Source organism: Podarcis liolepis (assembly GCF_965112155.1).
Source record: "Podarcis liolepis genome assembly, chromosome: 11".
NCBI lineage: Eukaryota > Metazoa > Chordata > Lepidosauria > Squamata > Lacertidae > Podarcis > Podarcis liolepis.
The window spans coordinates 19,519,885-19,634,704 of NC_139565.1; the positions used below are offsets into that span (position 1 = coordinate 19,519,885).

The 114,820-nt window shown below is 43.7% G+C and overlaps 2 long non-coding RNA genes across 2 annotated transcripts; one reads left to right on the top strand and one right to left on the bottom strand.

Annotated features, from left to right (window-relative positions):
- Positions 1 to 49,359: 49,359 nt before the first annotated feature.
- Positions 49,360 to 104,386, bottom strand: LOC310688340. The gene is made up of 5 exons (XR_014516871.1): positions 104,281 to 104,386; positions 93,082 to 93,154; positions 68,345 to 68,465; positions 63,772 to 63,840; positions 49,360 to 49,656 (listed from the first exon to the last, which is right to left on the bottom strand). It is a non-coding gene; the product is annotated as an uncharacterized lncRNA (long non-coding RNA).
- Positions 104,376 to 111,414, top strand: LOC310688344. Its single transcript, XR_014516877.1, has 2 exons — positions 104,376 to 104,456; positions 110,755 to 111,414. It is a non-coding gene; the product is annotated as an uncharacterized lncRNA (long non-coding RNA).
- Positions 111,415 to 114,820: the final 3,406 nt, after the last annotated feature.

Consider the following 114,820-nt stretch of genomic DNA (forward strand, 5'->3'; position numbering starts at 1 on the left):
GCAGCCCACCACGCTCTAGCTGAAATTGGGCATTCACCAGCTTCCAACAGAAGTACGGAGTTGGGGACGCAGTTAGGTACCTGCAGCAGAGATCGTATAAATTTTGCCTGAAAGCCATCTAGCTTTGGCAGGTCCCCATTCCAGACATTTGCTGCATACAGGAGTTGGGGACCGGGCTTTGCGTTGAAAACCCTTAAGGCTGCTGGAACATATTTGCCACCATTTGTGAAGAAGAATCTATGTATGGCTAGCTTTGTAATCTCCGCTTTTGGAGGGAGGTTTGCCAATGGTGCTTCCAAGATCCTGTATGATGGAATGTGAGTCCTAGGTAACTGAAGTATTTTACCTGTTCAAGGTTATGGCCATCCAGCACCCATTTAGGGAGAATCTTCTTTCGAAGACTAAAATTTTAGATTTTTCATAATTAATGGATAAACCATTTCCAGAACAGTAATCAGAAAATTTCCTCAACAGATAATTCAAACCCGGTCTGGAACGTGAGATGATGGCCGCGTCATCAGCATACAACAACAAAGGGGTCCTTCTCATTCCTATTTTTGGAATGTGTCCATCTGGGTCCATTAAGTTCTCTTCTAGGTCATTAAGAATAGACAAAACAATGTGGGGGGGCCAAAATACAACCCTGTCTCACCCCCCTAGTCATCTCGATGCTGTTCGATAACTGTCCCTGTCGACCACATCGGACCTGCAGTTTGGTTCCATTGTACAGGGCTTTTATAAGAAAGAGAAGTCGTTTGTCCTGCAAAATCAGACTCAGTTTGGACCATAGCTGGGATCTGGGGATGGAGTCAAATGCTGATTTCAGATCCATAAAGGCCACGAAGAGTTTACCCTGTAGAGGTCTGGTATACTTCTTAGCTAGGAAGGACAGCATTAGATAGTGGTCTGTTGTTGAATGGTTCTCATGAAAAGCTGCCTGGGCTTCAGATAGTAAATTATGTTCATTTAGAAAAGTTGTCAGTTTGCTACTGAGGAAACGGGCATACAGCTTCCCAAGTATTGAGAACAGGCTAATTGGCCTATAATTGGAAGGTACATTTGGGTGGCCTCTCTTAAAGCTTGGAACTACTATAGCATGTTTCCAGCTATATGGTACCTTACCCGAGTTATTTACAATATGTAGCAATGGAGATTTATGTTACTGCTTTATGAATGAACGTTGTATTTTATGACTGGACTCTGTATTTTGTGAATTACTTAAGAGCCACCAATAGGGAGCTCTAGAATCTGACAGCTCGCCACTTGGGTACTACCAAACAGCGACCCCTATTGCTGAAAGCAGGTAACAAAATTCAATACCTTGCTACGCAAATACAGTTATCACAATACACAAAGCGCAATAGGCTGAATAATAATAACTGTAATATTTTATTGGTTAATTCCTAACATAAAGGTCTAGCCCAGTATGTGCAACATATACAGTTGATGTGTGTTATACAGGAACTTACAAGAAGAAAAAATAAGAAAAGATAAGAAAAGAAGAAATGCATTAATATTGGAATTAGTCTCATAGGTTATATACCGTACATATGAACTGTATATGTACAGTATATAACCTATTATTCAGCCTGTTGCACTTTGTCAGTTGTGAAAGCAGGTAACCAGCAGGGAATGCTTCAGCTCAGCCTTTGCACTGTTGACTGAACACCCCCTGCTATGCAGATAATGGAGAAAGCCCATAAATTGTATCCCTTCTGGCATCCTGGCCAACTCTGTTATGCTGGTGTAAACCCTGGTGCACCAGAAGCCCAGAATAGCAGCAAATAAAATCCACTCATATGTCAGTGACTGATAAGACTTGTCATCCAGTTCTTCCAAAGTCTCCCTAAATTATAAAGCTCCAAAATACAGGCCAAAAGAGAACAGGTCTGGGAAGAGTGAGGCATACTATGGGTACCACCAGTGAAAATGCCCTGCTCCGTGTAGCTCCTGCCCTGTCGTTTGATAGGGTGCCCATTTGCCCTCCTTCTTGACATGGAACTCTCTATTGGAGTCTCCAGGTCCAGTACAAAGACCATAAGAAGGGAGAGCAGCGACATTGAAGTTCCCAACAGCTGTTAATCAAGCAAGCAGGCACACAGGTCACCTTAGTCACAGTCAGGATGCCTATGTCTTGTTTTTGTACAATCTTGTTTGTTCTCAGTAACCAAAATTATATTATCAACATATACAAGCAGAAAAGTTGTTTTCCTTCATTTGCAAGGAATTGTACAAAACAAAGTGGCACTAATAAAGAAAAGTTCCAGGGTGGCAACAGAAAGCAAACTAAAAATGCTTTCACAGTTCATCAAAACTATCCAGCAATATCAAGTTATAGGAAAACTGGTGCTATAAAAAGTAACCCTTCTAGTTGGTTTGGCAACTTCCAAGCACATGGCATGTGATGCTAATTATTTCCCCAAAGAGTTAAATGATAACTACAGTTGCAAATGGCAACAAAATATCTGTGAAAGGAAGAGGAGCAGGTTTGCTCAATTGTGTTGCAGGTAGAAATACTGTTTGTAATGAAGTGAGAGCAGTTGTTTACTTGCTCAAATTAACAAATAAGAAAGTTTTGAGAATTTAAATTCTAGATTAAAATTGATTGCTTAATTGAGAAGGGGATTGTAAGAAAAACACTGGGGCCTAAATTGAATAATAGAGTGCCTGGTATCTGGTGGGCAATCTCATCCTTTATTTCCACACTGTGGCTGCAGACCAAAGCATTCGTCAGGAGAGGTATGAGATTCAGATGAGGGTCAGATGCCTTGACAATCCCAGCAGTTATATAAGAGGGAGACTGCCCTGGCCAGGCCTCTACCTGGTGAGACAGAGCAACAGGAGCACATCCCACCACGGGGATTCGAACCGCCGAGCTTCCGATCAACAAGCCCAAGAGGCTCAGTGGTTTGGACCACCTGCATCCCTTGGCTACTTCCATATACTCTTCCTTCATTATTTCCAATTTCTTCCACTTCTTATACATGCCCTTCTTAAATCTCTGCTCATCTGCAAGTGCCTTATGCAGCCACAGCAGTTTCTTTAGATACCTCCCACTTTTTTTCCTTGTTGGAATTGTCTGTATGTGTGCCTTCAATATTTTACCTTTAAGAAACTCCCAACCATCTTGGACTCCCTTCTCTTTGAGTATTTCTGACATGAGGGAAGATTGGATAATTATAAAATATTTAAGGAAGGAAAGAACTAAATGAAATATGCATTTCCCATAAAAGCTGGGGGAGATGCATTTCATGATGAAATGGACTTATTAAGAGCTGTGGGCTTGAAAAGGATAGCATTTCCTTGCCAAAATATTGATTGCCTAAAATAAACAGAGCATAAAAAGCAGATGTTCCATTGGAAGAGTAATGAGTGAGAATCATCAATGAGATTTTCACACAATAAGCAACTTTTAATTCTGGGAGGACATTTTACCTTCACTAAAATTGTAAAAAAGAGGGCTTTTTAAAGAAGTTCCTCTTTTTATCAAAGTGCTTTTTATTCATAGAATGAAAATTGGACTCAATAGTGTGTAGCATCTATGGAACTTAACTGGACAAAGCAGTTTTCACTGGCAAAGTGTCACCTTTAACAATATGGAAAAGGTTTGCAATAACAAACTAAACTGCAGAACCTATAAAATACCATATGCCTACAAGATTACACCAGAATAAGTGGTGCTAATGAGCAATTAAGCTGATTCAGGAAATGTTTGTATGAACTTCTCTCAAAGAAGACGCATTTTAGCAGCTTGCAGACTTTCACCACTGTATCTTCAATGAAAAGATGCCATTTCAGGAATTTGTATGGAGAGAAACAGGACTTACTTCTGTCTACATGACAAAGTGTTACCCAAAATATGTGTGCTTACAACAACAACAACAACAAATCTTTATTACCGCCGTAGACCAGCATAAGGAGGGAGGGGTACAATAATTTAAAATCTAAAAAAGTTTTAAAAACTAAAAGGAGTTAAAACAGAAAGTATTTATAGAAGTCTGTGAGAATCCAGAAGAAGCTAAGAGAGTCTAAAAGGAGGTTTAGGAACATTAGACAAGAGTGGAAGAGCGTAAAAGGTTAGTATATATAAGACTATGGCTCTCAATCTACAGAGCACTCTGATATGAGTGCTCATTAAATCTAGTTTGTGGTACAGGTCATCATCTGACGAATTTTGAGCGCTACTGTGCAGAATCTGGCAGCGTTGTATGTTGTAGCAGGGTTAGTATCTGAAAGCAGCAGGGAGGTATAGAATTGTCCTGGGCCCCCTGGGTACTTATGCAGTAATGGTAAGATGAGGCTAGTACTAATATCTCTATAATAAAGGCACTGGAGAAGCACAATAGAGAAGCTCTATTGCTTCCATTTGTCCAGAGTCATAGGGGCATTGTCTCTCCTGGTACTGCTTACATCTTTTTCTATGTTTCCCCACCTACATTTGTTCCCTACTATCACAGGAAGGAATAAGCCTAATTTAGCTTGGTTAAGTGCACACTTACACTTTTCAGGATGATGGGATCAATATAACAATTATCAAAATGTTGACACTGCAGCGGACTGAGATGGCAGAACTCAGACTGATGCACAGTTGGAATCTCATTCTTCCATTCCATGGGCATTAAGGGAATGTTCCATGTTTGTTCTTGACCGCAGATGAATTAAGAATATTGCTTGTAGTTTGGATCATTTACACTAGTGGCCAAAATTGTGGAAACCTTTTGGAAAAGGTGTATTTCCGAGGTTTGATGGCTCATAACACCTGATTGGCTCTCTAAACACGCATGCTCATTGGCTACAATAAAATGAAAGAAACCTTCTGCATATCAACCTAAGCTAGTTATGCTCCTTTTTCTGGTTGTTTGGCTATAACTTTTGATAGAATACAGTTAACTGAACAAACTTTTTTCCATTACATTCTTCATTAAATTATCTTTCCATTGATATATAATTTTATGGTATTACTCCAAAAAAAAAAAAAAAAAAAAACCACAGTGTTATGAGCCACCAAACCTCAGAAATACACTTTTTCCAAAAGGTTTCCACAATTTTGGCCACTGGTGTAGGAACATGGCTGGATGAAAAGACCTCTTATACTACAGTATGTCATAATAGCAAAGATTTTCTGGGATGCTCCCATGGTTTAATTATCAGTATGCTACAACTAGACTTTAACCCAAACCACAATGACAAGAAAAGTAGAGGAAGACCCTAAATGATTTCTTATCCCCGCTTCAACATGAGTTTTCCTGAGTACATGGAAGTGAGAGAACAAAATTCCTGATGAGCTAGTTCACAAGAGCACATTACCAATACCTATTCTGATTTTTTGGCCACCCAGAAGTGTACATCTTAATTCTTCCAGGTTTCTGCATAATGTCCAACATCGTCACCTATTACACTGGAAAAAAAGAACCCTTCAGCTATATGGGTATAGTATGAGCCATAATATCTATTATTATATCTTCAATGATGGGTGATTGGGTGGAGTAAATCCTTTTGAATTTGTTTTGAGAGGTGGATAGAAAAATGCACCATGTGAAGGAATGATTGCATGGCTTAGGCTCATGAACGATAAGTGAAATGTGCCAATCAAGTATACCTGACTATGTTCTAAGCAAGCCATAAATAGCACACAGTTGATATGCTAAACAGTTAAATGCAGCTCATTAAGTTTTTTAAAATCTTGTTTTATATAAAGTAGAATCTGAAATCCGTTTGGAGAATGTTCAGCATCAATTAAAACGTGAACCCAATAAACGCTTCAGGTTTGACCGGACTATCATTGCCTGTCGTGTTCATTTTGTACAATTATATGTAATTCAGGGCAGCAAAAAGAATTTTAATGAGATATTATTTATTTTTGGAGCAACGTTTCTGGTTTTCTCTATATGTTGAAGCCAATCCAATGTTTTAACTGATTTTAATATGGTATATTTATATTTTATATCCTACCCATGGACCTTATGGCTAAGGGGGAGTAAGAAAGTGAATAAGTAAATAAATTGAGGATCCTATGGCAAGATCCACCGGGATGAGCAGTTTAGGATGTAGCATCGTAATTCTGGATTAGCTGAAGATATGTTGGCATAATTTGCTCAATGTGGCTCAGGCAGCTGACCTGGAGGTAGCTAAGCAGAGGTTGGTCTAAGTGCCAAAATGGTGCATTCTGCTTGTGTGGTAGGGGCAACACCAGAGAAAGGAGACTTGGGCTGGATCCTAAGCCCATCCAGCTCAGCACATGACCTGTCAACCAAGCAAAGAATCTCTTTTTAAAGGTTTCTTTCCCTTCTGCCTGGCTTTGGCAGAGCAGCAGCCCCACTACTGAACGTGTTTTGGATCTGCAACTTGCAGTGATTTGCTTTATTTGAGCTAGGATTGGGAGCTGTTCACTTCTGAGGGCCTCTCCAGGGGATCTGCCTTTGCACATATGCCATTTCCTCCGAGTTGCGACAATGAATACAGGAAGCTCTTGCTACCCTGTTGGGAGAAAGGGAAAAAAAACTTTTCAACTCAGGGTCCATTGCATTTGAGAGCAAAAAAAATTCCTATTTTCATCAGAGAAATGTTAGAGGGTATGGAGTTATGTGACCCCCCGAGCCAAGGAGATAAGAAACTATGCAACCTTCAAGAGACATCTGAAGGCAGCCTTGGATAAGGAAGTTTGTATAATGTTTACTATTTCATTAGGTTTTATATACAGTGGCACCTCAGTTCTCAAACAAAATCCGTCCGGAAGCCCATTTGGTTTCCGAAATGTTCGAAACCCGAGGCGTGGCTTCCCATTGGTTGCAAGAGCTTCTTGGATTTAGCGGAAGCTGCATCACACATTTGGGTTCTGAAAAATGTTTGAAAACGGAAGCATTTACTTCTGGGTTTTCGGCGTCGGAGAACTGAAATGTATGGCAATGGAGGCATTCGGGAACTAAGGTTCCACTGTATGTTGGAAGCCATTCAGAGTGGCTGGGGCAACCCAGTCAGATGGGTGAGGTATAAATGATAAAATTGTTATTTTTATGGAATAGGACATCCTTATTTTCATCAGAGAAATGTTAGAGCGTATCTGTATGTGTGTAGATATATAGTGTTAAGTCGTGGGTTGACATAGCAGCCGGCACAGCGATTTCTTCAAGTAGCTCTTTATTATGGTAAGCTGGAATAGAACTGACTGCGAACAGCTCAGCCGGCCTGTATTTATAGGCAGCCGGCTGTCAACATTGTAACCACAACAACCCAGAGTTCCCGCCTAAAATAACTGCCGCGGACCTGAGTGAAAACTATCTACAGACCTGAGTGAAAACTATATACAGTATCCCCCTGTTGGCCCAGGGTGAAACTACACTACATAACACCCCTCCCCACCGAGATAAGGCGTTAGTTACAATCGTAATGGTTTCCTTATATACAGCACTACGCGTAATGGTTCCATTAAGCACAAAAGCATATCGGTTACATTTCCCATACTTAGACCAACAGTGATACCTGTCCAACAACATAGTCCTTTAAATAAGTTGGGCGCTTGGAAACTCTGCCAGACCGCCGGGGACTGGTAGCCAAGTCCGGAGGGCCACACAGTTCTCGCTGAGGCTGTGGTGCGACCCTAGGTGGCGTTGGAACCAACTCTCCTGGATCCGCTGCTGTGGGTGGAGCCTCCGCAAGTGGAGTGGTCCGATTCTGTTCTGAAACGGCTTGGTTCGGCTCCACGCTGGCAGTTTGCGAGGGAGGTGTAGGTGGGGCCTCGCCATCTGTACGTGTCTCTTCTGGAGCTGCAAGCGCAGTTGGGGGCACCTCGGTAGTGTCCAAGTCCCCAACCCTGCACCTAAGCTGGTCTATGTGCCGTCGCCACAAGCGTCCGTCTTCGAGTGCCACCTGGTACGAGCGAGGTCCAGTGACTCCCACTACTGTGGCTGGCACCCAAGGGATGTCCCCCACATAGTTCCGGGCAAAGACCTGGTTTCCTGGGACAAATGACCGTGGTGCGTTGGCACAGCCTGGGGGTTCAGCCACGGCAAAGTCTGGGTGTAGCCGGTCGAGCGGTGACCTGAGGCGGCGGCCCATAAGCAGTTCAGCAGGACTCCTCCCTGTGGCCGCATGAGGGGTGATGTGTTGCACGAACAAGTATTCGGCGACCCGCTCATGCCAGTCTCCCCGGTCCAGGCGCGCCAGTGCCTCTTTTGTCGAGCGCACCATTCTTTCCGCTTGCCCGTTGCTGGATGGATGAAAGGGTGCCGTTAGGGCATGGCGGATGCCCAGTCCCAAAAGATACCGCTCAAACGTGCCTGACGTGAACTGCGGTCCGTTGTCAGAGAAAAGGACATCAGGACACCCATGCGTTGCAAACAGGCCTCGCAGCACCCGGATGACAGCTTCGGTAGTGGTGGAGGGCATCAGGGCGACCTCCAGCCATTTGGAATAGGCGTCCACCACTACCATAAAGGTCCGGCCGTGAAAGGGGCCAGCCAGATCGATGTGCACCCTCGACCAGGGTGTCTTTGGCGTCTCCCAGGTGTGTCCCTTAGCTGCCGGTGGTGCAGGCCTCGACTCCTGGCACGCTTGACAGGCGGACACCCAGGCAGTGATGGCATCGTCCATATTAGGCCACCAGACGTAACACCGAGCCAACGCCTTCATTTTGACAATTCCCGGGTGGCCAACGTGCAGAGCCTCCAGGACGCGCTGACGGAGTCCCTGGGGAATCACGACGCGGTCTCCCCACAGCAGGCAGCCACGATGAGCTGAGAGTTCATGTTGTCTGGTTGCGAAGGGCTGGAACTCCGATGCAAAAGGCCCTTGTGGCCACCCCCTCCACACCCAGTTGAGCACCCGGCTGATGGTGCGATCCTGGGCAGATGCGGAGGCCACAGTGGCAGCCGATACAGGCGCTGCCGGAAGATCCTCAATCAGAAGGAGCGATGAAGCTGGAGCCGGGTCTTCCACAAATGCTGGAAGAGGGCAACGGCTGAGGGCGTCGGCATGGCCCATTGATTTCCCCGGGCGATGGATGAGCCGGTAGTGGTAGGCAGCCAGGAAAACAGTCCATCGCAGCATGCGTGGTGAGAGGACCGGTGGAGTTGGACGATCACCGGCGAGGAGGCCCAGGAGTGGCTTGTGGTCAGTGATGAGGTCAAAAGTCCTGCCATAGAGGTATTCATGGAACCTCTTCACTCCAGCCACAAGTGCCAATGCCTCCTTGTCGAGCTGGCTGTAATTCCATTCCGTCGGAGATAGTGTCCTGGAAAAGTAGGCGAGCGGTGCTTCTCTTCCATCTGGAAAACGGTGACTAAGGACAGCACCGATGCCAAAAGGTGAGGCGTCGCAGGCAAGGACCAGCGGCCTGGATTCACTGTACTGTACTAGCACACTGTCTGAAGAAAGGAGAGCCTTGACCGCGTTGAAGGCCGCCGTCTCCCGATGACCCCAGGCCCAAGGCGTCTTAGTGCTAAGGAGTCGGTGAAGAGGCTCAGCCACTGTGGCTTTGTGGGGCAGGAACATGTTATAAAAGTTCAGCAGCCCCAGGAATGCCTGCAACTCCGTTTTGTTCTTTGGGGTGGGGGCCTGCTGGATAGCGCGGATCTTGGATGTGGTTGGATGAAGACCGGAGGCATCGATAAGATAGCCCAGGAACTCTACCTGTGGAACGGCGATCTGGCACTTCTCCCTCTTTACCTTGAGCCCGGCCTCCTGGAACCTGGTCAGCACGGCACGGAGGCGCTCGAACAGCTGCTGGTGTGAGTCTGCAGACACCAAGACGTCATCAAAATATGGTACCACGCCCGGAAGCCCTTGCAGGAGACGCTCCATAAGGCTTTGGAAGATGCCAGGAGCCACACTCACCCCGAACTGCAACCGGCGGCAACGGAATGCCCCCCAGTGGGTGACGATCGTCTGGGCTTCAGCAGTGGCATCATCGACTGGCAGTTGTTGATAGGCTTGGGCAAGGTCCAGCTTAGCGAAGACCTTACCCTCACCCAGGGAATGCAGCAGGTGTTGGACAACAGGAACCGGATAAGCGTGCTGCTGAAGTGCCTTGTTGATCGTGCACTTGTAGTCAGCGCAGATTCTCACCGACCCATCTGGCTTGACAGGCGTGACGATGGGGGTTTCCCACTTTGCGTGGTCAACCGGCTCCAAAACTCCTTGGGCGATCAGTTTGTCCAGTTGTTCGTCCACCTTAGCCTTGAGAGCAAAGGGAACCCGGCGTGGCTTTAGCTTGATGGGGGCGACTTGTGGATCAAGGCTAAAGGAGATGGGCGTACCTGTATATTGGCCCAAGGTGCCGTCAAAAACCTCGGCAAAGTCTTTGACCAGACCCTCAGTCTCTGCGTTAGAGATGCAGTTGATGCCGGTGACTTCCAGGCCGAGGGCATCAAACCAGTCTAGCCCTAGGAGGCTTGGCCGCTGACCTTCGACCACCACCAACCGGAGCAGGCCCGAAAAATCCTTGAAGGCGATCCAGAACCAGCCAACGCCTCCCATGGGAATGTCGTTTCCCTGGTAGTCTCTCAGGTGTACGCGGTGAGAGTCGAGTTGCCTTTTGGACACTCTGGGTACGAGTCTTTTGATGGTGCTCCATGACACGATGGACAGGGCAGACCCGGTGTCGATCTCCATGTCACATGGAGCTCCTTCAATGAGCACCGTTACGTTCAGCTTGCGTCGCGTAGGCGAGTCGGTTTGGCCAATCGTGGTTCCAGACGGGCAGTGGCAGTTGGTGAGAGCGAAACAACTTTCCTTGGCAGACTGGAGTGAAGACTTGGACTTGCGAGTCGATGAAGGGGGGGTGTCAGACGGAGCCGATCGGCAGACCTTAGCGATGTGGCCCCTTCTGGAACACTTCCTACAGATGGCGTCTCTGAATCGACACTTGGCACGGGAATGGTTGCCTCCGCAGCCAGAACATTCCGGTTGGCCCTTGGACTTCTGTTGGAACTTCCTGCGCTCCCGCTTTGTCTGGTGCACGTCATCGTCTTCACTGGAGGATGCCTCCTCACTGCTGGCCTCTTCATGATGCACCGGAACTGGCTCCCTAGCAAGACGCGGGCTGCTGGACTTGCGGATCTCCTGGGCGGAGCGTTCAGCAGCTTCTGAGGCCACAGCCTCCTCAATGGCTTTCTGTAGCGTGAGGTCTGGCTTGGCTAGGAGGCGCCGTTGCAGATGGATGTCCCGGACCCCGCAGACGATTCGATCCATCAGGGCATCGTCTAAGTCTCGGAACTCACAGTGCATTGCAGCCTGTCGCAGGGCGGTGGTGTAGTTGTTGATTGACTCCCCCTCTGCCTGGTTCCGGTGGTAGAACGCATGGCGGGCAGCAATCTTGGACGGCTTTGGTGCGTAGTGGTTGCGGAGCTTCTCTTGGATCGTGTCCCATGGTGTTGCCTGGACTGCTTCAGGCGCAACCAACGCTGGGGCCGTCTCAAACACCTCAGGCCCACAGAGGCTGAGGAATAGGCCCCGCTTCCGCTCCTGTGATACTTCTGTCAGCTCGTTGGCTTGGAGGTAGCAGTCGAACCGAGCGAGGTAGGAGTCCCATGATTCAGAGGCTGGCGCAAAAGGCGGTAGAGGCACAAGTGAAGCCATGATTCCGATGCCGGCGTGAAGGGCGATTGATGGAACACAGTGCTCTAGCCAGAACAGTCAGCTCTGAATTGGTTCTGCCCAGTGATTTCGCTCAGTGATTTCGCTCTGTGATTCAGCTCAGTGATTCAGCTCAGTTCAGAGGCTGGCCGCATCTGGCTGTGCTCTGATGTCCATCCATCCCATCCTCGTCGCCAGTGTTAAGTCGTGGGTTGACATAGCAGCCGGCACAGCGATTTCTTCAAGTAGCTCTTTATTATGGTAAGCTGGAATAGAACTGACTGCGAACAGCTCAGCCGGCCTGTATTTATAGGCAGCTGGCTGTCAACATTGTAACCACAACAGCCCAGAGTTCCCGCCTAAAATAACTGCCGCGGACCTGAGTGAAAACTATCTACAGACCTGAGTGAAAACTATATACAGTATCCCCCTGTTGGCCCAGGGTGAAACTACACTACATAACACCTAGATATAGATATAGATATAGATATAGATATAGATATAGATATAGATATAGATATAGATATAGATATAGATATAGATATAGATATAGATGATATAGATATATATGACATATAGATATTCGTGCTTGAAGATAATATTGGCTTTTGATTCATTTATTTCATAGTTGAAGATTTTGCCTGACTAGATTTGTGCATCTCTGTTCTTCAGTGTGCTTTCTTTGTTCTCTGCACTGTGGCTTTCTGAACCACCTTCTTTTCCAGGGTAGGTGGGTGATGTCTAAATTTCAGGGACAAGCTTAAAATGAGTGGGTTTTGATTGTTTGGAACCTGCCGTAGAAAAACCCTTAAAGCATGTGGGTGTAGCATCCACAATGGAGCCTGAATCACTTTTCTTCCTTTGCGGTTTCCATTTAATCAGCACCTTTAATGTGTTCAAGGCTGGCCTTGTGGAATTGCACTTGTTGAGACAGTGTTCTCATACAAATTTCGCAAGATCTCAGAAAGGCTCAGAATAAACGAGGGACAAAACAATATTAAGGTTGTTGTATTAAGGGGCCTAAGGTCATCACGACGGACTTGTCGCAGATAAGACACACTGACACTTCTGAGAATGCAGCTTTGTTTGAATAATAATAATAATAATAATAATAATAATAATAATAATAATAATAATTTATTATTTATACCCCGCCCATCCGGCTGAGTTTCCCCAGCCACTCTAGGCGGCTCCCAATCAAGTGTTAAAAGCAGTACAGCATTAAATATTAAAAACTTCCCTGAACAGGGCTGCCTTCAGATGTCTTTTAAAGAGAAGATAGCTGCTTATTTCCTTCACATCTGAAGGGAGGGTGTTCCACAGGGTGAGCGCCACTACCGAGAAGGCCCTCTGTCTGGTTCCCTGTAACCTTACTTCTCGCAATGAGGGAGCCGCCAGAAGGCCCTCGACGCTGGATCCCAGTGTCCGGGCTGAGTGATGCAGGTGGAGACGCTCCTTCAGGTATACAGGACCGAGGCCGTTTAGGGCTTTAAAGGTCAGCACCAACACTTTGAATTGTGCTCGGAAACGTACTGGGAGCCAATACAGATCTCTCAGAACCGGTGTTATGTGGTCCCGGCGGCCACTCCCAGTCACCAGTCTAGCTGCCGCATTGAATGTGATCACATGAAAAACAGCAACGGAGATGATACCATTGGGGTATATGCATCACAGAGATCCTTTCCGGGTGCAACAGGGACAAAATATCCCTCCTTCTTCCTTTGCTTCCGAAATGTTTCGCTGCTATTTGTTACAGCTTTGTGGCAGTCAAGCACAGTATTTGTTAGCATGTCATAAAGTCTTCCTTTATTTATACTTTTTGAAAGTGTGTGGCATATATTTCTAATGAAATTTGGTAGAGTTTAAGTAGATCTTTTCCTCCTCTGAAGACAAAAAAGAAAACAAATGAATATGATAATAATTTATAATAATAATTTATTATTTATACCCCAGCCACTCTGGGCGGCTCCCAACAGAATATTAAAAACACGACAAAACATTAGACATTAAAAACTTCCCTAAACAGGGCTGCCTTCCGATGTCTTCTAAAAGTCAGATAGTTGTTTATTTCCTTGACATCTGATGGGAGGGTATTCCACAGGGCAGGTGCCACTACCGAGAAGGCCCTCTGCCTGGTTCCCTGTAACCTCACTTCTTGCCATGAGGGAACCACCAGAAGGCCCTCGGAGCTGGAACTCAGTGTCTGAGCTGAATGATGGGGGTGGAGACACTCCTTCAGCATGAATTATTGCCTTTCCGTTACAGCTGATATCCACTCGCACCCAGCTGCACATTCAGCTATAGGGGAAATAGGATCCAGTAGATCAAATGCCGCTTCAGCAGATGTCATGACTCCTCCGAACAGTCTCACACATTGATCTTACTCCGAAGGGTACTTAGTGCACTTCAAGTGATTTTTCTGAGGAAGATCAACATGAATAAAGAAGAAATATCAGAGAAAGTAACATAAGAAATGCGCAAAGCTTAATTGGCAATGCACAAGTAGGGAACCTCTGTCCCCCTCAGATGTTACCTACCAAGAACTCTCATCATCATCCTATTGGCCATGCTGGTTGGGACTGATGGGAGATGGAGGCCAACAACATCTGGAGGAGAACAGGTTCTCCAGTTTTAGGTTGATGCCTATCATAGGAGATGAGGCATTTTTCAAATTAAAACCAAAACATTCTTACTGAACCTGTACTGTACAGATATGGTAAGGTAAAGGTAAAGGGACCCCTGACAATTAGGTCCAGTCGTGACCGATTCTGGGGTTGCAGTGCTCATCTCGCTTTATTGGCCGAGGGAGCCGGCATACAGCTTCCGGGTCATGTGGCCAGCATGACTAAGCTGCTTCTGGCAAACCGGAGCAGCGCACGGAAACGCCATTTACCTTCCCGTTGGAGCGGTACCTACCGTATTTTTTGCTCTATAGGACACACTTTTTCCCCTCCAAAAATGAAGGGGAAATGTGTGTGCGTCCTATGGAGCGAATGCAGGCTTTCACTGAAGCCTGGAGAGTGAGAGGGGTTGGTGCACACCGACCCCTCTTGCTCTCAGGCTTCAGGCAGCTATCCGCAAGTCTTTGGAGCGCTCCGAAGGCTTGCGGATAGCAGGCTGAAGCTCGGCGAGCGCAGCGCCAACTCCCGCTGCGCTCGCTGGGCTTCAGGCAGCCATCCGCAAGCCTTCTGAGTGCAGCGGGAGTTCCCGCTGCGCTAGGAAGGCTTGCGGATAGCTGCCTGTTCTGGGGGCTGGGGTCGGGGGAAGCTTGGGCTTCCTCGCCCCCAGCCCCGCAAGCTCCGGGAGCGGCGACAAGGTTGCGCACAATCTTGCCGCCGTTCCTGGACCTGGAGGGGGGGGGAATAAAATGTTTTTTCTTTATTTCCCCCCCTAAAAACAAGGTGCGCCCTATGGTCTGGTGCGCCGATTATCCAGCTTTCCACTTTCAAGACTTTTTTTAGTGTTTTTTTGCTTGCAAAATAGGGAAGCGCTTTGCAGGTTTGTGTGGGTTTGCTTTTTTCTTTTGCAAACTTTAATCCTGTTGTGGAGATGGAATTAAGTATATAAAAAATATTCTGCTAAGGATTGATGATGGTTTTGTTTCTGTTTTGTGACAGGCACATTTTGCTGTCATTTCCGCAGGTTTGAGTATGGTTAAGTTGATTTTTTTAGGGATGCACTGGCCTTGTTCCCAAGGTAAGTTTGATTCAGTGGTACTGACTTCTGAGTAAAAACGTCCCATAACTCTATTGAGCAAAGATTGGTCTTCTCTTGTGACCACATGCCTATTATCAAAGAAAGAAATAAACACCATAAACCTCAAACAGAAATCCTCGTTTACAAATTATGCACACATTCACGGTATATCATTCCCCAGAATGCTTTTAGAACCTTACAGGTCCACCACATATGATAGAAGGTGCCTTCCTTTTGCTTAGATTTCCAGTAGATATTTGCACTTGTCCTATGCATTTTTGCAAGCTTACTAGGAGTCAAATACCACCAGTACATCTTTTTCATATAATTTTCTTTCAGCGTACAGCAAGATTCTGCTGCCAAAAGAGCTCCTCTGTCATGGCCTGGACAGGCCGGGTCTTCCTGTTATATACCTGCTGGGATTGGCAAGGCATATGACCCTCACCTGAATCTCATTTAACTCTTTAGGGGGGGAATTAGCATCAGACGTCATGTGCTAAATCAATAAACCAACTAGGGGTACTGTGAATAGCACCACCTTTCCTATAAATTGATATTGCTGGATAGTTCTGATGAACTGCAAAAGCATTTTTAGTTTGCTTTCTGTTGCCTCCCTGGAACTTTTCTTTATTAGTGCCACTTTGTTTTGTACAATTCCTTGCAAATGAAGGAAAACAACTTTTCTGCTTGTATATGCTGATAATATAATTTTGGTTACTGAGAACAAACAAGAGTGTACAGAAACAAGTTGGGGTGCAGGCCTGGTCAGGACATAGGCGTGACATACCTGTGACAAAGGTGACCTGTGTGCTTGCTTGCTTGTTTGCTTGCTTGCTTGATTAACAGCTGTTGGGAACTTCGAGGTCCCTGCGCTCCCTTCTTATGGTCTTTATATTGGACCTGGAGACTCCAATAGAGAGCATTCCATGTCAAGAAGGAGGGCAAGTGCGCAAATGACAAGGCAGGAGCTACACGGAGCAGGGCCTTTTCACCGGTGGTGCCCATTATATGGCTCGCTCTTTCCAGACCTGCTCTCTTTTGGCCTGTATTTTGGAGCTTTATAATCTAGGAAGACTTTGGAATAACAGGTTGACAAGTCTTATCAGTTGCTGACGTATGAGCGGATTTTATTTGCTGTTATTCTGGGTTCCTGGTGCACCAGGGTTTACACCAGCGTAATAGAGTTGGCCAGGATGAAAGAAGGGATACAATTTATGAGCTTTCTCCATTATCTCCACAGCAGGGGTTGTTCAGTCAACAGTGCAAAGGCTGAGCTGAAGCGTTTCCTGCTGGTTACCTGCTTTCAGCAATAGGGGTCGCTGTTTGGTAGTACCCAATTGGTTAGCTGTCAGATTCTAGAGCTCCCTATTGGTGGCTCTTAGATAATTCCAAAAACACAGAGTCCATTAATAAACAGTGTTCATTCATAAAGCAGTAACATAAATCTCCATGGCTATATATTGAGTATATATTTCAGTGGTTGAACGTACAGCTTTATGGCCATGCTGTAGTGTAGTGCTTATGCGACTGTGAATAAAAGGTGGCTGGGCTCATCGTCCTTGGGCTTCGGGGTGTGTGTGTGACAAAACTGATTTCCAATAAGTGTGCCCCCTTTATTTCCATTACAAGTCCTTGAGTCTGTACTCTGAATAGTGACACCAGGGACCTAGAAGGTGCAGGGCTTGTCAGTCCAACCCCTGCACAGACTCATCAGGGCTGACCTTAAAGCAATTGGAACAATTGGGCCAAATTGGACCCTGTGGGCTGCTCCTAAGGCATTCCCCACCATTATACCGGTAGATACCGCTGTGGCGGGAAGGTAAACTTCATTTCTGTGTGCTCTGGTTTTTGTCATGGTGTTCCATTGCACCAGAAGTGGTTTAGTCATGCTGGCCACATAACTTGGAATGCTGTTTGTGGACAAATGCCGGCTCCCTTGGCTTGAAAGCGAGATGAGTGCCGCAATCCCATAGTCACCTTTGACTGGACGTAACTGTCCAGGGTTCCTTTACCTTTTTTTTTTTTTACCTTATCCCATGTTATGTACTAAGCTTGGATCCTAGAACAATAGGCAAGTAGGATCCTGATTGGCTAGCAGCAGCCCAATCAGACCCCAGGAGGAAGCTAATTAGCCTATTAGGCTGGTAGGACTGTAGAATGCAACAACTGATTGGACTGCAATAGCAGCCCAATCAGGCTCCAGGAGGGAAGCAGAATCAGCCAATCAGACGGGACTCATTGTGTGAATAATGTATATAAAAGCCTGAGGTTTTGGGGGGAAAACATCACTGTTTTACAAGCTGCAATAAAGAGCATGAAATCACTTCAGGACTCCGAGTATATTTCACCTTTTCAGTGGCAGCACCCTGACCCAGAAGAGAAGTTTGCAAAGCTTTGGAGGTCCTCAGGTGGCATTTTGTGAGTCAAAAGGGTCTATTTAGGAGGGGGGGGGCTGACAGCTACCTGTGCACCCTCAGAAATGTTTGGTGCAGGATCTTGGGCCTCCCTGGCTCAGAGCTGGAGAGCCAAGGCCTGGAACATATTCAATCCATCATTTGACTGCTGTGATTGGAGTCACCAAGGTTTATAATCTTGATGATTAGACTCGCTCAGACATTTGTGATATAAAATAAGTGGGTATAAGTCTGCTAAATTAGGACGTGATATTGAGAAGTCGCCTACAGCTAAAGATGACTGAAGATTAAGACCTTTGAATTTAGTAGGGAACCAATTAAATATTTGGGAGTATTCATTGCAGAAGATAATGGATAACTTTCATACGGAATAATTTCTTGCAGTCAGGTGTAGAAATCTTAAGTAGATGTAAATGGAATGGATGAATTTAGGCTGTGTTGGATAGTATATTGGAGAATAGTAACTCTAAAATGAATATCCTGCCAACTTTTCTCTTCGTTTCTTTTCACAGTGTAGGGAAGATACTGGTTAAGAAGGAAGGAAAAATTATAAGTAGCAATTGTAAGTAGGCTTTGGGGAGCTGGTTTCATTGGGGGAAAAGATTCTTCTCCCCTTCCTATAAGGTTTGTGGATATGGAAAAACAAAATTAAAGGATGCAGATATTACAAATACCGTATTTTTCGCTCTATAAGACGCACCAGACCACAAGACTAGTTTTTGGAGGAGGAAAACAAGAAAAAAAAATATTCTGAATCTCAGAAGCTAGAACAAGAAGAGGGATCACTGCGCAGCGAAAGCAGCGATCCCTCTTGCTGTTCTGGCTTCTGGGATAGCTGCGCAGCTTGCACTTGCTCCATAAGATGCATACACATTTCCCCTTACTTTTTAGGAGGGAAAAAGTGAGTCTTATAGAGCAAAAAATGCGGTATTTATAAACCTCCAACTGAAAAAAAATAAATACTGGCAGCATATAATAAAATCATCAACACATAATAAAATGCAGTTGCCTATCTCAAAGATGATGCCATACATTTTCCCTCCTCTCATTGGTTCTTCATAAGCCACTGCATTTCTTTTCTTGTACTGTAGGGATTTGTTTATGCCCCAGAGGGGCTAGGGATCCTTTTGCCGAGTTTCCTTGGCCTCCACACCAGAGGGAAATATTCCAGGATGAAGGAAATTAGAGTCAGATGCATTTGGAGCTTCTTCTTGGAATGTGGCTAGAGGCTGATATCTGGTTTCTCAAACACCTTGGTACTCAAACGCCTTGGTTCCCAAACGCTGAAAACCCAGAAGTAAGTGTTCCGGTTTTTGAACAGCAGCTGTTGGCTTTTGTTTCTGGGACGCCTGCACCAATCAGAAGCTGCGCCTTGATTTTCGAACCTTTTGGAAGTCAAACGGACTTCCGGAACGGGTTAAGTTTGGTGCTTTTGTTTTTGCTATTTATTTTGCGTTTTTGTGGCTTTTGGGGTTAATTTGCTTTTGTGACTGTGTGGAACCCAGTCCAGCTACTGATTGATTGATTGTGTGACTGCAGAAATGGATAAAAGCCCCCCATTCAAACAATGACTATCATCTGTGGATGTAAGGGGGAAAAAGAAATTTTAATTTTTCTTATCTACAATACTGTCTTATTTATTTTATAGTACAGTACATTGATTATTGCTTACATTACAGTATTACAGTACATTGCGTGGACAGGCGGAGTCCCCAGATCCCGAGCGGTCCCCCCCCCGTCATGTGTAATAACGACTCAAGACAATGTTCTATGGGATTAAATTGGCCACAACTTTATTAAATTTCAAATGTGGGTAGACCTTGGCTCAGGCATTGGGCGTTCTCCCTCCCCAGTCCCCAGCCGGGGACCTAGGGAGCTTCAGGGTTATCCAGTGTGTGTGTGTGGGGGGGATGGGCCGGCTCTGGAGAACATATGTTCAAGCAGAGATAGCCGCCCCCGTTACGCCGCCGCCGCAGGGGAGAGCAATGACGACCTTTCGGCATACGGTCAAAGCCTCCCTTCAGAAACCCCTTTAACGGGGAACCCTGGTATTGCTGCCGCAAAGAGGAAGATGGACCAAAGGATTCCGCCCAAGGCCTGATACCGCCAAAGTTGTGACGTTTTGCTACGGGAAAGGCGAAACCTGCCAATGCAGGGTAATTCCTTTCCGCCCCTTTAACAGTGACCTTATCGTAGCAGCACCCGCATACCTGTGAAGAAAAGTTAACCTGCAAAACCTATGAAGAAAAGTTAACCTGCAAAAGAAGACATTAACTGAGGGTGGGTAGGGTGGGAGAAGCTCTGGAGCCAAGTGAGGATTCCCAGGTAAAATCCTCCCTCTACTGTGTGGGCAGTAAGCCCTCCCCTATCTGGCCTGGTCTCCTTGGCAACGCTTCCCCAGGTGGGATTGGACAACTGACTGAGGTAGGCGGAGACCTCCAGGTATCCCACCTGAGGGAAGGCAAAGCCAAGCCTATGCTGATGGGGCCGCTCCAGATCTAGGGCTGCGCGCGTCCACGCAAAGGGCGCCCCCCGTTTTAAGCGGGGAGCGGTCATTGATTATTGTTAGTAAAATTCATTTTAAATTGCTATTTTGGGGGTTGTTTTTAAAAGTTTGGATTGGATTAATCCATTTTGCATTACTTTCTATGGGAAAGCATGCATTGGTTTTGGAATGCTTTGGTTTTGGAACGGACATCCGGAATGGATTAAGTTTGAGAACCAAGGTACACTGTACTGGTTCATCTACCTCAGACTGGTAGAGATTCTCCAAGGTTTCAGGCAGGAACCTTTCTCTCTCCCTAGAGATGTCAGAGTGTCAGAGATTGAACCTGCGACCTTAACTATGTGCTTACCAGTGAACTTCGTAGCAAATGGAGGCGGTGTCTGGATTTCTGAGCTCTGTACAGTGGTGCCCCGCAAGACGAATGCCTCGCAAGACGAAAAACTCGCTAGACGAAAAGGTTTTCCGTTTTTGCATTGCTTCGCTAGACGAATTTCCCTATGGGCTTGCTTCGCAAGACGAAAACGTCTTGCGCTTTTTTTAAAAAGCCGCTTGAAGAGGTGCAGTTGCGACGGACTGTGCTTCGCAAGACGAAAAACATCGCAAGACGAAAAGACTCGCGGAACGAATTCTTTTCGTCTTGCGAAGCACCACTGTATATGATTTTAGGAAATGGACTTGGAAACCCATAGCAACACTAATATGCATCGTGCTTTTTCACCTCAGAACAAAGAAGCTTTACTTTCTTCCTCTCACTTTTAGAAATACATATTTATTTATTTATTTATTTATTTGCTTTGATGCTTGACTGCCCAGTGATTCTTGTTTCCTAATTAATATGTCCACTTTTACATATTGCAGAATGTGTACAGATTTAATTTCTTTATGCCTGTTAAAGCTGAAATGTATTTTCATGCACTCTATTGATAGCAGATGGTTGTGATTTCTATGACAAATTAATGCCTAGAGGCTAAAGAAAAACAGGCGCTGTGGTTTTAATTTTTTTTTGTATTGAAGTTGCCTGAAGTTGTGCCGTAAGAAGCTGGAAAAGCACTTGCTTGACCCCGGTTCCCCCCTAAAATGCTTTTCACCAGTTCACCTGTGATCGATGTCAGGCTAATACCTCTGTAATTTCTTGGACTTCTTTTTTTTCTTTTAATACCATATTGGCAGGACTGGCCCAATAGATTTTGGCACCTGAGGTAGACCCTAAAATGGTGCCTCCCCTCCCTGCCAGGGAAGGAGGAGTGAGGGAAGATCTACATCAGAACCAAGGGAGAGAATTAAGAACAACATCAGAATTTGCTGCCCTGGTGGATTCTGCCACCTGAGGCAGGCACCTAACCTTGTCTCATATGTGGGCCGGCCCTGCATGTCAGTTCCTTTCCAATCTTTTAGTGCATATTGATTTTAGAGCCTTATCTTATAAGATGCATAAAAGGAATGCATGAGTCAAAAATAGCAGTTAAAGTGGAAAAAAATCTTCAAAGTACAAAAATCACCCCAAATGATTCCATAAACTGCAGCATAACAGGCTATATTTTCTGTTAAGGAAAAAAAAATCACTACCATGAATAAGATGTTTTATGGACTTATGTGTAGAGCTCTGAGATCAACGGGAAAGATTTTCAGTGCAACTCAGAATATTATTGCTTGTATTATATTTTTGAAGAGATCCACTGAGAGAGGTGAGTATTGTTTGTGATTTCCCACTTTTAAGAACATAGCTGAAGTTTTATGGCAAGGCTTCCGGTGAACAGAACACATATTTTGTATCTTCAATCTAAATTAAACAAACACAAACTGAGAAAGTTGCTTATTTGCTACTCTCAGCACATATATCCAGGTTTTAGATCAAAGGATCATACTGAATCCAAATAGAATTGCTGTGGTATTACAGTATTTTAACATGAAAGTGGAGTTAGAAATGATTCAGAGACCAGATCTTTCAATAATTATTACTGGGCTGTAAAACTATATATGTATATATTGCAAAGCACTATCTCCAGCCCATTTCTCACTTCCCATATTATACCTAAAATTGGTCTCATTGCGTAAGATTCTTTTACTTAGACCCTAAGTACAGGGGAATACTTGCTATTTTCAGATCTATTATTTATTCTTATAATTTATTTCAGGCACTTTTAGTCTATTCCACATTAAATTCCGTCCCAGAGGGGACTACAGAAGAATAAACATAATGGATAAAATATTATAAAAGCACATTTATATACAGATAATATAACCTTAAAAGAGCAGCAAGGAATTAGCAAGTGTAGCAAAGGACCCATCTAAGACGACAACAATTTAGCTGAAGGCCTGGGACAAATGAATGTGTATGAAATTGGCACCAAGAGCTGATGCAGTTTAGTGTCAGTTGAACGCAGGAGAGTAGGGCTCAGCAAATGTGGCCCATTTAAGAGGGACGCGGGCACTGTGGGTTAAACCACAGAGCCTAGGACTTGCCAATCAGAAGGTCAGTGGTTCGAATCCCCGCAATGGGGTGAGCTCCCGTTGCTCGGTCCCTGCTCCTGCCAACCTAGCAGTTCAAAAGCACGTCAAAGTGCAAGTAGATAAATAGGTACCGCTCCGGCGGGAAGGTAAACAGCATTTCTGTGCGCTGCTCTGGTTCGCTAGAAGCGGCTTAGTCATGCTGGCCACATGACCCGGAAGCTGTACGCCGGCTCCCTAGTACAATAAAGCGAGATGAGTGCTGCAACCCCAGAGTCGGTCACGACTGGACCTAATGGTCAAGGGTCCCTTTACCTTTACATCTCCATACAACTGTAACATCCAGTCAATTTTGTAGCGGGAGCAGGCAATTCATTGGGTAGGTTCTCCTCTGTACAGTCGTACCTTGGAAGTCGAACAGAATCTGTTCCAGAAGTCGTTCGACTTCTAAAATGTTTGAAAACCAAAGCGCGGCTTCTGATTGGCTGCAGGAAGATCCTGCAGCCAATCGGAAGTTGCGGAAGCCCCATTGGGAGCCAAAACATTTGATAACTAAGCTGTTTGGAAAGCAAGGTACCACTGTACAATGGTACCTCAGGTTATGAACTTAATTTGTTCCAGAGGTCCATTCTTAACCCGAAACTGTTCTTAACCTGAGGCGTGCTTTTGCCAATGGGACCTCCCGCTCCCACCGTGCCACCGGCGCATGATTTCTGTTCTCATCCTGGGGCAAAGGTCTCAACCCGAGGTACTACTTCTGGGTTAGCAGAGTTTGTAACCTGAAGTGTTTGTAACCCGGAGTGTTTGTAAGCCGAGGTACCACTGTATTGTGCTTTAAGGTCTGTATTCAGTGCTGAAGCTCCACTAACACAAAAGACGGACATGCATGCAATGGCATTCCTTTTCTTCTCCTGTCTCCCCCAACACCCTGCTCTGTGCCCTTGAGATCAGCTTGAGAGACTGGGAGAAAACACTCTGGAGCTTATTTTGGGGGTTCATAGGGGGACACCTAAATTTGATGTGGTTTGAATTCTGAGCAGTTCAACAGAAGATTTCTCTCCCCCCCTCCTCAAACTCTGTATTTTTGACATTAAAAATGTTGTGTTCAAGCCAGATAATCAGCTCATGTTTTAGACAGGGTAACAGATTAGCCTGAGAAAAGTGAGAGCTGGACCATAAAGAAGGCTGATCACCGAAGAATTGATGCTTTTGAATTATGGTGCTGGAGGAGACTCTTGCTGCCTACTGAGGTACAGGAGAGATTTCCTCTGTAATAAATAACAGATTGTTTTATAAACTGAATCCAGTCTTTGCTGGTGCACACAGTACAGATTTACAGTGAGGATAACAAGAGGAGATGTATCAAAAGGTAACCTGAGACTCAAAGTCTGTTTGCCTTGTATTACAAAACCTCAAATGCAATTTTGCATCTCTCCATTTTTGTTGATGTTGTGAAAGCGCTTATGACTTATGACGTGGTGAAAAGGAACAAACAGAGGAATAAGGTCAATCAAATACCAAACATTCTTGGTAGGAAAGATGTAAATCTGTGTCAGGCAATGTACTGTGAATTGAAAGGAGTCAGGGATCTACAAAATTGACAGAAAAGGGAAAAGGGAAGGGGGAGATTAAAAGCAGATCAGGTTTGAGACTCAACAAATGGATATTGCTGCTGGGAAACCAAATGTGGGGCTATAAAAAACTTTCCTAATTGTTTCTTATAGTTATGCATATTTCAGAACATTAAAAGCTGGAAATAGCAAATAAAAAGTGACAATAATATAACAGTATAAACAATTTCATAATATCATAGTTTGTTACTGCTACTAGTAAATTCTTACATTTTGTAGTATTTGAGGGTTGTGTTATTTTACAGCTGTTGTGGTTTGTTTTTTATCTCATTTTGTTTTTTATGCCCTGTGGCATGTTTCAATCTGTCTTAATGGTTGTTGTTTTTTAAATATTTAGAAAAAGACGTACAAGAAAATTAATATTCTAAACTAAATTATTGTGATGAATTTATCTTGTTGCCCTGCTCAGACAGCGAATTGGTTTGCAAAGAACAAGAACGAAAAGAAAAAATTCAATAAAACATTGGGAGATGGGACTGGTACACCTTCTTTAATTATTCAAATTTAACTTAGCCTTTTAAGTGTTTGGTCTAAGAGTCTGAGTGATCATAGATAAATCTTTTTTTCTAATTTAATTTCTCTATTGAAATTTTTTCAGTTATAAAGCAGTAAAATGATACAAACATTCATTAGTGACCAAACCATACAAAAGGAGACCCCCCCCCCAATTCTGCTGATCTCAAAATTAAGCTTTTTAGAGATCTGAGCATTGATCACCCATTGTGATTCACTGGTAGAATTTGACACAGCATATATAACTGAACAGTTTCTAGGTGTAAGGGATAATTAAAGGCATAGATACCCACTCCAGTTAATGACACATTACTGGCTCTGGGTGAATAATTTGCTTCCACAGATAATTGACTCTCTTCTTTCTTAATTTCATTAATTTTAAATGTAGACTTTTAAACTTCCTTTATATCTCTAATAGATTTTAAAACCTTCACTGCAGAACCAAGTCTTAACTGTTTACAATTCAAAGCTTTAACACTGTACAAGCCCTTCGGTAATTTAAAGTCAATGTCATTATGTAAAATCTTGTAAAAATCTAAGAAACCTAAGAAACAGTTCAGTTCACCATGAGCTCTCTCTCTCTCTCTCTCCTTGAGTAAATGGTTTTAATATGCAGCGTTCATTTTTCAGCTTAATATCCACTATTAATTCTGGAAGTACCATAAATGATATGTACATCTATTAAATATAATTATGAATTAATCTAAAGGATAACTATATGTTTTATCATAAATTACTGGCAGAAGCTTAAAGATCAGTACAAAGGCATAAATTAAAAAAAGCAGAACACCATCATTTGCCTTGTTATGTCATTTGCTGAACCAATATGCATGTAGTGAAAAATGCTGGCCTTCCCTCAATCTCCAGTGATTTACAGGTGCTTTCCACACATAGGAATGATGAGGCTGGTTGCACAATCACTTCTCAAATTCATCCCTCTAAAATGAAGGTGGGAAAAGATTTGTAGCCAGCAGATCAGAATGCCTAGATAGAAAGCTCTGTGGCCTGAGTTCCAGAGTGGGCAGGCCCAGACCCAAATGTAGGGACACACACAGAAGGTAAAAGTAAAGGTAAAGGACCCATGGACAGTTAAGTCCAGTCAAAGGCGACTATGGGGTGTGGTGCTCATCTCACTTTCAGACCAAGGGAGCCGGCGTTTGTCCACAGACAGCTTTCCAGGTCATGTGGCTAAGATGACCAAATCACCTCTGGCGCAATGAGACACTGTGACGGAAGCCAGAGTGCATGGAAATGTTGTCTACCTTCCCGCCGCAGTGGTACCTATTTATCTACTTGCGCTGGTGTGCTTTTGAACTGCTAAGATGTCAGAAGCTGTGTCAGGTTGCTGTCAGTGGCTCCCAGCTGGTTGCCCAGGAAAGTATAAAGACGAGGAAAAGTTTCTTTCGACAGGTCTTGTCCTAAAATACCTAACAAAAAAAGCTTCTGGTTTTTTGACAAATGTTCTTTTAAACATTTTTTTCAGTTCATTGTATATCATTTCCCAATTTTTTAAAAATAATCTTGCAGTCCCACCACATGTGGTAAAATGTACCTTCCCCTTCTTTACACCTCCAAAAGTTTTTTTGTTCTGTATGTACAGGTGGGATATTACACCAGTAAAACTAGCAAAAATGTTTGCTCTCCTACTTTTAAGGCTCGCCGGGTTTCTGTTTTCTGAATGCTCTTTTTAAAGACAATGTTTAGATAAGATTTGTGATATATTGCAGTGCAAAATTAACAAATCAAGTAAGGGTTAAGGGAAACTGCCACATTTCCCCCATATTTTTACTTTATTAAAAAAATGATCCTTTACTCTCTTGACACGGGTTGTGGGGGGGGGGGGAGTTCAAAGGTGTAACAGTTATGGGGCCCAATCCTGGGGCATTTCAGAGGAAATGAGGGCCTTTAGATCCGAGAGATCCAAAGTTGTGGCTGCTCCATACCTGGAATACCAGTTTGGAGTCTACTACCAGCGGAAACACCACTGGAGGTAGATCTACACCCATGGACATCCTGCTACTAGCTGTTGGAGCTCCTTTGTAAAGCTACGATGTCATATTCAATGTAGCATTAAGGTGAAGGTTCTGTCGGTGCAAGGATATCTTCTGGTGCAGTGAAGCCTTCTGGCCTTCTCCTCCCTCAGTACACTCCCTAAATTTCAAGGACATGGCTAAATCGAACGCCTAGGAAGAGTCAGGCCCTGGAGATGAAGGGTTGCCAGTACAAAGAGAGCCAGAGTCTGACTCTTGAAGCAAGAGATCACAGTCACAGACAGAGCAGGAGTGAGGTAATTTGGCCCCCTTTTATCAAGAGTTCCCAGACTCGGGGAGCTCACAAGCAGAGGGAGGGGAGGAGATAGAAGACATTGAGGGTGTTGCTATGCAACCAGGAGGGAGACAGCATTCAGAGGAATTGTCCTTTGATTGCAGGGAGAGCTGAAAGAGTTAAGATGCAACGGAAGTACATAAGAGGAAGGACTGGACTTTGGTGCCCTACGTACTGTGAAAGGGGAGGAGACTCAGAATGAACAACTCGTAGCAAAGAGTGGCAGGCTCGGAGCCGTGCTCTGGATGTAATTTGTAAATAAACGTACAATAAAACTGCCAGAGAGTCATTAATTCTTCTTGGGGCTTGCTTGCCCACCTGAGATCATTACACTAAATCTGTTTCTGGGTTTCCATCCAACCCTCCAAAGCAGATTTGGGGATAGCACAGAGAACACACAGGGGCTGGAGAAGGAAATTCCATTGCACTTGAACTAATCCTTGGGAAAGGATTGTGTTGAATATTGTCCTTAATGCTTAACACAAAACATTTCGAAAACACTGTGCACCAGAGTATTAGAAATAACATCCAATTTGCAGTTGATTTGCAATTAAATTGTGCCAGTTTCCCTTTCTTTTCCCTTATTTAATTTGTAGACTGAGAGGTCACAGATAAGACTCCGAGGCACATTCAGCCCTGCCAGGGAGCTCAGGAAGAATAGTCAAGAAGAGGTTGCCACCATTACTTCCATGCTTCCCCTGTATCTGCTGCCAGAGTTGGCCACCTCCCTAAAGTTCATAGTAGGATCAGTATTGATTTAATTCCTGTTCTGCAGTGGAAATTTCTGTCTTGATCAAATGCTTTCTTCCGATCGAACCAATAAATGTATTTCTTTTATTTAATTTTGAGCTTTGTGAGTAAAGTCTCAATGGCGAGTTGTAAACTGGTTATCCTACAAAGAAAAGTTAATCTGCTATGGAAGGCAGAAAACAGTAGATTTGTGCCTGGGGCAAATACACATTCATGCCCTCAAATGGAAATTTTCAAATACGTCAAACATCCAGACACATGGAGAACAATGGCAACAGCCATAGTTAATCTTTGTCAGAAATCCAAAGGGGACACGGTTTTATATTGAACAAGAAATGTAAGCTCTGTATAACAGAAAGAAATCATTTAAATAATAACAGTAAAACAAAAACAAAAAACCCTCTGTAAATATGTTCTTAAAAAACAAAGAACCCTTCTGTTTCTTTGGAAAGCTTTGCTGTATTACGGATAACAGTCTTATACTGTGACATTTCTTTTAAGGCTGCATATATAGTTAAAAAATATGTTGAGGGGGGACTCTTGTTTCATGTTTATGGTCAGAGATAGAAGTCGTGTGGTTATACTTTATGTGGGGCCTAGGAAGCCCTTCATTTTCAGGATAAAAGTGATTGAGCCCCATCTGTAGCTAAGTGCCTTATCTAAGGGAGATTATTCACAGGGAATATCCAGCAGGAAAAAGCAAAATGGGGAAGCAATGGGGTTGCTGGGACCCAGAGAGAATGCTCTGAGACACTCTCAGCGCTTCTGTCTCCCACTCCTCAAATGTGCATTGACTCAGCTGCCAAGTGAAGTGCAGACTGTAACATCTGCCAGAATCCCTTGAGGGCACCTCAGAAACTCAGGTGGTCTCTTGTTCCCAAAGTACCCCCTAGTGGGGAACGTACTCCAAATAGTTCCATTGCCTCCTTTGACCACAGGACTCCACTCCAACCATTTGTTTTTTTTTCAAATACATTCTTTTCTCTCCTCTCTTCCATTACAGAGTTCTTCTCCGGACTCCCTTGTACAGTGTCTGCCCTGGCCCTCCCTAACCAAGGAAGGCACACTTCTGATAGTTAATTGACGAGAAAAGCACTTACAGCAGCTTTCATGGTGCTTCAGATACGCACACACACAAAGAGAGAAGTACACTTTTAGCCTCTAAGTCCTGCGGAGCACTTGCGGCAACAATAATAAATAATAATAATAAATTTTATTTATATCCCGCCCTCCCCAGCCGAAGCTGGGCTCAGGGCGGCTAACAACAGTAAAACAGTGCAAAAGTACAGCATAAACAACACTCTAAAATCATTCATTATAAAATTAATTAATTCAAGCCACTGGCAGCCATTGGGCCAGAGCTCCGCGAAAATTGCCGAAGGAGGGAGTCAGGCTGTGCCCTGGCCAAAGGCCTGGTGGAACAGCTCTGTCTTGCAGGCCCTGCGGAAAGATGTCAAGTCCCGCAGGGCCCTGGTCTCTTGTGACAGAGTGTTCCACCAGATCGGAGCCATAGCCGAAAAAGCCCTGGCTCTAGTTGAGGCCAGCCTAACTTCTCTGTGGCCTGGGACCTTCAAAATGTTTTTATTTGAAGACCGTAAGTTTCTCTGTGGGGCATACCAGGAGACCTTGCCCCTCTGCCAGCTTACATACCCTCCCCAGATGTACTGTGTGCCCATTATCTGAGACTTCACCTGCCCTGAGGTCGTCGCTGCTCTCCCTGCTTCAAGCCCCTCCTGGATCTTGGACACGGAAGGACAGAAGAAGAGTGGGGAGTATACTGAGCCGTCTGTCAGCTGAACAGCCTGTTCTTCACCACATTCTCTGCCCCTTCCACTGTTTCACATTGCCCTGACTCTCCCCCTCTCCTCTGGCTCCTGCTTTGCAGGTGGCATCAAACCCCATAAATTGCTGGTGCCCTCTCCTGGGTCACTTTCCTTGTCCCCTGCCTCCACCTCGCACTCTTCCGAGTCCTGTCAGGTCTGACAGTGTCATCTCCTGCCTGCTTTTTCTTCCTTCTCCCCACCTTGGTTCTCCACTAAGGATGACAACCTCCTGCTACTTTACCTTCCCTCAATTGTCAAGTATGGGAGTTCCCCTGTCCCTTCCGGCAGCTTAACGAATAGAATTAATGAGCATTTGGTAGGTTTATAGTTCTTTTATTATGTTCCATTATACTGGAACATAACAGGCAACTTTCCGCAAGGATATCAGTTGCCTACTCTGACGCCTCCCCACTTCCACAGCAAGAAGCATGCCAACAGGAAGTCGTTCCCTCCCCCCCCCACATCTCCTTTGCTCTCTGACACACTCGGACCTCTGAGTTTGGGGGGAGGGAGGAGGTTCTCCCCCACTCTCTATTGATGTATCGCCCAGCTGCTCCCTCCCTTCTGGTTGCTTAGCTACTATCTCATAGCTGAGTAGCTCCACTCTCAACTGAGCAACTTCTGTGTCTGCCTGTCTCTCTGCTTCTGGAAACGCTGGAAGCGGTGTGTGTGTGTGTGTGTGAATATTCCCCCTCCTCTTCTGTTGGAGCTGATCTCCCTGTGATTGCATTCCCCAATCTTCCGATCCAGACCAGCCCCTGACATCAATTGTCCTCACTGAGCCCACCCAAATTTCTTCTGCAGGCCACCTTTTCCTTTCCCCTTTCCTCATCAACCTCTCTCTCCTTGGTGTCCATCCTGCTTTGCCTGTATTTCCCCCCTGTTGCTTCAGACCCCCTCCTCTGCCTCCTCCCTGCCAGGACCCAGAGAGAATGCGCTCAGACATTCCCTGCCCTACCACAGCCCCATTCAGGTAAGTAACAGCGACACAGGTGTCAGTAGGGCAATTCTGCAGCTCTGCCCCATCCCATGCGCCATGACAGGTGCTTTCTGAAAGGCCCATTACATCCTCAGCTGGGCTGCCCTCTAAGTACAGGGAAACTGCAGAACCGTTCTTTTCTTTTTATATGAAATATTTCCACTTTCGGTGAAATCTGTGCAGAAAGTTTTTAAGGACTTCTCTTAAAACAAACACAAGTCGAGGAACCACAGCAGTCTCGGGAGCTTGGCTGCCAATATGCTTGGCTTCCTTGACTTCACTTAAAACTCATGGGAATATATAATGAGGTATCTTCTCCCATGGGCTTTTCCAGATCAGAAAGCGCAGGCATCTGGGGAGGCTGGAGAAACATTTAATAGAAAGAAAACCATACTTAACCACCCACACAGCCACTTCACGGCGATAAGGTCAGCTCAGAGCTGCACCCGCAAAATGATACAACTCCCAGAGAAGGAGACAGAAAAATGGAAGCCTCTATGGCAGAGAAATAAAAATGTCAAGAAACTGAAGGACAGGTTTTGGCCTTTTTCTTCACCCTAATTAGAGGATCACTGTTGTGAAGATTCAAGAAGCAGCAGGGCTTCATCCTAAGGTCATTAGTGGATTCTATTGTCCTATGTACAGGTTCTTTCAAGCATCCATAATCTAAAGATTCAGAATGTGGGCGAAAGCTATGAGTTCTCAGATTTCATCTCCATTCTCATATTTGTGAACAATCTTCTATTCCTTCCTAATTTTAGATATAACCAATGCCAGTCATCTCCAGCCTGATGTCCACCAGATATTTTGGTCTAAAGCTTCTGGCAAATTGAGGAAGACTGGAATATACCTTCTGGTTTTCAAATGCAGTCATAAACTCTGAGAATATGCTACAGAGAGTGATATTTATTTTATGTTAGGATGGTACAAGACTTAAAAAAAAAAACCTTCTTTAAATGCACACATCATACATAGAAACTGTCGCTCCCAGCTGGAAACTAGAAAACAAAAGTTACTTTAAAGCTGACTTAGCTACTCTGTGTTTGAGATCTTATCTTTTTAATTAAAAATAGGTGGCCATTCAATCACAGTCTCAGTCTTCTCTGTTGTTTCCATGAATCACACTATTTCACTCTGTTTCACTACAGACCAAAATAAATCTTGCAGCTCTTTGTTTCTTTTGGGACAAAGTCCTCCACTTTTATTTAAGTAACAATTCCCAAAAAAGTTGAGATACAAAATATTTGCATAAGAACAACCGCTACTTCCCCAGGTGGTTTGGATATTAAAAAGAAGCACATACCAAATATCATCTTGGGGGTTACTTTTTACATTTTCAGTTGAATATGTGGTGGAGAAATTCATGCATCTTCCCTTAAGTGTGATGCGCAATGTATGGTGCATGTGGAAGTGATGTGTTACACAACAGAGTGGTGGAAAAAAGGGAAATTCAAGTCTCTTAAGAATACCAGGTTGTGGTTCGAGGACCCGACCCCCGCACCGTGAAATGAATACGCAAGGACACATGATATAAGGTTAATGGGCAAGAAAAGGCCACAACTTTATTGATTACAGCAGTGAAAAGGTATTGGCTTAGGCATTGGATATCTAAAACAAGGGGGTTTATTCACCAGTAGGTGGAGCCTGTTGATGCTAATCCAACTATAGGCTCTACCCTGATGTCACCGGGGGTCGTGCCATGGCCTCCCGCCAAGCAGGCATCGGACAGAATACACGACCGCCAGATTCCTTTAACGGAATACCCAAAAATTGAAGGCGCAGGCGATGGCCACACCTAGCCCTTCGACACACCACAACACATTATTCCAATGCCTAACCTACCCACCAATACCACAAAAGTTGTGACGATTGCTACGAGGTAGGTGAAAAAACCAAAAAGCCTAATGCTAAATGGAAAAATTCCTACCAGGCCCCCTGGACAACTAGGGCAACCAACCTAATGTCCATAGCAAGGCCAATGAACTAAGACCCTGAGCTCAAAGGGAGTGGAGGGTGGGTGACTCGTGACGGCGAAGAATGAGGCCGAGGAGAGGCTGGCGCCGCAGCAAAAGGCTGCTGAACACGCCCCCCGCAGGCACCTGGTTGGGTGGCCGCCGAGGGGCGTGGGCGCCAGCCAGGTGAGGGGAGGAGGCAGGGGGCTAACGTCCCCTGCTAGGGGCAGGGGGCAGAGCTCGGGGTTCCGCCCACAACCACTCCCCTCTCTTCCAGGGAGGAGAGTCTTTATAGTCAATGTAGTACTACATCAGCAGTTGTGAGAGCCAGTGTGGTGTAGTGGTTAAGAGCAGTGGACTCATAATCTGGGGAACCGGGTTTGCGTCCCCATTCCTCCACATGCAGCTGCTGGGTGACCTTGGGCCAGTCACACTTCTCTGAAGTCTCTCAGCCCCACTCACCTCACAGAGTGTTTGTTGTGGGGGAGGAAGGGAAAGGAGATTGTTAGCCGCTTTGAGACACCTTCGGGTAGTGATAAAGCGGGATATCAAATCCAAACTCCTCTTCTTCTTCCCAACTGGTGGTCTGCAGACCCCCTAACTCACCCAGGAGGTCTGTGGCACATATCCATCGGCTGTCCAGGACATCTCGTTTTGGGGGACCATGCCCTCATGCAAGAGCACGGAATCCCAAAATGCATGAGAATGTGGCCAAACACGCATCTTGCATGAGATTGAGGTGCTCCCTTGGGGGAGCCATGTTTTCGCGCACTTCATATGTCTCAGGTAGGAGCAGGACCCAGAAGATGCATGGCCTGTTTTTGCACTGGGACATGTTGGAGGGTCGGCGGTTCGAATCCCTGTGACGGGGTGAGCTCCCGTTGCTCGCTCCCTGCTCCTGCCCACCTAGCAGTTCGAAAGCACGTCAAAGTGCAAGTAGATAAATAGGTCCATCCAGCGGGATGGTAAACGGCATTTCTGTGAGCTGCTCTGGTTCGCCAGAAGCGGCTTAGTCATGCTGGCCACATGACCTGGAAGCTGTATGCCGGCTCCCTCGGCCAATACAGCGATATGAGTGCCGCAACCCCAGAGTCGGTCACGACTGGACCTAATGGTCAGGGGTCCCTTTACCTTTACCTATGTTGGAGGGTATTGTGGCCCCATTCATGTAGCAAAAAACTGCCACAGAGAGAATAACATTTTCATAAGTAGGGGGTCCATGGCTTGGTTTTTGAAAAACAGGGCGGTCTGCAGTACTTAGCTAATTGGGAACCAGTGTGCTACAGTGAGCACCCCATAAATCTGTTTTGAGGTTTCCCCCAATTCTCCAGAGAAAATTTGGTGATTGTGTTGGGGGAGGAGAAGGGATATATCCCATTTCACTCCTGCAAGTATTTAGTTGAATACATTTGTTTACAGGGGACACAGTATTCAAGGGGCTATCTCAGAGAGATAATCCTCCATAAGTACAGCTGAATATGGACACATGGTCATTAATTTTCAGTAGCTCATAGGCAGCCAATTCAGTGCTTTGAGGATTGGTGACACATGGTTCCATCTCCCAACCCACTTTGCAACCTGGCGGTGCAGTTCTGCATGAGCTATAATTTCTGTACCATCTTCAAGTGTTTCCTCCTGCAGAGTGCATTGCAAGACCAAGCTGTGAAGTTTTTAGGACATGTACTGCTGAAACAAGGCTATTCTAGTCCCAAACTATAATTTTTTAAAATCACTCGTTTCTATTAAAAATATTCAAAGTGCTTTACAGTTAGCTATTGTTTATGCTAGGCAGGCACTGCGACGACATTTTGTGCTATGTAATCTTTAAAATGAGAGGCTTGAGGTTGTTTGGAAGACATTTATTTGATAAATGAAATGAATGAATGGGTATATTTCTGAGCACAATTCAAAGTGTTGGTGCTGACCTTTAAAGCCCTAAACGGCCTTGGCCCAGTATACCTGAAGGAGCGTCTCCACTCACATCATTTTGCCTGAGGTCCAGCTCCAAGAGTGTTCTGGCAGTTCCCTTCCTGTGAGAAGTGAAGCCACAGGGAACCAGGCAGAGGGCCTTCTCGGTAGTGGTGCCTGCCCTGTGGAGCGCCCTCCCTTCAGATGTCAAGGAAATAAACAACTATCTGACTTTTAGAAGACATCTTGAAGGCAGCCCTGGTTTGGGGAAGTTTTTAATGGTTGATGTTTTTAAGTATTTTGTTGGGAGGTGCCCAGAGTGGCTGAGGCAACACAGTCAGATGGCGGCAAATAAATAATAAAAGTATTATTATTATTTCCTCGGAAGAGTAAGTGAGTTTCTCCCTCATCAGGAGAGTCTCCTTTGTTGCCCTTGCCAAAGCTCTTTATCTATCGGTAGTGTCTCCTTCCCTATGGAACGCCCTCCCATCAGATGTCAAGGAAATAAACAACTATCTGACTTTTAGAAGACATCTGAAGGTAACCCTGTATTGGGAATTTTTTAATGTCTCTGTGTTTTACAATTTTTTGTGTGTGCTGTCAGCTGCCCAGAGTGGCTAGGGAATCCCAGTCAGATGAGTGGGGTATAATAATAATAATAATAATAATAATAATAATAATAATAATAATAAACTTTGGTAAATGCTGGCAGTTATTATTCTATATTTGGGAAGGGAATCTGCTTGCGCATGAAACACTTCTCTCCAGACAGCTTACAAATGGACTCAAACAATGCACATTAAGAAACAGCAGACTTTGATTTCAGAGGTCGAGGTTCCGTAATAGATTCTTCGATCTATAATCAAATAATGTCCTGCTCACGCTGAGACTTGTTCCTCTTTTCTTTTCCTCCTCAATCTCTCTGGAGCTGCCCTTCTCCAACCCACTTCATCAATTGCTATCGGTCTGAAACCTGCCACTTCCTATCTCAGCTTCATTGTGTTCCTACTTTCTCATACCCCAAATACCTGTCCTCGCACTAACAGGTCTTTTTCCACAGCCTTCTCTGGTCTGCCTGAGGGCGGTTTCATGCTACCATGCTAGCCAAGCTTCTCTCTTAACTTCAGATAGGCCAGTTGCTAAAAAAGTGCTTCTTTGAGATGAAATTAGACAAATTCCTGAGGAGAGGGCCTCTAGCAACAGGAGGGGAGAGCACTCACAAGCACAGTGTGTGAAGTACTCACGTATCTCTTGCTTTGTGTGGGCATACATGTGGCCTTCAGCTTCTCCCTCCTGCATCTTCTGTGGAGGAAGGAGCTGGAAACCCGGCCATTTCCTCTCCTGAGCTACAAGGAAAGAAGAAGTGATGGTTAAGGAAGTGCTCCCCCCTCCCTCATTTCACCAATTTCTTTGAGAAAGAAAAGATGAAGGAGAAACCTATCCAGGAGGCAGAAGTTTCACAGAATTCAGCATAATCTGGCTGGCACTGTATCCTTCCCCGTGGCTGCATGAAATGCTCCCTTTTCCTGTTGGTCTCTGAAGCAAATGAACGTGTTGGAAGATGGGAGCATTATACATCATTATCACCAAATAGGTTTCTTATAAAGTGAGCAATTTTTATACCGCTTACAGGGGGGGGGGGGAGGAAAACATGCACACGTACCTCCATTTGTTTTCTGAATCCACATCATCACCATCCCTGATATATTTTAAGGCAGACCTTTGCCAGCTTGGTCTCTCCAGAGGTTTTGTTGGACTGCAACTTCCACCATCCCCAGATAGCATAGGTTGGGGTTGATGGACCTTGCACGAAGCTATTTTAAGGCCTAACATTGAAATCAGGTATTTGGTTTTGGGAAATTGAGGCTGCTCCTTCTTTTTTCATTGTGTATTTGACTATTTTAAAAACTGAATGTTTGTTCTGCTGTGGTCAGGAATTGTCCCAAGAATTCCCTTTGATGAAGCAGTCTGTTACTCTCTAAAATAAAATAGAAAAGCAAGTTAAATGCCTGCTGTTGCTATAAAAAGATGTTATCTTCACATAACATCAGAAGCCAAGCAAAACACACTTGCAAGCAGCCCTTTGGTGTCTGATGATGATCTATTATGCAGAAAATGCTAGCATCTATAAACTTCCTTTGGGGCAGAAGGATTGTCTGCCATTGGGTAGCTGTTATAGCCATGGCTTTGGCATTTGCCCCAAAGGCCAGATTCATAAAAACATGAATATTTATTTAAAATGCCTATCATTAATTTATATCTGGTAGAAAAAATCGAGTTTTTCCATGTCGAATAATATTTCCCCCTAATATTTCATTGCAGTCCAGAGCTGGCTATTCATTATTTTCACAAAGCAGATGCTTAGAGAAATCTTTAACGTGCCACACTTATACCGTATTAATTTTGGAAGGAGGAACTGAATCAATGCAAGTCAAAAGACAGGGGAGGGGGAGATCCTATTGTGTTCCTTCTAAATGTTCTTAATTTTCATTTTGTTTGTGTTTTAAAGAGCAGGATCATCAAATAATCTCATTTCATTCTTAACAATATTAAGTTTCAGAATTCTTTGAGACTTATTAATATGCATTGCTCAGGATGTCTGTAATTTCTGAAGAACACAAGATAGGTATGCTCACTGCACATCAGGCTTGGTATATCTCCAGTGGTACGATCTTTTAATAAATGTGTTCACTGATGAGGAAATTAGAACTTGTATGTATTAAAAGGGCTCACTTCTTATACAGCCAAGTGCTTTCATGAATAGTTATGTTTCTGTCAATACCATAGCCCACTGGGAACAGGTTAAGTGCAACTGGAAAGTTTGGGAATCTCAGACAGGATCTACTTGTTCCTGTCCTAATTATTTTATTTTATTTTATTATTATTTATTTCAACCATTTCTATACCACTTCATCACAGTTATTTCTAAGCAGTGTACCAGAGACCCAATGCAGAAAGGCTAGCAAAAGGTTAAACATAAAATCAGAGTTCAATTTAAAAGTCTGCTGGAATAATAATAAAAAAAGTTCAGTAAGTGCCAGAAGTTCAACATGGAGGAAGTGCCACAAAAGTGATGCCTTGATGCATAGTTCCTGTGGGATACAAGCTATGCCAGTGGCTCCCCTAAAGACCTCAGTAAACAATCAGGGATCCTGGACCCAATTTGTTAGGGACCTTGTATAATAATACAAGTACCTTGAATCTGGCTTGGTAGCATATAGGCTTTTGGTAGCATATAAGCCAGTGCAGCCTTTTGAGCAACAGAGTTATGTAATGGTGGTTGTCTCCATTAAGTTTAGCAGCTGAGTTTTGCACCAGCTTGGAGTCTCCAGACCAGGCCCAAGGGTAGCTCCACATACAGCACACTGCAATAATCAAGACCTGAGTTTCCCAATGCATGAAGCTGGATCCTCCCTTACAGAGGGTCCATGTTGCTTGCGGCTCCCGGGACTCCCCCCAACTGGCTGGTAGGCGGGGCTTTGCCTTGCACCCGCCGGTGGACCAATGATCATGCCACTGGCTTTTAGCATCATGCATCATGGCATGAACGGGGTTAAGATATTTAATCTGCAGCGCGATGTGGGGACCTCCTCTTGCTTCGCGCTGCTGTACCCCCACCCACCCACCCACCCGTTGTTAGGTCAGTGTCTGGCCTTGCTTTGGACTTCGGTTGGTTGCCTGTTTTGGATCGGGGGCTGGGTAGGGATTTTTTCCAATATGGCAAATTGGCAGTGGCCACTTGGTTTTTGCCTACTTCTTAGCAATCGTCACAACTTTGTAAGATTTGGCAGTTAGGCATTGGTTTAGGAGAGCATGGGGAGGGGAGGGGCGGCCATCCTCTGCCCCTCCATTTGATAGGGTATTCCGTTAAAGGAATCCCAGGGTCTGGATCTTGTCTGTTGCCCAGGGAGGGGCTAGGGCCATGTCAGGACCCCTGGGAACCCCAGGGGTGAAGACCAGTCAATAGCCATTGTTGGAGTTTACCCTTTCAGGCTCCCTTCAGGGTAGTCAGGAGCCAGTTATACTCATTGATACCAATGCCTAAGCCAATACCAGTCACACTTGTGTATTCAATCAAGTTGTGGCCTAAATTTTGCCCATTAACCTTTAAACTAAATTCTGTGTCCATCGAGCCTTTATTTCCTAGGGAGCGGGTTTCGGGGGATCGACGCGCAATCACCGTGGCCAGACTATCCCTGTCCGAGAATGGCCATAGGTGATATACCAGCCATAGCTGGTAACAGGCACTCATAGCCACTGAAACTACTTGCAGAGGTTGATTTAGGGGGACATTTCTGGTTCTCCCACACTGGGCACTGAGCCGAAATGGTGCTGCAGGGGGTGCCACAACAATGGAAGTTGAGAGGCACCAAATTTGGGCATCAAACAGTGTTTTGCTTAAATTTGAAAGCCCAAAGTCCACCACTGCTATTTATACCTCTAGTGGCAACGAGGGACCCAGGGTCACCCCCAAACTCTGAACCTGTTCTTTCAGAGGAAGTATGACTCCACCCAGAACAGAAACTAGCCAATCAACAGAACCACCAACCCTTATTGCTTTCTCTTGAGCTTTAGTGGGTGGGACCCTCCCAAATTTTGATGGGCATCACATTCTAAAACCTGGGCTTAAGTTTCCAGCTCCCAGGAGAACACCCCCGATCGCCTCCCACCCCAGTCATTAAGTTCTGCTATATTGATTTAGTGGGAAAGAGCAGAACACAAAGAAAAAAGGAGGATACTTATGCGCTGCGATCAAGCTTGTTCCTTGCACAATGCTGTGATATTGCCTGGGCTAATGGACTATGGAATAAAGTTCTCCTAATGGAACAATAGCTACAATCTGCACTCCCATCTCTGTTGCTGAGGTTACAAACATGAAAGGAGTCAGCACATGGATGCCCCTTCCACTCCATGCCTAGTCTGTCTGCTCTAATGCCTTTGGGTCACTCACAGACTGTTTGTAGTTGGCTCAGGGTATGACTCCAGTGGAAGAACAACAATGAAAGGAGAGTTAAGAGGTAAATTACAGCCACTTTTGTACATACTCAGGAGCTGCGCTTTAGCCATCAGGCTCACATAAATGCTTGCTTCCCTATCTGGAGAATTCAACAGCCATTAGGCAGCTCTTATCTGAGAGTCAAGAGATTTTTAGGAGGGTTTATTTGTCTTAAATAGCCTTACTGGGTCACAGTTTAAATCTAGCCACTTAAAAAAAATAAAAAAATTCAAACCTCCAAGTGCTTATGCTGTGTTGTGAGTCAGAATGAGGAGTCTCTTGAAGCTGAAGTTAACTCTACGATGCAATGCCAGAACTGTGGAGAAGAATCAATTCAAAGAAATGTCTATGAAATCTGGCATATAGACCACCCCCCGCAAGCCACTCACGGTTGCCAGATTCTTGATCAGCGTCCTATCCCTAAAGAAGAAAAACGGACTCCTGTGCGGCTCGGATAACCCTTTTAAACCATGATCTATGTTTTAGGATGTATTTAGGTGATATCACCATTGATGTCTCTTATTAATTTATGAGCAGAGGCCGATGTTTATGTTGCAAATTTATTGTAATGTATGATGTTGGTCTTTTGTTTTTGTTTTGCTTTGGTTCTTGTCTGTTTTTTTTCTTTTGTAAGTTTGGCTGTTTTAGATTTGGAGGTTTAAGTACATATATGTTGGTAGGGGAAATTGTCGTGTGACGGGCCAATGGCCGTAATAAATATCTATCACTATCACTATCACCCCCCGCAAGTTATCCTTTTCTATTCCGATGGTGGAAATGTCTTTTCCGTTCTTTCATATACTTACTTCTCTTCTCAGCTGTAGCATTTCACTTTCCTAAAGCTCTCGATGCAGTTATTTATTTATATATACATATAAAAGTCTGCTCTTCGCAGTCACTACAGAAGGTGAATATTAGGCCTGGAATCACATAAGAAAGCCTCTTTCCCCATTTAGCACTTGTGGAAACAGCTCTCAGAACTCAATAAACCCTAGCCTGGGCTTGTGTCTTCCTGAGAATACTGCAAGGCACCTGGATTCTCCTCCAAACAAAAACAAAAACAAAAAAAACCACACACATTGATTTTGTGCTTTCTTTTTTTAAAAAAAGAAAGCTTTAAACACAATAAAAAATGTTCATACAAGCATAATTTACTCACTTTTGGCTTTCATATTATTCCCATCTTAGTGACTCTACGCAGAAGGGCTTTCCCCCTCCCTGCACGTGTGTTTTTATTCCAGATTAGCATATTTTGAAGCGTTTATTCCAGATTAGTGTTCTTAAAGAGAAACAGCATGGCATATCAGCACCGGTATTTGAAACGCAGCAGAATATTCATTATTTATGAATATCATGCTGTGTTCAAAATGCAGGTTTTCATGGCGGCACGCTGTTTCTTTCTAAAGTAGAATTCCTTGATAAATGAACATTGTATTTTGATTTGTCCCATCAGATATAAACTGCCAGGAACTCAGTGGGGTCTCTTGCATTCTGACATATCACAGTTCAATAAGGGGGGGGGGGAGCCTTCCCCCGACTGAAGTACCTGAACTTGATGACATGGGTGTTGACAAAAATACACACCGGCTCCATACTGATTTATGAATCTCAAATTATCCATACCAGAGGCATCCTGTCAAAGCAAAATATTGTAGTTCAACCTTCGCAATGGCTCTTCAAAGAAAAAAAATGCACTGTTTTGGGTGGAAGATAACATATCAAAAATTCAAAATAGAGGACAAAAGCTGCAAAACCCCTCATTAGGTATGTTTCAGGAAACAGTCCCCAAATTGCTTGCTGTGCTCAGTTTTTTCAGTTTCACTATGGCCATAAGTGAATACCTGAGGGTCCAATGCATTTTGTGAATACCATACTTTTCCGTGTATGAGACGCCCCCATGAATAAGACGCCCCCTATTTTGGGGGACTAAATTTAAAGAAAATGAGGGGAGATGGCCCAAAGTTGTTGAGCTTTTTAAAGGGGGAATTGCATGCGCGCCATCACCCCAGCAGGGCCATTGCTGGGGGTTAGCAAAGTGGGCAACTGCTCCCCCCACACCACTGCGTTCCCTAGAGAGAGCGCCTCCTGCGGTGGCATGGGGGGCAGTTGTGCGCCCTCCAACCAGCTGGCTAGCGTTGCGGAGCTCCCCCCCCCACTATCTGTGTATAGGATGACTCCAGTTTTTTGACATGGTTTTTAGTCAAAAAACCTTGTCTAATACGCAGAAAAATACAGTGGTACCTCAGGTTACATATGCTGTAGGTTATATACGCTTCAGGTTACAGACTCCGCTAACCCAGAAATAGTGCTTCAGGTTAAGAACTTTGCTTCAGGATGAGAACAGAAATCGTGCTCTGGCGGCGTGGCAGCAGCAGGAGGCCCCATTAGCTAAGGTGGTGCTTCAGGTTAAGAACAGTTTCAGGTTAAGTACGGACCTCCAGAACGAATGAAGTACTTAACCTGAGGTACCACTGTACGGTAAATTTGACCAGGATGATGCCATAAGTTCAACAAATGCTAGTGTTGTACAGTAACTTTCAAAACAGGACTACTGCTCAGCAATAGCAGCTCTGTTCACTCCCCGCTGATAGGTCTGGGTGTGTATTCTTGCCACCTTTGACTGGAGAACCATGTACTGTAGTGTGGCTGGTAAGCAGGGATGTAAGCAGACCTCATTTTCCTTTCTGCCCTGTATGATTCAAATCCTCCCACTCTGCAGCAGTTAGCCTTCTCCAAAGGCTGCATTTGCCATCCGAATGTCCCCTGTGGTGAAATGCTGTGACTTGCATAATTCACATAAATACAGTGGTACCTCTGGTTATGAACTTAATTCGTTCCAAAGGTCCGTTCTTAACCTGAAACCGCTCATAACCTGAGGTATCATTTTAGCTAATGGGGCCTCCCACTGCAGCCGCACTGCCGCCGCACAGTTTCTGTTCTCATCCTGAGGTAAAGTTCTTAACCCGAGGTACTACTTCCCGGTTAGCGGAGTCTGTAACCCGAGGTGTTTGTAACCTGAGGTACCACTGTAATTGCATAAATTCCGTTGCCATTATGTTACAGTGGTACCTCGGGTTACAGATGCTTCAGGTTACAAACTCTGCTAACCAGGAAGTGGTTGCTCCAGGTTAAGAACTTTGCCCCAGGATAAGAACAGAAATCGTGTGTCAGCGGTGCAGCGGCAGCAGGAAGCCCCATTAGCAAAAGCACGCCTCAGGTTAAGAATTGTTTCAGGTTAAGAACGGACCTCTGGAACGAATTAAGTTCTTAACTTGATGTACCACTGTATTCTACCCCATTGCTTTCAGTGCAAATGAAACCAAATGATACCCTACCCACCAAGCATCCTGGGGGAAAAGGGACATCCCATGTTCTTGAGGGAGATCACAGTGGCCATTTTGGATGCCAGGCTCTCATCCTAGGAAAAATGCTTTTTTCAAGTCGAGATCGCGGAGGAGGTCATGTGATTCACCTGGGAGCACATCCTGGAAGACGTGAGCCCCAAATTTTGACCTGAAAAAGTTGTACAGTATGTGGGGAAACCCATAAAAATTACAGATTGTTTATGGACTGAAAGGAATAACAGCAGCAACTGCTGATTTTATTCACTGTACATGAGATGGATAAGCAAACACTGGCGATTTCTGCTCCTTTTCCTGTTTTTGTCAGACTTTTCCAACATCTTTAGTAGTGTGATGAAGGTAAAGGTAAAGGACTCCCTGACAGTTAAGTCCAGTCGGCGCTCATCTCGCTTTCCTGGCCAAGGAAGTTGACGTTTGTCCACAGACAGCTTCCAGGTCTTGTGGCCAGCATGACTAAGCCACTTCTGGCGAAACCAGAGCAGCGCACGGAAACACCATTTACCTATTTCTCTACTTGCACTTTGATGTGCTTTTGAACTGCTAGGTTGGCAGGAGCTGGGACCGAGCAACAGGAGCTCACCCTGTCGCGGGAATTTGAACTGCCAACCTTCCAATCGGCAAGCCCTAGGCTCAGTGGTTTAGACCACAGTGCCACCCACGTCCCTAGTAGTGTGATAGGAAAGGAGGTGATGGGCCCAGTGGCCATGATCTTCGTTTTTTTGGTGTTGAGCTTCAGACCATATTTTGCACTCTCCTCTTTCACCCTCATTAAAAGGTTCTTTAATTCCTCCTCACTTTCTGCCATCAAGGTGGAGTCATCTGCATATCTGAGGTTGTTGATATTTCTTCCGGCAATCTTAATTCCAGCTTGGGATTCATCCAGTCCAGCCTTTCGCACGATGAATTATGCATATAAGTTAAATAATCAGGGAGACAATATACAGCCTTGTTGCACTCCTTTCCCAATATACAGCCTTGTCATACTCTTTCAGCCTTTCCTACAATCAAACAAATAAAGCTAGTGGTTTTTCAGTGCTGCGAACATGCATCCAGCGCAGACTTAAGAGCTGTCTGAGTAGCCTGACGACATCCAGAGATCCATCAATGAAAATGATGTGTGCTTTTGTGTGCATAGTCCTTGATTCAGCGGGAAGTGCACATGCACTGCTCATTGGATCAGTCCCTAAAGGCTTTGTGTAGTGGAGCTGGCTAACTAAGCTGATTGACCACAACTGAATGAGGTTTATATTACCGTTCCGCCAGGCCGTGGAAATGCCTTGAGTAGCTGAGAAACAAGACCCGAATCATGTAAAGCTGTCGATTCCAAGGTGTTTCATACAGATAAATGGGTTTTATGTATACATTATGCCCCAATGAAATATGGGATCTCTGCAAAGTGTTTTATTTTCCTTATTTCATTTTATGATGATTTCATTTTGTGGGCGTTTGTGAGTATTTGAGGGCAGCGAGGTGTTTTATTGACTTCAGGGATTCTATTTCATTTTCAGGCACAAAAGGGGATTTTATTACACTAGATTTATTTCCCCAGCTTTGGCTATTTCCTACTGCATATTATCCAAGATGCTGGTAGGCCGGTTTGTAATTATGCTCAAAATTGTGGGTTCATTAAAAAACCACACAAAAAACCCACAAACCACATGTGAGCTTTATTTAGTACAGTTTCAGGTCATTAGATTTGAAACATTTTATCAGTCTATATTACCCGATGCTTCTAGATGATTTAGAGGCACTCATCAGTTTACTTCGCTTAGTTTCCTTAACTGAAATGTTTTGTCTTATTTCATTTTATGTTGAATGGCTCTCTCTCCCCCGCCCCTCCGCTCCCATTTTAGTCTGTATTTTAGGTTAACAAATATAACTCAAGGAAATCCTGTGACAGTGATTTTGAACTCTTGTTCAAAAATCATATTGACAGAAACTATTTTCACCGAAGAATAATTGTAACAGTCGACAGGATCCAGTCCTTCATATATTCATTGGGTGGGTTTCAATCCTATATGTAAACCGAGGAGTAAGCCCCACTAAACTCTATGTGACTTACTTCTGAGTATGAATATGGATGGCAGCACTACTGAGTTAATAATAATAATAATAATAATAATAATAATAATAATAATAATAATAATAATAATAATTTATTATTTATACCCCGCCCATCTGGCTGGGTTTCCCCAGCCACTCTGGGCGGCTTCCAAAAGTATTAAAATACTATGATACATCAAACATTAAAAACTTCCCTAAACAGGGCTGCCTTCACTAGGACCATTAGTCCTAGTGAAGGAAAAGGTCAGTGAATATTTGTGTGGGATCCTGACACAACGCTTCCCTTTTTCTGATGTCAGTCTCCTCTGGTGTTTCACTTGTGCTTGGTCCTGAAACTGAAGTGCAGAATGCTACCGCACGGTTGCCGGCAGGAATGAGACCTTGTCAGCATATAACTCAGAGATCTGTAGTGGGTGCCAGTTGTTGGGGTTTTTTTTTTACCAACTTGGGACCAGTCTACCTTGAAGGATTGCTTTCCCCTACATATGCCCACTTGACCACTTCGATCCGCAGCACGGCCACTTTTGCAAGTGCAACATAATTATAATTCCACACTTGAAAGAACTAATCTTTCAGTGTGCCAGTTCCCGCACCTTGGAACTCCCTTCCCATTGACATTAGGCAGGTGTCTCCTCTGTATTCTTCTTCTTTTCTTCTTTTTGGCATGCTTTTCGGTTCAAGCAAGACTATCCATGTAAATTTGTGATATGTGATTGAATCCCACCAGAACAGTGGCATAGCGTGGGTTGCCAGCTCCTGGGGCCATGCAGAGTGGATTGTGGGAGGGAGGGAAACGGAGTATGCCAGCATATTCAACTGCCTAATGGCATCTGCATCACCCACGGATTGCATCACCCACAGATTGCAGCCACAGAGATAAGGAAAGACAAGTCATTCCGTTGTCTGGAAAGGTTGCTTCCTGGTTTGCATGGAGAAGCCGTTTTCCATGGAGTCAAGCGATGGAAGCGTGCAGCTGTATGGAGGCAGCACTGGATGTTGAAATTTTGCACCGCTAACAATTTTGTGCCCAGGGCAACTGCCCCTGCAGCCCTCCTCACACTATGCCACTGCACCTGAAAGTAGAAACAGTCTGGACTGAACACAAAACCAGGCTGATGTATCCCTGTGGCAGGCTCTGCCCTGACTAATGCTCACTTGTGGGCTTCCCACAGACATCTGGTTGCCCATTGTGAGAAAATGATCCTGAACTAGATGGGCCTGCGGCCTGACTGCGTAGTGCTTTTCTCCTGTTCTTATGTTTAAAAGGAGCCTATGCTTGGACAAGGGACGCGGGTGGCGCTGTGGGTTAAACCACAGAGCCTAGGACTTGCCAATCAGAAGGTCAGCGGTTCGAATCCCCGCAACAGAGTAAGCTCCCGTTACTCGGTCCCTACTCCTACCAACCTAGCAGTTCGAAAGCACGCCAGTGGAAGTAGATAAATAGGTACCGCTCCAGCGGGAAGGTAAATGGCGTTTCCGTGCGCTGCTCTGGTTCACCAGAAGCGGCTTAGTCATGCTGGCCACATTGGCTCCCTCGGCCAATAAAGCGAGATGAGCGCCGCAACCCCAGAGTCAGCCACAACTGGACCTAACGGTCAGGGGTCCTTTTACCTTTATGCTTCAACAAGCACATGTGCACGCACACACACAGATGAGTACTCTGCTTAAATGTCCTTGAAAGGGAGAAAAGACCTGCATTTAAAAAATAATAATCCTCAAACTGACTGTCCCCAGAATACATCTGTACGAGTGCTATGGGGGCAGACGCAGTAAATGTCAAAGGACTTCACATACTGTCAAAGATGTTAAGCATCATCAAATCACCTTTTTCACACCATGCCAATTCAATGATGTTTTTTCTATAGTGTTTGGCACACCAAGGAAAAGAGTGCTATGGGCCTCTATTATGTTGAATGATTCACGTTTCTCCCCTTCACAACCGCAGCAGCTGTGAAACTGCTGAAATGCCTTTCCCCTCTTTTCCAGACTTTGATGAATCTTAAACTAAAGGTGAGCGTTATTATTTAGGGGAAATTCTCATTTCCTCCCCCCCCCACCCCAGAAATGATCTATAGTACTGTACTCATTATTCTTTTATGGTGCGTAGCTTTTTATTATTATTTAAAAAAGCTTGTCCAAGTTAATTTAGGGGAAATGTCCACGTTTCAGTGAAGCTTTTAAACTTATCTGATATAAATCAAGGAAAGAGTTCCTTTTTTGCTTTTTGGTCTGTCGCTCTGAATAGTAAAAGAAGCCTGTCACCCTTTATCAGAGAAAGCACATGATGCGTGCATTCAACTTTTAGCCGAGAATGGGAGTGCAACTTGAAAAGAAACAAATACAATAAGGAAAGGCTAGCAAAAGTTGGAATGGTTCTGGGAGGGGGGGGGAATGTGTGCAAGAAGATTGCAGTATACCCCCTTACATTTCTGACAGTAAGAGCTGTTCGACAGTGGAAAGGTCTCCCTTGGGAGATTGTGGACTCTCCTTCCTCAGAGGTTTTTCAGCAGAGGTTGGATGACCATTTGTCATGGATGCTTTAGCTGAGATTCCTGCATTGCAGGGTTTTGGACTAGATGACCATTGAAGTCCCTTCCAACTCTACAACTCTATGATTCCATGATTCTATTTCTACTCACAAGTTCCACTGAATTCAATGAGATTGACTGCCAGGTAAGTGTGTTTTAGGGGACACAGGTGGCGCTGTGGGTTAAACCACAGAGCCTAGGACTTGCCGATCAGAAGGTAGGCGGTTCGAATCCCCATGACGGGGTGAGCTCCCGTTGCTCGGTCCCTGCTCCTGCCAACCTAGCAGTTCGAAAGCATGTCAAAGTGCAAGTAGATAAATAGGTACCACTCCGGCAGGAAGGTAAATGGCGTTTCCGTGCGCTGCTCTGGTTCGCCATGTTAGTCATGTTGGCCACATGACCCGGAAGCTGTATGCCGGCTCCCTCGGCCAATAAAGTGAGATGAGCACTGCAACCCCAGAGTCAGCCATGACTGGACCTAATGGTCAGGGGTCCCTTTACCTTTAATTTAAGTGTGTTTACTGTTGAAGACAAAAAAATCAATCATGTACATGATATTTGCAGATAGCATTGAATGTGTACAGAGAAGAGTGATCAATATGATCAAGGGTCTGGAAACCAAGCCTTATGAGGAACAGTTGAAGGAGTTGGGTATGCTTAGCTTGGAAAGAGGAGACTGAGAGGAGATATGATGGCCATCTTCAAATATCTAAAGGGCTGTCACATGGAAGATGGAGCAAGCTTGTTTTCTCCTTTTCCAGAGGGTAGGACCCAAACCAATGGATTCAAGTTACTAGAAAGGAGATTACGACTAAACATCAGGAAGAACTTTCTGACAGTAAGAACTCTTTGACAGACTCCCTCAGAAGGTGGTGGAATCTTCCTTGGAGGTTTTAAAGCAGAGGTTAGATGGTCATCTGTCATGGTTGCTTTAGCTGAGATTCCTGCACGACAGGGGCTGGACTACATGACCCTTGAGATCCCTTCCAACTCTACTATTCTATAAAAAAAGTTTTGTGAAGTTATCTCTCTCAAAAGAAATCAATTAGCCCAAATTAACTTTCCGTTGTTGTTGTGGTGGTGGTGGTGGTGGTTGAATGATCAGTAAAACAGCACCATTTTGCAAAACATTATCTTGCTTGTTGTTTCTTATTGCTAGGAATTGCTTAGTGAGTTTTTCCACTTAGGCCAATAACCATACTTGGTGGAGACATTCTGGAAAAAAAAAGTCTAATTCTGTGCTCTTCCAGTTCTTGGCTACAATGAGTCTTGCTACAGTTAGAATAAATGTTAGTAGTTCCTTATGAATCATAGATTTCCATTTCCCCTCAAACAGAATAATAAAGTCATTGGAATTCTATTTCACCGTGTCACTACTTCAGGTTGTATACAGTGTCAAATTGCATACAACTGGCAATACCTTTGCTATTCGTGAATAATAAAATCTCATTTCTTTGAGGCATACTAAGTTTCTTTTAAAAAAAGCAAGCCAAAACTTCATTTTCGTGCCTCTGAAGGCTCTTGTCATTGCTTCTTTAGCTCTGGAAGACAGCAGGTGGGATCTATGTGACCTTTTGGTCAGCTCTAGAGGTTTTCTGAGGGCTTCTTCTTGAAACAATGAACTCTTCAGGACACTATCACTTAGCCAGGTGACATTGACTAAGACAGTTAAATTTAATATGTGAATGCAAGCTGTCAAGAGCAGAATAAGAAAAGGCCTACCAAATATTGTGCTGAACTCAATATTCCTGAACCTCTCCAAGAAAACATAAAAATGTAACGGCACTCATAATTGAGAATGGAAGGTTAAAATAGACTGTTAATATAAATATAACTTTTTGCAAGCAAAATTAAAGTGGGAGGATTTCCTTGAAAATTTTCTCCAAATATTTATTTCAATGCCAGAAAAGAGGGAACAGGGCCAGCCATGCTCTTCAGCAAAGTGAGGCAGTCTCGCATAACACATTTGATAGTGTGTGTGTGTGTGTGTGTGTGTGTGTGTGAATGGCAGCAGTGATAAGCTTGAGGACATAGCTATGTATGCCATGTGACCTGCCCTGAACTGTAAGCTTCTCCTCAGATGCAGAGAAGACACTGTACCATCAACAGTGTCATAGGTTTTCACAGGCAGTTTGGTCAGCTTCTCTTCATGGAATAGAAGATGGCTTCTGTCTTGAGGCACCAAAAGATCTTGAGAGGAAACAAGATGAGGAAAGGCATACATTTAGGGATTGACCAATGTCTAGTTTTCCAAATAATTTAAATAGACAATTTCACTCTTCTCAGTGGGGAAAGTATCTCCTGCTTCTGTCTATGCCCCCAATAACATTTTTTGCCATTGTTCTCTCAGCTCCTCAGAAGCATAATTGGTTTCAATCCCTTCCCTTCTTGTCTCACTCTCTCCATATTTTCACAGAAGTAGCAAACATCTGTGGAAATCAATGACCAGATGATGAGTCTGAAGTCAAAACCTAATATCTTTTGGAAGCAGTTTGAGCTATGAAATGGCAGGGAAGGAAGACACTGTTCTCTACCTCCCTAGTCAATTCTACCATGGCTTTTCTTCAAAGGAATTCATCCTGTATCTGAGCACTTCCTTTGATTATCTTCTCTCACCAGCTCCCCATCTTTAACTGATATAAGTCATAGCCTCATATAGAACCAGCTTTAATTCTCCCCCAAACCTCTTTAACTCATAATTAATTATTATCTTGTTATGTGAGATCTTGGTGAGCTTCTGAGAGGCGATAGCGATTATCTGTCTCATGAATCAGGACCCTGGAGAGCTCCCAATGGGCCATGCTGACTGTGTTTGCAAAATGCTGTCTCCACAAAGGAGAAGAGTCATCTGAAGACTTAAAAAGGCTGGCAGGACTCCTGACAGTCTCGCCAGCCTTTCAAAGTCTTCAGGTGACCAATGGTATCAAATAGTATGGGAAACAGCCGTATTAGAAAAACTAACCAATAAACTGAAACTGACACGGGGAAAAATAGAAGAAGACATCTTCACCCTGGTTTGGTTCCCCTTTATCACATACACAAGACAACAAGACAACAAGAAGAATCTGCCGATAGCATATGAATCAATCTGGCTAACCTGATTCAAAAATACACACTCACACCCTGCTCACACACAAAAACAATTCTCACTACAGACAATCAACCACACTCTAAGCCACCCCCAACCTCTCTCACCACAAGGAAATACAAGTGAGCAGTAAGAGAACCCATACAAGTAACACTGACACAACCCCTCACACACACTAAGTAAAATAATAGAAGAATAAACACCCGACCCCCACCCCACTCCCCCCTCTTCCCTCCTTTGTTCTTCTTCTTCCTAATTGTTTAAACCAATTCATGAACCAAGAACTTATATATTGACCCCTAATGATGAAACATATGTTGTAGATATTTTTCCACATTTATTATGCTATTTTTGTGATATACAAATGACATGAGAAAACTTGGTATACTTATTTCTATAACAATATTCCTGTTTATAAAACCCAATTTTTAAAAAGTCTGTCGAGACCTTCCCTTTCAGTAGTGTTGGCCCTATGGGAGAGCTGTCTGCAGCCAGTAGATTCTGCTACTGCTATTACTACTATAGTGCTAATATAAATACTTTGAACACTTACTGGAATAAGCAATGCAAGCTCTTAGCACATTCAGGAATCTTCACTGAAAGGTGAAGCAACAGCTGTCAGCTTAAGTCTATATTCATTTTTTTTAAAAAAAAATCCTTCTGGTCAATAAGTCAGAAAGAATAAAAAAACAACACTTGGCGTTCATGTCAGCAGGGAGAGCTTAAAGCCTTTAGCTTTAGAGGTGGCTGCTGTTTTCCCTCCTCTACCCTAAAAGCTTGATAAGTTTGTGAAAATGCAGGAAGAGGTGAGAAAGAGTGAAAGTGGCAGATGAGAGGGCTAGTACGAAGCTATTTTGATCTAATGCCAAATTTGGGTGCTGATCACCCAAGTGGGGGAGTTAATTTCCAATCCCTTCCCCCACTTTTCATATTTTCTTTTCTAATTTAAGAAAGGTACAGGCAGATACACTGAAGTGAAATGGGTTTTTCCCCATCCCCCCTTGCTTTTGAAATGTCAACAATGGTAACTATAAAGACTGCATAGGCTGGTGATACACAGCACACACAGATTCCTGTGTATTGGTAAAACAACAAACCAGTTATGAGTCAATGCAAAATTGCAAGGCAGGTTGGACTCAGGTCAGAATGACTTGGAGATTACTAAAGTGGGGAAGGTTATTTATTTCTATCTCCTCCCCATTTTCATGCCTTGCCTCAATTTATTCCCATTGCTTCTGAAATGCCAACACACACACACTTCTGTCCATTGGTAAAACACACAAGAATCTTGATCCAGCTGTAATTATGATCACATCAGTTTTTGAAGTGCTTTATCAATGTACGCATTCATATCAGTGATGGAGAGTTTGGGGAAGGGAAGACAATAATGAACACAGGGAACTGAAATCTGTAGCAAACTGCATGCGTATCAGGAATGCAGAGGAGTGGGAAGACGATGATAGACTGAGGAATGAGAGCAGGAGCAAGCCATGTGCACACAACGCTCTGAACAGGATTCTGAAATCAATAAAAACAAAACAATGGAAGTGGTGACTGCAGACCTTGGTAACTCACAACGCTCGCCTTGCATCCATATTGGAAACAAGGCCAGGTAATTTGGATGTCCCAAATCAGGTGAGAAACAGAGAAGTGAGGGATTTGGGAACCATCCTTGGTAAGAGTTCAAGCAGAGCCCTCTTCAGCAGATGAAATGATCTTGTGAGGGGGCAGTAGGGGCAAGCAGAGTGCTGGGGCAGGCTTCCCACAGGCATATGGTTGGCCACTGTGAGAATAGGATGCTGCACTAAGATGGGTCATTGGCTGGTTCCAGCAAGTTTCTCTTGTATTCTTATGGATGGTGACTGTCAGAATTGGGGAACTTTCAGAACCAATGGAACAACCCGTGTGTTTTAGAGCCTTGAGTGTTTGTTGCTGTTGTTTAGTCGTGTCTGACTCTTCGTGACCCCATGGACCAGAGCACGCCAGGCACTTCTGTCTTCCACTGCCTCCCGCAGTTTGGTCAAACTCATGCTGGTAGCTTCGAGAACACTGTCCAACCACCTCGTCCTCTGTCATCCCATTCTCCTTGTGCCCTCTGAAATGGGTGATGTTGAATCATATCGCCAGAAGAAGGCTTATATTTTATTTTTTGCCTTTTCTGAAATTACATACAGTGCGTTTTCCTTAAATCCATGTTGGAAGCACGGGCTGAAAAGTTTTGTACTACCATATTATGAAACAGCATCGCCGCAAGTTAAGTGGTCAAGTTAGGCAGCGGTATTTTTTAACATGCAATTAGAAAGTTGTCGGGATGTGGACTGATAATCAACATTGACTGAAGAAGTTAAGTGAGGACAGAAATAGGTACTCGAAACTAATCAGTGTTCCACAGATAACTTCCCCAGTCAAAGATACTGTGCAGAACTTGATTTGACTGTCCTCTTAACTGAAATCCCATTGCAAACAAAGGAAATGTTCTGTCCTATTGATTTTTTAAAGCTACTAAATTCTCCCAGGGCGTTATCAGTATGTCCTCCTCTTCTATTTTAAATATATTTTAATTTCCTAATACAAGCTAATCAGCAGGCTCAACATTAATCTTGCTAGGGAGGAAGTTTTTTGTTAATGCAATAATTGTAGCCCATCAGTTGACTTGGGTTATAAACAACTAGCTTTCATTCTAATGCCCAAATGGGTCAACAAGGAGAAAAGTGAATTGTATTTCATGTTGACATTTTGCTGTTTAAAGCTTGCCGGCTGCAGAGAATCAGCTACTGTGTGGACCTGGAGCACAGCTCACTGGACTGAAGTTATGAACACAGCAACCCTAAACTATGATTACTCAGAAGTAATTCCTATTGAATTCAATGGGCTTACTCTCATGAGAGGTGGGGTTAGATAGCAGCCTGACTTACCACAACACACTCTCACATCATATTCTGTACTTAAGTAAAGGTGCTGAGCATAATCAGATAGTTGATTTCATGTAGGCCAATATTGTCTGCTCTGACTGGCATATGCTCTCCAAGGCCTGATGAAGGGTTTCTCCCATCCCACATCACTATGGGATCTTAGCACCCATAGTGATGACGTATAATGGGAGAAAAGGAGGGGTGGAGACTCACTCTGAGCAACACCATTATTCTGAGAGGCCACATTCCCAAGCCTCTCTCTGTGAATATTGAATAAAAATGGATGGTAAGATTTTTCTCTTCCATTTCTCTTCCTCTTGTCCATTCCGGGTAACCTGCCATGTGGGTTGGTTTCTCTGCTGCCTCACACTGTGGCCCTTTGGGTGTTGCTGAATTTCAGACTCAGACAGCATGGTCAATGTTCAGGGATGATGAGAGTTGGAGTTCAACAGCATCTGGAAGTCCACTGGTTCTCCATCTCTCTTGTACAACATCCTTTGTGCACATCAGAGATTCCTCAAATGTCATAGTACACTTCAGACATAGGTTATTTAGGTCGGAAGGCATCATGATAGACATTCACCTCCAGCTGGAGTCAAAAGTCCATCCCCCCCCACTCCACCCCGGAAGGAAATACATATCTATACAGTGGTACCTCGAGTTAAGTACTTAATTCGTTCCGGAGGTCCGTTCTTAACCTGAAACTGTTCTTAACCTGAAGCACCACTTTAGCTAATGGGGCCTCCTGCTGCCGCCGCGCCGCCGGAGCATGATTTCTGTTCTCATCCTGAAGCAAAGTTCTTAACCCGAGGTACTATTTCTGGGTTGGTGGAGTCTGTAACCTGAAGCGTATGTAACCCGAGGTACCACTGTATCTCAAAGGATTCATTGTCCCATGTCTCATAAAAGTACCAGATGTTCCTGTTAAATATGTATGTGCAAGTGTTAAGATTCTGTGTATTAAGCAATACACAGTATTTTGAGCAGAATTTGAGACAGGGTATAGGGAGAAAGGACTCACATAGTAGGACTCTAGACTGATCTGAGCTGAGAGGATGGTTAATCATTATGCAACACTAAGCACCATGCTAAGACCCTTATGCCAGCTTCTGTAGATCATTGCTTCAAGTCCATTGTTCATAGCATTGGGCCATGAAGCATATTCTAAGAATAAGGCACAGTGCCAAACATTTCGAATCAAAACAAGCAGATATTTTCACTGTGAAGTGTAATCAAACATATATTACAAGCATCTTCTGCTGATGTGCCAAGGACCACAAATGACGCTCATTTAATTCCTCATTGAGATATTCTATTTATTCTAATGCTGTGCAAGAATTCTTACCAAGTAACAAAAGGCGCTTTGCATTTTGAGACTCAAATGTCATCTAGAAGAACAGCAGTTTAAATATGGATGCCTTTAACAGCAAATGACAATGGTGTACATTAGGATTATCTTGAAGGAAAATAACAGATTTTTTTTTAGAATAGCAAGCCACAACAAGTCCAGTTACTGCTGCCTGGGGCCATTGCATATTTGTAAATGGTAAGAAATGTAAATCCTTTTGCCATTTATAAAAGGCAAACCTGGAAAGCAACCCAGAGTCTTCATGTGTTGTAAAGAGAATACACACTACAGCCAACGTTTACATAACTGCACAATTGGGAAGCAGATGCTGTAGGAAGTGAAATGAGATAATTCATGTTTTATTGAGGTTATGGGACAGCAAGGGAAAGGAAGCTCATATCACTTAAAACTATGCTAAATAAGGGGCTGTGGAAAGAGTTTGAGTTAGAAGGAGCAGTTTATAAGGCAGCATCCTTTGGTAGCTACTGTGGTTAAGCCTTGTGGGAGCTGCTAGTTATGGAAAATTTTCTCTTCTGGCTTCCTGCCCTGGACTCTTTTAATTTTCCCTGCATCTCATCCCATACTGGCTGTTCCAAGTGCCCCTGCTAGAGAAGGCTTGTGGCCATGCTGAAATGACTAATTTATTTTCCCCAAAGAAAGAACATAACATTCACAATGTCTACAGCCTCACATTCCTGGCATTGGGCAATTGGGACAGATTAGGGATTCGGCTGGTTTGCTGTCCGCCTCGCTGCCTAGTATTCTTCCTGCTTGAGCTGACAGAGCTGGTCTCAGAGGCAGTGTTGAGGCCTCCCAGACTGCTGGTTTGGGGGCACTTCAATATTCATGCTGAGGCAACTGGCTCTGGGGTAGAAGAAGAGTTTGGATTTGATATCCCACTCTACCACTACCCGAAGGAGTCTCAAAGCAGCTAACATTCTCCTTTCCCTTCCTCCCCAACAACAAACACTCTGTGAGGTGAGTGGGGCTGAGAGACTTCAAAGAAGTGTGACTAGCCCAAGGTCACCCAGCAGCTGCATGTGGAGGAGCGGAGACGCGAACCCGGTTCACCAGATTACGAGTCTACCGCTCCTAACCACTACACCACACTGGCTCAGGACTTCATAGCTGCCATGACAACCATGGGACCGTCCCAACATGTCACCAGCCCAGTGCATGAGGCAGGCCACACTCTGGACTTTGCTTTATCAACTAGGCAGGAAGAGGTGTTTCTGAAAATGGAGGATATTGACATCAGTCCCTTGTCATGGTCAGATCACTTCCTGCTGAGATTGAGGCTTTCAGAGCTTAATTAACTATGAACCACAAAATCTGGGATCCCCACGAAATGGGTGTCAAAGTTTTGCAATCGTATTACAGCAAAACCTCCACGTTTTGCAGCATCCCACAAACGGAGTAATTGATACATCAAAATGTAGCTAATGCCTCCAAACCCAGCATTGTCCAATTCACTCCATACTGGCGCCAAAGTTTTGCAGCAAAACCCCCGTATTTTGCAGTGCCCCACAAATGGAGCAATACCCACTCAAACCCAGGTGTGAATAAACTTTGGCACCATTTTCGAGAGGATCCCAGATTCTGGGGTTCGTAGCTAATGAAGCCAGCTTTCAGCACCTTTCCCCCTCTATAGAGGTGGGGGACTTCTGAGGATGGCCTGCCCTCAGAGGCTGATGGATCCAATGGGTTTCAAATGGCTCTGGGGATTTTCTGGCTGATAGACTGGCCTGTTGAAGCCCAGAATTCTGGGAATTCTGAATAACTTGGGCTACTGACATGATTGCCCCTGAGCACCCTTTCCCACTTCGTGGTGCCTTTTTGGCTCCCTGGGCAAGGAAACAAACAGCTTGAATGTGAGTAGATGAAAACTCCAGTCAAATGCAACTGAACAATGGTTCATTATTGAACCTACCTAGCGGCAGTGAAGGCAGCAAAGAAGGCATACTTTGTGGCTTCTATTGCATTCTCATTGCGCCATCCCGCAGAGCTTTTCCAGGTGGGGCCTTTTACGGTCTGGCCTGAAGGAGGTTGACAGAACTGATAGCTGGCTGTGACTTGTTTGCAAAGCACTTTGTGGATAATATCACCCGCATCTGCTGGGACCTTGACTCCACTGTTACAGCAGATGGATCTCAGCAGGGGTCCAGAGCAGTCATGTTGTGTGTTGAATGAGTTTCAGTTGATAAGACTCAAGGATGTATAAAAATGTGGACATTTGGATTTTGGTTATGTCACTCCATAGAACAGGATACTTCTTCATTCTTCTTTCTTACATCCAGTATCTTGCAGTAGCAGCTCACCTGATATCACTGGTGCCCACCAGGTTGGGGAGGGTAAGGGGCAAGGCAATGGAGAGGTCAACACGGTGCAAATGCACCAGCTAAGCCAGATCAATGCTGCTGGTGGTGTGTTTGCAACTGACCTTCCTATTGCCTTGCTGCAGTAAGCAGCAAGGACAGATGTTGAAAGTTGAGGTGAGTGCTGCTATCCCATTGCACCATTCACTACTGATTGCCAATGTGGCCTGATAGCACTGTGGTCATAGTAATAATGGCATGACCTCACAAACATACATCTAGCTCAGTATTGTCTATTCTTATCAACATTAATTTCCCAAGGTCTGCTATCATCCAGGCCTGCTGTTTTGTTACAAGTGTATACCTGGACTGTACAATCTGTACAGTTTGACATCCTTTTGACTGGACACACACTAGGAACCGATCCTGAGAATTTCTGCCTGAAAAGAACATGCTCCATGAACATAGAAAGCTGCCTTATGCTGAGTGAGACCTTTGGTTCATCTTGCTCAGTACAGAGACCTTTGGTTCATCTTGCTCAGTACAGAGACCTTTGGTTCATCTTGCTCAGTACTGTCTACACTGACCAGAAGCAGCTCTACAAGTTTTCAGATGGAGAGTCTCTCCCAGTTCTACTCTGAGAAGCCAGGAATTGAACTTGAAACCTTCTTCATGCAAAGCAGATGTTCTACCACTGAGCTATGGTCCTGTCCCTTAGGATCATAAACCTAGGACCCCCAGGTGATGGTACTTCCCTTTGTTGGTGGTCTTACCTCTGAGCTGTAGCTCTTCCCAGATACTGGCTCATCAATTAGATCTGCCTGGTCCTGCCTATTGAGAACTAATGAGTTTACCAAAGGGTTTCTTAATTAAATCACTGTTTTTGGTTTTGATGTTTTCCTGTTCCAAGTAGCTACTGCACCTGAGAAGCTTTATTTGGGGCTGATTCAGTTCCAGGTCCCTTGTCGGTGTCTGAGGAAAGATGAAACCCAGCTAAATAAATTATTTAAATGACGTTAAGGAGCAATAAATCTGATTGCTCTTGGCAGAAGTATGATACAAAGATGGCATTTAGATGAGCTCTGGGAGGGGGGGAAATGTGTATTCGAAGATGAAAAGATGCTAAGCACCGTGCCCTGTGGGAATCTTCACAGAGCTATTCACAACGCGAAAGTCCAATCTGATTAGAACTTCGAAGCGCGATTGGCAATCAGGGACTGTGTCTTTGGCAAACCAGCTCTTCTGGGCTCCTTTGGAAAAATTGTGTGATGTGCTCGCCTTTTACCCTTTAAGCTCTTGAAGGAAAGCCAGCTGGAAGCCTCTTTAAAACACAGAAACGAGGCAGATAGAGGCTTAGCAGTTGTGTTTGCAGCCCACATTCACGGCTGGTGCATGATTAAGTATCAACAAGCTTCAGCGTTAGGATCTGATGTTAGATAAGCACTCCAGAAATTAGTCATTTCCCACCCTGAACTCGGAACTTCTGCAGTGATGGATCATAATCACAAAGAGCTTGACATTCTAGCATGATTTACCATCTCCTATCTCAGAAGGTTTCACCTCTTAAAGAAAGGTCAAAGTAGAAGAAATGTCATTGTGCAATTAGCAGAAGTGTGAAAGATTTTTAAATAGTCAATATAGGTGTTGGCGAGGAAGTGGGGCTCATCGTAATTGGGACCCCAGAATGGGGAGGGAGGGGCTTTAATCCTTTCGTCTGCACTTGCTTTTTGCATTAGAAATAAACTTTCACTTGCACCGCCAAAAGCAAGTGTGGGGGATCCCTATGTCAGGGAGCCAACAGGGAGAGCAGGTTGTTCACAGGTCAGAGAGACAGAGAGAGAGAGAGAGAGACTTGGCCTACCTACTGTTAGTTTCTTTATTAAGGAAACAGAACATAGAACACACAGAGACTTCTAATGGTTGCCCGTGTCTTAATAAAGCAGTTGTCCGAACTGGTTTGTAGCTCCACCTTCACTCTCTAGCTCTGGGTGTCAGGACCCTTCCTCTGTGTTCTTCTGCTGTGGTGTACTCTGAAGGACCCTCTCTGTGTCTGCCTGGCTCTCGGCTCAGTAACATGCAAAAAAAATGCCTCATTCTGGGAGTGCAGGGGGCTGCAAGCTGTCAGAGTGGCTCTGTGGGAGAAGTCTGATTCCTGTTTCTGCCTCTTTGCTGTCCCTCAAGCTCCCAGCCTCCAGTACTTTCCAGCTCATTCCCTCATCTGGGGTGTGGCCGGTTTCCCACCACCAGGATCCAGGATCCAAATCCTCTTCCTCCATGCTTTCCCGGGGGGGTGGTGGTCTTGGTCAGGGAGATTCCACCACTCCTCCTCATCCAGCCAGTCCTTGACACTCGATCAATATCAGGACTACAGCAGGAGCAAGCAGTCAAGCTCAATTTTCTCTGCTAGAGTTCCAGTCTGGATTGCAAACCCTGGTTCTAAAACAACAACAGCAACGATAATAATAATAATAATAATAATAATAATAATAATAATAATAATAATGCATTTCTTTATTTATACCCCATCCATTTGGCCAGGCCCCACCCCAGTCACTCTGAGCAGCTCCCAACAGAATATTAAAAACATGATAAAACATCAGACATTAAAAACTTCCCTAAACAGGGTTGCCTTCAGATGTCTTCTAAAAGTCAGATAGTCATTTATTTCCTTGACATCTGATGTGAGGGCATTCCACAGGGTGGGCGGCCCTACCTAGAAGGCCCTCTGCCTGGTTCTCTGTAACCTCACTTCTCACAGGAAGGGAACTGCCAGAAGGTCCTTGGAGCTGGACCTCGGTGTCTGGGCTGAATGATGGAGGTGGAGACACTCCTTCAGTTATAGTGGGCTGAGGCCGTTTAGGGCTTTAAAGATGTGTTTCATCAAAGGTGACTCTAAGAAAGTATTTTATGACAACTAGCACATCGCTTCACATCCATTGTTCAAGAGTCCCTTTATAACTCCTTACGCTAATAATATGAGCACATGCTGCACAGAGCTTTCCAGATGTTTCATGTTGTTAACACACTTTTTAGACATGCATCATTTCGTGAAACATTAATCTAGTTTTACTAGCAAACCAGAGGTTAAACTAACCCCTTTCCAACCCCGTGACAAGCAAGGGAAGTGTTCGTGCGACAAACCTACACACTGCAGCCGACACACTAATGTGTTGCAACACACAGTTTGGAAAGCTCTGCTGTGGAGCGTAGTCATACCAAATAATTCACATCAGACTGGTCCAATGCGTGGCCCTCAAGGCCTTTTTGGTGACCCTCGGCTACATCTGACATCCACCCATCCCTCATGCTGCTTTCCCAGAGCTGGGTAAGTGGAGTGTAGGGCTTTGGGAAGGAGGTGTGAAGGCTCTGACAAGGTCCTAGAGTCCTCCTGCTTCCTCCCAAAGCCTAGCTAGTGCTTTTCCAACTTTGGGAAGAAGCTGGAAGGGCTCTAGGACCCTGCCAGAGCCTCACACCTTCTTCCCAAAGCTTGGTGCCTTGCTTGGGAAGGTAGCTTGAGGGCTGGGGGTGTGTGGAATCCAATTTTGGCCTTGCTCACCCCCTCCCCCTGCATGACAAGACAGTGTGTGGTCCATGGGTTGTACACTTGGTATGAAAACCTGGGGAGCTCTGCCTCACTCTTTCCTCCTCTCTCCCAATCAATTTTCCTTTTGTGTCGTGTCTCTATGAATTGTAAGCCTAAAGGCAGGGGCTGTCATTCTGAGTGAGCTGTAAGCTACTCTGGATGGTCCCTTCTGAGTGATGAGTCAGATTTTTAAAAGGTAATTAAATAAACCTTTTTAGCATCTATGATACAGACATCCAACAGGACTTATTTGTATTAGTTATAGGCTTCCCTACAGCAAGAAGTTCTCTGGGTGTCTCACAGTATAAAAATCTAACAAACAAAAGAAGGCAATAAAATAAAATGCAACATTAAAAGCACTGTACAAAATAATAATAAAAACCAGGTCAAACAAATTGGAGATGAACAAATAAAGATCAATAGAGCTGAAACAGTGCTAAAAGCTACAGCATGATTTGAAAGGTTTAGGAAATTGAGAAGATATTTTCCAGGCACACACAAAAAAAGACATATAAAAGTAGTTGCCAGGTGATCCTCACCCATTGAACTTCATTCAGTAGCAGCATCCTGAATTGGATCCCGAATGCCTTGCGAGTCGAACATATTGACTCCCGAATGCCGCAAACCCAGAAGTGAGTTGAAATATACTCGGAGTCCTGCAGTGATTTCATGATCTTTATTGCAGCTTGTTAAAACAGTGATTGAATTGCCCCCCAAACCTCAGGCTTTTATATACATTATTTACACAGTGAATCCCATCTGATTGGCTGATTCTGCTTCCCTCCTGGAGCCTGATTGGTCTTCTCCTGCAAACCAATCAGTTGTTGCATTCTAGGATCCTATCTGCCTATTGCTCTAGGATCCAAGCTTAGTACATAACAGAGTGTTCTGGTTTGCGAACGTTCTTTGGAACCCGAACATCTGACACGACTTCCACGGCTTCTGGTTGGCTGCAGGAGCTTTCTGCAGCCAATCAGAAGCCGTGCCTTGGTTTCCGAATGTTTTGGAAGTCAAACAGACTTCTGGAACGGATTCTGTTTGACTTCCGAGGTACCACTGTATAATGCTTCCATAAAAGCCAAGTGTGATTACTCTAGAGGAGCTCTCAGCTGCACATTTGCCCCTTCCTTCCCCAACCATGAATCTCTTTTGAAGCAATATTCTTTGTGCTCTTTCCCAGACTCTCTCATTCCCGAAGAGATCGCCAAAGAGATACCCGCTAACAAATAGTTCCCGTATAAACGCTGGCAGCCGGAGCTGCTGATTTCACTGGAAACTGTGTGGACAAATGTTCAAAGAAAATGTGTGCAGATGGGAAAGGGAAGTGATTTCTAATTCTGCAAATGTTTATCGACTAATTTCCCTGCTGTTTGTCGCAGCCAAGTCTCAAGCTGTTGACAAGCGCCGTGACAATTCTGTCTTTTATCGTTCCCTTTGGTTTTTTTTATTTAAAAACGGGTTTCTATTAGGTTAAACTTTTGAAGGGTCCCCTGACAAGAGAAACTTGATGCATGGTTTCATCTAATGATTATGTAATTCAGAGGACCGTTTGTTATTTGCAACAGAAGAGAAAGTGCAAGTGTGTGTGTGTTGTTTGTGCACAATGTTCATGGCAACATGAGCACAACCCTCTCTCTTCATCACTGCCAGCTTCTCTGCAGAATGGCTTTTAATTAGAATTCATTTACTAAGTGGTGGCCCATAAAGGGTTTGTTTCTAACCTAAGAAACAATTAAACCAGACCTTTACCTCTCCGAAATATGTTACTCATTTCCCCCCTGTCAAGATACTTAAGCCAGATGGTCCGCATTTATTTCACCGGCTTCACCTTTTCCCTGCACAGATGTCCTACTTGTGCAAGTAAGTTGTCACTTTGGAGTTTGCTTTTTTTTTTTTGTTTCAGCTGCACTTTCTACAGAATTTATATAAAGCCAAGCTATTTCATAATAAAGGGCTAGCCTTTGTCTTCCTGCAGCAGACTAACATGACTACTCATCTGGAATTTGTATAGCATTGTGAATTATAGTAATAATACTAGTAGTACCGTATTTTTCGCCCCATAGGACGCACCGGCCCATAGGACGCACCTAGTTTTTTGGGGGGGAAATAAAGGGGGAAAAATTATTTCCCCCCCCAGGTGCGCTGCGCTAATCCCGAAGCTTGGGGCGTGCGGAGCTCAGCGCGCCCCAAGCTTCTGGGTGCTGGCAAGGTCTCCGCTCTCCCAGGGCTAGTGGAGCACTGTGCTAATCCCGAAGCTTGGGGCGTGCGGAGCTCAGCACGCCCCAAACTTCTGGGTGCTGGCAAGGTCTCTGCTAGCCGTGGGAGAGCCGCGCGGCTCTCCCACAGCTCTCAGCGTGCCCCAAGCTTTTGGGTGCAGGCAAGCTCTCCGCTAGCCCTAGGAGAGCTGGGTCTCCCACGGCTAGCGGATAGCTTCCTGAAGCCTGGAGAGTGAGAGGGGTCGGTGCTCACCGACCCCCCTCGCTCTCCAGGCTTCAGCGAAAGCCTGCATTCACCCCATAGGATGCACACACATTTCCCCTTCATTTTTGGAGGGGAAAGAGTGCATCTTATAGGGCGAAAAATACGGTGTATTTTTTTTACACCATTTCTATACTTGCGCTCTCTCTTTCTCTCTCTCTCTCCATCTCTCTCTCTCTCTCTCTCTCTCTCACACACACACACACACCTCTCTCTCTCTCTCTCTCTATCATCTATATCTATCTATATCTATCTATCATCTATCTATCATCTATCTATCTATCCTCTATCATCTATCTATCATCTATCTATCTATCTATCTATCTATCTATCTATCTATCTATCTATCATCTATCTATCTATCTATCTATCTATCATCATCATCATCATCATCATCTACCTATCTATCTATCATCTATCTTTATCTATCTATCTATCTATCTATCTATCTATCTATCTATTATCTATCACCTCTCTACCTCTAAGTAGTGTACAGTAAACTAAAGAAACAACAACCTACAGAACAACCAGTATTACAGAAATACAGTTAACATAATACAAGGTTACATTAATACGCTCACAGTTCTTTCTTCAGCTTCTGCCCCCTTCTCCTCCAATCGCTTTCCATTTATAGTTTCGATCTTCACAGTCTGGTGAAGAAGGAATAATAGAATCATAAAATTGTAGAGTTGGAAGGGACCCCAAGGGCCATCTAGGCCTGTGATGCAGGAATCTCCGCTAAAGCATCCATGACAGGTGGCCATCCAAGCTCTGCTTAAAAACCTCCAAGGAAGGAGAGTCCACCACCTCCTGAGGGAGTCCCTTCCACTGTCAAACAGCTCTTACTGTCAGAAAGTTTGCCCTGATGTTTAGCTGGAGTCTCCTTTTTTGTAACTTGAAGCTTGGAACTTGGAGATTGCAAGGTCTCCATCTAATGGCAGCCTGCAGCTTGAGGGCAAACTACCACCAACACCTTCCTTGGGGATTTGCAATGGCTGCCCATCTACTAGCAGGCCAAGATTAAGGTGTTGGTAACATGTAAGGCCCTATATAGCTTGGGACCAGGGTCCTTGAAGGACCTTCTTGGTAGATCACTGTGGTCTGTTGCAGAGCTACTTCTGTAAGCTCCAAAGATATCACAACTCTGCTCCACAGACCCTGATGCAGGCAGAGTCAGATTTAGGGAAGTGTGACCAGTTGCACTGGGTACAGAGCCTTGGGGCAACATGGGGGGCTCTGTAACTATTATGTTGAATGGAAGGTGAGAGGCGGGGGGACATATTTTGGAGTTGCACGGGGAGCCACTGGAATTTGAGAACCTGAGGTCCGCCACTGGCACAGGGATTTCGGTGTGGCTGTTTTGTGGAATAGCATTCCTGTTATTACTAGAAAATGATATATAATGAATGAAAAAGGATGTTCAAAATAACTTTTGTAAAAAAACAAACCCCAGAAGCTTTTCTTTTGGGAATTATGGAGACCTAAATTGTATAGTAATTTATTTATGTGTGCTACCACAGCAGCAAGAATGCTACTCGCCCCAAAATGGAAAGAAGCAGAAGTCCCAACAAAGGAAGAATGGATACAAAAACTTATGGAATATACTGGAAGAATAAGAAATAAAGATAACAAACTTTTTAAATAAAAGAATGGAAATGGTTTATTGAATATTTACGGATAAATTGCAAACAGATAAAAACATTGGCAGGATTATTGTAATAACCTGCAGTTTCATAAGAGTTTATATTTAAAGTAGATAATTAAATGAATTTGGATATGCAGAAGATATTAAAAAATAAATTGAAGGAAATGCAGAAAGAGGGGAAAGAAAGTCAAACTTTGAAATGCTAAAATGACTGTAAAATAAATGAAATGCATAAATTTGAAAAGTATAAATAAAAATTGAAAAATAAAATAATAATAAAAAAAAACCACACATTCCTGTTGGATAGAATCATAGAATTGTAAAGTTGGAAGGGACCTTGAGGATCATCTAGTCTGACCCCCTGCAAGGCAGGAATATTCAACTGTCCCATATGAGGATCAGACCTGCAACCTTGGCTTTATCATCAGCAGGACAGGCACCAACTATCTGCACTTTCCAGAAAAATAACTGTAGACACTATTGTCCCAACAGTCTTTCTCAGCTGGATCTCTCTCTCTCTCTCCTCAACATAGATCTGCTGTTTACTTTAACTGCTTTTAACGGCACATTTGTGGAATGCAATAAAAAAATAGATAACAGTATTATTGCATGGGCAATCTTTTCCGGATGATAATTGTAATTTTGAGGAGTTAGTTGATCTAGCATGCACATTTCTTCCTGCCTCTGTTTACTTCCTCTCTCTGTCTCTTGTTCTGCTCTTTGATGGCTGAGAACAGCCTTTTAATGCCCTATTACAGTGGTACCTTGGGTTAAGTACTTAATTCATTCCACAGGTCCGTTCTTAACCTGAAGCATCACTTTAGTTAATGGGGCCTCCTGCTGCTGCCACGCCGCCAAAGCACGATTTCTGTTCTCGTCCTGAAGCAAAGTTCTTAACCAGAGGTACTATTTCTGGGTTAGCAGAGTCTGTAACCTGAAGCGTATGTAACCTGAAGCGTATGTAACCCGAGGTACCACTGTATGTGGAAGGAAGTAATAGTGCTGTGTACCTTCCTCCTTTGAAGTGAGACATTAGGAGAGGTGGCTAGCTAATGAATTATCTGTAGGTAGCTAGTAATATGTAGGCAGTCAGGCAAACCATACAGGTTAAACGTAAGGGTAAAGGGACCCCTGACTGTTAGGTCCAGTCGCGGATGACTTTGGGGTTGCGGGGCTCACCTCACTTTATTGGCTGAGGGAGCCGGTGTACAGCTTCCAGGTCATGTGGCTAGCATGACTAAGCTGCTTCTGGCAAACCAGAGCAGCGCACAGAAACGCCGTTTACCTTCCTGCCGGAGCGGTACCTATTTATCTATTTGCACTTTGACATGTTTTCGAACTGCTAGGTTGGCAGGAGCAGGGACCAAGCTCACCCCGTCGCGTGGATTTTAACCGCCGACCTTCTGATCTATAAATTGCATGGTTTGGGGGCATAGTTCAGAGAAGCTCATGCATGGGCTGATCGATCGCAGGGCTGCGAAACCTGAAACTACCTTGGGGTCACTTTGCCACATCTTGAGGGCTTCTCAGTGGCAGATCAAAGTGCTTGTTTGGTAAGGTATATAATTCTTGCTGTTTAGAATAAAATCTTTAATCTTCTCAATCACTTGTGTTTGTATTGCTTCTGAATCTCACTGAAAGAACCACCTTGCATTTGGCAAGACAATTATTCATATATTTATTTATACAATATGTATATGGTACATTCTGGAGTCACATAAGTAAAACCATGAGTGATGTCCCTGCTCCAAGCAGCTAGCAATCGAAAGGGAGGCAGTTATGGCAGGAAGCAGCAGAGGAGGAAAATGCGATCAAACTTCATAGCACCTTCATGTGTATTTTGCATATGATAGAAATCAGACTTTGGAGTTTTAAGTAAGGACTGTTTTAAGCAAACTGTTGAGCCTTGCAGAGTGCATTGCTGAAACCATCAAAAGAGAGGACAAAAGAGGACTAGGCTTTGCATCCAATATGCAGATGCACATTTAGAAATAATCAGAAATACACATACTTAACATTTTAAAGAAGAGAAATCAAGGTTCATAATAAAATATTACTATTTTTAAAAAAATAAGAAAATAGCAAATGCATTATTTTTCATAGGTTTCTCAGTTCAGGAAAAGCTGGAACATGAGATTCTGCTGCAAGTGTAGATCCCCTTGAAGATGACAGAACAATGGCTCTTGTTTATGTATCATTCTCCACTTTGTTTATTATTTTTGCAATTCAGAAAATGGTATATGGTATGATTGGTGGAGTTGTTGTTTTCTAAATGTTTCTTGATGTCGCATATCAAACACATTAGGCGTTATTAATGTTAAAGCAAGAAGCCTTTTCTCCATGACTATGAAGTGCATATTGATCCGTCAGCAAAATAAAGTTTAAGTTCAATTTGTCAACGTTCCTAGCAGATTTAAAATAAAATCATAGTATCAGCCATATAGCTTGATTTGCGGCATTGCAGAAGCCTTAAAAAAAATACCTATAAAACTTAAGAGCTTGTATATCTTTAGGATTTCTAAGGACAGCTACAGTGTTTGACAGACAGCTATCCTCCCACACTATCTAGACATAGTTGGAAATGAAGGATTGGCCCTCTTTGTGCAGCTGAGCGCAGTGCTGAATATACATTTGGTTTTGGGAAGGGAAGGGAAAATAAAATGCGGAGGAGGGTTATTCTACTGCTATCAGGCTCAGAAGGTCTGCTCATAAATAAATATGCCATTATGAGATGCATAATTTATGTTTATTTTTTATTATTTAGATGTGCCTTCTGACCTTCAATTGCATTATCAGAGCAGACTAAAATAATTTGTTGCAAATGCCACAAAATAATACAGTCGTACCTTGGTTGATGAATGCCTTGTGAGTCGAACGTTTTGGCTCCCGAACACAGCAAACCCGGAAGTGAGTGTTCCGGTTTGCGAACGTTCTTTGGAACCTGGACGTCCGACGTGGCTTCTGCACTTCCAATTGAGTGCAGGAAGCTCCTGCAGCCTGTAGGAAGCCACGCCTTGGTTTCCAAGTGTTTTGAAAGTCGAACGGACTTCTGGATGGATTCCATTCGACTTCTGAGGTACCACTGTACAGTCCTAAAGTTAGGGTGTGGGGAAACTGAAGGGGTAGATGTACCTCACCCAATGACTGCCCAGGGCAGAAGTCGGGCCACTGCAGTGTTCTTGCATGTCTCCATCCTATTCAATACTCTTTGCTCTATTAATTTCTTTCCCATGGATGGCTGGTGAGACTCAGCCTACAGTGATTTTCACAGTAGCGCAGAGGGAACCTGTGAGATAATGTAGAGAAGGAGATTTCTTCCTATCCTATTTCTTTCTAGTATCAGGCAGAGTGAGAACCAGGACTGGCCATAATGCTCATTTGTATGTTATTTTGTTAAATAATTAAGAAATCCATTTGTTGATGTGTTTAATCTTTTTACTGGTAACTGTTTTTAATGATTCTGTTAATTATTGTAACATCTTTGAGGTTTTATCACAATCAAGTCGTACCTTGGTGCTAAAATGCCTTGGTTCCCCAACCCCAAAAACCCAAAAGTAAGTTTAACGGTTTTCGAACGTTTTTCGGAAGCTGAATGTTCGATGCGGCTGTCAGCTGTTGTTTCCAAGGCACCTGCACAAATCAGAAGCCATGGTTTCCGAACATTTTGGATGTCAAACAGACTTCTGGAACAGATTAAGTTTGGTGCTTTTGTTTTTGCTATTTATTTTGCATGTTTTTGAGACTTTTGGGGTTAATTTGCTTTTGTGACTGTGTGGAACCGAGTTAAGCTACTGATTGATTGACTGATTGTGTGACTGCAGAAATGGATAAAAGCTCCCCATCCAGACAATGACTATCATCAGTGCAGGTAAGGAAAAAAAAGTAATTTTGATTTTTACCATCTACAATACTGTCTTATTTATTTTATAGTACAGTACATTGATTATTGCTTTCATTTTATGGATCAATGGTCTCATTAGATAGTAAAAATCATGTTAAATTGCTATTTTAGGGGTTGTTTTAAACCCATTTTGCATTACTTTCTATGGGAAAGCGCACCTTGGTTTTGGAACGCTGTGGTTTTGGAACAGACTTCCGGAAAGGATTAAGTCTGAAAACCAAGATACCACTGTATATGCTTTTGGTTAAATTAATTAATTGAATCAAAATGTTCCTCTTCTGTTTGCTTCCCCTCCCCGCCCCCAATAACAACGACGAAATGGATATTAATTAAGGATTTTTTAATTGTATTTGAGGTTGCAATGGATATCCTCTCTGGTGCCCTTGCAGCTTTGTAGTTTGATAGCTGTATAGCCGTCTGCCCAAACAGGGATGGCTAAAATGGCCAAAAGCACTCTCTTTTTTTATGTAAATAGCCTGTCAAGGTCCATTAAGTGTCTGCTTTGTAATGTAAGCTAGGGTCGTGAGTTGCTACTGAATCTTACTAGTTGGAGATCCTTCTGGGAGGTGAGCAGGAAAAGGCATGCCACCAAGGTCTGAATGTGTCAAAGACAACAAAATAGACTGGCAGTCTTGAGATTAGAGATGGAAAGAGACAAAGGCCTGACTTTCTCTCTCTTGAGCATCAGAAGCTATGGCTTCAATGGTCTCTCTAATGGAGTTGCAGGATCTGTTTTGATGTATTAATGCTGTGAGCATTCATTTTTATGCTTAGTCTGTATATATTGTTATGAATTGTGGATGCTAGGCACCCTTAAAGTCCTGGATCCAATGAGTGCTAGAATTTAATTAAGACACAGTGAGACCCTGTGTATTATTATTATTATTATTATTATTATTATTATTATTATTATTATGTACCCCCCCTGTTTGAATGAGATGCCCCAGCCACTCTGGGTGGCTTCCAACAGAATATAAATAACACAGCAAAACATCAAACAACAAAAACGTCCTAAAACAGGGCTGTCGTCTTATTTTTAAAAAATGTACCGGTATATATATTTTTATTAAGTTTTACATAACAAATTTAAATTCAAACACATCATTCACCTCCTCATTTAGGATTCTCTGAATCCCTTGACTTCGCCCTTCCATGGTTACCATTATCAATCTTCTTTTTTAAAAAATCTGCTTATCTCATTTTCTCTAATTTATTAAAAGAATAGTAACCCATTTTTTCATAGTTTTTTGTACGTTACAAGCATTACTCAAATCCTGCCAAAATTTTATTTGTTTACAGTGTTCTCTTAAGTACAGTATAATTTCCCCCCATTCCTTCGTAAAATTCTTCTGTTCCTGGTTTCTGATTTTCCCAGTCAGTTTCGTCATAGTCCATCATCTTCATCAGCCATTCCTCTCTGGTTGGGACTTTGTCTTCTTTCCATCTCTGGTCAAAACAGGGCTGTCTTCAGATGTCTTCAGAAAGTTGTGTAGTTGTTTCTTTCCTTGACATCTGATGGGAGGGCATTCCATAGGGTGGACGCCACTACTGAGAAGGCCCTCTGCCTGGTTCCCTGTAGCCTCACTTCTCACAATGAGGGAACCATCAGAAGGCACTTGTAACTGGATCTCAGTGTCTGAGCTGAACAATGGGGGTGGAGATGCTCCTTCAGATATAATAATAATAATAATAATAATAAATTTTATTTATATCCCGCCCTCCCCAGCCGAAGCCGGGCTCAGGGCGGCTAACAACAATAAAACAGTACAAAAGTACAACATAAACAACATTCTAAAATCATTCATTATAAAAATTAATTAATTCAAGCCACTAGCAACCATTGGGCCAGAGCTCTGCGAAGATTGCCGAGGGAGGGAGTCAGGCTGTGCCCTGGCCAAAGGCCTAGTGGAACAGCTCTGTCTTGCAGGCCCTGCGGAAGGATGTCAAGTCCCGCAGGGCCCTGGTCTCTTGTGACAGAGTGTTCCACCAGATCGGAGCCACAGCCGAAAAAGCCCTGGCTCTAGTTGAGGCCAGCCTAACTTCTCTGTGGCCTGGGACCTTCAAGATGTTTTTATTTGAAGACCGTAGGTTTCTCTGTGGGGCATAGCAGGAGAGGCGGTCCCGTAGGTACGAGGGTCCTAGGCCATATAGGGCTTTAAAGGTTAAAACCAGCACCTTAAACCTGATCCTGTACTCCACCGGGAGCCAGTGCAGCTGGTATAGCACCGGGTGAATGTGATCTCGCAGCGAAGACCTCGTAAGGAGTCTCGCTGCAGCATTCTGCACCCGCTGGAGTTTCTGGGTCAGTCTCAAGGGCAGCCCCACGTAGAGCGAGTTACAATAATCCAGTCTGGAGGTGACCGTCGCGTGGATCACAGTGGCTAGGTCAGGGCGAGAGAGGTAAGGAGCCAACTGCTTAGCTTGGCGGAGATGGAAAAATGCCGCCTTTGTTATAGCTGCAATCTGCGCCTCCATGGAAAGGGAGGTGTCGAAGATTACACCCAAACTCTTAACGGACGGTGCTGGCACTAATTGCGCCCCCGCAAGAGATGGGAGTTGCCCCCCCAATCCCATATCGCCCCGTCCCAGCCACAGGACCTCTGTCTTCGAAGGATTTAGCTTCAACCGGCTCCCACGTAACCATCCAGCCACAGCTTCCAAACATCTGGTCAGTGTGTCTGGGGCCGAGTCAGGATGGCCATCCATCAACAGATAGAGTTGGGTGTCATCGGCATACTGATGACAACCCAGCCCAAAACTCCGAACAAGCTGGGCGAGGGGGCGCATAAAGATGTTGAAAAGCATCGGGGAGAGTATCGCACCCTGAGGTACTCCACACACCAAGGAGTGGCGCGATGACAATTCCCCCCCAAGCGCCACCCTCTGTCCCCGACCAGAGAGAAACGAGCGCAGCCATTGAAGGACTGTGCCCTGGATCCCCACGTCGGCAAGGCGGTGGTCCAGAAGTTCGTGATCGACCATGTCGAAAGCTGCTGATAGATCTAGAAGAATCAGCAGCCCCGACCCGCCTCGATCCAGCTGTCTACGAAGGTCATCTGTTAGGGCGACCAGAGCCGTCTCGGTCCCATGACCAGCGCGGAAGCCGGACTGGAATGGATCCAGAGCCGATGTTTCATCCAGAAACCCACCAAGCTGTTCAGCAACCGCTCTCTCAATCACCTTACCCAGGAACGGAAGATTCGAAACCGGGCGGTAATTGGATAGATCTAAAGGATCTAATGATGTTTTCTTTAAGAGCGGGCGCACCACTGCCTCCTTCAGTTCCCCTGGGAATGTCCCCGTGCCAAGGGACAAATTGATGATATCCCCCAGGAGGGCCCGCACCTCGTCTGGACACGCTCTAATCAGCCAAGACGGGCACGGGTCGAGAGGACAGGTGGTGGGCTTTCCAGCTTGGAGGAGTCTGTCCACATCGGCTGGGGATATCTGGTCGAAGTGGTCCAATACTGGACCCGAGGACAGTCGAGGGGCCTCCAGTTCCTTTATTGTATCCAAATTGGCAGGGAGGTCATGGCGGAGCAACAAGACCTTCTCCGCAAAAAAGCTCGCAAATGCCTCACAGCCGTGTGTCAATTTGTTATTTAAATTTGGCTGTCCCTCAAGGGACATTAAAGACCTGATTATACTAAATAATTGCGCTGGGCGAGAGCTAGCGGATGCAATGGAGGCCGAGAAGTATGACTTCTTAGCAGCCTTCACCGCCATCTCGTAGGTTTTCATAAAAGCCCTATAAGATGTTCTTGAGGCTCCGTCACGGGCACCCCGCCATACTCGCTCTAGCCGTCTGAGGTCCCGCTTCATTTTCCGGAGCTCCTCGGTAAACCAGGGAGCCCGGTTTCTGCGGGGTCGCAGAGGGCGCTTAGGTGCGATCTCATCGATGGCTGCCAGGAGCTGGGCATTCCATATACAGAGCCAAAGCCATGTAGGGCTTTAAATGTCAACACCAACACTTTGAATTGTGCTCGGAAACATACTGAGAGACAACATCAATGTTTTAGGACCAATGTTACGTGGTCCCAGCAGCTTCTCTCAGTCTCCAGTCTGGGAGCCACATTAACTGGATGAATTGCAGTTTCTGAGTTACCTTCAAAGGTAGCCCCACATAGAATGTGTTGCAAATGGGAGTTAACTAGAGCATGTACCACTTTGGTGAGTTACTGCACGGGAAAGTAGGGTCTCAGCTGGTGTACCAGATGAAGATGGTAGACAGCTGCCTTGGACACAGAATTGACCTGCACCACCATGGACAGCTGAGAATCCAGAATGACTCCAAGGCTGCGCACCTGGTCCTTTAAGGGCAAAGTAACCCCATTCATCTGAAGGCAGCCCTGTTTAGGGAAGTTTTTAATGTTTGATGTTTTATCATATTTTTAATATTTGGTAGAAGCTGCCCAGAGTGGCTTGGGAAACCCAACCAGATGGGTGGGGTAATAATAATAATAATTTATTTATTTATTTATTATTATTATTATTATTATTATTATTATTATTATTATTATTATTATTATTATTATTAACCAGGGAGTCTTCACACCTACTTGCCCCTGTCCCTCAGAAACAGTACTTCTGTCCTGTTTGGATTCCACCACAATCTGTTTTTATATATATATATCTAAAATTCTTATTAAATTTTCTGTTTTACAATTTAGAATATTCATTTATACAACCTTAAAATATCAATAACTTCTTCTCTTTCCATGGTTCATTTTACATAGCATAAATCCCTGCATATTTTTATATAAACTAAACCATTCAGTATTCCATTATTGCTTCCACTAAAACTTATTTACACTGTTGAATTTATCTTAATGCTGCCAAAGTTTTCAAGTGTACACTATTCCCCCCCCCCCGCATATACTCAGTAAACATTTTCCAATCTTCTTTAAACGAATGTTCTTCTTTTTCTCTTATTCTATACGTTAGATCCGCAAGCTGCGCATATTCCATCAGTTTGAGTTGCCATTCTTCTTTGGTTGGGACCTTGCTCATTTTCCATTTTGGGGCTAATCAATCAACCAACCCCCAATCTACAGCCACCTCCAGCCACTCACATAGACCATTCAGAGATGGAAGATTTTGCATAAGTGAACCTTACATTGCACAAAAGATTTAAGTCTCCAGCCTTCCGACAGCAGACAGTGCCCAAGAATGTAAATGAAGCCTGCTGGCCTGTGCTTCATATAGTCCAGTATACTTCCCCCCCAGTAGCCAACCAGATGCCTATGAGAAGCTTGCCAGAGGTCTCTCCCCTCCTCCAGTTTTCCAGCAACTGGTCTTCAGAAATGGGCTGCCTTCCACTGTAGAGGTAGAACAAAGCCTTGTTGTTGTTTAGTTGTTTAGTTGTTTAGTCGTGTCCGACTCTTCGTGACCCCATGGACCAGAGCACGCCAGGCACTTCTGTCTTCCCCTGCCTCCCGCAGTTTAGTCAAACTCATGCTGGTAGCTTCGAGAACACTATCCAACCATCTCATCTTCTGTTGTCCCCTTCTCCTTCTTTCCCAACATCAGGGTCTTTTCCAGGGAGTCTTCTCTTCTCATGAGGTGGCCAAAGTATTGGAGCCTCAGCTTCAGGATCTGTCCTTCCAGTGAGCACTCAGGGCTGATTTCCTTCAGAATGGAGAGGTTTGATCTTCTTGCAGTCCATGGGACTCTCAAGAGTCTCCTCCAGCACCATAATTCAAAAGCATCAATTCTTTGGCGATCAGCCTTCTTTATGGTCCAGCTCTCACTTCCATACATCACTACTGGGAACAAAGCCTTATCCTCCATCAATGTATCTAATCCTCTTTCAAAGCCATCCAGTGTGTTAGCATGAGAGAGGGGCAAAGGCTACATCATCTTCTCATATGAAAATGCCCAAAGTGACATGTAGGTGTCACTTAACACTTCATAGAGGCACCCGGTTCCTCTTAAGGTACACAGTCTAGACTGAGGCAGCTTCTGCGGTTTCCTATTGCTTTCGCTCCCTCTCTTCTTTCAAAGACTGCTTGTAAAGATACAGCTGCCAAGATTTTCACACTCACCCCCCTCCCCTTTTTCTTTTTGGTATAACGTATTCCGTTACTCCCTGTGCCAGCTGAACGCTCAGCAAATAGATTCATGGCTAGTAGAATTCGGATAGCTCTCCAGTTTATTGCTTTGCCACCTTTCTATTGAAGAAATGTTTCCTTACATATTATCACATTTTATCTCTCTCTCTCTAACATGGCAATTACCTGCTGCATTCAGGCTTCACTGCAGGAAACTTTTAGTGCTGTGTGTGCCCTATCTGGAGCCATTCATTCCATCTCATAAGCAACGGGGAGAGTTTAAGTTAAACTGCCCGCTTTACTGGCGAACAGCTCAAATCAAAGGTGCACTGTTATTTACTCGCTCCTGCAGAGTCCTGTTTAGTTTCCATTCCAGACACTCTGAGTATAATGTTTCCTTCCCCTTCCCATTTCTCGGGTAGCATTCAATGCAGGATGGAGGGGTGGGGCAGTGGGGAGAAAGAAGGCTGTGTTTTTTGGTGTGGTTTTTTGCAGCACGTTTTCAGCAAGCTATGCTGTAGTGCAGGGGTCAGCAAACTTTTTCAGCAGGGGGCCAGCCCACTGTCCCTCAGACCTTGTGGGCGGCTGGACTATATTGGGGGGGGGGGGAATGAATGAATTCCTATGCCCCACAAATCACCCAGAGATGCATTTTAAATAAAAGGACACATTCTACTCATGTAAAAACAGGCTGATTCCTGGACCGTCTGCGGGCCGGATTTAGAAGGGGACTGGGCCGGATCCGGCCCCCGGGCCTTAGTTTGCCTACCCATGCTGTAGCGTAAGGAACTATTTAATTCCACCCACTGAAAGATGGTCGGGGGGAAGGATGTAATGCATAACGGATATCTTTTCTTCATAAACTTTAAAACTATGAGCAATTTGGCAGGCTTCCTGAAATATTAGAAAGAGTTGAAAAGTGGGGAAGATGGATTACTGTGGCTGCTGGGGTATCTTGTCTTGTCAACTCACATTTTTGGCCCCTCAAATGATGAGAAGAGCTTTGCGCAAACAGTCCCTAGAAATTATACATGCAATTTGTGTGCAGGGAAACTGAAGGGACCATTTCATGAAATTTCTCTATGGAGTGGAGAAATCCTCCTTGGTTTCTTGGGGACAAGTTTTGCTTAGCAGAAACTCTGCCTGTGCGATGTTTTTCCTAATACTTATATAGGTAAGAGGAATTCTGTTGGCCACCTTGCCGCCATCTTGCATCCTCCACAATGTTCCAGACCTAGTACTATTCTGGGGCATTTTGTGTGTGCATGTGTGGGGTAATGGTGGAGAATGCTTGGAGAAATGTTTTCTTGGTGACTTGGTGTGTGAGAGATGGGGGGAAGAGGGAGAGAGAGAATGAACAAAAATCTTAGAACCCCCCTCCCCGAAAAAATGTATTTGAGACTGTATGGCTGAGCTCTGATGTAAGTTGAGTGACAGCAGCTTTCTGGGATTTCAGTCTTTCCCATTGTAATGAACTCAGGCAGGCAAGCAAGCTCCGATAAGAATTAAGGAGTCTCTGGCAGTTTTATGGTACATTTATTTACAATTAACGCCTGCTGCTCTTAGCGATGAGTTGTTCACTCTGAGTCTCCGCCCTTTTCGCAGCATCTTGGACAAAACCAAAAGTCAGACAGAACAAAGAAACAGCTTCCACCCTTTCCAGTATCAAACAGAGAAATTCTGCAATGTGGGGCAAAACCCGGCACAATACTATTCTGTGATATCAAATTTTCATTTTATTTAAAAAATGTTTAATTAAATGTTTAATTATCCCAGACACCACCACCTAAAAAAAGCTCTGTCTAACTCAAAAGCAGACATTCTGAATTTTAAATGTCATCTGGGCTGAGCAAAGGTGTTTTGCACTGAAACATTGTTTGCTACAGAACCTGCAAAGAAGCAAAGAGGAACTTTCAAATGGCAATAGCAATAATCTCTCCTAGTAAATAGAAAACAGCGTGTAATGAAAAGAATGATAGCATATTGATACCATGGCATCATGAAAAAAGGCAGACGATTTCCTAGCAGTGTAATATACAAAAATAGTCCCATATATGAAATATACTTATGGGGAAATTGGCTCATGTGATAGTAGGCACAATCTCAGCAGGATAAATCATATTTTATACAAGGAACTGAATATACAGAACACTGCTGGGTGATTTATACGTTCTAGCACTCTGACAGTTTGCTGGTCTATTACCTGTTTGGCAATGGCGTATTCATAAATCAGCATCCGTAAGGTTTCGATGGGATAGCATTCACTCAAGGACTTAAGCAAAGCAAGGTTGGAATCACAAATTCTGTGGTCTCCAAATATGTGTCAGAATAATTCCCCAGTTTTATTGGGAGCCGATAAAAGGAAGAGCATATATACTCACAAAGCCACTCGGAAGCAGTTTCAAGTTCTTTTCCCCTCTGACAAAATATCTATGGACCTGCAGCCTTTGAGTTTCCTTATACTCAATTCCTAAGTAGATATGTTGCTGAGACACTTATTCCCAGGCTTGGAAATAGGGGTGCTAGGTTATTGCAATGCTCAGCTCAAATGTACTGTGGGCATTATGGCATCTAGTTTCTCTTCAGCTTTGAATCTTGGAAAACCCCACAGCTTTCTTTTAACATCCCATACAGCCTCCAATTATGAATTATGGTGCTGGAGGAGACTCCTGAGAGTGCCATGGACTGCAAGAAGATCAAACCTAGCCATTCTGAAGGAAATCAGCCCTGAGTGCTCACTGGAAGGACAGACCCTGAAGCTGAGGCTCCAATACTTTGGCCACCTCATGAGAAGAGAAGACTCCTTGGAAAAGACCCTGATGTTGGGAAAGATTGAGGGCACACGGAGAAGGGGATGACAGAGGACAAGATGGTTGGATAGTGTTCTCGAAGCTACCAGCATGAGTTTGACCAAACTGCGGGAGGCAGTGGAAGACAGGAGTGCCTGGCGTGCTCTGGTCCATGGGGTCACGAAGAGTCGGACACGACTAAATGACTAAACAACAACACAGCCTCCAATCTCACCCTTTATCTTGGTGCTGCTACATGCCAGGTATGAGAGGAGTGAAGAGAAGACATTGAGCTCCCACTGCTTGCTTCTTCTTTGAGAGGAGCAGCAGAAAATAGGTAAGTGCAGGCACAGGCAAACTCGGCCCTCCAGATGTGTTGGGACTACAACTCCCATCATCCCTAGCTAACAGGACCAGTGATCAGTGATGCTGGGAACTGTAGTCTCAAAACATCTGGAGGGCCGAGTTTGCCTATGCCCGGGTAAGTGGGAAGGACTAGGGAAAAGAGATTTAGGAGATCATTGTTGGATACCTGGCATTTTGGAGGCTGGCAGAGCTGGGGGTTGGACGGCTTGGGAATTCAATTGAATTACAGTGGTACCTTGGTTCTCAAATGCCTTGGTACTCGAACAACTTGGAAGTCAAACACTGCAAACCCAGAAGTAAGTGTTCCAGTTTGCGAACTTTTTTCGGAAGCCAAACATGCTCCGTTTTAAGTGTTACACTTCCGTTTTGAGCGCCACACTTCCATTTTGAGTGTTATGCTGAGGTCTGTCTGTTTCTGCTATTTATTTTGCATTTTCGTTTTTGCTGCTCTTTTTGTTTTGTTTTTGTGACTATGTGGAACCCAGTCCAACTACTGATGGATTGACTGGGTGACTGCAGTACATTGTTTATTGCTTTCATTTTATGGATCAATGGTCTTGTTGTAATGTAAAATTCATGTTAAATTTCTGTTTTAGAGGTTGTTTTTAAAAGTCTGGAATGGATTAATCCATTTTGCATTACTTTCCATGGGAAAGCGTGCCTTGGTTTTGGAACGCTTTGGTTTTGGAACAGAACGGATTAAGTTTGAGAACCAAGGCACCACTGTATCTGAAAAATAAGCCATTTTCCCATTTCTTATTTCAGATGAGAAATAGCTCGGCTCATTGTGAGCTAATCTAATTCAAGCCTGCATAGAGCTCATCTCTCACCAGGGGAGCTGACTTGGGCCCCAGGTTATGAGTGCCCAGTGTGCGTGACATAATGATGTCATGTCGCAACATAACGTTATGACATCACGCTCGTGCCCCCACCCTCAGAACCTGAGGTTGCATCGGGAGCCCTGTGGTGCAGGTGCTGAGCACCCACAACAATTTTTTGTGGGTGCTTGGGCACCCAGAGCCCCCTATAGTTGGCGCCCCTGTCCGTCACTGATTCTACATAGAAATGAATGAGAATGTTTTAATATCATTAACATATTTCTAAACAAACTATTTCTGATTGCACAGTATAATCAATAGATAGTTTTATTTGGCTAAAGGAAACTCATTGGGTAGCCCTGAGCCAAGTTACTGTCTCTTCCCCTGACCTACCATAGAGTGGTGTTAGCAGGGTAAGACTGGAATAATCCCCATGACTTCTGTCTGAAGTTCCATAGTGGATGGATGAAAATTAAGAAAACCAGGACACAATCCTAGACACTCTTACCTGGGAGTTAAATTCCATGGAACTCAAAAGAACTTGCTTCTGAGTAGACCGAGCTAGGATTGCACAGTTCATAAGCAAATCCTGTCCATCAATATTTTCATTTACAAGGATGTCTTGACAGAAACAGAAATAAAACCAGCCCCAAATATAATTATTTTTCTGTCAGTATTAGCCAGGTAGATACTTATTCATCAGAGCATTAAAATATATGCAGACTCTGTATAACCACAGATAAGAAAGGGATTAGTCAAATCCTCTATAGGCCAGATACCATTGACTCATCTCACTGCATCCTCACTGGAGAACATCTCCTTTCATCTGTTATAAAATGGTGTTCAATCAATTAGAAAAAGTTAAAATTGGAATACTGTGGCTTAACATGGTTGGCAGTGCCATAAGGAAATCCATGTATAAGAATGAAGCATAATGACATTCTCTAGTGGCTTTGAGTCAGTTAAAAACAATGTTATCTTCATAAATTGGAAAAATGTAGACAGGATTTCCAAGGCCCAGCTGTTTTGTGCCTCATCTAAATATCCATGCTAGTGGATTTGTTTTGCGTTTATTTTAAATGTCCGAATTAGAATATGAAATCAAACCAGAAATATTCATATCCTAACTGTGTATTCATACCCCAACTGTGTTTTTTATGGTGGGCATGAGGAAGCTGTGGTCTTCCAGATGTTGTTAGATGTTGCTCCCATCATTCCTGACCACTGTCCATCCTGGCTGGAGATGATGGGAGTTGCTATCCCAAGTTGCCCATTCTTGGTTTACAGCAGGAGTGAGGAACCTCTGACTCATGGAAAAATATTGGCCTATCAGGAGGTCCAACCTGACCTGCAAAGGCACTGCCCACCTGTCAATCTGCTGGCAGGTGGTTGCAGAAGACAGGCTTCCTTCTCCCTTCAGCTGATGGGCAGGGGAGCAAGTAGCTCGTTGCCAGCTCTATGCTCAGAGCTTCCCAGAGCACCAGCCATAGGGCTGCCAATGCCCATTATAGCAAGGTGTTTGGGATTTTGACAGGTGCCTGGGACAGTTCACCTGTCAATCATGTGGCAGCATAATTTGCCATATGTTTGACAGATGAGTTGTCTTCCCAGCTCTCCAAGTCTTTACATGAGTAGAATGTGTCCTTTATTTAAAATGCATCTCTGGGTTATTTGTGGGGGCTGCCTGGTGTTTTTACATGAGTAGAATAGCAATTCGTTCATTTTCCCCCTTCAAAATATAGTCCTGCCCCCCACAAGGTCTGAGGGACAGTGGACTACAGCTGAAAGAGGTTGCTGAGCCCAGGACTAGAGGATCAACATCAGGAAAAGCTAAAGGTTGCTCCAGTGAGTCGGCAAGTGAGGAGCTGGAGTACAGGCAGAAACTGAAAAGTCCTGTCATTCCTACAACTCTTAGTACATAAGGGGGTGCAGGATAATTCACAAGGCATCACTGCCAAGCACATACAGATTTTTCAAAAAAGCTGGGACTACTGCCAACAATGTATCGCCATCTGTTGTTCTGTAGGGGTGAGAGGAGAGGGCACAGAAACTCTACTGTTTGGGTTTGTCGTTTTCTAGACTGGCAGTAGATGCCAAGTGAAATCCAGATCCTAACCCTTGGGGGCCTGGAGCTAATACTTTAGTTCACACTCATTTATAAGGCAGAATGTTCACCGATGGTTATCAGTGGAACGGAAAGAAAAATGGCCCAGTATTAATAAATATAAGCAATCTTTCTTCTGGATGAAAGCCCCTGCAGCTTCTGCAAAGTAATGGAGATAATCATTGCCCGTATTTAATGGGGAGAATCTCAAAACTGTATAGGAGATCTGAGAAAGAAAATTACTTTCAGGAGGAATTTCTTGTTTAATTGAATTTAGCTACTTTTGAAATGTATAATGTAAAAGCCACTGTTATTTCTGCATGGAGCTGAATTACTAATGCAAGACATTTTGTTAATGGGCAACAGTGAATTAGATTCCTTCCCAGTGAAACTGTTTGATGTTCATTGCACCGGACACAGAAATGAAGGTTAAAGACTACTTTATTAAAGCCCTATTGGCTTTATTTCTAGTTTCAGTTATCACATAAGTGAAATAACAATAGTAATAATAGCTATTATGGTAGTTAAAATATCAAAAGCAATAAAAATGTAAATAAAGCTTTAGATGCAAGCAGAAAAATGTACAAGAAGACATAACTATATATTTCATTGCTATGTAAGAATTCCAGATGCCTGCAGACAAGCAATTGGCCAGTTTTTTCAAACAAATATAACACCAGTCCTAAAGGATCCACACTGGCTCCCATTACATTTCCGAGCACAATTCAAGGTGTTGGCATTGACCTTTAAAGCCCTACACAGCTTCGGCACTGTATACCTGAAGGAGATACCTGAAGGAGCGTCTCCACCCCCATTGTTCAGCCCAGACACTGAGGTCCAACTCCGAGGGCCTTTTGGTGGTTCCCTCACTGTCAGAAGTGAAGTGACAGGGAACCAGGCAGAGGGCCTTCTTAGTAGTGGCGCCCGCCCTGTGGAACACCCTCCCATCAGATGTCGAAGAAATAAGCAACTATCTGACTTTTAGAAGGCATCTGAAGGCAGTCGTGTACAGTGGTACCTCGGGTTGTAGACGTTTCAGGTTACAGACACCGCTAACCCAGAAATAGTGCTTCAGGTTAAGAACTTTGCTTCAGGATGAGAACAGAAATCGTGCTCCGGTGGCGCGGCAGCAGCAGGAGACCCCATTAGCTAAAGTGGTACCTCAGGTTAAGAACAGTTTCAGGTTAAGAACAGACCTCCGGAACAAATTAAGTTCTTAACTCGAGGTACCACTGTATAGGGAAGTTTTTAATGTCAGATGTTTTATTATGCTTTTATATTTGCCAGAAGACATCCGGAGTAATGGGCGGTGTACTACTACTACTACTAATTCACCTCTTTGCACTGTTTTGCCAGGTTATAATGCTGTTGAGCAGGGATAAGAAAGCAGTAGCTCATCAGCCCCAGCAAGCATAGCCAATGCTCAGGGATGAAAGGAGTTATATTCAAGCAACAAGGAAGGATGGGGCGCACTGCTGTAGAGACAACAGAAGCCACAATGGACATAATTTCCTTTTAAGATTTGCAACATCAAGAGTATAGAGCCTAGGTTAGGAGCAGAAAAGACTCTTCATGTATGGAACAACAGCCGCCTGGTTGTTATTAGCCCAGAGTTGGAAAGAAGAGAAGAATGGCAAACCAAGCTGATTGACCATGCTGAGATGGCAAAGCTGACTGGAAAACTCAGAAATCAGGAGGATAAAAACTTTATAAAAGAATGAGGGGAAATTATAAGTTATTTAGGAGATCACTGTAAGCAGATGGAAATGAGAAGGATTTTGAATAACTTGTAGTGTAAAAATTACTATGGACAATATGGTTTGATATTAAAATTGGAGTACGGATGAATATGCAGTTGTAGATGTTTAAAATAAGACCTCATAGAGGGAATGGGGGGAAGTCTTGAGATTCAGAGAATCTCTTTATACAGATATGTTGTTACTAGTTTATTTGTACTTTGTAAAACCAATAAAAATGATTTCATTAAAAAAAGGGTATAGAGCCTAAGTCTATCCCATACTGGAGGCTCTATGAAGCTGAACAATATTCCCCAGGCACCACATGAATCCTGACTGAAATGAGAATATATATGTATAGTCACCCAAGAATGCCTGGAATTGATTGGCAACCACCTGCTCAAGAATTGAGAAGACTGCACCGGACTTGACTAAGTAAGCAGCAACCACAACAATATGGTTGCCATCACAAACAGCTTCTGTGTGTTCAGGATTCCATGCAACTTTGGTTGTGTACGGAATGCTCTTCTTGTGTGGTCAATACCCACAACCTGCTCTTTTAGATGTCAGGGAGCCATGGTCTTGATCAGGAAATCTCAAAATTCCATCTGGAAGCTGAATCCAGATGTCTCTCCAATAAGCTTCTGCTGACGGCCATGTCAAACTAGTGCTATCCAGGAAGTCGACATGCCACACGAGGTCAGGAAAGCTAAGAGAGGAGGCAGGTCACGAATTGGTCCTGTAAGCATGTTCTGTATCATTATTACAAGGTCTTGGCTGACATTTGAGGGCACTGTTAATGGAAAGAGGACAGTAAGAAACACTAAAGATTTGTGGGAGGGAATTCTGAGCGTTTGAAGTTCACATTTTCCTTTCATGAGCACAAAAGCCTATGAAATGGCCTTTTCTGACCCTAAACACAAAAAGCTCAGAATAGAACCTGAAAGGTTTCACATGCTGATCCAGGGCCGTTGGTTATTCATCTCTGCGTTTGAAACCACAGGTGACTTCAAGTTGTACTTTTGAATGCTCATCGGCTCTGCTCCTCAGCTTGAATTATCTTGTGTGAAACACAGCAGCCTTGCACAGCCACATTCAAATGACTGAACTGTCCCATATCTAATGTGGGATCAGGAATAAAGAGCCAGACTTAATGGGTTAAACATAAAGGAATGAGGAACCTGTGGCTACCCCCCAGATGCTGTTTGACTCAAACTCCTACCAGGCCCGGCCAACATGTCTGAAACCAACTGCAGGGCTCTCCCTGGGGTAAAGTCTATATGAATTGTCCAGAAACCACAGGCAATTTTATAACCTGCTGCTGACTATAAATCAGTGTAAAAATGGAGGTAGCGTTTTAGAAAAATAGAACTGTATGAAAAAGAAATACTTTTAAATACCACATGTAGATTTAAAATAAGAACATGTTTAAAAAATGCCACATTGTGCTACAGCATTGGAATTGTGAACATTTCTGTTTCATGATTTCTAATGCTGTAAAACTTTAAGGCCCATATATTTTAATACACAGTTTAACCACACGTTACTGTAAAGTGATATTATAAGCCTAGAAATGCTGACTCAGTAGAAAGGCTCTGCAATACCTATTAATTGATCCGCAAATTCCAGAAATGCATTAATCCCTGGTTTATTCTGCCTGCACACAAGGCCCTGGGGGCTTATTGTTTTTCAAGCCGCATGAGTTTGGCACTAACCAAATGCTTGAGTTGTGAATTCTGATATCTACATTCAAGGCTACCTGCTTTAACTAGCCCTTTGAGAACAGGAACTGGAAAAAGCAGATACTGCTCATATGCCTGAAGTCCATTGAGGGATGGAAATCATTTGCACAGACATGATTGACAGTAAAGAAATGATGATAATAAGAATAACGGAGGCAGCTATTAGAATTCTGGTGACCAGCACCCCTGTGGTATACTTATCACATCTAATCCAAGATACCACCTTCTCCCCGAAGCTATATTTCTGTAATGAATGGGAGCATTTTTGAAACTGAGAAGATTGAAAAATACACATTCACCGAAGACATCACAGTTTTTATTACTGCTACTAAATTGCGCATCTGAAGAACACATCCTTGGTTTATTTAGTAGCACTAATAAAATGGAAGTTTATATCATTCTGTAACTCATACCTTGTTTTTCTTTCTTTTCAGGATTGTGGGAAGAATGAAAATAGAATCAATTTGTATCTGAACTACAGCCCTTTGGCCAGACACCAGGGTGTGTGGTCACTGTGCTGGCCACTGAATGTGTGGTTTGTAGGCTTTGTACCTAGACTGCAGCTTAGGGATTGAACACAGGCTTCCTTAAAGCTTATGGAAATAGCATTGAGCACACCAAATGGATTGCAGATGCCAGAATATTTGGCTACTGTTTTGTGAAATGGGATGAAATGGAATAAAACAAAAAAATAAAAATAGGCAAGCCAGATGATGAATCACAGAAGACAGTTCATAAGTTCCAATCAATGAATGTTCGATTTTCAGATAATGTGAATAAGAATAGAACAGAATCCACATACATAAACTCCTTTTCTTCATGTGTGGGCATTGGCGGCTGAAAACTAGAAAGGAACAATGGGCAATTGCAGAGATCTGGACTCTACTCAAACTGGATTCAACTTTTGGGGGGGGGGGAGTTTTCCTACACACACACACTTCAAATTTATCAGCATCACTAAGGTAAACCAAGCCTTCACAGCAGCTTAAACATCCTTAGAAAGGAACCATTTTGACCTGTTTCCACAGTTTTGGAAACCTGCAGGTTTGGCGTGCTATGGCAGCACTCTTGTGAATGTAACAACAAAGCCTCCAGGAATATTTCTTTTTTATAAGATACTTCTTTATTCATTTTATGTACAATCTTTACAACAGAAGACTTCAAGACAAAACAGTATATAACAAAACCTTGAGTCTCATATTTTCATTTGTACTGGTTCTTCTCAGATTCCCTTATTTTACTATTCCTTAATATTTGTTTCCTTGTTTTGGTTCCTTATCCTTAATCTCTTAGGTCCCATATATATCTTCAACAATTTTTCAGTTAATGCCCTCACCTCCCCCCCTCTAAACCCGTTGCTTCCCTTCACCCATGTGCGATCTTCCTTACTTACTGTTTGAGTTTTTGTTGTTGTGCTAACAGCTGTTTGTAATTGTTGTTCCATATCTGTTTTAATATCATCCTATAACCTTGTGCCCTTTAAACTATTGCATATTAATTTTAGGCTCCAAAGCCAACTCTTTTCTTGTAATCCTTTATGCATTCCCACTCTTTATAATTTTTTTGATTAGAACAGCTTCTAATTGATGCTGTTAACTTTGCCAATACTTTGGCCACCTCATGAGAAGAGAAGACTCCCTGGAAAAGACCCTGATGTTGGGAAAGATGGAGGGCACAAGGAGAAGGGGACGACAGAGGATGAGATGGTTGGATAGTGTTCTCAAAGCTACAAACATGAGCCTGACCAAACTGCAGGAGGCGGTGGAAGACAGGAGTGCCTGGCGTGCTCTGGTCCATGGGGTCACGAAGAGTCGGACACGACTAATCGACTAAACAACAACAGCAAACTTTGCCATCTCCGCAAATTCACAAATTTTAGCTTGCCATTCTAATAATTCTGATATTTTGTCTGTTTTCCATTTTTTTTTGCCACTAATATTCTGGTCACTGCTGTTGCATAAAGGAATACATTCCTTTTATCCTTGGGGATGTCACTAGATATTAAACCTCCAGGAACAATTCTAGGTTACATAATTACAACAATGCAAATTTCAATATTTTCTGTGACTTGCAGTAGTCCTGAGCATGTGGATGCATAAGAATATTAACTATGAATCTGATTCATTGACTCATGACATTGGAATTCATATCTGATCATAGTAGCACTAGTCTTGCTAAGACATATGTTGTAGCCTGGCATTATCCCCTCATTCAGTTTCAGTTGCATGAAGAGGAGAGTGGGCTCCCGCTACACCATTGTAAACCAACCCAACTGCCCATGCTTTTCTATTAGGAATTTTAGGTGCTGACATTCCAAAGGAACAGAAAAGGCTTTTTATGTATGCGACGACAGCCGCACGGATGTTACTAGCCCACAGATGGAAAGAAGACAAAGTCCCTACCAGTGCAAATTAAACAGTTGGACTATGCCAAAATGGCAAAACTGACCGGAAAGCTCAGGAACCAAGAAGACCAAAATCTTAATAAAGAGTGGGAAAAATTATAATTGATCTTGGAGACCACTGTAAGCAGATGAAAACATCAGCAGGATTTTGCAATAGCACTTGTAATGTAGCAAATACTATGGAGATAATGGAGTGACTTAAAATATGGACTAATAATATGCAGTTGAAGAGGTTGACAATAGGACCCATGGAGGGGAAGGTGGGAAGTCCAGAGATTCAGAGGAATCTTTAAATATGGATGTGTATGGTTGTATTGTTATAATTCTATACTTGTAAAATCAAATAAAAATTGTTATTATTATTTTTTTAAAAGTCAACCAAACCAACTGTCCATGCTGTGATGGGAAGGGAACATGAAGGGGACAACCTTTTCTATTCACATGCATACATTCGGAGCAAGATGCAGAATCCTGATCATGTAGGATTCAGTGCCACTGAGCAGAGGTGCGTGGGTACGCATCTAAATATCATTCTCTAAAGAATGCCCAAGGTGGGTAAAGCTTTTCCCCAAAACACTTGCCCAAGAGAACAGCATTCAAGGTGCAGCACAGTCTCAAGAAGTCAAGGTCAAGCACAGACAGCAAATCTACTGTAGGTCCAAAACATTATCCAGAAACAATGACAGCGAACAGTCCATCTTAGATGGCTCTAGGGGGTCTTCATTAGGTATCAACCCAGAGGGCTCTCAGCATTGGATTCAGGGTACCCAACTTCTTCTTCAAAGTCCCTGATTTGTGGAATGTCTCATTCATCCTCCAAGGACTCAGTATCTGGCACCAGGTAAGGGCTAGGCATGAGAGTGGAACACATTTCCATATTCACATAATGCATGGGTGTTGCTGGGGTGGGGAATGGGTGAGATGTAATTGTGGGGTCAGAGCAGGGGTGTCAACTTGAATAAAATATTGGGGGGCAGGTAAACCAACACCCTGAAGAAGTGATCACATGATGCGGCACACACACGAGCGCGCACACACACTCTTTGAATGGCAATACCCATCAACTTTGGAGAGGTGGGCAAAGGGACCTCAGCCGCTAGGGGGTGGCTCCTATGGGTCAGGAAGCTCTCCTCTGCCACTTGTACAATGTTAATAATTGTGAAATCGGATAATGCCCTCACAGGACTGTATTTTCTTTGGTCTCCCTTTAGATCGTATTCAGTCGGGTTGCCTGGATTCCAGAGCAAGGTTACCTAACTTGAATCTATACATATACAGAAGATTAGAATTGCCATCCCAAAAAGAAGCCATGTGGATTAATGTCTGTTTTATAATACTTAGAAGGGTTTAGAAGGGATCAATGCATAGGCTTCCCCTGGGAACTATTTGACTTTGTCAGCTACCCAGACAGGTCTGAATTTTGCTTGAAGAAGTCTTCTGTGCGTGCATCAGTGGAAGCGATGGTATGTCCTTTTGGGGACTGGGATGTTTATGAACAATGTATTGATTGGCCTTGGAGGAGCTGTAAGAGATGAGTAATTTTTAAGGCATTTGTTGAATAAAACAGAAGCATTTGCTACCAGCTGTTTGAAATTAGGTATAATGTGAGTCACGAAAAAGTCAGCTTCATTCTCCTCTAGCAACGGCATATGCATAAAAATGACTTCAACAGAGTCTCCATAGTCAACAAGTGTTTCTGAAACCAGATTGAACAACAACAAAATCAGATTAAATTTTAAGAATCATTAGGCATTATCAGTAGTATGATATTCTCTGTGGGTTTCCTTCATATATATATTTTCCTGGCTCTCTTAGGCATGCCTGGCAACATTATGGAGTATTACTAGATAAACCCCATGAGATCTGATATTTATCTACATAAATGTATGTTATTGTTTCATGTGTAATTCACTTTGAAAACTGCAAACTGAATAATGTCAATATGTTTTGGTAGCATCTTACTGCTTTAGGGAGTATAGATATATATCATGCTAGGGTGTTTGTAGGTTCCTTAAAATATCGAAATGATTTTTCTTGTGTTTAATGTTATTTAGAGCCTGATGCTAGCTACGTTCAGCTATTAAGACACCTAGGTTTGCCTAGGCTTGAGCAAAAGAAGAGTTTAGAAGATTTCCCTTAGCCTTGCTGTTGCCTGAGAATATCCTCACTTTCATTTTCTTCATTTCTAACTCAGAAAGTAAGAGTAAAGTTCATAGCAGTGCTATTTTTTTAGAAAAAGAGGTGCAGGAACTCACCATGAATGCCTCCCTTGTTCTCTTAGAATGGCAATGGCGCCCACCTGAGAGGTGTCAGAACTGAGTTCTGGCTGAAAAAAAAGCCCTGGTTCATATCATCAGGATTCCTCATCAGGATGAGCCAGTGTGGTGTAGTGGTTAAGAGCAGTGGACTCGTAATCTGGGGAACCGGGTTCACGTCCCCGCTCCTCCACATGCAGCTGCTGGGTGACCTTGGGCTAGTCACACTTCTCTGAAATCTCTCAGCCCCACTCACCTCACAGAGTGTTTGTTGTGGGGGAGGAAGGGAAAGGAGATGGTTAGCCGCTTTGAGACTCCGTAGGGTGATGATAAAGCGGGATATCAAATCCAAACTCCAAACTCCACCTCAATCCACAATACAAAACAAACCAGCTCAGGCCATTTCAAATGCCAAGTAATATCCCACCCCCTGTTTGAGAGAAACAGGAGGTCATTTCTGGAGAGGATAATCAAAAAAGGACATAAATAGAGCATAGGGAAAGCTGAAGGAAGTCTAGGACTTAAGCAGAGAGAAAATACACAGCTCCAAAGGCACACATAATAGCTTCCAGTATCCCCAGTTCCTAGCCTTGAGCTCGATTTGCATGGTCAAACTGATGCTGGTAGCTTCGAGAACACTGTCCAACCAACTTTGTAACCAGAGGTTCAACTGAATAGAATCTGAATCACATGCCCCACAAGGCCTATGCAACCTCAACTTAAGATGGCTCCCCAGCCTGGCTTTGCACTGCAAAGTTTGCAGCAGCACGTGCAACAAAATGGTGTCCAGCATTCAAAAAACCCCTCAGCTTGCATTAACTAGCCCCACTCACACATCCTCCCCCCTCGCCATGAGATCGCCAGTCACCCACCATTTTAGTCAACCAGCTCCTTTCTTTGCCCCCATAAGTCAATCGAAGGAGCCTCCAAAACAAATTCAAAAGCCCCCCCCCTCCCACAAGATCTCCTTTGCTTTCCCCCCACCATGTGCCCCCACTCCAGAAAGACCTTTTTGCCGGCAAGGGTGAGTGGGCCGTTGATGACGTATACATCCAATTCCGATCCAAGCACTCAACACAGGTATGTTCAACTTCTGAGCCCCTCTGAGCCAAAAGCAGAAAGCCCAGCCAGCAGCCAAACAAAGCCTCAAGGAAAACCACTGTCACCTTTCCGCTGGGAAGCGCTGAGCAAAGGCGAGTCCCCAGGCAACGCAGCCGATTTGATCAGCACAAGGCATGCAAGCTCCACCCCCCCAGTCGTTCTTAGACTTCTTATTGGGTGAGCAACACAGCCAAGCAACACAGTTGGAGCCTCCCTCCTCCCTGGCTGGCAGGGAGGGAGGGAGGGAGAGGAGCTGCTTCCTTTGAAATTTAAGGGACATCATTTAAGGGACATCCATCAATAAGGGACAGCAGCGGTACATGGCGCTCCAAATAAGGGATGCTTGACAGCTATGATCTCTCCAGGTGGGCATTTAGGAATGATATGCAGGTATACTAACAACAGCAATAGATATATACTACAGATATACTAACAACAGCAATAGAAAACATTCATATAGCACTTGCTGGTGTTGAAATATAATTTGCTGCCTTTTCTCTCAAGGCGAGTAGTGAAAATAAGACGATTGCTTGCATTTGTTTGTTTGTTTATAAAAATGATTTCTGTGTGTACTCATCTAACCTTTGCCTGACACGCAGCTGCTCTTTTATGGTGTTTGTTGAAATTTCAATGGCCCTGGCAGCTTATCAATAAAAATCATCCATTCATTTATACCTCTTTGCATCCTGAATGCAAATATCTAACAAAGAGCATATGTGTGCTGTTTACTTTTTTTTTTGCATACTTTCGCTTTTATGCATATCTTTGTTGTTGTTTTTCCTCCCTCTCACTTTTCCTTCTCCCCCCACCCCATATCGCTTTATTTCTTTTAACTAAAATCACCTTAATAAAATATAAATATTAAAATGTGTGCTGCTTGCTTGGTTTTCTATATCAGCATATACCAGACATCAGGAAAAAGATTCTAATCACAGCACGTTCCGATATAGATCATTATTCCTAAATGCTTGCAGGAAGTGATGAAATGAGAATTTCATTCAGAATAATCAATTGCCCTCTGTCATTAGCCCTGTTTAGTCATTTCCCCCATTGTGTGATAAAGGTGGAAGGAAATGGACTTGCAAGGTAGCAGCTCCCTGCCCATCACATGCCTGCCACCAGCCCTGCCAGCCTCCCCAGTTTGAAGGACAAACTGTCACACTGGACAATCCTGCTCACAACTGATAGAATGGATCAGGACTTCCAGTTGCACAAGCCGCAAAATCTTGACCAGGTTTTTTTTTTTTTTAAAAAAAATGGAATTAATCACTGACTGGATGATTTATTTATTTTTAAAGGTAGCCAAGGGTCTGTCAAAATGTCCATTTCTATGAAAGATAATTGGTTGGGCAGGAACAGGACAAATCATGGGGTGTGGGGGAACTTAAGCAGTAACAGGCTACCTCAAGCCCAGGGGCTGAATCTGACCTTCTAGACTCATACCCGCCAACATTTCTTTGATAACAATAGGGATGCCCTATATACTACTACTAATAATAGTAACAACAGCGATAATAATTTAATTTAATTAATTTAACTTATTGCAGTCGTACCTTGGTTCTCAAAGATAATCCATTCCAGAAATCCGTTCAACTTCTGAAAACATTCAAAAACCAAGGCATGGCTTCTGATTGGCTGCAGGAGCTTCCTGTACTCAATCGGAAGCCAAAAAATATGAGTACCAAGGCGTTTGAGAGCCAAGGTACAACTGTTTTTTTAATTTTTATTTTTTATACCCCGCCCATCTGACTGGGTTGCCCCAGCCACTCTGGGCGGCTCCCAACAGAATATTAAAAACATGATAAAGCACCAAACATTAAAAACTTCCCTATTCAAGGCTGCCATCAGATGTCTTCAAAAGGTTGTATTGTTACTTATTTCCTTGGCTTGGGGGGTCGCATAACCCCATACCCTCCAACATTTCTCCAGTCAAAATAGGGACGTCCTAAGGAAAAGTGGGACATTCTGGGATCAAATCAGAAACAGGGACGGCTTCTATAAATCCGGGTTGTTCCTGGAAAATAGGGACACTTGGAAGGTCTGCTATTTGACTTGCAGGACTCTCCTGAGGATATGCATCCTTCGCAGTTCACATCCATCACTGGCCTTTTCCATGTCCTCACCAAACATTTTTGCAATGTGTCCTTGAACTGTGACAATGGATTCCCCACTTCTGATTTAAATGGAAACATCGAACGTTATCACAAACTCACGCTGTACTTGGATTGGCCTTGCAGAAATCATTTCTCTTCACACTGGACATCACTGAAACAGTTAGGGGGGAAGAAAATCCTCAGATGAGATCCGGTGGTTTAAATGAACAATAACAAATAAACAACCTTAGAACTGTAAGCATCATGTAATGCTCTGACAAGAAGAAGCCACTTAAATTTATCTCAAAATCCTTGCCTTGCCTGAGGACCTCCATTTTGCTGTTGAAGAGCCTGTTAACATGCTTGCTCATAAGCCAGCCCCCGGAGGTTAAACACAAGAAGCTTTCATAGTTTGCTTTCTGTGAAATGAGTCAAGATCTAATTTATGGGGTAGAATTTATGTGGAAACAAAGGAGAAGATGAATTAGATCGAGAATCCACCTTGGTGGAAATTTATGAGGTTCACAATTCACCCTGGAGGTGGTGGAATGTGAAGTCACATGAGCCAGAGCCAGAGTAATGGCAGAAGACAAGGGATTCAGATACAGTGGTATCTTGGTTCTTAAACTTAATCCGTTCCAGAAGTCCATTCCAAAAGCAAAGCGTTCCAAAACCAAGGTGCGCTTTCCCATAGAAAGTAATGCAAAACAAACAACACCTAAAGCAGTAATTTAACACGAATTTTACTATCTAAGGAGACCATACCATTGATCCATAAAATGAAAGCAATAATCAATGTAATGTACCATAAAATAAATAAGACAGTATTGTAGATGATAAGGGATGTGGGTGGCACTGTGGTCTAAACCATAGAGCCTAGGGCTTACCGAATGGAAGGTCGGCAGTTTGAATCCTGCGATGGGGGTGAGTTCCTGTTGTTCGGTCCCAGCTCCTGCCCACCTAGCAGTTCAAAAGCACGTCAAGTGCAAGTAGATAAATAGGTACCGCTCCAGCAGGAAGGTAAATGGTGTTTCCGTGCGCTGCTCTGGTTTCGCCAGAAGTGGCTTAGTCATGCTGGCCACATGACTCGGAAGCTGTACGCCGGCTTCCTCGGCCAATAAAGCGAGATGAGCGCCGCAACCCCAGAGTAGGTCACAACTGGACCTAATGGTCAGGGGTCCTTTACCTTTACCTTTTAAGTCTGCTGGAAACTAACCTGTTCTAAATACTTGTATACATCTCAAGCCCCCTTTTACCAAAGATGAGATAAGCTTGCCCTCTCCTTTTCTCCAGCCTGCTGGTATCCATTGCTCTTTGAATTATATGTAGTGTCAGGATGTTTAAAGCTGAACGCAAGGTAATTGTTTATGCTCTACTTCTTTTACTCTCTGAGGTAACTATATCAGACTTATTGCGCTCAATCCATTACACCACCTTTCAAGGTATATAAATCTGAAAACTTGGCTGCAACTTGTGCAGCTCGTTACAATATTTTACGCTGAATGGGATCAAATTAATTTGTGGTGGCAACTCAAAGCAATTATTTTTTCCAGAATATATTGTTCCCTAAGGATTTAGAGTCCACAGAGAAAATCAGTATGCAAGCTAATATTCCCAATTATTAGTAAATTGATATTCTTAACTTTTTACCCTTGCAGAAATATAATGGAAATGAACATTTTCCCATGGTGCATTTATAAAGGGTCTTGGGGGGATTAACATGCTGCAGTTTAATTTCTTTAAAAACAGTAAAATATTCCAATAGTAAGAAAGACTGGGCTACAAACCAATTTACAGATGTCTATGGGGCAATTGAGAGTTTCCAGTTCAAATAATCATATATCTGTGTAGGCTGTGCTTCTTTCTGAATTGAAAACAACTGCATTCAGATCACCAGCCTTGACACATTCATCCAGGCAACAATCCCACGCACATCCTCCCGTGAGTAAGTCCCACTGAATGCAAATAAAAGTGCTTAGGACTGTGATATTGATCTCACATTTGTCTCCCACTATCCCTGTACTAATTACAGTGTCTTTCATATACTGTCAGGGACCGTGCTGAGGAGGGCTGCACTGAAGAAGAATGGTTGGAACCCCCCCTCCCCCCGATCCTGGATCTTCCCAAGAGCAGGAGGATAGTGTAGATTTGGAACAGTGGTTTGCAGATGGGCATAGTTCAGAAGGCAGAAGCTGGGAAATAATGGATGGGGAACAGCTAGAAGAAGAAGAAACACTGGGAGAGGGAGGGTTAACAGATTCACAGTCATTGGACAGCATTCCTCTACCACCCTCCCCAAGGTCGAGAAGAGCTCAGAAAGTCTCAGGGGGAAAAGCGCAGAGGGTACAAGCTCAGTTTACAAGACGTAGGAGTGACATAGATTAATAGGGATGGAGAGGGGGAGTGAGCCTTACTTGGGAGCACCGCCATTTCTAGGGAGACGTGGTCTTTTGTCTCTCACTGTGATTATTAAAGACTTCCTTTCATTTGATCTTCTTATTTACGGCCATGGGGGAGGAAGCTGATCCCCCCAAAGCCTGACATATACATAAGCTTCTTCATACCACATTTTCCAGCTTGGTTTAACATTTTTTCCTAAACTTTGGGTGATATCCAATGCCACACAGATAAACTTCTCCACAGGCAATGGGACTTTTCTTCTTCTCCTCTGCCCTGAAGATCCCTACCTCCACCAGCAAAAAATCTCCCCCTTAAGGTCTCCCCAGCCTCCTGACAAATGGACACCATCAAATGGACTTATCTGTCAGTTTTTGTTCTCTCATTGTCTTAATTTTCCCAATCTTAAATTCTCCCTACTTCATGAATTTCTTCATGAAAATTCACCAGTTTTGTAGGGCAAATTTCCTAATATATGCACTTTCTCATTTTATATGCAGTTGTGACTAATCTAATGTTCAGATTTTCACAAGCAATTTTCACCAACAGAATGAATATGTCTATGTTGTTTTATTTGATGAATATTCATTAAATGCAATTTTCTCTAATGGATGCATTTTTGCAAAACATTTTATTCTAATACATTTCATTGTATGTTATTTCATCCCTATATGCATTTCTACACATGCTCTATTATATGCACTCTGGAACACATTACTTGAATGGAAATCATCATTGCAAAATTCAGAGAAGTGCAAATTTTGAGGGTTATCTGTGTTTTAGTTGAATATTGTTTTGGAAAGTGTGAATTAGGTAGATATGCCTTTAAATGTGAACTGAATTGAATTTCTCCCAAGCATTTCATCACCAGCATTTCAGACTGTGGTGTCTCTCAATCCTACTCTCCTACAGTCCTATAGCTGAATCAGGCACCTTCTTCATGCAAAGCAGATGCTCTTAGCCACAGTCCTTCCCCTGATATACAATTAATGTACAACTTTTTTCAAAAATGCATTCTTCAGATTGCAAATTGCAAGGCATAACTGAAGCTGGCGATTCAACCATGTCCCTTCTTTTCGCAAGTAAATGCTCTGGTGAGCTCCAATTGTTCAAACTGCCCATTTTGTTTCTACCTGATGCAATTATTAGTGTTTTCTTGGTTTCTGCACTGCATTGAGCTGTTCAATAGTGGTATACATTTTGTGTGACAGAATGTCGTTTCAAGGAGGGCAGTCAGCTTAATTCCATTATTTGCATTCTATTTGCCTTTTTGCATCTGATTAGACTAGAAGGAAAAGCAGAAGAATAACGATCTTATCAGGTGTATGTGTCTGTAAATGTGTACATGCAGGTGAATATATTACAGGAAGGAAGAGAAGGCGAAAAAGAGGAATGGTGAGGATTAAGAGTTACTCTTTCAATTACAGTGGTGCCTCGCAAGAAGAAAATAATCCATTCCGCGAGTCTCTTCGTCTAGCGGTTTTTTCGTCTTGCGAAGCAACCCTATTAGTGGCTTAGCGGATTAGCGCTATTAGCGGTTTAGCGGTTTAGCGGCTATTAAAGGCTTAGTGGCTTAGCGGCTAAAAGGCTATTAGCGGCTTAGCGGCTTAGAAAAAGGGGGGAAAGCGGAAAAAAATGGCAGGACTCGCAAGACTTTTTCGTCTTGCGAAGCAAGCCCATAGGGAAATTTGTCTAGCGAAGCAACGCAAAAACGGAAAACCCTTTCGTCTAGCGGGTTTTTCGTCTTGCGAGGCATTCGTCTTGCGGCGCACCACTGTACTGTGAGTTTCTGATTTCTTAATAATAAGGAGAAACAGGTAGGGTCTGCAACAAAGTGTTGCATTGTGAAAAGCTCCCTTTAAGGGTTCCTGCCACATTCTTTTTTTCCTTTTTGATAATATTTTTTATTAGTTTTCAATTACAACAATCCAATAACAGTCTCATTATAACAATGCCAAATTATCATACAATTAATAATACCAATCACTGAAATGTCAAATTATACAATTTAGGTGTCCCCCATGTGCTAGAATGAATACTTTGATGCTTTCCTTTATTCCGGCATTCCAAAGTCTTATAAATTCCAATTATGCTCCAGTCTAGGTAAAGGTAAAGGGACCCCTGACCATTAGGACCAGTTGTGACTGACTCTGGGGTTGCGGTGCTCATCTTGCTTTATTGGCCCAGGGAGCCGGCATACAGCTTCTGGGTTATGTGGCCAGCATGACTAAGCCGCTTCTGGTGAACCAGAGCAGCACACAGAAACCGCCAGAGCAGTACCTATTTATCTACTTGCACTTTGACGTGCTTTCGAACTGCTAGGTTGGCAGGAGCAGGGACCGAGCAACGGGAGCTCACCCGTCATGGGGATTCAAACCACTGACCTTCTGATCGGCAAGTCCTAGGCTCTGTGGTTTAACCCACAGTCCCTTATACCGCAGCTGCAATTTTAACAACTTTCATTCATATTGACACATTGAATAGGGTTCCAGCCACTTTCATTCCATTCCCTGTTTCTCCAGGTTTTTGATATCTCCTCACAACCATAAAACAACAATTATGAAGTACATGGTTTTTTTCCTGCCCTAGGCCATTTATTTCGTGGCAGGGCCTTGCTCCTTTCAAATTGGTAGTACAGCTACAATGCAATGCTATCAAGGACAAGGGTTCCTTTGTATGCAGAATTTACTGAGTGCATTAGTCTCCCAAGATTTGCTGCACCAGCAAATATGTGCTTAGAATGGAGCAGTTCAACGGCAGCACAACATCTCTGAACAGGACATTACATTAGTATTGCACTGTGTCTGACAGCATTGCAGGCTGATCTTCAGGCCCAACTGTTTTAAGAACATGGTGTAAATCTTTTCAAAGGACTTGTTTACCATGATAGCACTGAAGTACTGAGAATTCTTCGTTACAATGTGCTGGCTTTTTGTATGTGACAAAGAATGTTAATTTAAATTTTAAAAGAATCATGGGAATGGTAGTTTGTTAAGGGGTACTATGTGGTGTGAACTACAGTTCCCAGAAACCTTTGTGGGTATGAGTGTGCTTTTAATGTGCTTTAAATGGTGTGTGCATAGCCTGAGAGTTTTCAGACAATTAAAGTAGAATAACATACTTTTAAAGAAAGAACCCACCCTGCTACAAATCAGACCGCAGTAGTATAAAATGTCAGTATAAATAGGCTTAAAAATACTCCAAAGCATGGGCAAATTAAGAAAACAGGGGTGGCAACTTCCTTGAGGAACAAATTCCAGAACTTTCCACAACTAAAATGGTCTGTCTTCAGTCACAACCCACCTTACCTCAGAAGGTGGTGGGACTCAGAATACTCTTCCCGATACTATTAAAAAAGCAATGATAAATCCTATTATATGTCTTGCATATTCCATGAACAGAATTCTTACAATGAGCTGCTTCCCGTCCCCCACTGCACCCCAGCCACACTAGGAGTAATATATGATTTGTTTTCCTAGACATGACTGACACTAACACACAGTATACTGGGAAACCAGCATCAAGCAGCCATCACAGGCCACACAACTGCCCACCACTCACACCAACTCCAGCCATTATATAGTGGCAGCCAGTGCTATTTTTCTAGAAAAAGTTTTGGAGCTCACACTTTCTCTCTTATAATGGCAGTGGCGCACACCTGAGAGGTGCCAGAACTGAGCTCCAGTGAGCTCTGGCTGAAAAAAACCTCTGGTGGCAACTGATGAAGAGCATGAAAGAATACCTCAGGAGAGACTGGACAACTCTGGGCCAGACAACCAAACTCAATACAGATATATTTTAATTATGCTACAGGGTGAACCCAGTCTTGATATGTATATGCCAGAGATATGTATATGCCAGAGATAGGTCCAGCATAATAATAAATGGGATGGAATCAGATCATTTTTAACAAAATGGGAGGGGGCATCCAAAAGGATTTGTCCAAAAGGATTTGTCCAAGAGGTAGCCAGGGCAGTCTCCCTCTTATATACCTGCTGGGATTGTCAAGGCATCTGACCCTCATCTGAATCTCATAACTCTCCTGACAGGTGATTTGGTCTGCAGCCACATTGTGGAAATAAAGGCTGAGATTGCTCACCAGATACCAGGCACTCTACTATTCAAATTAGGCCCCAGTGTTTTTCTACCAATCCCCTTCTCAATTAAGTAATCAATTTTAATCTAGAATTTAAATTCTCAAAACTTTCTTGTTTGTTAATTTGAGCAAGTAAACTACTGCTCTCACTTCAATATAAACAGTATTTCTACCTGCAACACACTTGAGCAAACCTGCTCCTCTTCCTTTCACAGATATTTTGTTGCCATTTGCAACTGTAGCTGCCTCTGATTAGCTCTCCCTTCTTATGGTCTTTGTACTGAACCTGGGGACTCCAATAGAGAGCATTCCATGTCAAGGAGGGCAAGTGGGAAACCTATCAAATGACAGGGAAGGAGCTACACAGAGCAGGGCCTTTCACCGGTGGTGCCATTGTATGCCTTGCTCTTTCCAGACCTGCTTTCTTTTGGCCTGTATTTTGGAGCTTTATAATTTAGGGAGACTTTGGAATAACAGGTTGACAAGTCTTATCAGTCTCTGACGTATGAGCAGATTTTCTGGGTTGTTCTGGGTTTCTGGTGCACCAGGGTTTACACCAGTGTAATAGAGTTGGCCAGGATGTCAGCGGGGATACAATTTATGAGCTTTCTCCATTATCTGCACAGCAGGGGGTGTTCAATCAACAGTGCAAAGGCTGAGCTGAAGCATTCCCTGCTGGTTACCTGCCCCACTGCTTCAAATTGGGCCCCACTGGCTAGCCCTGAGTCTCATAGTTGCTGGGCCTGAGTTGGCCTGCCCTTGCATGAAGTCCTGGGTTTGCAATTTTGGGATAGGGGAGACTGTGGCACTGGGAAGCGGGCTGGCTGGTGAGGCCCCATAGATTTAGAGGGCTGAGTTGCCCTGCCCTCGCATGAAGTCTTGGGTTTGCAATTTTGGGAGAGGGGAGGTTGCCTGCTGGGGAGCGGGCAGGCTGGCAAGGCCCCCTAGATTTAGAAACCCTAGGTTTCAGCCTACTTAGCCTATACATAAATCCAGCACTGCTAAGAGGTGAAACAGGAAGGTGTTGCTGCCTTCCTCCCACCCCACCCGCACTGAAGCCTCACTCACTAGGGTCATGAGTCTGTAGTGGCTTCCAATAAGATTTTGCTGAAAGCTGCTGCCATGGTGCAACCCCAGTGGTAGGGATGGGGCAAATGTGGTGGTGCTGCCCCAAGGAATTCTGCTGCCTGATGTGGCTGCTTCAGTCTGCCTCATGAGTGGGTCAGTCCTGTGAAGAGGATTGGGCAAATTCATGAAGAATAAGATTATTAATGATTACGAGTCACTTTAGAACAAATAAGACATATAATCATACCTTGATATCTCATATTACTTAAATGTTAAAGTAACCCAGAGCTACTAGATTATCATTGTTTTTATTAAGATCAGTTACATAGGTGTTTTTCCCCTCCCTTTGTGTACAGAAGGAAACTGAATACCATCTTCCCCCTCTCTGTGTTGCAGCCAATTGCATTTTTCTCCGTACTTTAGTGAGAAAATTAAAAACTCATGAAGGGAATGTTAAAATACTCCAGGAAATGAGTTAATTTGTCTGGAGCATATATGCAGTCCTGAGGATGAACAATTGGGGGCTTTTTGTACCCTCAAAGGATCACCAGTTTATATGTAGCTGTAATTCTTCAGTGGAAGATATTAAAACCTGCATCACACACAGGAAATATGAACCTTTATTGATGCTCCCACAAAACAGGTGTGCAACCACAGAAGTCTCGCCAGAACTATAATTTGAACTCTGGGAATCTAGCATAAAAGCCTAGTAATGTGTTCAGTATTGCTCATAGGTTTCCATTTTTATAAGAGGATTGTCTTTAATTCACCCAGGGTTGGTAGAGTTTGGGCTTATGGCTGGCATGTGGGGCTCAGTTTTTGGACTACTAATTGTGTGTGGGGGTGGGATTGTCAGTAGATGCAAAATAATTGCTCCTCACCATAACTTGGGATCAGTTTAGGAATAGATTCCAACTGCATTTTTTTTTTTTTTGAGAACAAGTGCAACCCTATATTTAAAAGTTTGTCATTTTTGTGTTGATACTCATTACTAGTTCATCTATAAGCAATACTCTTTTTATTCCTCTTCCTGTACAGATAGCCTGCTTTTGCCTCACAGCTTCTAATAGGGTTGGGCACAAAAGACTTCTAAAAATTATCCACCCCATTTGTGGGAAGGGAAACTGAATTGGTGGAGAGAATTTTAGCAACTCTCTACAGGAAGAGGAAACATTGACCAACTATGGTTTCTCACCATTAGCAATGGTATTTGCCAATCTTTCTCTTTTTATTTTTTTTATATTTTGCTTCCCTAGTGTCCTTCACAATGCACTTCCCTGCAGTGTCCTTCACAATGCTCCAGACCTACATTTGTTCTAGGACATTGGGGCAGAGGGCGGAAATGGCAGGTGTCACAAAAAAAGAATGTTGGAGAAAATTGTGGTCTTTTTTTCATGTCCCAGCTTTAAATTCCACACCTTGGAAAGTGCAAGATTCCCCCAAGCCATTAACATTGGACCCTGTTTTATGTGCATGGATCCCTTGAATCTCTATTTCTTTTATTTTATATGTTTTCATTATACTGTTGCTTTATTTACTTTAGGCTGTATTTTTGTTTTAATGGATTTTTTAAATATTGTACATAGTGTAGACCACTTAGAGAATTATTTTTTTTTGAAAGTGGTTCAGAAATGATTCAAAGTATTTAAATAAATAACTAATATCCATGGACTTGGATCCTAAGATAAATTAGCTGAAGAAAGTTCCCAGAGTGAAAGGTTACCTCCTTCTGCTTCCTGCACACACCTGCAACCCCTCGAAAGCTGCTCTGGAAAGTCTCAAACAACATGGAAAGAAAAGGTCATTGCAGACTGCTGGGGGAGGCAAGAATCATCCAAAATTGAATCGTCTTCCACCCTATATTGTCCAGGAAGGTCCTCAAACTTCTGGAGTGACTTGGGGGTGGGCAGATGGCTGCAGGGAGAAGAGGAGGCAGTACCTTTTCCTTTTGTGGATTTCCTTAAATTTATCTTAGATCAGAGCCCTGTTGACTTGAGTCCGCATATTGCAAAAGATTACCACCATTTACAATGTATCCAGCTCTAGAAGTACAGTGGTACCTCAGGTTAAGTACTTAATTCGTTCCAGAGGTCCGTTCTTAACCTGAAACTGTTCTTAACCTGAAGCACCACTTTAACTAATGGGGCCTCCCGCTGCTGCCTCGCCGTCGGAGCACGATTTCTGTTCTCATCCTGAAGCAAAGTTCTTAACCTGAAGCACTATTTCTGGGTTAGCGGAGTCTGTAACCTGAAGTGTATGCAACCTGAAGCGTATGTAACCTGAGGTACCACTGTATGGCAACTGCAATCCCATCATTGTATCCTATTTTCCCCCTAGTAGACACATAAATTTACTGAATTGTAGCCCTGGGCTCAAATCCTACTTCCACTGTGGATTCAATGCATGATAGGAAAGCGGGTGGCACTGGGGTCTAGACCACTGAGCCTCTTGGGCTTGCCTAAGGGATAGACCATTCTCTCTTAGTCTCATGTGTACAGTGGAAATGTTAATGACCTATCTCTCCTGTTTGTTGTGAAGGCAGGAAATGCAAGCACTGTCCAGGACATCTTCAAGTATACAAATGTATGTGTAATGAGGAAGGCTAGGTTGAGATCTTGTACCTAGCCCTGGAAAATGAAACATCCAGGCTCCAATTTTCTTAGGGGTCATTTTTACAAGAGATAAATCGCAGATAAAGGTAAGGGATCCCTGACCGTTAGGTCCAGTTGTGGATGGCTCTGGGGTTGCGGCGCTCATCTCGCTTTATGAGCCGAGGGAGCCAGCGTACAGCTTCTGGGTCATGTGGCCAGCATGACTAAGGCGCTTCTGGCAAACCAGAGCAGCGCGCCGTTTAGCTTCCCGCCGGAGTGGTACCTATTTATCTACTTGCACTTTGACATGCTTTTGAACTGCTAGGTGGGAAGGAGCTGTGACCGAACAACAGGAGCTCACCCTGTCACGGGGATTCAAACCACCGACCTTCTGATCGGCAAGCCCTAAGCTCTGTGGTTTAACCCACAGCGCCACCCGCGTCCCGTTTAAATTACAGTATGGGAGTGCTATAAACATTCATGCGTATACCTCAGTGCAAATGGGAATGTGAATGCATACGGGTCAAGAAGTCAGATCCGTGGCTGAGATCACCATCCCTCTCCATTCATTTGTACCCTCAGTAATCACAAACACAGAGCTGTAAAGTCTTTGGATTTATACTAGCAGTTGCAGGGGGGCGGAGCTAGTTCTGTGTAATTCAGCAGCAAAGATGATTTACTGGAACACTGTGACACACAGTCAAAACTGGAGAAAAATGCATATAACTTTCTCTTCCCTAACCTTGAAAACACACTTCTTCTGGCTTTCCACACGTCTGGTTTCAAAATGGGATCCTGTAATGTTACCGTTCACCTCAGTGAGTCGATGGGGCAAAGCTGAGAAGTTGCAGCCATTCTAATGAATTGAAGTGTGCAATCATTCCAATGTTTCTGTAGCCTGTGCATATTTTATAACCGAATGTAGTTGCTCTGCCATTTTCAGAAATGTATTTCTTTGAACACTGGGTTCAGTTCATTGAACAGGAGCTAATCAAATAAGTAACAGATTTTCACTTCATAGAGATTAGAAGAAAATGGAAGCTCCCCACCTCCTTTCTTCTCTCCAAAACAGTTTTCGCCTTCCAGAAGTGAGGGCTGTGTCTCCCCAACATGGGTAGACTTTTAGAAAACATACTTGAATGTGTTTTTTCCAACGAGAGAGGAGAGGGGAATCTGTAATGCATTTCATTTCAGTCATAAACAGGCCTTCAGGATTAGGCAGAATGCGTCTGAGTTTTATCAACCTCATTTCGATGTTTCAGTTCTTACTTTATAAAAGAGCATGCTGTTTTAATGACATTTTGCTAAAGTTTCAGAAACTGCTGACTGACACCACTTTCTGGGGTTTGTGTCCCTTCCTACGGCCAGAACAGTTGCTACAGGTATGTGCAAAACAGTTCTGATAGAAGAGCCAGGGGCACTCAGAATTCTTTTTTCTTTTTTCAATTTTTTAAATTTTTTTTATTGATATAGCAAGGGGAAAAAAAACACAAATACCAAATTACACACAGGAATAACCATAGACACATAATTTTCTTAACAAACAATAAAACATATATTGGTCTTAACACTAAAGACCCAACCTTCGGTCTATTCCATATTTCAATTTCATATTACATATCAGGGGTACTCAGAATTCAATTGGCACCAAATGCTGGATTTGAGTAGGATTGGGGACATCAAGGTTGGACACAGGGTTGGGAGGAGATGCCCCTTCCCAGGTGAGAACAGTAGCAGTGTGATAAGCCACAGCAACTGCAACTGATGGTCAATTAGAGTTATGGATTATACCTTCCCAGGGAAGACCTGAATTGATGTAAGTGTACAAGGGGGGAGGTCAGTGTGCCGTTTGCCCATTATTTTTTAAATGTCTGTGCAGGGGGAGAGAAAGAGTTAGTAGGTAGACCAATAGAAAAGCCAGAGATGGAGCCTACCTGTTTATAAAAGGGCTTAGCCCAAGGTTTGGGTTGGTAGTTGGTTGGTTGGTTGAAAAAAGGCAGTTGGGAAAGCAGTTGGCAGACAGTTGGAATTAGAGAGACAGTTAGTGCAGTTGGTTCTTGTGTGAGGGGAGGTAGAAGAGTTAGGGATAGAATGAAATAAGACTAAGAAGGTAAACAATAACAATGTTTTGAATGCAGTTCAAGTTTATTTGTGTTTGCAATAAACTACAATCTTCTTTGTTAACTTAAGAACCTGACTGAGACTAAGTGATTTACTGGGGAGGACCTGGTTGGTGGCAGCGGATTAGTGGTGTACAGGTCAATAGTCCGTGAGACAACTGGGGGCTCCGTATGAACGCCACAGTCAGGAACACTGAAAATGGAAACTACAGGTTTGGGTGGTTGTATTGTCATGGGACAATAGAAAGTTGGCTTTTACCAGGTCAGACTATTTGTTAATCTGGCCTAGAATCATCTGCACTGATAGGTTGCAGCTCTCCAGGATCATTGGCAAAGGTCCTTCCCATCATAGAACCATAGAATTGTAGAGTTGGAAGGGACCCAAGAGTCATCTAGTCCAACCCCCTGCAATGCAGGAATCTCAGCTAAAGCATCCATGACAGATGGCCATCCAACATCTGCTTAAAAACCTCCAAGGAAGGAGAGTCCATAACCTCCTAAGGGAGACTGTTCCACTGTCAAACAGTTCTTATTGTCAGAATGTTTCCCCCCTACGTTTAGTTGGAATCTCCTGTCTTGTAACTTGAAGCCACTGGTTTGAGTCCTACCCTCCAGAGTAGGAGAAAACAAGCTTACTCCATCTTCCATGTGATAGCTTTTGAGATGTTTGAAGATGGCTATCATATCTCCCCTCAGTCTCCTCTTATCCAGGCCAAAAATACCCAGCTCATTCAACCGTTCCTCATAAAGCTTGGCTTCTAGACCCTTGATCATCTTTGTTGCCCTCCTTCCTAAATACTGGTGCCCAGAATTGGACATTGTGTTCCAGGTGTGGTCAGAACAAGGCAGAATAAAATGGTACTATTACTTTCCTTGAACTGGAAACTCTACTTCTGTTGACCCCCTGATCATTTTAACTGGAGATGCCAAGGAAAAAAACCTGGGCCTTACTGCACACAAAATGTCTGTTCTGCCACTGAGCTATGATCCCTCCCCTTGGACTCATCTGGAATAAACAGGACCCAGCTGGATGACAGTGTTCAAATGGGGACCAGCACTCTAAGTTTACCCTAAGCCAATGCTTGGAATGAACTAACTTAGCTAAATGAACTTCACTGAACTAGTTCGCTAGTAGGTGTGGAAGCAGTTTCAATAATCATTGGGTGAACTAAAGGTGAATTAAGTTCAAATGTAATTCAATCAGGCATCTATAAAGTTTGAAAATGAAACACAGAGATAACAATCTATGGCTCATTGTTCAGCTGCAGAGGTGCTGCTTTTACTAAGGATGCTTAGCCACTTAATCACTGTTGCTAAGCTATCAGAGGGATAGAATGAGACATTTCCTGCATCTTCCTTGCTGAAGAGATTTGCTTTCTTCCATCGGAACAGTTTTCAGAGAGAACCACAGGGACAGGTCTAAAGTCAATGGCACCTTGTGCCTTTAAGAGCTATGGGGCAGGCAGAAAATAAACAGGGCAAGCCTTTTCTAGGAAAAATGCAATTATGGGGAAAGCTTCACTTGATGACATCCTGTCTTCTAGACCAGTGTTTCCCAACCGGTGTTCCGCGGCACACCAGTGTGCCGCGAGATGTTGCCTGGTGTGCCGCGAGATGTTGCCTGGAGGGAGGTGGGCGAGTCCAAAAAAGGTTGGGAAACACTGACTTAAGTTTCTCTTTCAAAAAGGAAATGTGGGTTAAAGCGGCACCGCCGCCTCCCACTCACTTTCCTGCTCTGGCTTCCCTAACAGTTTTCCGAGTTGTGTCACTGGATCCAGCCCCCTTTTCCACAGGTGACACGGGGCTGGAGGGAGGGAAAGAGGGAGGGAAAGAGGGCTTTACGTCGCGCACAAAGGCAGCCTCCTAGAAGTGCTCTGGGCCGGCGCCGTTTCGCCGAAGGACCCCCACCCTCAGCTCCTTCAGAAAGGAAGCCCCGCCCCTCGGCTCCCTACGCCGCCAGGCAGCTCAGCTGACTGACAAGGATGTTCTGCGGCAGCGGCCGCCGCACAACCACCGCAGTTGCTGGCAGCGTCCGCAGCGCAATAAGTAACAGCGCCTGGTGCTGCCAACTCTTTCTCTCTCTCTCCCACCCCCCCCGCCCCCAAGCTCTCGCGCGCCCCGCGTCAACATCGCCATGCGCAGCTTCCCGAGCTCGAGGCCAGCCGCTGCACGCACGCGCCGGCTCGTCATCGGCTCCGGTTGTTGCCTTTCTCCACCGAGGTCGGTGGACCCCGAGCCTAGGCTTCCTTCCCGCACCCCGCTTTCCGAAGACCGCACACCAGTTGGGCCAGTACATATTCCCCTCCCGTGACTGGAGCGGAATAGCCCTTTCTCTTCTTCCCCAACCCTTGTCGTTGGAGGAGTCCCTCAGTCCCTCGCTTTGCTGCCTCCTCCCCCCCCCACCCCCAAAGCTTGGAGGTTCCCCGGCAAGGGGGAGGGGAAAAAATTGAAAGTTACACTTTCGTGCGTCCCTCCCGGCGTGACGCTGCGCGTTGACGTCACGGGGCTGTAATGGTAGTGTGCCTCGAGATTTTTTTCATCAAACAAGTGTGCCTTTGCCCAAAAAAGGTTGGGAAACACTGTTCTAGACATCTTATTACTTGTGTGTGAGCCCTCTGATTTACTTCAGCACAGCAGTTTGTAACATGATGAACTTTTTATGAATGAAAAAGTTCCTTTGGATGAACTTGGGCTGAACTAGTTCGTTTAGCAAAAGTACAAAATTTAATTGGAACTAGTTCCTTTTGGTATGAGATGAACCTGAATAAGTTCTGTTTTAAAAATAAACCTTCCAAGCACTGCCCCAAGGCACCAAGGCATTTACAGAAAGTGGAAAATAATGTAAAAATTAACATTTAAATGGAAATTCCGTAATATCGCTCTAAATAGAAATATAGCCAGAATTGCATTTGAACACTGTAAAAGGAATATACTGTGCAGCATTCAGGATCTGGGAGTTGGGTAGAAATTTCAGTAAGACACACATACTCAAAAGACGACAAGAGATTTCATGACACTGCTTCTCTGTGGCTCGCCAGCTTATTCTTTGCGTACCCCGCTGGATGGAGGGGAGTTCATAAAACAAACACAAGCAACACATATCCAGCAGATAATGAGCTAAAGTAGAAGCTGTTTGATGATGTGCAACTCAATCTGCCATGAGCATCTCCTGTGCAAGCTCAGAGATACCTTTCCATTGATATTTAGATTAATGGGGCTTGTGCGGGAATTGTTTTGGGTGGATTCTATGCATATAGCACCATCATGTTGAACCAAATAACCTGGAAGAAAATGTCATCTACTTTATTATTATTTTTATTTTTATCGCTACTCTGTAAATGTTGATTCTACAGGGCAGTTTTAATAATCATCTGCTCTCACCGTCTCTGGTTTTTTGTTTTTTGTTTTGCCCATGCAATCTTACAGTTAAGGAATATTGCATAGAAAACCAAATGGCAATTCTTTTTGTAACCGAAATATAGCATGTTTCCTTTATGTGATCTTAGATTTGGTGTTTACTAACTGCCCAGAGTAGGGATGCAGATGGCACTGTGGGTTAAAACACTATGCCACTTGGGCTTCCTGATTGAAAGGTCAGCGGTTTGAATCCCCACGATGGAGTGAGCTCCCGTTGCTCAGTCCCAGCTCCTGCCAACCTAGTAGTTAGAAAGCACGCAGTACAAGTAGATAAATAGGTATCGCTCCGGTGGGAAGGTAAACAGTGTTTCCATGCACTGCTCTGGTTTTGCCAGAAGTGGCTCAGTCATGCTGGCCACATGACCTGGAAGCTGTCTGTGGACAAACGCTGGCTCCCGCAGCCTATAAAGTGAGATGAGCACCGCAACCCCAGAGTTGTTCGCGGCTGGACTTAACTGTCAGGAGTCCCTTTCCCTAGCTGCCCAGGGTAGCATAAGCAAAGGAAAAGGGGTGGGGTGGGGAATCTAACTCACTACATTAGAAATCCATTCAGAAACCTGCATTTCAGACAGGGTGAATTACAGAGCTAATATTAATATGGTTTTCCTCATTACAGTCATGAGAATGTGAGATTATAGAGTGTACCTACTGTAACTAGCAATTGGGGGTGAGCAGTGAGGGGTTCAGGTTTGCTGATGACAGCCAAATATTCAGGGTGATAAAAATGAAAAAGTTATTCTGAGAAGCTCCAAAAGAATCTCTCCAAATGGTGTGACGATGCTTTAAAACAGCAACTACAGTTCAATGTAAGTAAATGCAAAATAGTACACATGGAGAATCTTAACATTACACCTGCACTGATGGGGCTTGAACTGGGCAGGAAAGAGACATTGGGATAGTGGCGGATTCCTCAAAGAAAACATTGAACCAATGTGCAGCAGCTATGAAAATGGCAAATTTGGTGCTAGGGATAATTAGGAAGGGGACTGAAAATAAATCTGGGATTTGCTCCTGTATCTCTGCTTTGACTCAGTGAACCCCCTCGCACTGGTATTCTATAGTTCTATGATTATTCATTTATGAGTTAGAATAATTTACAATAGAATAAAGGTAAAAGGTAAATAATAGGAGCAGTTGGTGCTGTTGTCTAAACCACTGAGCCTCTTGGGCTTGCCGATAGGAAGGTCGGCGGTTTGGATCCCAGTGATGGGGTGAGCGCCCGTTGCTCTGTCCCAGCTCCTGCCAACCTTGCAGTTTGAAAGCCTGCCAGTGCAAGTAAATGGATACCTCTGCAGCGGAAAGGGAAATGGTGTTTCCATGTGCTCTGTTTTCCGTCATGGTGTCCCATTGTGCCAGAAGTTAATGTTAGGTCCATCATGAGACATCCGCCAGCTTCCAACCATGGATATCAGCAGCCTTCAAGCAAGCAAACTTACCTTATTATCGCTCCCAAAGATCCCACTGCCTGAGGATTGCCTCCTTCCATTTGGCACTTTGCCTCCTCCAAGTGGAAGAAACCTGGGCAGTGCTGAATGTCACATCCATTGCCAAGTGTGTCCTCTTGGAAATAGAAAAGGGTTTTCCCCTTGGCCTGCCTTTATATCCACTCAGTTGCCAAGTGCTTTTGTGACATCACAAGAAACCCACAGCCAATGGCAACAGCTGGGGAGGCATCATCTTCATTGCTTTGAGTCTCACATTGGTGGGTGGACCTATCAGTGACTGTGTGCTTGTTTACTGGGGACACGGGTGGAGCTGTAGTTTAAACCACTGAGCCTCTTGGACTTCCCGATCAGAAGGTTGGCGGTTTGTATCCCCATGGCGGGGTGAGCTCCCATTGCTCTGTCCCTGCTGAGCTAGCAGCTCGAAAGCACACCAGTGCAAGTAGATAAATAGGTACCACTGCGGCAGGAAGGTAAATAGCATTTCTGTGCGCTCTGGCTTATGTCATGGTCCTCCATGCACCAGTAGCGGTTTAATCATGCTGGCCACATGATCTGGAAAGCTGTCTGTGGACAAGCACCAGCTCTGTTGGCCTGAAGCGAGATGAGCGTTGCACCCCATAGTTGCCTTTGAGTGCACTTAGCTGTTCAGGGGTCCTTTACCTTTATTTTTTACAATAGAATACTAAATACTAATATTAGCTAAAATGATCTACAATCAGAAGAATAGGGTGCATCCTGAAAACCACAACATAACTAAGCTGTCAAGGTAAAGGTAAAAGTAAAGGGATCCCTGACCATTAGGTCCAGTTGTGACCGACTCTGCGGCGCTCATGTCGCTTTATTGGCCAAGGGAGCCAGCGTATAACTTTCCCGGGTCATGTGGCCAGCATGACTAAGCCGCTTCTGGCGAACCAGAGCAGCGCACGGAAACGCCATTTACCTTTCCACCGGAGTGGTACCTATTTATCTACTTGCAGTTTGATGGGCTTTCAAACTGCTAGGTTGGCAGGAGCAGGGACCGAGCAACGGGAGCTCACCCCGTCGCAGGGATTCAAACCGCAGACCTTCTGATTGGCAAGTTCTAGGCTCTGTGGTTTAACCCACAACACCACCTGCGTCCTTAAGCTGTCAAAGAGGTTATCAAAAGCTATAGAAGAAACGAGCGAGACACACCCCTCTGCAAGGAGGGGATTCCACAGTTTAGGAGCTGCCAAGGAGAATTTCCTCTCCCCAACTGCCACCCTGCTGAACTGCCACCCCTGTTATCTTAACACACAAGAGGATCTGTGTGTAAGAAATCGTCTTTCAAATATTTCAGAGCATGGTGCTGGGAAAACCATGTCGTACAGCCAAGCATCTTTTACATTTACTGAACTGGCTTTGGCAATTAGTCTTTCTCTTCTCCTTCTGTTTTTTTTATTCTCAGGGCAGCTTCCATGGAGCACAGAGTCATATTAAACTTGTCTGCTGAAGGGTTACCAACAGATGGAAAATAGCGGCTTTCCTGAAATCAGTGCTGAAAAGTCCTGAGCTTGTACTGGGCACCGGATTCGTTTCTTGAATGCATGGATAATATTTGACTGAGAGGCATGATTTGTAAAGCAAAAATAGGATTTTCACACCATAAGCTGCCCCACAGGGATTTCAACTTTAATCTTCAATTCTGATAAGCTACTTCTGGCAAACATGTAGCTGTATTTTTCCCTGTGACTCCTAATTCCTTTGTATTAACAGATTACATACCATTTTATCATGGCTCCTATTATCTAGGCATTTCATTTACCATTAAAGTTTATGTAGTAATATACTGGGGGATTTCAGAACCTTACAAATCACTTACATGGTCCAGCTACAATTTGCACAGGAAGCTTTGGCGGACTGAGCTGCAATAACATGTATCGGGCAGGATAGCACAGCATCCAGCCCTGCTGTTCCTTGAATTCTTGGATACTTGGAAAGGTTAGCAAAAATATCACTGTGGTTAAGTTATAATAAATTACAGCATTTAAGGTTGCTGTTCCAGAGGAAAGCAATGTGTTACCAAATGCTCAAATGTGGCTATTAAAGAACTATTACGGCAATTCAATTTTTGCCGGTGTTGATCTTTCAAACAGGCTATTCTATTTGTAACAAATCCAGAAAGTTGGTAGTTTTTAATTCTTTTACAGGCGGAAAAAACCCCATCCATCTACTTTCTAATGTTTTGATATTGACAACAATACAATTTTCAGTATTGAGAAAAATTTGCCATTTTGACATTTCTCCCTAACTAGGTTAATGGGCAGTAGAAAGGTGGTTAAGATTAAATATACCGGTAAGTGATTGTAAATTAATTGAAAGAGAGAGAGAAACTAGGGCTGTGTCTTATGTTTCTGTGACCCCTAAATTTCTGTGTAACAATAGGCCAGAAGAAATATTTGAGGTCAGCTGCGGAGACTTCAGGCCTTGAGGTAGGTAGAACTGAGACTGTTTTCTTGGCTGAAAGCAAGGAATTTAAAATTTGCCAGAGGGCCTTGTCAGCAATAGCATCTCAGCTGTGGAACATACTGTCTGATCAGCTTTGATGGGCACCTTCATTGTCCGTCAATCAGCACCAACTAAATAGCACCCTCTTCTACTAGGCCTCATGAATTGATGGTGTATGGGCATGCTGGACATTGGGCAACATGGTCGTGCTATTTGTATTATAATTAATGTTTGTATTAGTGACTACATTGTACTTTTGTATTTTGACTTTATTGGCTATTATATTAAAAAACAACAACTTTGTGACTCACTCTGAGATTACTTGTGATGAAGTGTGGGATATACGTTTTATAAGTAAACAAATACATACATAAAAATAAAATAAAATAATAAATCATATGCATGCCTACCTGGGAGAAAGTCCCATCAAACCCTGTAAGAATGAGTTATGGGTAACAGTGCAGAGTTGTACAGTTAGTATCTAGTTTTTCACATTGCTTATTCCAAGGAATCAGAGGAAAACTAGCAAAGGAGTGCATCATGGTTTCTGGGTTTTTTCCCCATCCTTATATCTCTCCAAAAGATGTACAGATTAAATACATCATCATACTTTCCATTTCAGACAAAAGACATTTTCTTTAAATTGGAAATGTCAAACGCAGCCAGAGGATGGATTTCTAACTTCCTATGCCATTTTCCTTTTTTTTTGTAATTTCCGACATAATAATGGTGAATCATAGGCTTGTAGTATGGTTTTATCACTGTGTTTTCACAGTTGATAGAAGGCTGGTCCTTATCAAAGCCCGATAACAGATCAGCCTAATAATGCACCCACCTTTTTTTTGACAACATGTGAGATGAAAAGGATTCTCCAGTGTGCCTATGTTGGTAACATCACTGTCGCAGTAGCTGATTCTTAAAGCTTATCTGTCTTTGTCTATTAAATGCAGTGGGACTAACAGTGTGAAGTGTAGATATCAATATTTACAGGCAAGAGGGAAAATGTGGGGCTTTGAAAATAAGCCCAAACTCTACATCAGATGTCATGGGCTTTACTCAATGAAATCTTGTGTCATAATAAATCTGTTGGTCTTTAGAGTACCAAAAGTTATAATGTGTGTGTTTGGAACTAGCCAACTTGATACCCAACTGTATGAAAGGGGTCAGGAAGTCAGGGAATCTGGAGACAATTTTGTATAAGGAAGTTTTTTTTTAAAAAAAAAGTTTAATGTTTTATTATGTTTTTATACAGATAGGTAGCCGTGTTGGTCTGCCATAGTCAAAATAAAAAAATTCCTTCCAATAGCACCTTAAAGACCAACTAAGTTAGTTCTTGGTATGAGCTTTCATGTGCATGCACACTTCTTCAGATGCACTGAAACAGAAGTTGCCAGATCCTTCTATATAGTGAGAAGGTGGGGAGGGGTATTACTCAGAAGGGTGGTGGGAGTGGGAGATTGGCAGATAGCTGAGATGAGCCTGTTGACGACTCTTAACGACTGCAATAGGTCTTAATAGGTTGTTTTTATATGTGTTGGAAGCTGCCCTGGGTGGCTGGGACAACCCAGTAAGATGTGTAAATAGTAAAATTATCATTACGGAATGGGCTGTCCCTATTTTCATCAGATAAATGTTGGAGGGTATGAGTTAGTGGTCTCCCATGGCTAATAATAATAATAATAATAATAATAATAATAATAATAATAATTTATACTCTGCTCATCTGGCTAGGTTTCCCCAGCCACTCTGGGCAGCTCCCAACAGAACTGAAAGCACAATAAAACATCATATCCGCAATGAATTGTTTGTTCAGCATTGTTAGCCCAATTTTCCAGAACTGTCTTTCCATTGAGATCGAACAGGCCCTCTCCCATGCCTTGAGGGGTTTAAAAAAAATAATAATAAATTCCGTCAAACATCTTACCTGAATTCTGATTTTACAGTTCTGATTTTTATATTTTGTACTGAGTTATTTGAACACTGTGTAGAGGCAATTCTAATTAGGTGGTATATAAATAAAATAATAAATAATAAACCTCTCCCGTTGAAAGTATAGGATTCAGAGCACGATCCTACCCCTGAAATGTTGGCTGGAGGCCATCAGATCCCAAAGATCAGCAGACACCAGAGATCTATACATAAAAACCATCTTCTTTCTACCATGCTTCAAGTTCCATCCAGAGAAGGTAAGATGCACATAAGTCTGCTGAAATAAAGAGGTTTATATCTGACCATTTAAGGAAGTCCCATGACTTCAATGAGATTTAAACATTAATTATCTTTTTTTATTAAAAGGTAAAGGTAACGGACCCCTGACAGTAAAGTCCAGTCGTGAACGACTCTGGGGTTGCAGTGCTCATCTCGCTTGGCCAAGGGAGCCGACATTTGTCCGCAGACAGTTTTTTCCGGGTCATGTGGCCAGCATGACTAAGCTGCTTCAGCGAAACCAGAGCACGTTTACCTTCCTGCCACAGTGGTACCTATTTATCTACTTGCACTTTGACATGCTTGCACTTTGACATGCAAGGTCAGCAGGAGCTGGGGCAGAGCAATGGAAGCTCACACCATTGCTGGGATTCCAACCGCCTACCTTCTGATCGGCAAGCCCAAGATGTTCAGTGGTTTAGACCACAGTGCCACCTGTGTCCCGAATAAACAAGCACACAATCAGTGATAGGTCCACCTGCCATTGTGAGGCTCAAAGCAATGAAGGTGATGCCTCCCCAGCTGTTGCCATTGGCTGTGGGTTTCTTGTGATGTCACAAAAGCACTTGCATAGCTATCAACTTACAGCTTTGAAAATAAGGGACCAGAAGCCTTGAAAATAAGGGACCAGCAGCCAAAATAAGGGACCTGCAGCCTCACCTGTTTCAGACACTCCAGTCTTCCTGTCCTCCTGCAGTCTGGTCAAACTCATGCTGGTAGCTTCGAGAACACTGTCCAACCAACTTTGTAACCAGAGGTTCAACTGAATAGAATCTGAATCACATGCACCACAAGGCCTATGCAGCCTCAACTTAAGATGG